This window comes from Lemur catta, chromosome 2, assembly GCF_020740605.2.
Source record: "Lemur catta isolate mLemCat1 chromosome 2, mLemCat1.pri, whole genome shotgun sequence".
NCBI lineage: Eukaryota > Metazoa > Chordata > Mammalia > Primates > Lemuridae > Lemur > Lemur catta.
Window position 1 is genome coordinate 98245566 of NC_059129.1, and position 144179 is coordinate 98389744.

Sequence of the window (144179 nt, forward strand, 5' to 3'; positions counted from 1 at the left end):
GAGCTGGAACCCATTCTACTAAATGAAGTATCCCAAGAATGGAAAAACAAGCACCACATGTACTCACCATCAAATTGGTATTAACTGATCAACACTTACATGCACATACAGTAGTAACTTTCATCAGTGTCAGGCAGGTGGGAGGGGGAAGGAGAGGATGCGTATGTACAAACCCAATGAGTGTGGTGCCCACCATCTGGGGGATGGACACGTTTGAAGCTCTGACTCAGGTGGGGCAAAGGCAATATACATGACCTAAACATTTGTACCCCCGTAATATGCTAAAATAAAAAAAATTTTTAAATTAGTGTATTATAATAAACCATATGAATAAAGAATAAAGACCTCATGATCATTTCAGTATACACAGAAAAAGCATTTAACGAAGTCCAATACCCCTTCATGATAAAACCACTTAGCAAACTAGGTTCAATTTCCTTTTTTTTTTTTTTTTTGAGACAGAGTCTCACTCTGTTGTCCTGAGTAGAATACAGTGACATCATCGTAACTCACTGCAACCTCAAAGTCCTGGGCTCAAATGATCCTCCTGCCTCAGCCTCCCAAGTAGCAGGGACTATAGGTGCGTGTCATGAGGCTCAAATAATTTTTCTATTTTTTAGTAGAGACGGGGTCTCATTCTTGCTCAGGCTGGTCTCGAACTCCTGAGCTCAAACAATCCTCCCACATCAGCTTCCCAGAGGGCTAGGATTGCAGCCGTGAGCCACTGCCCCCGGTCCACTTAACAAACTAGGGATAAAAGATGTCTCCATTCATTTGCGATGCTATAACAAAATACCACAGACTGGGTAATTTATAAACAATAGAAATCTATTTCCACAGTTCTGGAGGCTGGGAATGCCAACGAAGGCACAGCAAAAGGGATAAATGCCTTATCCTCACATGGCAGAAGGTTAGGGTAAAAAGGCCTAGGTTAGCTCCTCCCAGCCCTTTTATAAGGCACTAATCCATTCATGAAGGCAGAGCCCTCATGATTAGTCACCTTCCAAAAGGCTTCACCTCTTGATACCATTATAATGGGGATTAAGTTTCAACATGAATTTTAGAGGGGACACATTCAACCCATAGCAGAAAGTAACTTCCTCAACTTGAAAAAGAGCATCAGTGAAAAACCTACAGTTAATATCATACTTAATGATGAAAGACTGAATGCTTCCCCACTAAGGACAAGAACAAGATGAAGATGTCCACTCTCACCATTTCTATTCAATATTATAATGCAGATTCTAGCCAGGGCAATTAGGCAAGAAAAATAAATAACACATTCACATTGGAAAGAAAAAAGCAAAGCTCTCTCTCTTCACAGATAATGTGATTGTATATATCTAAAATCCTAAAGAATTCACAAGAAGCTATCAGAAATAACAAACAAATTCAACAAGTTTGCAGGATTCAGGATCAATATACAAAAACCAGTTGTATTTCTATATACTAGCAATGAACATTCCGAAAATAAAATTAAGGGAAATTTCCATTTAAAATAGCACCAAAAAGAATAAAATACTTATAAGAATAAATTTAACAATGTATAAGTATAAAACTTATACACTGAAAACTACAAAATATTGTTAAAATAAAGAAACTCTAAATAAAATGAAAAGACATCCCATGTTTGTGGATCCCTAGAAGATTGTTATTGTTAAGACAGCAATACTCCTCAAACTGACCTAAAAATTCAACGCAATCTCCATCAAAATCCCAACTGGATTTTTGGTAAAAATTGACAAGATGATTTTCAAATTCATATGGAAATGCAAGAGACCTAGAATAGCCAAAACAAAGTTCACAAAGAAAAGCAAGTTTGGTGGACTCACGCTTCCTGATTTCAAAATTTTTCACAAAACCACAGTAATAGAGCATAGGATAAGCATATAGATCAATGGAATAGAATTAAGAGTCCAGAAATAAACTCATATATCTATGGCCAACTGATTTTCAACAGGGTGGCAAGATGATTCTACGGGGAAAGAATAGTGTTTTCAATAAATGGTGTCAGGACAAGTGGATATCCACATGAGAAAGGAAAGAAGTTGTACTCTTTCCTTATACCATACCCAAAAATTAATTTAAAATGAATTATAGACCTAAATGTGAGAGCCAAAACTATAAAACTAAGAGGAACACATAGATATAAATCTCTGTGATTTTGAATTTGACAATGGTTTCTTAGATATAACACCAAAACTAATAAAAGAAAATATCACTGAATTGGACTACACCAAATTTTAAAACTTTTATCCTGAAACTGACATCATCATGATAGTGAAAAGACAACTACAGAATGATAGAAAATATTTTCAAATCATGTGTCTCATAAAAGGACTGGTATTTAAGATATAGAAAGAACTCTCTCAACTCAATAATAAAAAGACAAACAACCCAGTTTTTAAACAAGCAAAAGGTTTGAATAGAAATTTCTCCACAGAAAATATAAAATGGCCAGTAAATACATGAAAAGATGCTTAACCAAAGTCATCAGCCACTAGGGAAATGCAAATCAAAACCACAATGAGATAACATTTCACACCCACTAGGATGGCTATAATGAAAAAGAGAGATAATAAGTGTTAGCAAAAATGTGAAGAAATTGGAATCCTCATACATTTCTGTTAGGAATGTAAAATGGTCAGCCCTTTGGAAAAGTCTGGCAGTTGCTCAAGAAGTTAAACACAGAGTGACCATATGACCAGCAATTACATTGTTTGGTATATACCCAAGAGAAATAAAAACTTGTATATGAACATTCATTGCACCATTATTCATAATAGCCAAAGAGTGAAAACAACATACATCTCCATCAGGTGATGAATAGATAAAGAAAATGTGCTATATCCATACAGTGGATATATAATTATTCAGCAACAAAAAGGAATAAAGTACTGCTACATGCTACAACATGAATCAATCATGAACACATTATGTCAAGTAAAAAAAAGATATCAAAAGATCACGTATGATTCCACTCATATGAAATGCATGGAATAAGCAAATCTATAGAGGCAGAAAGTAGATTAGTGGTTGCCTGGGACCGGGGGAAAGGAGATGGAAGTGGCTGCTAATGGGTAGCTGGGTTTCTTTTGAGTGATGAAAATTTTCTAAACTTAGATCATCATGATGGCTGCATAACTCCATGGACATACCAAGAGATGGGCATGGTAACAATGCTCTTTGTCATGAGGGTAATGGACACCAAATTCATGACAACTGGAACTCTGTATAACCAATGCTTTCTGCAGCCTGGGTCCATGCAAGGATTATACTCTCAGGGGATCATACTCCCAAGAGAGGAGAGGAGCCTATCAAGTCAGGCTTCTCCACTTCTCCAGTTTGAACATCACAGTCAGCCTCCATATTCAAAGAGATCGAGGAACCTAAATATAAAAGAAAGCTGTGACAAAAGTAAGACTGTGTACAAAACCATCTTCTTGCTCACACCAGTCTCGAAACTCTCTTTATTTGCTGATCCACCACAGATAGATTGGATGTCAGCTTAATGTCATCTCAGCTTCCATTTCATCTACAGCTCATGCAGGCTAGCAATGTAATTTCAGACATTAGGCTTCAATTTCACTTAAATCAGATGTTCCACTCAGTTTTTTAAGACAGGATTTAGATTTTAGCATGCTGTTGTTTCATTCCTTTTGATGTTATCGTTTCTTCTATTAAATTCCTGGGTCCATTCAGAAAGGGGTAAGAAGGAGATGCCTATATCCCAAAACACCTTTCATTTTTCAACCCAGAAGACAAATCTTTTCTATGCCATTTCTACTGGTGGTCAATGTTTTATGAATGTAGAGCAGAGTGTTGCTTCAAACATTGTTATTGACTTGACAGTACACGGAGCACAGATAAAGTTGCTATTAAAAGCAATGTACTCCTGCCTCCCTCACATATGCCTGGGGTCACTTTTGTTTGGCATTTACGCTCCTTCACATTATTACAAAACCATACCCTGGAGCCTTGCTAACTCAGTTTTCTCTTTACTACATTTGATGTAATTTTCACATCAAGGTGTTTCTATAGACTAGACAGAGTTAAGAGTTCAGCTTCTTCTAGCCAAAGTGTTTAAATTTGACTAGACAGCAGCAATTGCTTTTTAATCTAAGCAAACTGATCTGTCAAAGACAATCAACTCAGGGAAGTTATTCCAGGAGGATCCTAATACTCCTGATGAATCACACTGCCCTACGTGAAACTTAGCCACTGAACTCTTGACACAGCGTGTCACAAGTACTTAGAGGAGTAGGTACATACAGCTGAACTCTGTGTTGACACACACACACTCTAGCCTCTCGTGCATAAGTTAATCATCACTGCATTTAGTCTGGTGGAGGAGCACACTGTTGTGTGTGGTGATGTCAATTCATGTTTGAGGATGTTACGGCAATGAGGATTCATGTTGCATAACTCACCGTCCTCAAAAGCACTGATCAACAGTATGTTTGATTCCTCTAGATGTAAATGAAGGTTTTGTTTTTTTAATCACCTCTTTTCAGTTAAACAAGAGTCTCCAACCTCTTAATGATACCTGTACCAATTTAGAGCTTAATAGAAACCAAGAACTTTTGAGAAATTTACCTTGCTTAATTATCACAACGACATTGAGAGGTCAGTAGATAGTAACATCATTTACATCATTAGTAAGTCACAGAACTGGGACTCAAACCTAGATCTGATGGTTTCAGGTTTTCAGGTCTTCCTGATGCTTTATATCATGTTACTGGAGCTTTTGTTCTGTTGGTAGGGTTACTGGGTGCTATGGTTTGAATGTCCCCTCCTAAGACACATGTTGGAAACTGAATCATCAATGCAACAGTGTTGAGAGGTGGGGCATAATGGGGTGTGTTTAAGTCATGAGAGCTTCGCCTTCATGAATGGATTAATGCCACAATAAAAAGGCTTTTAAGAGTGGGCTCACTCTTCTGCCACGTGAGGAACAGCTTCCTGGCTCACCCCAGCCCAGAGGATGCACATTCAAAACGCCATAGTGGAAGCCGAGACTAGGACCTTACCAGACACCAAAGCAGCTGGCACCTTCACCTAGGACTTCCCAGCCTCCAGGGCTGTGAGAAATAAATTTCTGTTCTTTTTAAATTACCCAGTCTCAGATATTCTGTTATAGCATCACAAAAGAGACTAAGACAATGAGGTAGGCGACACGGGTAGGGGGACATAGGGTGGGACTGCAGTGTTGAGAGCCCTGTCGCTGAGTGGAGTCATGCTGCTGGGGTCCCTCTGCTCCCACAGGGAACACTACAAACTTTAAATAAGGAAATTAAGAAAGTGGGTGAGGAGGCAGCTGTAAGGAGTGGGGTCTTACTGGGGCAGGTGTGAAAATTCTGCCTACATGATGGGCCAGGTGTTCTTTGGAAATGACATCCTCTCATTAACAGTTGGAGGATAGTTTTAAGAGAAATAATGACGCTCACTCAGTTCAATCAAAGGGCAATGAAAGAGCAGATTGGTTAGAAGGTAAGTTGGAAAGAAGAAGAATAGTAATTATAATAGCTAATGTATATTGAGCATTTAATATTTTCCACTAGTCTAAGTGCTTATATATATTAATTTATTAAATTCTCATCACAACCCTATGAAGTGAGTACTATTGTTCTGATGAAAAAACTGAGGCAATGGGGGCTTCATTAACTTACCTGTGACCCAGACAGCTAGTAAATGTTAGAATCAAGATTCTAACCTAGGCAAACTAATTCTCCAACTTGGGCTCTGATTATGATATGATGGTAATGAATTTGGGAGGGCTTCCTGAATTATGAGGAATTTCATTAGTTTTCTGATTTAAAAGGTATAATGAATATTTTCATTTCAGGCAGTATGACAACCTAGATTGTTTATATCAACCTAGGTTGTCTGCAACCCAGTTGTCAACGTCAAGATGGAATCACTTGTGTCAAACCCAAACAAAATAGTCAGGAAGTTAAGAGGAAGGGCCATCACACACAAAGCTTATGATAAGAACTATTACAAAGACTCTCAGAAGGGCTCTTATGTATATATGCCTGAACAATAACTTTTGCCAAGGACTTTCAAAATTGCAGCTTGCTATGTGAGTCACTAGGACAGCTAGCCGCATACACAAGAACACTTGCCTGACACATTGTCTCCACTAGTGAACTGACTTCACCTCCTGAGATAAGCCCCTATAACCAATGTTCTCTTTGTTTCAAAACAAATTATGTGTACTTCTCTTTTTTGCCTTTAAAAGCTTCCCCTTGCCTTAACTGCTTTGGATATGCCTGTGGTCCCCATATGCTGAATTTGCAAATCTCCTGTCACTCTGGAATAAACTCATTATCTTTGGAGAATCTATCTGTTATTTAGGTTGATAGATGCCTGGCAGAACATTCCCACAGATAAACTACCAAAGAATAAAAGCTCAGAGTAGAATATCACCAAACACACAAATAAACAAAGCACCACGAGTGTAGAGCCGATAGAAATTATAGTTATAAGAATCAGACCCCAAAAGACATCAGGTAATGCAATTATACAATAGAGCATGACAGACATAACCTGGTAGTGCTTTGTACTTATTTCTCACTCTGTCCCTGGGCTCCTCTGGTATGAGGAGGCCTTCAGAAATCAAGGAGGCACTCACACACACGTAATGTGGAAGACGGGAAGCTGTCATCCTTAGGGCAACCTTTAACCAATGAGGTATGAAAGCTAATGGGTAAGTGCTCCCATCTTTCACCCGTTTAGTGGACAATTCTGAGACTTCAGCTCTCCAAAGGGTCCTGATGGAATTAAGACCCTGGTCGCCCACAGTGGAGATCAATTTATAAGGCGCTCTTGGATTGCCTTTCTCTTCCTCCTTGTTTCACTTTCTCCCGTCCCCCACTTTTGTAACCTGAGGGTTACTTTCCACTGCTACCTGCGAGAGATCTTGTTCAGTTCTTGTATCTGGTGACAAAGAATTGAAACCAAACACTAAAGTAGCAAGGCATAGGAAAATTTTATTTAGCAAATCCACTCCCAAAAGCAAGCAGGGGACAGTACACTCCAAAGAGATTGGAGCAGTCACATGTTCAAGCAGACAGTGGCCTGGGGGTCCTGTTAGCTTTCCCCTTTTCTTCCCTCTTTCCTGCACTGTTGTCCCCCAGGCCAATGAGAATGTTATCTGCTCCCATGCATTAATCAGGGGGACGAGTTTTTCACTTTATTTGTTCAGACTTGGAAGTGTCATAGCTTCTAAAGCCCATTCAGGCAGGCAAGCTGCAATGCTAATCCATGGTAATGATGGTATAATAAAGTCAGGGTCACTTGAGGACACTCTAGCCCAGCATCTGTGCAGGCACCTTCTGCGGGGCTTCCCCCAAACCGGAGCAAGCAAGGTGTTTCTACAATGGTTACAATCCCAGCTTGACCACAGCTTTTGTTGTCATTGGTCCGTAACCCTAATTTCGTTCCTACCTTTGCGCCCCACCTGTGTTCCCCATTCTGATCTCCTGCCTCACCACAATAAACTACTTGCCTGAGAATTTAAAATATGAAAAGGAACAAAAGCCTACAAAACATGAACAGAAAGATTTGGTAAAAAAAAGAACCAAACAGAACTTCCAAAAATAAAAAATAATTTTAATTTAAAATTTAAATGATGGTTAAAGAAAAGAACAGATACAGTATAAGAATTAATAACCTAGAAGATGAATCAGAATATCGTACATAATCCAGACAGAGACACAAACATACAAAAAATATGAAAGAGACAGCAGAATGGAGTATCTGCAAAAGTCAAATTGGAATTTCTGAAGGAGAGAATAGGGAGACTGAGGAGATAATATTCAAAGAGGTAATGGCTGAATTTTCCAGATTGAATGACTCAAATATTCAGATTCATGAAGTCCTAAACTGCAAAAGAGAAAAACATAGAAAAGCTGGACAAATAAAAAAGATAAATTAAGATATGGAAATAAATCTATGAATAAGTGCATAAATATAAAAGGAAAAATAAACCTATCTAAAAGTTAAGATTATCAGATTGGGTAAAAATTTTAAAATCCACCTATTAGGTGTTTTAAAAAGCAGCCTGTGATGTAAGGATAACAAATGGTTGAAATTAGAAGGATGAAAATATATACATACAATACAAATAAGCAAAATAAAGCTGATGTTACTTTAATAATATTAGACAAAACAGACTTTAAGGCAAAAGGCATTGAAACAAACTACATAATGAAAAAAGGTTAAATTCATCAACCAGATATAAAAATTCTAAAGAAATAATATAGCTTGAAACTATATAAAATAAAATGTAAAAGAATTACAGGGAAAAATAGCATTTCTAATTTAAAAAAATGGTGCAAAACAATTGAATATCCTAGGCAAAAAAAATGAGCCTTTATGCTTCGTGCTCACCATGTATAAAACAAAAACTTCTAAAACAAAATGCAAGAAGAAAAATCTTTGTGACCTTGAGTTAGGCAAAGATTTCTTAGGAAACAAAAAGCATAAAACATTAAAAAAACTGATAAATTGACCTTCATGAAAAATTAAAAACATATTTCAAAAAACACATGAATAGACAATCCAAAGATTATGGGAAAATATATGTCGAACACATATTTGATAAAGAATTTTTCCATATATATATGTACAACTCTTATCACTCAATAAAACAAGCAACCCAATTTTTAAAAGGGCAAAATATTTGAACTGACACTTCAGAAAAGATATATAAATGGCCAATAAGCCCATGAAAAGATGCTAAACATCATTACTTATTAGAGAAATGAAAATGAAAACTATAATCAGATACCACCATACACCCACTCATCAGAAAAGCGAAAATTAAAAAGACAAATAATAACATTGGTGAGGATGTAGAGCAACTGGAACTCTCATGCATTTCCAGTGCAGATGTAAAATGGCAGAGTCCCTTTGGAAAACAGCATAGCAGTTTATCACAAAGTTGAAACAAACATTTACCATGTGCTCCAGCAAGTTCAATTCCAGGAATCTACTTAAGAGAAATTAAAATATATGTCCACACAAATACTTGTATTCAGGAGTTCATAGCAGCTTTATTCCTAAGCCAAAACAACTCAAAAGTCCATCACAGGTAAACGGATAAACAAATAGTGGTACATCCATACACAGTTGAATGCAAGTTTGAACTGCATGGATCCACTTATACGCAGATGTTTTTCAGCAAATACGGTTGGCCCTCCACATCAGTGGGTTCTGCAAACACAAACACATGCAGCTCAAAAATACAGTAGTCACGGACACCTGTGTTTAATAAGGAGGACCCACTTTCCGTACCCACATGTTCAACAGAGCCTGCTACAAGACTTGAGTGTTCATAGATTTTGGTATACTCGGGAATGCTGTAAGCAATCCCCCGCAGATACTGAGGGACAACTATTATAGAATACTATCCAGTGATACAAAGATACAGGCAACAACACAACAGAATCTTAAAAGCAAGGCACAAATGAGTACATACGACATTTTAGAAAAGGCAAAATTATTGGAAAAAAAATCAGATTAGGTTGTTGTCAGGGGCTCAGGGTGAGGGAGTACTTGAACTGCAAAAAAAAAAAAAAAACTACAGGGGACTTTTTAGAGTGATTAAAAATGTTCTTTATCTATATTGTAGTATTGGTCACATGGCTGTGTGCATTTGTAAAAAAACATCCAAGCTAAACATTAAAAAGGTAAACTTTATTTATATAAATTATACTTGGAACAAAAAAAGAAAAACAGAAAAATCTATCAGCTCAGTTCACAGAAAAAAATTCACAGAAAAATCCTGGACGTTCTGGAAGTATACATACCTAATTATTAAATAATGGCTGATTTAAGGAATGGAATAATTGCTGTCTTGCTTCTTCAACAACTTTCTTTCAAGAATACCAAAGTTTTGGCCGGGCATGGTGGCTCACGTCTGTAATCCTAGCACTCTGGGAGGCCGAGGTGGGTGGATTGCTTGAGGTCAGGAGTTCGAGACCAGCCTGAGCAAGAGCAAGACCCCATCTCTACTAAAAATAGAAACAAATTAGCTGGCCAACTAAAATATATATAGAAAAAATTAGCCGGGCATGGTGGCTCATGCCTGTAGTCCCAGCTACTCGGGAGGCTGAGGCAGTAGGATCCCTTAAGCCCAGGAGTTTGAGGTTGCTGTGAGCTAGGCTGACGCCATGGCACTCACTCTAGCCAGGGCAAGAAAGTGATACTCTGCCTCAAAAAAAAAAAAAAAAAAAAAAGAATACCAAAGTTTCCATGGCACCTTTATTTTTATTGTGTTTTTAAAAAATCATTGTCTAAAACACATTTAAGATCAAAGTATAACATTTTATTCAAAAGGGTGTGGCATGGGTCATTAATTACTAATGTAATGAAAGTGGCTGCTCATGAAGATGAATTATCCTAAGAAAATACTTCCTTTATTAATATGTATATGTCTTATGATATATAACATAATCAGATTATTGACACATTGAAAGGCAGCTTAGCATAGTGGTTTAGTGAGGACTCTGAGGCCAGATTGTCTAGGTTCCAATTTTAGGTCTGGTTGTTTCCCCCCCCCCAAGATGGCAGACTAGGGTATTCATTAGCTAGCCTCATCCACTTGGAAATAGCCAAATTGTGTAGAGGTTAACACTGGGAACTTTTATTTAAGATATACAGGAATTCACTGAAAAAGCAAAGGACATACCAAATCCCAAGGAAGAGAAGATGGTGGCAGTTGGCTGAGAAAAGTGAGTGCAACTCCGGTATGTGAGAGGTGCAGAGAGTCTCCCTCTGTGATTCATCTTTCCACGGGCGATCCTTGCAACCCAGGCCACAGAAGAGAACTGTGTTTCTCCCAAGCCCTGGGGCTAACTTGGGGAGAGGCTGGGAAACTGTGATTGAGCTACACACTGGGAAAAGCTGCAGCCATTTTCCTAGACCCGGGACCAAGAGGAGGATGCCATTCTCAACTGGGTCAGTGTTTGGCGACTGGGTAGCTGCAGCTGTTGAAAGTATTTGAGTCTTGGGCCAGAGTCAAACGCCCGATCTGGAGGAGGGGAAGGCCCCCCACAACTAGAATCAAGCGGCAAGTGTGGAGTGCGTTCCAACCATAGTGCTAGAACTGGGCTCTTTCCCCTGGATTGGGAGGACATTTGCAGAAGCCAGTTTCTCCTGGGCAGCGAGACCTGCAAACAGGGGTGGCTTTGTGACCTGGAGCTGGTTTGCCTGTGACATTGCTGGGCACTCCAGCTGGCTCCCTTACCAGTCAGGGGAGTGAGCCCCCAGGGAGTGGTGCTCCTAAGGGAAAGCAGAGTACAGCACACCAACTGGGCAGCTCTTGGGACAAGAGCCCAGCTAGCAAGGGGGGAGGATGGTCCTATCCCAGTGGCCAGGTGACCTAAGCGCTCCAGGATGGATGTGGAGAGTGGGACTTCTCCTTCAGCTCACCGTCGCGGACACAGCCAAGACTGCAGTGGGTTGTAATGGTGCCCTCCACACACATACACTTGTCCACATCCTAACCCCTGGAACCTGTGAATATGTGACATTACATGGCAAAGAGGAATTAAGGTTGGAGATAGAATTAAGGCTGCTAATCAACTGACCTTGAGATGAGAGGATTTTACTGAGTTACCTAAGGTGGACCCAACCTAATCACAAGGTTCCTTAAATGTGGAAGAGTCACAGGAGTCAGTGTCAAGAGTAACGTGATGTGACACTCAACTGGCCATTGTCAGCTTTGAAGATGTAAAAGGGCCATGAGCCAAAGAATGCAGAAAGTCACTGGAAGCTACTAAAGGAATAGATTCTCCCTCTAGAAAGAACAGAGTCTGCTAATACTTTGACTTTAGCCCACTGACACCCATTTGGTACTTCTAACCTCCAAAACTGTTAAATGTGTGTTGTTTCAAGTCACTAAGTTTGTGGCAATTTGTTGTATCAGCAATAGGAAACTAATACCATATATAGTTATTTTACATCTCCATTATAAATTGTGGCAGAGAGGTTAAGAAATTTACCCAAGGTCACAAAGCTGAAGAGTCTGACACTGAGTTTACATCAAACCCTTCTTCACCTGCAATACAGTTCTGTATCAGGTTTTTACTTAAACGTATGCCATACCACACAATTTTAGACCCTGTTTCAAATATGCCTTTCATCTGCCCCAACTGAGTTTTATTTCCTTTGAGAGTAGGTACTGGGTTACAGTCCCTAAACCAGGGTTGAGTACATAGGAGGCATTTGGTGGAATTTGTTGACTTGATTTGCAAAGTTTCTCCATTAACTATATATCCAATACCCACTTAGGACTGCTTTCCCTCCATTTCAGTCAACTAGACTCAACTGACTCACAAAGCACTGTATATAGTAATAGTCATTAGATTCTGTTTATAGCTTTAATGGTTTTGCAACATTGGAGGCACAACATATTTCGAAGCACCAAGTATGCTTGAAATTGAACATTTTTATAAAGATAATAAAAGTTAATGACTACCCATGATCTATGGTCTGACAGTACATCTGTTCTTTCTCATTTTGAGATGATAAAATATCCACCCTAGCTTGTTGTGGCACAGTGGGAGAGAGGAAATATAGTCCTATTAATCACTCTTAACTATCATCTTATTAAGTTATAGTTTCTCAACAGGCTTGTCATACATGACTATTAATAGGCTGCAGGTGTTTTTCTAAAAGACTTTTTATAAGGCAGTTATGTCATAAAGAGACAGCATGAAGTAATAGAAAATCTAGTGGACTAAGCATCAGAAAACGTAGGTTTTAAATTCTAGTTTCGTTAATAAGTAGCCCTGAAACCTTGAACAAGTCACAAACTCTCTGATCTGCAACTCTCTCACCAGTAAAACGAAGGGATTAATTATAAATTAAATAAATGTGTGCCAATTTGGACCATACTAGTAAGCAGGTAGCAACTCAGAACCTAAGAATTTCACAAAAGACATTCTAACAGAAATCTTCCCACATTAAAATAGCTTAAACCAAACCACAAAATTAGTATTTGTGTTGCTTGTCTTAACATTAAAAGTGAATTTTGTAGCCTAACAGCTGTGGAAATGTACAGGGACAAAGGATCATGTTTCACATGAAAAAACCTTGGCTAATGAAACAGACTGATATACCTTAAATTGTAGTGAAAATAACCAAAACGTTAATATTAGCTAAGTACCTACGGATAAAGACAGCTGTTATTTACTCTCTGACAAAAGGGTTGCACTCCAAAAGCCTGTAAGTCTGATTTTTGGAAACACTATAAATGGAGGCTAGGTTTCTAGTTTAGCTCACAAGAGCATGAGACCTTTGACACAACTGAACTATACAATTTAATAGCAAGTGCTCAAGTTCTGGGTCCTGAGAATTGGGCTTGTGTCATATAGCAGATGAGTTTCCTCCCCTGTTCTTGGCAAGAAGACTGAAGTTAGCAATTTTGTCACACACTTCTACCTTCCTTTCTAACTCTTTTACCCCACCTGTGCTGCTACAGCAATCCCACTTGGTCCTACCTACCAAAGGGCTCTATGTTCCAACAGCCCTTTCTTGAGCCTTCAAGCAGTAATTCTATGACCATAGAGACGGCCATTTCAGTAACCCAGATAACATTACCATTCCTAGACTATAAGCAGTTTTTAAAGAAACTACCTGTTATTTATATAATAAAAGCAAAAGTATTAGAAATCTAAATGTTAATTTTAGAGACATGGTCAAGACAATTATGATACATCCATACAACAGAATATTATATTTGTAAGCAAGTTTAAAATAAAATGCTAAGTAAATAAAGAAGACACTAAGTGCTACATTCTTTATGAACTCAACTATGTAAAAAATGAACTGCAAAAGATTAGAGGGAAGTACAATTGTTGGGTAGTGGGATTATAATTTATTGCTTTTTATCAGTTTGTATACTAATGTATGCTTTCCAGATTTGCCCACATTAAGTACCAATTTTGTTATTAAAAAAAGAAAAATTAGGGGAAAAAAGTGTTAATTCAAATAAATCTCTAATTGGTAGAATTTTAGAGCACTAAAAATTACAGCTGTAATTATCAGGCAATGTGGAAATAGAGCTTTGTGGGCAAGAGAGTATTCCTTTTTTTGTCTGTTTACAAAAGAGTTTAATTAGGAGACTTAAACACATTAATTAATTAAACTTGAAAAATTATAAGTTTTGTGATGAAAATATTATCATTACTGCTATGGCATGTTACAAATTCAGCAAAACCTGTTACTACTGACACCTCTTTTCTGGATTAAAGACAGCAGATGTTTTTATATATAATATAAGTGGCGGGGCTAGAGAGAGGAAATAACACAGGTATATGATTTAGACAAACAGGAAAAAAAAAAAACTATACAGTAAAAAAGTCCATCCCATCATACAACTCTTTACCAGATACAGCAATCTCTTACCCATCTCCCAGAAATTTTTCTTGCACATAACCCCACGTACATTGTATCTCACACTAACCACTCTTCTATGTACCTTATTTCACTTAATATACCTTAGAAACATTTACATATCAGTAGGTATTGGTCCATTTCATTTTTTATAAATACTAATTAATATTCTATGGTTGTAACACATTATTAGTCAGCCCCCTACTGATAATACATTGAAATTATTCCCAGTTTTTCTCTATCACAAACTTCAGTGAACATTCTTATACAAATATCTTTATGTACTTGAACAAGTGGATCTGTAAAACAAATTCTAAGAACTGTGGGGCCAAAGGCTATGTGTATATTTTGAAAATTTGGTGCCACCAAATTGCCTTCCAAAGAATTTGTACCAATTTATATATACTCCAGGGGAACATTTCTGATGAACAAAGATTCTTTAAAGCAGACTCCTATGCTTTCAAAGGCCAGGAAGGTAATGTAACTTACTGAAGTAGGCTGGGATAAGAAAATGGCAAAATGGAGAGCACATTCAGTCATTCAAAGCAGCAGCTTTTACTCAATTCCAACATACTAATAATGCTTTGTAGGAATATGTAGTCAATATTGTCAAGTTGTCTTATTTCTCAAAAAGAAGCCAGAACTCCAGAACTTCTGCATGAAATCTCTAGATTTTTTAAATGTTGATAACTCACTCAAAATCCCCTAATTAACATGACAAACAAAATACACATATGAGGCCGGGCATGGTGGCTCACGTCTGTAATCCTAGCACTCTGGAAGGCCGAGGCAGGAGGATTGCTTGAGATCAGCAGTTCGAGACCAGCCTCAGCAAGAGCAAGACCCTGTCTCTACTAAAAATAGAAAGAAATTAGTGAAACAACTAAAAATAGAAAAAAAAAATTAGCTGGGCATGGTGGCACATGCCTGTAGTCCCAGCTACTCGAGAGGCTGAGGCAAGAGGATCGCTTGAGCCCGAGTTTGAGGTTGCTGTGAGCTAGGCTGATGCCACGGCACTCTGGCCCAGGCAAGAAAGTGAGATTCTGTCTCAAAAAAAAAAAAAAAAAAAACCCACACATATAAGTAAGAATCATCTCTTGGGCCTCCAACTTGTGACCTGTGCTTTAAAGCTTGCGTTTCCCCCCAACCCCCAAACACCAAACAGACTGCCACAATAGTAGGAGTTGTGTTCAGCAGAATGTTTCAAAGCCGGGATTTCCTAACATTACATTTTGTTTTGGGATTAACTACAAAATGGATTTTATTAACTACGTGGTCACTATTCCCTCAAACTCTTTGGATAACTTAATCTACTCTAGCTCAGATCTTTTCATTAATCAGCTTCCTACAATGTTTCCTTGCCTTATATTTTTATTCCTTTAGAGCACTGTATTTTTGTTTTCTTCCTTATATGAAACTACCATGTTCTAAGAGCTGAATCATTTTCCTACTAATATAATCTTCTTTTACCCAAAGGGAAAGAAAATCTTTCTAATCACTTTTCTATACTACCTTGCATTCAACATATCCATCTACTTACAGAAGAAATTGTAGGAATGGAGTAAATTAAAAAGACTTGCTTGCCTCAACTTTAAATAGTATTTTTAATCCATGTAAAAATCTTCTTACATTAACTATATTCTTATAAAAATAAAGACTATGAAAGAATAAATTCTGAAATTGCCAGATCTATATTAAAAAACATTCAAATTCATGGCTAAAATACCATGAAATACGTAATATTATCAACTATTTTACATAAATACTTGCAGAAAAACCAAGCTGACAAAGCCAATGTTTTATATGATTATAAACAGAAATAGATCTCTGTAAACATTAAAATTATAAGCAATATAATATGAAATTAGTCAATTACCTATTTGAAAATTCAAAAGGCAATGACTTTTTCTACAATTAAGTTTCAAAAAATCAAAATTTAGAACATAATTAGCTTCAGTTATTATAAATAAAACATTTAAATCTTCATTTTAGAGCTACCAGTAATTTTTAAAGAATTCCTAAATTTCATGTAATCTGTTGATATATATATACTTTCTTAAGGAAAAAAACCAACAACCAAAAACAAAGCATTAAGGAAGCTTTATAACTTAACAAAGCTTTCAATGTATATGTCTCTCAATTAAATATCACTGACAAATATACTGGCTACTCATGAGAAAATCTGCATATGTCATTTTACCAACAGTAATGTCACTGCATATTCTATTTTTAGTTTCCAGAGGCAAGGCCCTAATCATTACAAATTCCGTTAGCATTTCTATGAGTGGTCCCAACTTCCCATTCAAATGTATGCTGAAACTACTCCGGTATATTTTTTCAAAAGAAAATTGATCGGACCACCCAAAACTTCAAAAACCCTGTATTAGGAATGTATCACTTGAACTTGACATTTTAATCACAAAAGAAAGTTTAAGAAGTAAAAGATTACATATTTAAATGATAATCTGCACATCAGATTACTTCTTCAGATGTATCCTCAGCACTCACAAGGTAATGAAAAAATATGGCAAAATATTATATTTTATTTTTACCTTCATTATAAATTAAAATAAGGCATAAGAAAAACTTTGAGACCACAATATATACATATGGAAAACTGACCACTGAAAAGATGAAAATAATTCACACAATATAGTGTAAGCTTTAATATATACATTAGATGTCATTTTATCAGCTATTAGTCACACTAGTCTAAGTTCTGTATTATATATTAAAATATTACAAAGCTAAAAAAAATCATTGCAATATAGAATACAATGTGGGAAAATACATATTTGTGGCTTTATACACAATCTAAATTAATCCATCCTATGCAATAGTTTTCCAAATATAAATGGCACTTTACATGCAATAAAACAACATACCAGCAGCTGGATGTCCTTATATAATTTACTATATAGAAAAATAAAGAGAAAATACCCTTTTAACAAGACAGTTACAGGCAGAGGTGGAACGTAGAACAAGATTTTCCTTAACACAATGTTAGATAAAATTAAATATGAAAAAAGGAAGCGTTTCTACTACTTTCAATTAGCATTTTAAAAAAGTCTACTGTGATTTTATATTTTCTAATTGTATCACAGAGAAAACATAAAAGAGAAAAGAGAGGAAAAAAACCAGAAAACCTGATCCTTTATGAATTTTAAACATTAGCCCTGCCTATGGGTTGCATTTAGACTGCTTTTCTGTTGACAGTTTCCTAAATTACTTCTGCCACTCTGAATTGTGCATCAGTAGTCAGATGAGTTTTCTAGACTTCATTATGCCATTGTGTAACCATAGCTGCCACAATGTAGTGCCACAAGAAGTCTGTCCTTGAGTATTTCTTTACTTGGGTATTCAGGTAACTTGAGCATGTTGATGCTTTAAAAGAAAAATACACCACCATTAAACAGGAAATCTATGTAATTTCTGATTGTTTTGTCTAGCAGTGAAAACACTACTCATAATTAACATAAAACCATACTCTCAAATTTGCATTCAAATTGAAAAACCCTGAAGTAGTATTTGAAAAGAAAAAAACTGCTGCACTGCAGTTTCTTTTAGCATGCAAATGTAGTAAAAGAAAATAAGTTCCTTTCAGCTTAAAATAAATGAGCATTAGGGCAATTTAGTTTAAAACAATGTTGTAACTCAGTGATACTCATGACAGTGTAACTTTAGTGATACTTGAATCATATTCAATTAAATTACAGGTATTTGGGTTTCCCCAAACATTTCCCCTACCAAAAAAGGGAAGCAAAGGACTAAATCCTGAGTAGAAATCACAGATAAGGTCTTCCTCTCAATGCAGCAATACAGTAATTAGATCTCTGATCATTCAAAATTAATCAAAACAATTTGTAATACAAGTAAAGAAAACCAATTTAACATACCATGTGCTTGAAGTCGGTAAAAGATTTGGAGTATATGGCACAGCAGCAATTGTAAAGTTTTGCAATCCACTTCCACCCATGATATTAGCAAACCCACCATGCGGGACCCTGGAACTAAGAGTTTCCATTTTAACATGATGTAATCATGAAAGAAAACTATTTGTGACAGATATAGTTCAAGTTCTAAGTTACCGTAAAGAATATATTCAACTCTAGGACAACGACAACATGACATTTTGAATCTAAAAAAACTCCAACTCATTACTATGAATTACTTTGTGATCATTTAGCAAGCTTCCATAGAGACACCCCTCCACACTTTGCTAAGATACACTATGCTTTCAACTGGCCATAGCACATACCTCTACTATTACATTTAGCATGCTACATTTACAATTATTTGCTTTTATGTGTCTCTCTACTAAACTGGGACTAAGATGAGGGCCCAAACATGTCATACTTACATCTATATCACCGGTGTTAGCAAAGTGCCTGGCATTTAACAGATATTCATTAAATATTTGCTAAATAAATAAATGTTTGATTAATTAATTCAAGCAATAAAGGCTCTAACATGTAATTCAAATGACTTCCCTATTTGTGAAAAATATCTACACCCAAAAGTGTTTTTGTTCTGTTTTGACTTTCATAGTGGGAAAACTAAAAAATTCTTTACATTACTCTTTCCAGACATTCAGTATATCAAACATTTTTTAAAATGTCACCTAACATAATGAGACCACAAGAAGGCTAACATTTAATGTCTAACACATCACTAAAAAATTTAGTCTTAGGTATATGACTGTAGAGAATGTAATGACAACTTCTCAAGTTCTATACATTTGAAAGAAAATTAATATTTCAAATTAGCCTGTATATGTATCATGATTAAACAAATTGATCCTGGAAAAACAGTGCTTTTTGGATAAATTAGAATGAAGGCAAAGAAACATTTAGTGTGTAAGTATTAAATGCATACTCAAAGACTAAAATTAAAAACGTTTTCTAACCTATGACTCACAGTACAAAGCATAATTCAGTTCACATAAAGAAATGTTGAACCTCACAGAGCCAAAACAATCTTGAAAGAGAAGAACAAAGGTGGACGCTCAAACATCCTGATTTCATAACGGTGATATAGAATCTCTTACATTCTCCTGGAAAGAGTTGGAACCCATTCTACTAAGTGAAGTATCCCAAGAACGGAAAAATAAGCACCACATGTACTCACCAGCAAATTGGTTTCCCTGATCATCACCTAAGTGCACATTTGGGAATAACACCAATTGGGTGTCGGGCAGATGTGGGGGATGGGAGGAGGGGATGGGTGTATACCTACATGATGAGTGCGATGCGCACTGTCTGGGGAATGGACACGCTTGAAGCTCTGACTGGAGGGGGGGGGCACGGGCAATATACATAACCTAAACTTTTGTACCCCCATAATAAGCTGAAATTTAAAAAAAAATTTGATGATTCAAATCCTAAAAACAAAAAATCCTGATTTCATAATGTATTACAAAGCTATGGTAATCAAAACACCGTGGTACTGGAATAAAGACAGACACATCTACCAATGGAATAGAATAGAGAAGCCAGAAATAACCCCTCACATATATGGCCAAATGATTTTTGACAAGAGTGCCAACATTAATCAATGGAGAAAGGACAGTCATTTCAACAAAGTAAAGCCGGATATCTACTACAACAAAAATGAAGTTGAACACTTACTTTACACCACATACAAAAATTAACTCAAAATGGATAAAAGACCTAAATGTAAGAGCTAAAACTATAAAACTCTTAAAATAAAATATAGGGGAAAAGTTTCATGACACTGAATTTGGCAATGATTTCTTAGATATGACACTAAAAGCATACACAACAAAAGAAAAAATAGATAAGTTGGACTTCATCAAAATTAAAAACTTTTGGACAGATGTAGTGGTTCACGCCTATAATCCCAGCACTTTAGGAGGCCAAGGCAGGAGGATCGCTTGAGGGCAGAAGTTCAAGACCAGCCTGAGCAACACAGGGAGACCTTGCCTCTATAAAAAATTAAAAAATTAGCCGGTCATGGTGGTGCACACCTGTAGTTCCAGCTACTCGGGAGGCTGAAACAGGAGGATTGCTTGAAGCCCAGGAGTTTGAGGCTGCAGTGAGTCTTTATAGACACCACTGCACTCCAGCCTGGGTGACAGAGCAGACTCTGTCTCAAAAAAGAGAATAATAGTAATTAACACTTTTATACACCAAGGGGCACTATCAACAGAATGAAAAGGCAACCTATGAAATGAGAGAATATATTTGCAAATCATAAATCTGATAAGCGATTGACATACAGAATATATATAGAATTCCTACATTGAAAAAACAAACAGCCTGACTAAAAAATAGATAAAGACTAGAAAAGACAGTTCTCCAAAAAAGATACACAGCCAGAAGGCCCATGAAAAGATGCTCAACATCACTGATCACTAGGGAAATGCAAATCAAAACCATGATACCACTTCAAACTCATTAAGATGACCCTTAGCAAAGAAAACCCAAACAGAAAATCGTAAGTACTGGCAAAGATCTGGAGAAACTGCTAATGGGAATGTAAAATGGTACCAGCTCTGTAGAAAACAGGGGTATGGCAGGTTCCTCAAAACATTAAAAATAGAATTACAATATAGAATTACCATGTGATCCAGCAATTCTACTTCTAGGTAGATATCCAGAGGAACTGCAGGGATTCAATGAATTATCTGTACATCCCTGTTCATAGCAGCATTTATTCACAATAGCCAAAAGGCAAAAGCAACCCAGGGATCCATCAACAGATAAATCGATAAGCAAAGTGTGTGCACATATACAAGGGATATTATTCAGCCTGAAAAAGGAAGAAAATTTTGACATACGCTACAACATGGATGCACCTTGAAGACATTATGCTAAGTGACATAAGGCAATCACAAAAGGACAAATATTGTATGATTCCACTTATATGAGGTTCCTAGAGTAGTCAAATTCATAGAGACATCAAGTAAAATGGTGGTTGCCAGGGGCTGGGGGGAAGGAAGATGGGAAGTTAGTTTTTAATAGGTACAGAGTGTCAGTTGGGGAAGATGAAAAAATCTGGGAGACAGATGGTGATGATAGTTGCACAACAATGAGAATGTACTTAATACCACAAAACTGTACACTTAAAAATTGTTAAGATGATAAACTTTATGATATCCATTTTTAGCCCCCTCACACACACAGTCAAAAAAATGCACCAGGATTTTCTATTTGAAATCACTGATATGTATACACTCACAGGGAAAAATCATTAACAAGCCAATATAAAAGAATTGCTAAAAACAGCAATTTTCTCTTCTAGCTGGGAAGTAGTTTGGTTGCTATTAAATGGTTTATTCATAAAATTCCTGAGCTTATCTTAGTAATCCAAGTGAGTGTTAAAAGTATGCCTGAATCATGCTAATGTGCACTTGCTAATATCCACTAATGCATGAACAATTCCTACTTAGGGCAAGAGACTATCTAAAGACCTGGATATGTCTGTCTGTAAACTGAAATAAAATTCAATATTAATTAATCCATGTATTTTTACTTTTGCCTAAATAATTAACAAGGTACAAAAGTCAGATTGTTTTGAGTTTCCTACAGAGGTAGAATTTAAAAATAAATATGACCACTTTATCAGGACAAGGTGAGAAAATAAAGCTTGACATTGACTCACACAAGTTATAGCACAGTATTTCAGTTCAGGATAATCAGTCTAATGTCCTTCACATAAATAAATTTTGAAAAATAAGTTTAAAAATTGGAAGATCCTCCAATTTTAACATCTAAATTGAAATTATCCTATAACCCAATATTCACAAACTATCCCTAAAAGCTTTCTCCTCTTCTACACTATAAACAAATATGGCTGGGCTTTCTCCTCTTCTACACTATAAACAAATATGGCTGGGCTCCACATTTATATAATCAGTTGTTCTTATGCTAAAATCATGATTCATCAGGTATAATCATGTATGAGAAAAATAAGTGAAATAGTCTTTGGTTGAGTATTATGACAGCTTTATCATACAGTATAAAATTACAGTAAATAAAAATGGAATAATTCTATTTTATTCACAAGAAATCATCAAGTCTGATTCTTAACGGGTAATGAAACATCAAGACATTTAAGATAGTTTTATAGACCAACAAAATATTAACAGTTGGTGGCTACCATTGGAACATATTTGGTTTTTCAGTTATGTTGCACTAAATTATGCTATAGAGATGAAGAAAGATATCTCAGTATCTAAATAAAAACAAGTAGATAATCTGAATTTTCCTAAAATTCCTAAAGAAAAAAAATATACACTTTCAGTTTAGAATGGGAAATACTATACTATACTAATGACTGGGGGTCTAATGTAAAAGGAAAATTAAAGTTTAAAAAAATAGCGGCCGGGAGTGGTGGCTCACGCCTGTAATCCTAGCACTCTGGGAGGCCGAGGCGGGTGGATTGCTTGAGGTCAGGAGTTCGAGACCAGCCTGAGCAAGAGCGAGACCCCGTCTCTACTAAAAATAGAAAGAAATTATCTGGCCAACTAAAAATATATATAGAAAAAACTAGCCGGGCATGGTGGCGCATGCCTGTAGTCTCAGCTACTCAGGAGGCTGAGGCAGTAGGATCGCTTAAGCCCAGGAGTTTGAGGTTGCTGTGAGCTAGGCTGACGCCATGGCACTCACTCTAGCCCGGGCAACACAGCGAGACTCTGTCTCAAAAAAAAAAAACAAAAAAAACCTTAAGACTTTCTGAGTTTGAACTCTTAATTAGACTAAATATTGAAAGGCGGATTCTTCAGCCTGAGGGTGAAACTTAGATTTCCGTAGTTTTCTCTCGGTTTCCTTGGCTATTCTTTACCCACATCCCTCACCTCCATTCTAGTGAATGTGGCACACTTCATTCACGACCAGTTCAATAATAAACAGAGCACTTCTTTTCAGCATTGATGACAAGGACTATACTATTTAAATAGGAGGGACATTGTATATTACTAATTCTAGTGTTTTTTTGCTCTATGAGAGCAGCAATTTAACAGACTTAATTAAGTACTAAAGAACCTGAGTAACTTCTCTGTATCTTAAAAGACTCATACCAACCAAATCATGGGGAAAATATAATAATTCATTAAATAATGTTGAGGAATAAACCATTTAGAAAAATAATAAAAGTTACATGGAAATCTGTAGATTTAACTTAATAAAGTTAAAAGGCAAATGATAAACTGGGAAAAATATTTGCAGAGTTAATATCCCTAATATACAAAGAACACTTAAAGCTGAATTTTTTAAAAAGACTATGGTATACCAGACAAAGAATAAAGACGGGCAATTCATACCACACAAAAAAATGACATACATGATAAAAAATTACATGAAAATAAAAATCATTGTACCCTGTGTGATACAAAAATAAAAGGATTAAGTCCTCTCATTTCTTGCTGATGTCAATATTGATACCTTTCCGGAAAGTAAATGAACAGTATGTATCAAGGTTGTAAAAATTCATATATTCTTCTATCCAAAAATTTCCATTCTAACAATTTATCCTATATAATCAGGTTGCCCCCACAAGGATATAAGCACAAGAATTCCTTATTTATTCAGCATTATTCACAAACGGGAAAACTTAGCAATAAAGGACCAATTAAAGGAGGTCTATAAATGGAACATAAAAAAGAATTTTAATTACACAGATCTATAAATGGAAAAACTTTTAATAACACAGTGCTAAATTCAAAAAGTTATAAAATAATAACAGTGGTTTTAAAAAGTGAAAACTTATGTATGTGAGAAAAGTTCTAGGAGAATAATCAAAATGTTATCAGCAATTATTTTTAGTAATTGAGAGCCAAGGTAACTTTTTTCCCCTTGTTTGAAATGTTTAACCTTCCTACATAGAAAATATAATTATTGTTTAATTCTTTTTATTAAATTGCTCAAATCTCTGAGTATTTCTTGGCACTCAGAGGCAAAATAACAAACAAGAAAAATCTAACAACAAGGTTTTCTTTCATATCTTTAACCTATAATCTGTTAACAGTCAAGTTTTATTCTTTAAAATTAGATTTATAGTGTGACTCCAACTATTTTCCTAATTATATAATTAAAAAATTAAAAAAAAAAAAGCAAAACGCTAATTGTGGTTATCTCCACATAGTAGGATTACTTAATGGGATCTTCATTTTCTTTTATTTTCTCCAGTTTCCAAATTGTTATATACTACAACAAACAATGGTTATGCATTACTTTTAAAATAAAAATCTGTAAAGATTATATATATGTGCATTTTACACAGATACACATTCACAATTCTGTTTTTAAATATGCAGAAAAAACAGTGAAATAAATACAACAGATTGTTTATAGTGGTAATTTCTGACAGGCTGTGGTTTTCCTTATTCTAATTTTCTGTGTTTTCCAACTTTCCTAGATGAAACACGTACATTCATATTGAAAAACTGAACTACATTTTCATAAATAGAAACAGATGAAATTCTAAGTTACCAAAAATGAAAATCAGACTTTTTTTTACATCTTTCAGAAATATAAGTTAAAATAGAGTTAAATCGTTGAGTTTTCTAATATCATTATGTTTAGTTGGCTCCAAAAGTAGACTTTTCAAAGAAGTGTGGTATCAAAAATTATTTCTTAGGCCATGAATCTTGACACTTTAAAGTATGACAAGAATTACAGAAAAAATGCTGTGTATGGGTAATAATATATAGTGTGTGTATGTGTTATCCAGGACAAACTGAATAGCCTCACTATTAAACCCAACAGCAAATATTAAAAATTTGGCTACTATCACCAACCTACCTGCAGAATGAAAAGACTACTACCAAATTATAAAGTACAATACAATGATAGCCCTGATTGGAACTGGTTTTTTTTTAATACATTAAATAAACATTTATGGAGCACTACTACAAATGTTTTTTTAATACCTAAAGGAATCTTTGTTTAATACCTAAAACAGTGGAAAGGGAAATAAGATACTAACCACTCAGAGTAATAATTCTTCATTTTGATTATCTCTAAGCCATTAAAAAAGGAATACATTAAATTCTTTCCATATTGTAAAAACACTTCTTACCTGCCAGTAACAAACTGCAGGAGAAGAACTCTCTCCTCTTGAGTAATATCTTCCACAACTTCCCAGAACCACTAACAACAAGAACAACAAAAAACTTAGCTCATGTTTTAGAGCAACTGCAGATTTAATATCAGAGAAATATGCAATATTCATAAAGCATACTTTATTCTATGAAATTCATTTATCAAAAATGATTTCATACAGAGCTTTCATATGCAATATTCCCAAAAGAATAATTTAGGGAAATACTTTGCTTTGTTAATTAATGTAAGTTTTCATCCAACGGTGCTGAAAAGCTTACAAAATTAAATGGCAAAACTTAACTTCATTCTAAGCTCTAGAGAAATTTTACCTGAATAACTGGATCTTCTCTTTCATAGCCACTTGTGTATTCTGTATTTTTTATCCAATCACTCACATCAATTTCTGGCATGCCAGAAAGCAGTAGCTCCTTTGGGGAAGAAGGAAAATGTTTCAATAATCTTCTTTGGGAAAAAAAGTTATTACATTTAAATGGTAAATTTGCCTTAATTGGAAACTAATCCCATGTAAAACTGATATATTTTTGTAACAGTTCCTGCATGTCATCAATAACAAGCACTACTTGAGAGAGAATCCTTGACACTGATAATCTCAAATATTGTGAGATGTGGAGACATTTCCACATTGATACAATTTAATTAAAACATAAGAAGAGATCATAGTTTACATGTTTAAATATAAACATATGCAATAATAGTTTACATGTACAACAATTTTATGAACATTATCTTTGGTTTACTTTATGTTTATTTTTATTTTATGATTTTTTGCAAATTTGTTAAATTCTAGAAGGAGACAGTATTCTCAATATGAAAGTGACAACAAAGACCTAAATAAATACTGGATTAAACAAGGGAAAGATAATCAAGAAATTCTTATCAATAAGAAAAAGGAGGTAATTTAAAATATTACTATTTTAAAAAAAGGATTTAGGCATTTTAGAAATTCTGTTCTGGAATAATTTGGATCCTTTAAAGTCAGCTTTCCCCAAAGTCAGAAAAAAATGCAAGTTTCCTAATGACCTTGATAGGTTTCTTTGTTCCAGGAAGATTATCAAATGCATAAAATCTCAATCATATAACTAAAAACAAAATTAAGAATGGCAAAGTATTTACCATTATGCTTTCCAAGGGAACAAGAGAACATAAAAAGAGCTTGTCCACAGCTCTGAATTAGTTCGTATTTCACAGTTGGATATGCTTACACAGTTGGATGAGACAATGATTGACCTACCCTTACTTACACTGACAAGCTAGAATACCATGGTTATTACAGGGATGTAGATACACATGATTGAAAATTGTGTCTCCTATAGCAACTACTCATCACATATACCTGACCCTGTGCCTTGAACAAGACTTGTAGTAAAGGCAATGTCTGAAAATTCTTGGGGATTTCTGAGATCTATTCAGTGGGTCTTTGAGGTTCTCCCTTTTCCAACTTATCCATGTGAGGTTGGATTTTCTTCGCATACTCCAATCAAATAACACATCACAACAGATTATATGCAGAGGCAGTTATGAGTACCCACTTGTCTTCTATTAAGCCAGATATTAAAATAATTTGCAAAAATGTAGAACAATGCCAATCATCCCACTATTTTTGTTTTGTTCTAGGAAATGCAGTTTTTGGTTTTTAAATGTTATTTTTATATGAATAAAATATTTTACATTTGTGTTTTAATTTCAAGTACAGTAAATATCCATTGATGTAACCCACATAAACTCATGAGCAGCACAGTATGAAAGAACAGTCTATAATCATCTCTTGACTTAGGACTGCCTTCTATCTATGATGAATGAATATACTTCCAGTTTAGAACACTGAAGTTACTAGATATCACCTCCTCACTGAAACTCTAGAATTTAACCTAAGTCCTTTAACACAGATGCACAACCAGCTATTTCTAATAATTTTTTTTTTAAGTTTCCTCTATCAGTATAGTGTTGCCCTTTCCTATGAAAGAGACAAAGTTACAGGAAAGGTTCTCAAACCATGTCTCACTTATTACTCGTGCTATCAAGAGGAAGTTTGGCAATATGGATGAAGATACTGAGCTCTGAGGTCAGAGAACATGGGTTCACAGACTGGCTCTAACACATATTCTATGACCATGAGCAAGTTCCATACCTTCTTTGGCATCTATAAACTGAGGATAATACTTACCTCAGAAGTTTGTTGTGAAGATTTTAAAAGTTAATACATATAAATTGCCTGACAAATACTAAATGCTTAATAATAATTATTATCACCATATAAATCAGGGCCATGTCTATAATATTGCTCTTCCCAAAATAATCCCACCATATGAATCAGAATCAGCTCAATCTAGTAAAGCCAGAGTATAAAACAAGCTAGGAATCCTGACCTAACTTCTAATATAAGAACCACAATTAAAAACTTACCAGTAGCAGAAGTGAATTTGAAAGATAAAGGAATAAAGCTTTTAGAAGAAAACATAGGAAAATACCTTCAAGATCTTGGAATAAGAAATAGTTCCTTAAGCAGGACACAAAAATCTCTACCCACTTAAAAAAGAAAAAACTGATAAACTGAACTGTGTTAAAACTGAAAACTTTTATTTACTGAAAGACACCAGAGTAGAAGGTATTCATAATACATGTATCTGACAAAAGACTCATACAAAGAATAAAGAATCCTACAAATCAGTAACAAAAACATAGAGAAGACAATAGAGAAGTGGAGAAATTGGTAAGACACTAATGGCCATAAACATAAAAGGTGTGCAACTTCATTAGTCATCAGGGAAACACAAATTAAAATCACAAGGAAAGACCACTACTTATCTACCAGAATGGTAAAAATGAAGAAGACAGGAAATATCAAATGCTGACGACAACATGGAACACTCAGAACTCTAATACATGCTGGTGGGAGTGTAAATTGACACATCATTTTGGAAAACTATTTGCTAGTATCCACTAAAATGGAATACACACACATCCTATGTCCCAACAATCCCATCACAAGGTATTTAACCTACAGAATGCATACGTATGTTCTCCTAAAGATAAACACTACAGTATTTGTAGCAGCAGTACTTGAAACAGCTCAAAACTGAAAAGTACCCACTAAATGTACATCAAGAGTAGAAAAGACAAAAGGAAACTGATACAATGAAATACTACACAGCAATTAAAATAAATAAATTACAACTGCATGCAGTAATGAGTCTCACAAACAAAAAGTTGAGCTATTAATAAAAAAGCCAGATATGTTCTATTTACATAGTTCTAAAATAGGCAAACCTAATGTGTAATTTTAGAAGTCAGGAGAGTGGTTATCCTTGAGGAGGGATAGGGATCAGAAGGGGACGTGAGTGAGACATATAAGGTGCTCTGTTTCTTAATCTGTGTGCAGCTTTCATAGGTGTGTTCAGTTTGTTAAAACTCATCAAGAGGTACATTTATGATGTGTGTACTTTTCTGTGTGCATATTATAATTCAATAAAAAGTTTTATAAACTTACTATCAGTAAATCATAAGGCAGAGTTTTCATCAATTATTTTTGTTGTTGTTATGTGTTTTTTACATACACATAGGTCCAGGAAATAATGTAATGCTCTGTTTTGAACTTCAAAAGGCTAATTTAATCTAAGTATAGTACAGAAAAAGTCAGCTTTCAGTCATGTCTAATTATAGCTAATAAGAGTCCTTCATTTTTAAATGCTAAAAATAACTTCTATTGTTACATAAAAACTAGATGAATTTATGCTAATTGAAGCCATTACTCTTACAGATAAAAACACAACAAAAAAAATCTCAAAATTTATGTTTAATGAAACTAAGTCACAATGAACTTCAAAATTAATTAGCAAATTTTGTTGCCTACTACACTAAGATATAATGAGTGAAACATTAAAAATACTGATACATGTGTAACATTGAAGGTATACATTGGTATTCCTTATTCATATATTAAAATAAAAGGCATAGGGTAAAATTAATTTTATGAGACAGATAAAAACCAAAGAATACTTTTCTACTAATCTGGAATTTACTATTCCAAATTATATTTTTTAAAAAAATGAGAAAACATTTATACTTTATTTAAAATACTGTGTTTTATTAAGGATATAAACAACTCAAAGAGTTTGAAAATAATTTATTATCAAAAACAAAAGAGGAAAAGAAAATGGAGAAAAATACAGACATAAATCATATAAAATTAGAAATCTTGTTCGATTACAAAAGAAGCAAAACAAAACATTCACTGGGGACTAGAAGATAGCAAAACAGTGGACTATAGATAGGTTTGAAATATATAATTATAAAATTACACATATGGCAAAGTAAGATGCTGGAGAAGATAACATACACAACAAGAAAAACTCTCAAACTTTCTGAAAGTACAAGGAGCTAGTATCAGCACTCTTTACTTCATGTGGTCAAACAAAAATTCAGATATAATGTGGAATACTGCTTATGGAAAGACTAGCCTTAAACATTGCCCATTTAGAAGATATAGAAATATATTCCATTTTTGTTTATTACCATCTCACCCTATTTCACATTAAGGAATTGCTAATCTGGTTATTGAGCTTAAGAGAACTACAACCACAAGCAAATCTCTAAAAATGAACATTAAACCATAATGTCTCATTATACATTATTCCATTCATTATAGTATTCTAAAATTATTTCTAAATTACATCAACTAAGAAACTGATGTTTTTCCTTACCAATTCATATTCATCAAAAAGCTGTATGAGGGAAGGTGGAATGAACATATGAAAGCCTTGTAAAAAAGCATTGATCTGAGGTTGAATGGCTCTTGTCATTCGAAGTTCAGTAACAAGCTGGACATACTCTGCCTATAAGAAAAACAAGTTGTTGTGATTTCTTTTTTAAATTTCACATACTTAAGATAATGTTGATATAATCATTTCTCATTTAAGAGGTAAAGATTTAGAATAAATTTGGTACCAAGATTCATAAATCTCAGCAAACCAGTAAACAAACCATCATTCACTAAGCCGTTTAGGCCAAAATCTTAGCACTCATGACTGCTCTCAAACCCTACATCAGCTGGTGCTATCAGATCTACCTTTAAAAAATATTCTCAATCTGACCTTGTTTTAGTACCTCCACTTCTAGCACCCTTGCCCAAGCCATCATCATCTCTCACCTACATTACCACAATGTCTGGTGTCCCTGTTTCCATTTTTGCACCTGTACTGCTTCTTTTCCATCCCACAGCTGTAGTGATTTTTTGTGATAAATAAATAAGTACATTGGTATGTATGTATAAAATTCAAATCAGGTAAAATGCAAATTTGGCGCTAAAGATCTGGCCTCTGCCTTGCTCTCTGATCTCATTTCCTTTCATTCTTCCCTTAGCTCACTCACTCAGTTCTAGTTTCGCTGGCCTTCTGGCTATTCCCCAAACACAAGCTTGTTCAGGCTTGTGCCTTTATACTTCCAAGTCTCTCTCACTGAACTGTTTCATTAGAATGTAATCTGCAGGCAGGGGCTTTGTTTTGTTCACCAGTATATATCCCCAGCTCCTAGAAAAATGGCTGCCACTTTCTAAGTGTTCAACAAATATGTGATGAATGAAAGCATACATTCATCAAATTCACTTAATACATACTTAGAACTTGATAAAATGGCTCATTTTAGCATAGCCAATTCAATTCTGACTTAAGGTGAGCTATTTCACAATTTTATTTTAAAATACATCATCATCATAGAAAATACTGTCACTTAAAATTTAACTGGTAATTTAAAAATGTATTTTGGCTTAGATCAGAATGAATTACTATACACACACACAGAGTGTGTATATACATACATCCACATATATATAGTGAGAGAGAAACTTTATCAGATGTTATCATTTTTTTATGTGTATATATATATATATATACATATATATATATATATTTTTTTTTTTTTTGAGACAGAGTCCCGCTCTGTTGCCCGGGCTAGAGTGAGTGCCGTGGTGTCAGCCTAGCTCACAGCAACCTCAAACTCCTGGGCTTAAGCTGATCCTACTGCCTCAGCCTCCCGAGTAGCTGGGACTACAGGCATGCACCACCATGCCCGGCTAATTTTTTCTATATATATTTTTAGTTGGCCAGATAATTTCTCTCTATTTTTAATAGAGACGGGGTCTCACTCTTGCTCAGGCTGGTCTCGAACTCCTGACCTCGAGCGATCCACCCACCTCGGCCTCCCAGAGTGCTAGGATTACAGGCGTGAGCCACCGCGCCCGGCATCATTTATATATTTTTAAATTACTTCTCATGAAACTTTATGAGTTAAGAGCAATATGCTGTATAGGTATATAGTTCCCACCCACTGGGAATGAATACTCTAAACACAGAGGGGAGAAAGCCTGTTTTAGCTCCCTTCCTTTAATCTTTTTTTTTGGCACTAATTTGATGCTCAGTTAAAAAAAAAAAGACAAAAACAAAAAACAGGCACTAAAGCAGAAAGTTCTATATAACTGCTGGCTATGAATTCTCCATACCGTTCAGAGCTACAAAAGTGTCATAGTGGATTCCTCACATTTCTCCCCAAACCCCACGCGGCTCCTTGCGCAATTTGGCACAAAGAAAGCTACCATATCTGCTATTCAATCTCCTTCCACCCCCAAATCCCATGTCCCACCAACCAATGGTGGAAAGGTTTTTCTCCACTATATAGGAATTAATCAGTTACTGAAAGTTACATACAGGTAGTTCCTACAGAGAGGGAGACAGAATTGTATACCAAGAAATCAAACAGAAACATATACTAAATTTCCAGAGTCCAAGCCAAGAAATAATATATTATAAAACACTTCCAAGTGATGACACCAGTGATTTCATTATTAGCATATGATTATCTTTTACTTTATGTCTATTCTCATTAAAACTATTTACTACACGTACTGAAATTTTTCTGTCCCATTCATTCATTAATTATACACCTGTATGTTTAAGGTGCTATATGAGACCCTATCTTCCCTAAACAAGAATGACTATTTCCCAAGGGGTTTTGGCTTTATAATCTTAAAGTGCTATTCAATAATCACTATTCAAGACCTTAACAAACTATGAAGCATGAAAATAAAAGATTTCTGAATTGCTCAAGTGAACTTTACCTATTTTAATTGGATTCCTCATCTATCAGAATAATATACAATCTTTTTATCAATTAATTTCTATTATTTACTCCTACATTCTATTTTTATAAATTAATTTTCAAATATAGTACTCTATCCTCACACTTTTTCTTCTATTTCTTTAATAGTAATTATGTTCCACATTTATGTCAATAACCCAGTCCAGCTACTGGATATCAATTTGTGAAAATCAGCTCTTTCAAATCCCAGTCTTCATAATAATTAATTTAAATGTGGATGGCTGTTGAAACAAATTATTTTTCTTTAAAATAATAAAATCCTAGTCATCACAAACCCCTCTCAGTTGTTCAATAATTTAAGAGTTTTCCAGAGAAAGGAAAGATAGCTATGTTCAAAAGAAAAATCTAAATCAAACTGCTTCTAAAATGTTTTCCTTCCTCCGTAAACAGTACACCTTCAAACACAGTAACACAAATTAACATTTTCTTGACAATACAATTATTTCTTATGGCTGGAAAGTATTCCATTTTGTCTGTGTGAATATACATGTATATGTGTGTGTGTGTGTGTGAATATATATATAGATATATCACATTTTCTTTATCTAATTATCCTCTGATGGACACTTAGGTTGATTCCAGATCTTTACTATCGTGAACAGCATGGCAATAAACATATGGGTGTAGTTATCTTTTTGACATCATGATTTCCTTTCCTTTGGGTAGATCCCTAGTAGTGGGATTGCTGGATAGAATGGTAGTTCTATTTTTAGTTCTTTGAGAAATCTCCATACTGTTTTCCATAGAGGCTGTATAATTTACACTCCCACCAACAGTGTAAGAGTTCCATTTTCTCCACATCTTCACCAACTGCTGTTATTTTTTGTCTTTTTAATAATAGCCTTCTAACTGGGATGATACTTTATTGTGGTTTTAATTTGCATTTCTCTGATTAGTGATGTTGAAAATTTTTTCATATGCCTATTGTCCATTTGTATGCCTTCATTTGAAAAATTCATGTCCTTTGCCTACTTTTTAATGGGATTTATGGGTTTTTTTGTTGTTGTTGAGTTGTTTGAGTTCCTCATAAATTATGGATATTAGTCTCCTGCTGGATGCAGTTTGCAAATACTTTCTCCCATTCTGCAGATTGTTCACTCTGTTGATTATTTATTTTGCTGTGCAGAAGGTTTTAGTTTAATTAAGTCCTACTTGTTTGTTTTTGTTGCCTGTGCTTTTGAAGTCTTAATCATGAATTCTTTGCCTAGAACAAAGCCCAGAAAAGTTTTCTCTAGGTTTCCTTCTAGTATTTTTATACTTTCAGGTCTTACATTTGACTTTTGTATATGGTGAGAGATAGGGGTCTAGTTTCATTCTTCTGCATCTGGAAATCCAATTTTCTCAGCACCATTTATTGAAAAGGTTGTACTTCCCTCAGTTTACATTCTTGTCAACTTTGTCAACGATCAGTTGGCTGTAAATATGTGGCTTTATTTCTGTGTTCTCTATTCTGTTCTATTGATTTATGTGTCTACTTTTGTATCAGTAAAATGCTGTTCTAGTTACCACAGCCTTGTAGTGTAATCTGAAGTCAGGTAATCTGATGTTTCCAGCTTTGCTCTTTTTGCTCAAGATTGCTTTGGATATTCAGGCTTTTTTGATTGCATATGAATTTTAGGACTTTTTTTTAATACTGTGAAAAATGAAGTTGGTATTTTTGATAGAAATTGCATTGAATCTACAGATTGCTTTGGGAAGTATGGTCATTTCAACAATATCAATTCTTCTGATCCATGAGCAGGGGAAGTTTTTCCATTTGTTTGTGTCATCTACAATTTCTTTCATCAGTGTTTGTAGTTTTCCTTGTGGAGATCTTTCACTTCCTTTGGTAAATATAATCATACATATTTTTTTGTAGTTATTGCACATGGGATTGCCTTCTTGATTTGATTTCAGGTGAATCTTTACTGATGTATAGAAATGCTACTGATTTTTATATGTTCATTTTGTATCCTGACACTTTACAGAATTTATTTATCAAATCTAAGATTTTTCTGGTGAAGTCTTCAGGGTTTTCTAGGTATAAGACCATATCATCAGCAAACAGGCATAAACTGACTTCCTCTTTTCCAGTTTGGATGACTTTTATTTCTTTCTTTTGCCTGATTGCTCTCGCTAGGACTTCCAGCACTATGTTGAATAAAAGTGGTGAAATGGGGCATCCTTGTCTTGTTCCAGTACTTAGAGGGAATGCTTTCAACTTTTTTCCATTCAGTATGATGTTGGCTGTGGGTATGCTGTATTAATATGTGACCTTTATTGTTTTATTTTTTTCCCCAAGGCAGGGGTCTTGCTCTGTCACCCAGGCTAGAGTGCAGTGGCTTCATCACAACTCACTGCAACCTCAAACTCCTGGGGGTCAAGCGATTCTTCTGCCTCAGCCTCCTGAGTAGTGGGACTATAGACACATGCCACCACACCTGGCTAATTTTTCTATTTTTTGTAGAGATAGGGTCTTGCTCTTGCTCTTGCTCAGGCTGGTCTCAAACTCCTGGCCTCAAGCAATCCTCCCACCTGACCTTTATATTTTGAGGTATGTTCTTTCTATACCTAGTTTGTTGAGGGTTTTTACCATGAAGGCATGCTGAATTTTACCAAATGATTTTTCTGCATCTATTGAGATGATATGGTTTTTGTCCTAAATTTGACTTATGTGATGTATCATATTTACTGATTTGTGTATGTTGAACCATCCTTGCATCCCTGGTAGAAAGCCCACTTGATCATGGTATATTATCTTTTTGATGTGCTGTTGGATTCAGTTTGCTAGTATTTTGTTGAGGATTTTTTTTTTTTTTTTTTTTTTTGCATCTATGTTCCTCAGGGATATTGGTCTGTAGTTTCCCTTTCTTCTTGGGTCATTGTCTCATTTCGATATTAGGGTGATACTGGCCTTGTAGAATGAGTTAGGGAAGATTCTTTCCTTCTTAAACTTTTGGAACAATTTCAGTAGGATTGGTACCAATTCTTCTCTGTATGTTTGGTAGAATTTGGCTGCAAATCTGTCTGATTCTGGGTTTTTCTTTTTTTGGAGATTGTTTATCACTGACTCAATTTGCTATTCATTACTAGTCTGTTCAGTTTTCTATTTCTTTCTAGTTCAATCTTGGGAGGTTATATATTTCCAGAAATTTACCCATTTCCTTTAGGTTTTCTAGTTTGTTAGCATAGAGATGTTCACAGTAGTCTCTAATGATCTTTTGTATTTCTGTGGTTATCAGTTGTAATGTCTCCTTTTTCATTTCTGATTTTATTTGGATCTTCTGCCTTCTTTTCTTGGTTAGTCTAGCTAGTGGCTTATCAATTTTGTTTACCTTTTCAAAGAACCAACTTTTTGTTTCATTGATCCTATTTTGGGGGGGGTCTCTATTTCATTTTAGTTCTGCTCTGATCTTTGCTATTTCTTTTCTTCCACTAACTCTGGGTTTGATTTGTGCTTGCTTTTCTAGCTCCTTGAGGTATGATGTTAGGTTGTTAGTATGTGAGTCATAACGTCACTTTGTACCCCATAAATACATAGTTATAATTTGTCAATTTACAATTAAAACAAAAATTTAAAAAATAAAAAGAACTGATGTAAGCTGGCAGTAGGAAATCTTTTATTCCTAACAAATGGCATATCCTAGGAAAGTTATATCTGTTCCCACCAGAGTTTTGTTGTCAATTCTTTGAGGGCATAAAAAATCAGATGCTATTGAATCAAATTAGGGAATTCACCATATTAAGGAATATATGAAATGTTAAGTTAATATATGTAAAGTTTTCAACCTAGAAAGCCTCAGTATAGCTAAGAATTAAAAAAAAAAAAAAACAGCCTGAACAACTTTTTTCCAGCTCAACCACTGAGCATGACAACTGACATAAAATAGATAAGTGAAAAGTATCTGCAAAGGGAAAAGATAAAAACACTAAGACTAAGGAGATTCAACTTTCAGACATTGTGTATCAGTTGAATTACATCTCTAGTTACAGAAATGTTTTAAGAATCTCCTAATCTTCTGAATATGTGGAATGAATAGCATCAATCCTTAATGATCTTCCTTAATATTTTAACTTCTTTCCAGGCTTTGAACCTAAATTATGTCGTCTTATGGAGGATGTTGGGGAGGCTAAAAATTGGCACATTTTTGGAAGCTATTTTCATTGTTGAAAATCTTTTTTCACTGTTGCTTGAAAAAGATCTTAATAAAACATATTTATTTGAACAATAAACAACTTTCAACAGTGAAAATAAGATACTCTTTTCTCTCCCTCTAGGTAGACTGATATAATTAGCCACATTTGTAAAACTGTTTGGATTTTTTTTAGCAATTAACAATTTAAATGTCATTATTATTGGCATAACTCGATTCACTGTTTGACTATAAACCTTTTGGTAATAAAAGCTTCCTTCATGGGTTAATGTACTTGATTAGTACTCTCTGGTATGTTAAGAGTTCTTATTGAAAATTCCTCCAATGAGAACTCAAAAGAGATCACATTTCTTTTATAGAAATAAGTAGATAGAAAAAGAGGAGCGATGTTTTTATAATGTACCATTTTCAATAATTTATTCTGTATCAGTAGACCTTTTTTTTTTTTTTTCTGAGACAGGGTCTTACTCTGCTGCCCAGGCTAAAGTGCAGTGTTCCAAGCATTGGCAACAGCATACATAGCATCTTTCATATAAAGGATGCTAAACTCCTTTTGAAAACCTTCCACCCCACAAATCTGTTCACTGCTGCTAGCATGCTGTGTAAGATAGTGTTTTTACATTTACTATTGATTGATCTGAGGATACCCTGGTCACATGGCTGAATTAAAGAAGTCACATTTAGGGGAAAGTACATGGCATAAACATAATTTCTGATGAGAATTTCAGCTGGACAATGAGCAGAACAGTTGTCAACGAATAACAAAATCTTGCAGTCGTCATCCAGCCCACCTTCCCTGAAGTGAGCATGAGCCACTGGTACAAATGTTTGTGAAACCAATCAGAAAAGATATACCTGGTGACACATGCCTTTTTGTTAGAATAATGGACTGGTAAGAAATTTACTCCTTGAAAAGAACCGAGGATACAAGCTTTTGCCTATCAGAGCAAGTTTACATTTATGTCTGCCTGCTGCATTAGCATATTCCAGCACAGTTATTCTGTCCTTGCATCCTTACTTCCTGTAGTGGCTATCTAATCAGCTGTAGTCAGTGTCTTTCTGGGGCAATAATGACAAAATAGTAATGTTTCATTAGCATTATAAATTTTTTCTGGCACCAGATTTTCATTAGCAATAACCTTGGCAAATTCATCAATGAATTTCTCCCCTGCTTTGTGAGCAGCAGATGTTTTATCACCACAAATCTTTAAAAACTTAATGCCAGGTCATTTATTAAATTTCTGCCACCAGCCTGTTGAGTATTTAGTTTCCTTCAATATTCAGTCCATTGTGATAGATCTTTACATGTTCCATGATCAGCCTACCATTAAGTGTGGTTCAATGCTATGCTGACAAATCCACTCGTTGAATACACGACTGAGCTTAATTTTTAGTTTTATAAAGTTTCATAAAGTGTTTTTCTGTATTTCATTAACTTCTGTTCATCACTTTCTGCAGAAAACTTGAACAATTTATCCTCCTATTTCTTTAGGTCATACAGGGTAGTCATTAAACACCATAAAATTCTATAAGACTGTCCAGTTTCTCTAACAGCTTGATTTCTGTGCTATAGATAAACATAAATGCTTCCTCTTTTTCTTATCACTGCTATCCTTGGGGTATCTGCAGGCCTTTTTGACATTCCCATCAATTATCTTTATACCCTAGTACAGAGAATAAGCTAACAGACACAGTAAGGTTGGGTGCAGTCTGACTTTGGGAGGTCAAGGTGGGAAGATCCCTTAAGGTAAGGAGTTCAAGACCACCCTTGGCAACATAGGAAGAATCAGTCTCTACAAAAATTTTAAAAGTTAGCCAGGTGCAGTCGTGCATGCTGTATTCCTAGCTACTCAGGAGGCTGAGGCAGGAGGATTGCTTGAGCCCAGGAGTCGAAGGCTGCAAGGCTATGATCATACCACTACACTCCAGCCTGAGCAATGGAGCAAGACCCTATCTCAAAAAATAAATAAATAAAATGAATAAACAAAAAAATATATAAAAAAATTTGAAAAAAAAAAAGACACTGAGTAATCCATGTAGGTCTTGGCCTCTTGTGTGGCACTTGTGGGAAACCTGCTGTTGACATATCAGACCTGCACATGTACCATCTTATTATCCTTCATGGGCATGCCTGTGGGGGGGAATCTGGGTTTGTGTGGGAAATGACATACTGCAGATGAAGGGGGCTGAGAGGGTATTGTTTCCCTTGGGGATGCTGAATAAACTGTGTGTTGTAAGCCTGTGTTTTGACTGCAACCCATCACATAAAGTCAGGTGTGGAATTTGCCAATTGTGGCATCATGTTAGTGCTTCAAAAGTTCCAGACTTTGGAGCATTTTGGATCTTTCAATTAGGGATGCTCAACCTGTAGACTTTTCTGAAAATGCAAATAAGGAATTTACTTTAAGTCAATAATCTATAGCTATAAACCTGTATTTTGTGCTTGTATGCTCATCAAAAATGTATTTTATTATGTGAAATAATCAACTGAAACTATCAATAAACATTTAACCATATCAAAATGAAGTGGGGAAAACATTCTTACATTGTAAGAACCTAATAAATGTCAGATGTTTTAATAATAAGTCTGTTTCCATACTAAATAAAGAGAAATAACTATCTCAAAATGCTGTTATAGTAAATGAGAAATATACAAAGAACACAGTTCAAATACATGAAGCATACACAGATAGGCGGTAGTTATTATTATCACTAGAAAACAGAACTAATGGTAATGAGGTCAACAAAGAGGAGGGTGACAACACTGCTAGTCATTAGGTGGCTCAATACACTCAGGCAGTCATCCTGAGTCCTTCCTCTTTCTCATCTCCCTTGACAATTATTTACCAAGTTCTATAAATTCTACATTCTCAAAAGCTTAAAAGCTACCCCACTTTTTTCATCCTCACTACACTGCCTTACATAATTCCTCATGTGTGCTCCCTGAGACCAATGCCATAGCCTATCAGTTGCCCTGACTCCAGTATTGCCCCATTTCAACCCATTCTTCATTCTCCAAGCTGAGTTTGTTTCTTTGGTTTTTTGAAAAACAGAAATTTGATCAAGTCACTCCCCTTTTTAACATATGCAATCACCCCTACAACCTTCAGATAATTTTCAAATTCCTAATTATAGATGCAAAGTTTTTCAGGATTTGGCTCCTGTCTACCTCCCCTATTTTATCTTTTTCCACTTGCTTATTACTTTGCAGTCTAAGCTAAGCTCCACAACTCTGTTCTACTTGTGATTTCCCATACATGCCATGCTGTGTCACCTCTGTGCCTTACTGTGAGCCCAGAATAATTCCTTCTTCCCTTCCTTATTCCTATATCTCACCACTTAATACATCTCTATAATTCAAATTTCATGCTACCTCCTCCATTCCCTGATATCCTGCCCCATCCCATTCCCATTTTTTTTTTTCTCCCAGGCTGGATGAACTTTATGATTAGTATTGTAAATGTAATGCTAACATTTAAAATCCATGTAGCTTACCATTCAATGCTAAAAGCTAGAACTAAGGATATGAGCAAAAAAGGCCACATCTAATACAAGAATTTATGATTCTATAATTTCAGCTTTTGGTCAAGAATAAATAGTGAAAGCAGAACTTTAAAAAGATGATTTTAAATTTAAATGTTAAATTTTCAGGTCTTGGTAATTCAGCCATTTTTAAAACTGAAATCATGGTGTTTTTCTCCTAGGTTTTAGAACAAATCACTGACAGATATAAAATTAAATTTAAAAGAGCATTATATTTCAAATGTGGAACTAATTTGTATTCTGCCTATATTACTTGTATTTATTTAACATACTGCTTTTTAAACAAAAGTTGTTTTAATCTGTTTGGCTTCACTATATATACTAAAGTCTTTTTTAATAAAACTTAGAAATAAATGACTCCCCCATGTGGAGACCAGCTTACATCGACCCTCTCTTAACAAGTCATTTAAGTTTCAATATGCTTAAAAATCATAAAGTTGAACTCTAAACATGACAATTACAACTCTATACCTATAAAGATAAATATGTAAAAGGCTGACTCTAAAGTAACAGAAGTTCACGACAAAATGTATAAGTTAAAAAAAAATTTCTAAGAAATATTTTAAATTAACATTCTACAAATTGAATACTTCAACAGTTTTAAGGCAAGTGATCAATTTAAAATGTGACACATTTCTAAAATTTTTAAAAGTTTTATATGAATCAGGTTGCTTATTAAATACTAAATATTTAAACATCAATAATTTGATATACAATTACTACACCTGACTCTTATTGGTAACATTAGAAGGTGAAGAGGGTCAATTTACTGTGAGAAATGTTTACATCAAAAAATGAAAGCTGAGAATTGTTAATATATTTATAAGATCCTGATATTATCAATCATAATCATTTAAAAAAAGTTAGCCTGTAATCAACCAAGCAATTAGCTAAATAAAAATGTATTAAGCTTAGAAACAAAAGTTTCAAGTTCTTTAATAGCACAATATTCTTCTAGTCTCAGATGAGACTCACAACGAAGGGCATATACTCAATGTGAGCATATTCTTATTTTTTATTATTCATTATTTTCTTTCTTTCTAGATTTCAATAAAAAACACAAATGCAAAAAAACTAGTAAGTATTTTAAAAATCTAAGCAAAAAATCATGTTATAGCGAGAGGGGGGCTGCTAGGAAATTAGAAGTATAAACATAGCTATATATTATACAAGTGTTAATGGATCCTTCCACACTGACATATAAAATATATCTGAGAGGAGTGACAAATCTATTCGCCAGATATAGCATTCACACATAAGAATCATGTTATAGTTTTCTCACCAAAAGCAATCATTTGCTTAATAAAGATTCTATGACTTCATTACCCTTAACTGAGGGTAGGTCTCCATTGTAAAATAAAATAATAAATGCATTACAAGGAGGACAATCTAACAACTAAAGGTTTAAAAATATTTCATCCACTGGCAAGTTCATATAGATTTAAAAATTAATTTATGCATTTTACTATTTTAACCTCGTCTACAACTTAACATGACTCATTAAAGATCAAGTAAGTTCTTCCTTGACATAATTAATTTTGCATGTAGTATAAAGAATATTAGACTTGAAATTAGGTAAATTGGGTTTTGGCCCTAGCTTGCCATTATGTTTTTGACTTCAGTGTCCTCGTGTAAAAAGAGAGGGTAGAATAAAAAATTTCTAAGTATATATGTGTAAAAGCTTAGTTCCTGATTTTATTTCTGATAAATCAAACTTCTTGTTTTGTATACATATAGTATCTATTAAGTTTCAAAAAGTAAAATTATGTAGCTTAATATAGGTTTCCAATTCTCTTTATGTATATGAAACAAAGGGCCTATTTTTATAGAATACTATCCAATAACAACTAACTTTTGTGCTGTATTTTTCATTTTACAAATGCTAATAACAATTAATTCTGTATAGGAGGTATTATTATCCCAATTCTACAGAATAGAAAACTGAGTTCAAAGAGTTGCTAAAACAACGACTCTTTTTAAAATAATTCATATTTTACTAAATCTGTAGTCTACAAAATGGTTCAATGGACAGTATTTCTTACATTAATAGTTAGTTGATTCTGAAGGTGCCTTGGAATTATAATCCAACTAAAGGAAGGGAAAAAGGTTTTAGTCTTGTTTAACCAGAAGTTGCTACTCAAAAGCAAAGCTAGAATTCATACCAGATTTTCTGAATCCAAATATCCTATATATCAAAACATAAAACTGTATTATATAGTAAAGTCGCACTATGACTTTCAACAGTAAAAGTTAAAACATATGCCAAGATCTAAAAATAATATGTACAAACACAGCAGATGTAATAGCAAATAAAAGTAATCAAGTCATAAAGATTAAAAAAAATAATGAAAAGGTCGGACAGATTTACTGGATCCTAAAAGCATGTACAAAGCTTAAACATTAGCATTTCTTCTTTTCTGTATTAGAACTCTTTAATGTCACGCTTTTAAAGCATGAAATAGCAATTTTCACTAACATTACCCTGATTTAAGCTTGTATTTCTAATCAAATTTTTCAAAATGCAGATGCCCAATTCACACAATCAACTGAACTAAGCTTCAGACTTTTTCAGGAACTGCCTCAGGATAGCTAGCACAATATTGAATGATCTTTTCTAATCAAAGTTGGATTTTTGATGGTCTTGTTAATTTAAATGTTTTATCTGTTATGAAACTACAATAGTAAAGGTTTTTCTAGCAAATGCCAGAAGAACTTAAGAGTGATGAGCAAACTATTAAAGCCAAGTTACAAACAATGGCTAAGGTAAAAATCTGAATACTCACTTTGTTATTTTGTGTCACAAGAATACTTCCACCTCCAGGTTTCAAAGGCACCTCTTCCATTGCTCCAAATACATCAGTCTCAACAGAAAAAGTTAGTTCTAGACCTAGATCACTAATATCATTATCTAAAATCCACTGCAAATTTTTTGCATATTCTGGATCAATGGATGCCACATCTTGGTAATTTACAGGAATACCTAAAAAATGCAGACACACAGCCAGTTATAGTTTAAATGTTTCTGCCTTTCCTTATCTGTTTAATGGTAAAATACTGCCCTCTACAGATACTCTGAAAAACTGCAAAATATAATCCAATTCACAGCATGGATTCCTGAATTTGGAAGTCTGTTAAATTAGCCTGTGTTTCTTCCACATTTTTACAATGTAATCTTTCTTTAAAAAAGCTATTCAGGAAGTTATTATAAACTTCAAAAGTACCAATTGTCTTAAGTATACTCACATTAAAATGCATTCTTAGCATAAACATATACACATTAAAATGAAAAAAACTTTGTTAGCAAAGACTTTTTAAAACAGTCATTCTCCCCCTCAAGTCCCCAAAATGTCTTACACAAACAAATGGTCTTCAATCAAAATAAAAATTATCTCACCCAAAATGCAAACGCTTATCTCCTTAGTTTTCCCTAAAAACTGTAAAATAAATAATGTAAATAAATATCTATAGAAATAATAATAGAGCCATACCAAGAATGTGCTTGTAGAATGATCGTGTGAAGTAAATATTGACCAGCTGCCTATGGTTCAAAGCTAATCCCAAAATCTGCCCAGCAAACCGGAAATAGTTCAAGTGATCGGGATTTACATAGGAGTTGCTATTAGGCTGAAAAGTTGTTCCTATTGAAATAAATTATAAATAAGTAATTTAGTTTTAAGAATCAATATACAGAAGAGAGATTATTTCAATGCAGATGAACTAAGTCACATACAACTTCAGCAAAGCTAAAGTTACATTATGTATAAACTTCCAGAAGAATGTTTTTGTGGAATATTTAACAGGCAGTAGAACTGCCAGGTACAGAAGATAATCATTAATTCACTTACACTTATCATGGCAAGTCTATGTGCAAAGAGAAAATTTTAGAATGCTGAAAGTAGTTGGGAGATCATCAGAGAGACCCTGGAAATAATATAGTAAAAGATCATACACATACACACACACATTTTCCTAAGCAGTGTGGCAGTAACTACTAGGCTGTGAGCTAGGGCAAACTGTCTCACTCTATGTGTGCTCAGTGTAGTAGGTATTCCCTAGTTTTTGTTTCTTTAGGAATAGAACACTAAGAGAATAACTAAAAATCTTAAATGTACAACTGTTCTTAAGTGATAGACCTAGTTAATGAACTTGATGCGTGTTAATAATGATCAGAAAATTACTTCTTAAGTCCATAAGTCAACCAATTCTTCCTAATCACAAATAATCAAATTTAAACAATTACCACTGAGGTGAAAGTAAAAATGGAAAGGATGATGGTTATTGATACTGTCAAAATTAGTGCAATGGAATATGAATGTACTTTTATGAAGTATCAAGAATAGGCAAATTTATGGGAAAGGGAGAATTGAGAGATACTGCTTCATGGGTACAGAGTTTCTGCCTGGGGTGATAAAAAAGTTCTGAAAATAGATAGTGGTCATGCAGCACAACACCATCAATGTACTTAATGAATTATACACTTCCAAATTATTTAAATGGTAAATTTTATGTTATGTATATTTTACCACAATAAACAGTGTCTCAAAAAAACCTAGTTCAATGGAAAAACCTAATGCCAAGACCTTGACTTTAACTCTCCTTCCCTATTTTTCTGTGATGACCACTAAACTCACTTATTCATTCTATAAATATATAATGAGCTCAGTCTATGTACTACTATTGTAGGCACCCAGGCTAAAAGAAAGAATAACTGATAAACCTAATGAGATAGCATCAAAGAAAAATAATGAAAAAGTGGAAAAGTATTAGAAAATAAAATGTTGGTCATTTAGTATACATATTTTGACAATAATTCACTTCATGTTTCATTAGTCTTTGATTTATCAGTTTTGACAGTGGATAAAATGGCTGTGACCAGTTTATTTAGATACAAGGTACAAATTTGGAAGCTTATGGCTGAATGATCTAAATGAGCTATATGATGCTAGTCATTCTCTGTTAAGTACCTTCTGAGAAAATTCCCTGACATGAGGCAAGACTGGATATTAAAAGCCAAAGCAAAGCTTGGAGAGATGAAGAAAGACTTCAAAGACAAACATAACCATAATTTGAAAAATATAATATTCTGATAACCACAAATATTTTTTACCTATTAAAAAGTGAATTCTTGGGGCTAATGATGAACCAACAAAGATTTTTGGATGACTACTTTCCCCGCCTAGCTCTGTGTATAATTCCTTTTCTATCTAAGTACTTTCTGAGAAATCTGGGTTCTTAAAAGGAACAGATAAGGAGAAAATAGAAGAAAAAAAGGAAATGAATGGAAAAAATCTTCAGGTAAAGAATAATAGTTTTTAACTTAACAACTAGTTAAAACAGAATATAACATTTATGTTAAATTTTAATCTCAAAATAAGCATAACTGTGACCCTCCTCGCTATTTTCGTGACCTCAGAAAAGTCATACTGCACAAAAAATTATCATTTTTGCAGAATAATAATAGCATCTAATATGCATTTCATGCTTTCTTTATGCCAGCCCCTGGGCTAAGCATTTTCACATATCAGCTAACTGTATTCTTACAACATTATAAAACACAGATAATTATTACCATTTTCAAATGAGGAAACTGAGGTTCAGAAAGTTAAGTTTACTGGCCCAAGATCATACGAAAAGAGTGGCAGAGCCAGGATTTATACCCAGTGTAACACCAAAGGCCAAACCTCTTAATCGCTATATTACCTTTCTTCTATATAGAAAACATCTTAATTTGATTAGGAAGCAAGTTTTTAAAAAATCATTATAGACATTAGTTCTACCCAAACATCTCCCACATTTAGAAATTCTTAATTTTTAAAATGTAATTCCCCTTCATGTCAACTAAACATAAGAACAAGAAAATATTTTACCTAGATTTTAACTTATTAATACTATGACTCCAAAGAGAAGACTTATATGGCTTACAAGAAGGACAAATAAAAATTTTCATAGTCTATGTGTTTTAACATTTGCTGTGCTATAAATCTGTAGTAGTAAAGAAGTACCTCTACTAATAATTCCACACCAAATCTTTTTTCAGATATCAAATTAAATACACTCAGAATAAGGGACTATAAAGAAAAGAAGTAAGTCTAAAACATAATGCTAAAACTAGCTTTAAAGATTAGGCCAAAATAATTAAACTTGGTGCTTCATCGAACTGATTCACAAACACACCAAATTAATGTCAGAGTAAACAACCAAAGTGAACAACCAGAGTGAAAGTAGGCAGTCCCATATTCCTAATTTCAAATACTCAAGGTGTGTCCAAGAAGCCCATTAACACCGATGAAGGCCTGTAGCTCCCTGCTTCACTGCAGCCCACCCCTGCCTGCTTCCCCTACAGTCATCCCTCTTATTAAATGGGGACTTCCTGCTAGTTTGGTTGGAAGCAATCACAAGCTGCAGTTAATGAGAGATTCTCTCCTTCTAAAAGAATGTAAACACTGGGGAAAGAAAAGATTTTCAGGAAAAACAAGCAACTGTACAAAGCATTTGAAAACTGAAACCCCATCTTCACTTCAAATATGCCTTTATTAAGTGAGAGAGCTCTCAAATATACCTCACACAAATGAGTGTAATCATTTCCATTTAGTCTACAATATCAAATTACAACTCAATAGGTCACAAGCACCATTTCAACAAAGAGAGTTCATTATCTATATTTTATGGTTAAATAAGAGCTTTTTAGTCACCAGTCTCTTAAAATGACTGAAAATAAAGTTTACATAAAGTATACATAAATAGATTATGAGTTAAGATTTTACATAATGGTTTCTATCTAGACTTTGGTTTTCATGACCAATAAATTTTAAAACTTAGAAACTCAAGTAGGGTTAGCAAATTTTTATTTTTTCCAAATAAGAACTTTTTACTTTTTTAAGTCCATCTACAAGCACCATTATTTTATGAAAGGGAATTTTAACTAAAAAAAAAAGTAGACTAAAGGACAATCCTTAAATTGAATAAACTTAGTTTTATTTTACAAAAGACTAATGAGAACTTCCCCAGGGCCAGCATTAGTGGTTGAGACAAGCATTTGGAAACCAACTGTTTAGAAGAAAAATTTCTAGAATGAGTTAGGTTCCACTTAAGATTTTACCACTCAATAACTGTGTGAATGCAGATATGAACTCTGAATTTCAGTTTTCTCTTCTATAAGAATGGGAATATCCCACCTAGTTTACAGGGCTACTATGGAAATCAAAGATAAAATGTACTCAAGTAGTTTGAAAAATGTGACAAGTCACAGAAAAAGTCATCTAAACCATACAACTTACCATCAGCTGACTGGGTAAACAATGCATAATCAGGATTGACTATCTCATTAGACAGAATATCAAACCACTCACGCACAACACCTTGACCCTGAGTTCAAGAAAATAAAATTAAGCATCAACAGAAATATAGTGGGAAATTTTTTTTGAATAACAAAATTAAAATCACATTAAATATCCTCCCTTATTAACTAAGTATTAAATTTTATTCAAGTACATTTCAATTTATTATATACAGTGATTTCTACATCACTTATTTTTATACCCACCATGCCTTCTTCTCCATGGAACCGTACAGCAATCCCTTGCTTTAGCTTTGCACAATTTGCTTTTGACACAACTTCACAGCTACTCCTAAAAATAGAATCTAAATATGTAGCATTGGTTAATTTTACATATTAAAATTTACAATAACAAGTACTTTGTGCCTCACACACATATATGTTTGTTTGTTAAACATACCTCTATGAACAAGCAGGATATCATTTTCATTCACTGGCCTATGTACCATGTCTGAATCTGGTTGTCCTGAATGCAAATGTTCATAGAACCATTCACAGCGATCTTTAAATGGCTAGCCCAAAAATAACAGTAAAATATGTTAGTAGTATTTCAGTTACCTAATTACCAGCTTTATTAGCATGCTAAATGCCCTTTCTACAAATAATCATTCTTAGACCTTTATTTATAAGTAGTTATTAGATGTTTTAACATTTTAATAACTAGTCACAAAAAGGCAGATCTTAGTTGAAATACTTTGACTATCTCGAGAATGTATTTTTTTAAAACTCCTACATTTTTAACAGAAAAGCCTTGATCAGTTAGGGTATATCTTAGAACTTAATATTAGATATGTAGTTGAATATATTTACTCTCAATGTCTTTTAAATCCAAGGCTTATAAAAATGAACTGTCAAACACCCCAAAAAATTATGTTGCATGTTCCATTTAATTTTTCATGAAAATAATCTTTTACACCTAATTCTTACTGCTATCCTTTGGAATATATGCAGCAAATATAACGGAATTTGTTACCCTTTTCCCTTCTTGAAGAGAAAGATCTCTTCAACAGTAAAGGAAGTCTCTACCTTTTGTTCATCTGCCAGGTAAGCAAACCGCAAGTGATTTCAATTTTTATGATTACTCAGAAAGTATTATTGATTAATAATCAGAAAGTACCTAGTATGTACCAACACTTCAAGTAACATAAAAGCAGTAAAAATGTCTCAATTTCCTTGCTAAAACCTATTTATTACAGTTAAAGAGATGAGACTAACATAGAATACAATATATATAAAATGCCAAATTCTAAACAGTAAAGTATGAACTATAGATTTACTAAGAAATTAGAACTATGCAGATGAGTGTAGTACAAAGACTTCATGGGGAAACGATTTGAGCTAGGACTTTAAAGCTCAGTAGGACTTGCTCAAGCAGGGAGGAAAGAGGGCATACTAGGTTAAAGGAGACAAGGAAAAGGGCACAGAAGGAGGAACTGTGTCTCCCTGGAAGATCTAGTGAAGGCATACTGGCATAAACAGAGCTGTACCCTTCATGTGTTAAAAAAAAATGTTTGTATAAGTGATCTGAGCACACAATCTGAGCACACAATTATGGATCCTGAGAATCCTGAGAATCAAGTAATAGATAAAGAGGCCATTGTGGTTATTTGGTCAGAGGAGTAACATGATAAATATAGGAATTAAAATGAGTTTGGTTCCAGTATAAAGGGAGACCATCCAGGCAGCCATTGCAATAATAGGTATTAGATGATAAGGTCTTGGTCTTGGTAGGAAAGAGGAACAATGAAGTAAATCTAAGAGACGTTACTCCTTTGAATAAACATTAAAAGAGAAGCTCTCTAGAAATGGAATTTATTAATAAATAACTCAGAGGAAAAAAACCTCCCCACAACTTAATCCCCACTCTCTTAGAAGGTATTAGTAGAAAGATAATGAATAAGGTTTTATATATCCTGAATTTAAAGTTATTGTGGGGTGTAACTCTTAGAGACTTGGAAATAAATACTGGACTATGTTGCAGCTGAAACACTGGAAATAGAGCCATGAACAAAGTTGACGTTAGAGACAGGGTAAGGTCCCTTATTGATGAAATTAAAGATATAGAGAACAAACACCAAGAATTAAGAAATTCATGATCACAGGTCACAAGTAAGAAATTGCTTGGCAAATGATACATACAGCCAGAAAGTAAAAGGAGAACCAGGGTAGTGCAATACCACAAAAGTAAGTTTCAAGAGATAAATATGAGGAATACTATCCAACATCACAAAAAAGTTATCTTTCAGGTGGTTTTTAGGACATCAATAAATTTCTTCACCTGAGCTAACCTAAATATTAATTTTGCTTTAAAAGACTTAAATATCACTTTTTATTAATTCTTAATAAAAATATTAATTAAGATAACTGGTAAGAGATGAACAGATTCTACCTTTTAATATCTGCTCTTTCAGTAAGAATAAATGTGCCCCTTTTAAAAGTTAAGTGTAATTTTTTCCATACTTCTAAAAGTCTTCCACACTTTGAATAAAGCACTACTATTATATGTTATTATATATCCACTACAATGCATATAAATTAAATACTTCATTTTTAGTAAACAGGCTGGAATATAAAATATTTGAAATTTTAACACTGATTATTTCTAAAACTTTGGTAAAAGAGGAAAGAAAAAAACATTACACAGAAGCAATATATTTAAGTGAAGTCAGATAAACATGGTTTGAAATCCTGGCTCTATCACTTACTAGGGTTTATCTTAGGGAAATTACTAACCGTCATAGAACTTTAGTTTTCCCACTTGTTAAAAAGAGAAAATAATACCTGCTTCAAGGGCTAATTGTGAGGATTAAATGATATAATGCAAATATAGAACATAATAATCATAATTATAATCATAAGGTAACACTTATTAAGCACCTATAAGACAGGTACTATTTTAAGCACTATACATGCATTACCACATGCAACTCTCACATTATAAGAAAAAGGAACTCTTATCCCCATTTACAGAAGAGAAAAATGCAGCACTATGAGGTTATGCAAATACTCAACCCCCAGAATGCTCAATAAATAGGTGTTCTTATTACCCTTCACAATAATGTTAAAATTATTATAACTATTTTAAAACTATTTTAACAGAAAACTTACTTCCCATTATAAGATATTAAATAACGCCCTTCATGAAATGTGAGCCAAGAAATAAAAACAAATGATAATATTTTTTAAGTAATTCAAATGGAACATGAAAAGGTACGAACTGGTACCTCAAAAAGCTAGTAAGATCAAAACAAACATGCATATACAAACACCTACACAGCCAAAGGGCACATTTTTGTATGTAAACTTTCTGAGTACTTGTGTTTCCATAAATAATTCACGAAACAGGAGTGATTCCAGAGGCTCCTTTTAATAGCATTTGTACAGCAATACAAAACATCTCTCCCTTTAACTACTAGCCACCTGAAAACCACCAACAGAAGTCAATCCCTTAGCAGAGGTAATTCTTTTTTAACTTTTGGGAGAGGAACAGTCTGCAAGTTACAGAAAATTTCCAAGAACATTAGAGTAAAAAGTACTATTTTCCCCTCTGATATGACAGTAAGTTGCCAACATGATGCCCAGTCACCCATAAATATTTTAGTGTATACTTCCTACAAGCAAGGGAATTCTCCATAACCAGATAACAACCACTGAAATCAGGAAATTTCACAGATAGCATTACTACCCCTAATCCTTAAACCCCATTTCAAGTTTTGCCAATTTCCAAAAAATGTCCTTTATAGCTGCGGTCCCCAAACCCTGGGCTGTGGACCAGTATCAGTCCATGGCCTGATAGGAACTGGGCCGCACAGCAGGTGAGCGGCAGGCAAGCAAAGGAGGCTTCATCTGTATTTGCAGGGGCTCCCTGTCACTCTCATCACCACGTAAGCTCTGCATCCTGTCAGATCAGTGGCGGCATTAGGAGCAAAAACTCTACTGTAACCTAATCCTACTTTAAACTGTGCATGCGAGGGATCTAGGTTGCACACTGCTTATGAGAATCTAATGCCTGATGATCTGAGGTGGAGCTGAGGCAGTGATGTTAGCGCTGGGGAGCAGCTGCAAACACAGATTATCATTAGCAGAGGTTTGACTGCACAGTTAATGTAATGCACTTGAATCATCCCACTCTACCCCTGTCCGTGGAAAAATTGTCTTCCATGAAACTGGTCCCTGGTGCCAAAAAGGTTGGGGACCGCTGTTTTATAGCAAAATGATTCATGAACTGCCTTTAATTGTCCTGTCTCTCTCAGTCTCCTTCACTCTAGTACAATTCTTCAATGTTTCTTAATTTTCATGACCTCAATACTTTTAAAGATTGCAGGTCAGGTAATTTTGTAGAATGTCCCTCAACTGAAGTTAGTCTGATGATTCTTTGTGATTAGTTCAAGATGTACACATTTGGCAGGAATATCACAGAAGATGTCTTGTTCATCTCAGTGTATCCTATCAGCTGGCACACCAGTATGTCTGCTTTGATCACTGCCAAGCTTCTCCACTTTTTTCCCTTTGTATACTAAGTATTATGTGGAGGGATACTTTGAGATTATGTAAATATCCCATCATTAAATTTAGTCATGAATTTTTCAGTACAAACCATGGATTCCTATTTTAACACGTTGCCATCATTATTTATTTTGATGTCCAAATTATTCCAAATTTGGCAGCAGGAGTCCATTCAACCTGGCTTCTGAGTCATTTTGACATAACCCCATCATTCTTTGAATACTTCCTTACTTTCTTGCACAACAAAATATTCCAAGCTCACCTTGTACTTTCTCTGACCCAGCCCTAGAATTAGCCAACTCTCCAACAAGCCCTGGTTCATTAAGCATGGTAGGGACCAAGAACTCGGTGCCAGGTTTGCTACATCTATCAATGTAGGCTGAAAACTAAGTTCCCACTGATAACTCCAATTCAAATTCAACAGTACACAGTTTGTTCTATTTTCCTCCATTCTGTAACTTCTTTTCTCCAACAGTGAGAAATCAGGCTCTCACACTTACTTATTTGATCAATCTTCACTCCTCCCACACCCCACCCCGTCAGTAAGTAACCGATCTCCTATCACTGACATGACCCTTTTACTGCATGGATACTCTCTACCAACCCACTGGGGCTCCATCAGACAACTCTGATCACCATCCCCCATATGGACCTACCCCTTATGCCCATCCAACTCACTTAAGGCAAGCTGGGCCCCTCTGCTACACAGATACCCTCTTTACCACACACAAACTCCAAAACCCCACACAAGGCTACCATTACACATGTGCACACCCTCCTCACCTTGGTCAGGCAAAAAAAAAACCCTCTCTGGGTCAAAAAGGTAGATATCTTAAATGCAGGTGCTATTTGACTGAATTGTTCAGGAAGGAAAAAAGAATAGGAAGTAAAAAGCAGAGATAGTATTAAAAATAGCTAACTAATTCTCTTTCAAAACTATTTAATAAAATCTTCTTTCACCTATTATCTTATTTGCCCCAGAACAAAGTCATATAGTGTAGATTAAGCAAATGAACTTGAGAACCAGACAGACTTCTAAATTCTGTTTTTCCCACTTAGTAGCTAAATGACTTAAATAAGTTACTTAACCCGTTCAGCTTAGATAAAAGACTACCCATCTTATATTACTGTTAAGAAAATAATTCAAGTAAAGCAAATACATAGTAAACTTAGCATTCAATAAATATAAGTTATTATTACTGCCTTCTCTTTTATACTATCATTATTAAACAAGTGTCAAAAGATCCACATATATATGTACATAATATTTTAAAAATTAGTTCTTAGCTCTTTAACTTCTGGAAGGGTCAGTGTCCCTAAAGGCATTAAAAACCACCTATGGGGGAAGGGGAGGAGGGGAGGGATAAAAACCTACCTAACAGATAAAATGAACATTATCTGGGTGATGGGCACATTAATAGCCCTGACTTAGGCAATATAAAAGCTACTCATGTAACAAAAACATTTGTACCTCCTTAACACTTTGAAAATAAAAAACAAAAACCCTATAGTATATTTATTATATTATGACTACTAAACAAACCATAGCCTCCAGTCTGTCCTACATGTACGATAAATTATTTCCTAAAACTTTGCTAGGATTATGTCACTCTCCTAAAGCAAATTTATCAGTGGCACTTAACAGCCTAACAAACAAAGATGATTCTTCAATATAGCTCAACAATCAAGGCTCAACACAAATCTACCTTTCTAGAACTGTAACTCACTCTTCACCTACACAAAATTTCTGTTGCAACCACTATAGTTTTAAATACTTTCTCATCTATGTGCCTTGGCCCATATCTCAGCTAGAATGTTTACCTTCCCCATTTATTCCCATCAAAATTCTGCATGTTTTCAAGCATTTTCAAAGTAGTTTAAAATCTACCCCCTTTGAAAATTCCCTTTATTACAGCAGCCAGAAGCAAGCTCTTCCTCCCTTAACCCCTTGAAGAACTAGGTAATACTATAATTTCTACATTATAAGTATGTTTATTATCTCCCCTGCTAGATTGAATTAAGACCTTCTTAGAGAAAGGAAATATGCTATCACTAAAACAACTATCACTTATTGAGCATATATGCCAGTCATTTTTTAAAGTTTATTTTTCACAATAGGTCTGGGAGGTTGGTGTCGTTATCACTATTTTATAAATGAAGAAATCAAGGCTCATGAATATTAAGAAATGTACCTGAAGTCACATAGCTGATAAGCAGCAAAACAAGCTTACTTTCCCCAGCATGTTACACGAAACATAAGATGTGGAATGAACAGTTACGACTCTGGTAGGGGAAAGGTTGTCAACTAAGTTTGGAGGATCAACAAAGTTAAATCACTGTTTTTACTAAAGGGCTTCTCAAAGCTGATGTGTTTTATAAATTTCCAAAGGGTATATATTTCCCAAACATATTTGGAGACAAAATCCTTTTATCAAGGACCATCAGCCTCATAGGATTAGTGCTCCATGAAACTCACTTCAGGAAATGTGGCAATTTGTTCTGTTATTTTTGCACAGGCCTTTGTACATAGTATGCACTCAAAACACATTTCTTGAAAAAAATGTACTCCTCATGTTAAAGTAATGTATAATTTCATTCCTCTTACAGTAGGAGGTCTTAAATGTAATAATTAATCCACAAAACAATACTAAAATTTTTAATTAATTTTATTAGATAGACTAAAAAGATGAAGAAAAATTTCTACCTGTGCTTTTATGATATGCATGAATCTTGACATCAATTCAGGACATTCAAGGAGAAAGTGAAAGTGGTCAAATATAATTTTGGGATTTCTAAAAGAAAAATATATTTTGTTTAAATGGACAGGAAGGATGACTAGCATTAACTGAAATGCAAATTCAGATATATAGATACTGAAACAGAAGAAAAACACAATAATCTATACCTGCTTTCACTTGTTATTGGCATATTTTGAATAGTAACAGAAATAACATTTTTTCTGTTGAGATGAAACTTTAAGTAAAGAGAGGAAAGGCTACCAGGGCAATCGAATCTTAGAAAGCCTTACCTGTTAACAAAGCATTTTAAAACTTCATCATGTTTGCAGACAAATTCAATGAAACGGGGTGAAGTCATTCTGTAGGGGGTAAAAAAAAAGAAAAAAACAGTTATATAGACAAGTTTGTGATATAGCAAATTTGATATGTATTGAATGGATTGGCTTCTAAACCAAAAAGAATTTAAGTTTGGAAATTCTTAATAAATTTAAGAAACCTGAGGCATGCCTAGTAAACTTGTAAAATGAGATAATACATATATTGTAACTTCTCATCAACAGATGGTATCAAGTAACTTTTTAAAAACTCTTGAAATTTTGCAAATCTCTGCTATATACATTTCAAATACATAATTAAGAGATCTTTTACAAGGTGACATTCACCACTCTACCTAGTAATAACGTATATATATATCATTTGCTTAAAATTTAAATATTTTGTACTAGATCTAGATTAGCACAAGGAGTATCCTACAATAAAGATGAACAGAATCTAAAATCAACAAATTATTATTTGTTGTTACTGAAATTACAAAAATATCATTGCTTTTCTTCACCTATCAGAGAAAAAAATAAGCCAAAACTTTCTTACCCTGGAGGCATCTGACAAGAACAGCACATGTAAAAAGCTTGAATGACAGCACTTAGCCGGTTAGCTGTCATAGAAATAACATCCTGACAATCTGCACTGGCTTCCTGTTTCCCTGCAAGAGCATCTGGTTTAGATTCCCCTGTGCCAGTGGACAGATTTTCATAGCTCCCAGGTCCTGGAGGTTCAAATGGAGGAATGGAAGTAGCATCTTGATCTTGGCCTTTTTGTTTCAGTAAAATAGAAGAGATATCTGTTGAGTTCTTTTTGTTTTTCATCAATTCTGTAGCTATTAAAACTAGCCATTCATCTAATGAGTGCCAAAGCAATTCCAGAGGCTATGGGAAAAAAGAAAAGTATTTTCTAACATCATTCTTAGAAAATTACAACAGGATAAAAAAAGTTCACACAACCAAATATTATTAATATAAAAGCGAAAATTTCTATCTTCCCAAGTTAATGTGACAGTAATGTCTAAAGGTAAGTACCAAAAATACATAAATGTCATATAAATGATAATTTCTTCACTTACAGCAAAAATTTAATTTGTATCTATGTATTCCTTGGAATAAAAACGTAAAACTAAAATCTAACAAAAAACTCATAAGCAATCTTTCTTCTTTTAATTTTCAAATATTTAGTTTTAAAAGCACACATTACTTCTGTATTTATAATCACTCTAACATTTACTGTATTAATATGATAAATGTCAACAATTTTCAATTAAATAAAAGTCTTTTTCAATTAAAAAATGAGAATTCCTAAAAACCTAATAAACAGTTTAGTTTACTGTGTTCCTTTCTTTACACGTAATTCTTAGAATTTTGATAATTTATGACAAGAAATTATAAAATGTGGCACATTTATGCATATTCCTACATACATATATATGAGTACACATACATAAGCCATCTCTAATAGTAATTTTTAAAACAAGGAATATAATTATCAAACCTCTATCAAAATACTGACTAGCAAATTCTTAATTCCAAGTAATGATTAACAGGGCTTTTTTTTTTAAAAAAAAAAAAAACAAAGGTAGAGGTGGGAGAGTAAACTGTTGCTTACCCCTACACAATTTAAAATATTCCTATTTTATTTATTTGAGAATAATGAAATGTCTTCTGTAAATTAATAGCAAATGATATTTTGTTTTTTAAATATGTTATCACAAAGGCTACAACAGGACCAAATACTAAAGAAGATGAAATATAAACATGATCTCAAATAATTAATCATTTTTAAAACAAGCAGAAATTCAAATGCACAACTACTACTAAAAGACCTGGAAGAATATTCAAGTGAAGATTAACAGTTCAAAAGGAGGGTAAAGGTTAAACGGTGCTTCATCCTATACTTTTAACATTTTAAATACTTCTATTGAGAATTAATGTAAAAGTTAATTTTACTTTTTGAATCTTACATGATCACAGAATGCTACAAACTAGACCATGTACATCAGAAAGACCCACCTTTAAAATATTTCAATGAAAGAAATAATCTTACTTTTAAAGACCATTATGGGAAGAGGACATATACCATATCTGGCACCTTAGAAAATGCTTAAACAACTTGTTATGCCAGGAAATTCTTTCCAATTATCTAACAAATGCCTCCACTTCATCTTCAGCCTTTCTTCAGATTTCTACAACCTTCTCTTTTTGAGAATATTTTACTTATGTAATTTGCAAATAATTAAATCACCCCAGGTCTTCATTTACACATTAAACCAAAAAGCAAAAAACAAAACAAAACCACCACCACTAGGATCAACAAAAACCTAGTTCACTCACTCAACAAAGAATTAGTGGGTATGCTCTAGGTAGGCAGGTTAAGCACAGTGTTTCTCTTTTTAAGAGAAACTAATTATACTCTCTTTGAGAGTGAAATGAGCACTCCTCTCACCACAAAGAGGGCTTTTCCATAGTTAGGCACAACAGTTAGAAGATTAGAGGTCCCTGATCTGCTTAAAAAAGGGCAAGAAGCACCAGCTGCCATAAACCCTGAGAGGAAACCTTCACAGAAAATGTCTTAAAATTACAATCATGATACAACTTTGAAGCTAGTTTCTCTTCATGAGCAAAACATTGAACCTGCTATAGAAGAGGAAAAAGAACTTTCTATGTCAGAAAAACTATTTAGCTTTATATCAGAAAATGAACTTCCCACACAGAAAGAACAGGTGGTGATGTAAAGTACTTGAAATAAACAAAAAAGGAATCGGACTCTAAATGAGAAAGGATAAAAGCTAGAAAATCCAACACACTGGATGGAGATGAAGCCTAGGGCAAGACAGGACACATGCTGAACATGCAGATGAGCACTGAGTTTAAATCTGCAGCAATCCTATTTTCAAATACTGACAGTGTATAAAAATTAAAGGCGAATTTTGAATAATGCAGAAATAATATCAAAGAAAAGAATGAATCTGTGTAAAAATGACAGTGATAAAGACTGAAAAGCTAAAGTTTTCAATAAAGGAACACAGCAAAACATTAAAAGAGAATGCGGGGAAAAAAGCAGCAGCAAACTATGTTGGGCCTTTCTTTACTTTTCTCTTTTTTCTCACCTTTTCTGTTTTCAATCACACACATACTAAAACTAAATCCTAGTTTCAGTGACTTTACCTAGGGAGTTGTCTCTGAGGATCTATTCAGAAAATTCATTCTTCAATCACAAAAAACGAATACTGTGAAAATAACTTTAATTTCTAACAGTAGCAGCAGCCACAGACAAAAAAATTAAATTTTAAAAATTAAAAATAAACCATTGCATACCATATCTAGGATGCTTTCTACATTCATAAATAAAGATACATTAAATAAGATATAAAACTATATATATCAATGGTTACTGAACAATGAGTCAACTACTTTGGAAAATATTAGCAGGTTTTTGGCACTGTGAAAATACTGCTTTATTTCATATTATCAATAATATGAACCTTACCACAGAATTATATTCCACATATAGTAACAATGATATGCCAATCATGTATGATTTATAAATATTTTAAGTTACATTTCAAAACTACAACATACAATACCAAACTTGGACAATTTTTATAAATTTCAAGATGTGTCAAACTAAGGAAGAAATCTGGCAGGAAAGCATTACTAACTTAACTTCATTAATAGTACCTTGAAATCCTGTTTGTCTGACTATTCTCAATTTGATAATGTCAAATATAACAACCCAAAAGATAAGATCCTAAAGTTAAAAGTTTCATAATCTTTCTTTACTTCCAAGTTTTCCAAATTACAAGTCTATGAAACCATTAATAGTCACAGCTGACAATTCACACAAAAAAAGAGCACATCAAGATTCAGAAAGCCTAAATTGTCTTCCCATGTTCACCCTGCTTCAATAATAAAAATGACCTCCTTCAAATACTCCAAAGTTCCCAAGGCCCTAGATAAAAATCTCTTAACACTGAAAGAATGGCTAAGTGTTAAGACTAACTTAAAGAACTTCTAAAATAAATCAGAAAACTAATAACAGGATGTTAAACAATTTCACCTACTAAAAACACATGGCCTATAAACCCACTCATTCTTAATGGAAAACCCATTAGTTAATTCTAACAATAAAGTGACATGTTAGAGTACCTAGTTAATGAAATGGAAAGTAGGGATCAATCAACATTTTGCTACTTTAGACAAAATGTGGTAAGAATTAAAATGGTATTTCCAGTCTAACATTGCAGCAACTCAGCAAATAGTAAAGATTTTTACAACTTGAATCACCCAACAATGAACAGGAGACCTTATACTGATGAATAACAATGTACAGTTTCTATTTTTATCCTTATGAGTAGGAGAGCAGATCACTTTGCCATTTCCCAACGATTCTAAATTTAATTCATGAAACTGGACGGAAAGAGACTAATAAACCCCTTAAGAGTTAACACTTGTTAATGTTCTTAAAAATTAGCCGAGTTTTGGAATAAGAATGTTTTACCAAAATGAAAGTTCAAAATTTAAGAGAAAGTAAGTGCCCTGAGGCAAAAGTAGTTGTCACTGATGCAGAAAATGATACCTAAAAAAATGCAATAAAGATACTAACAAATTAAAACAAACAAGAAAAAAGGAACTTTATATATCATTTATATATGACAAAACATAAAGTCTGGATTCTATTTTTTTAAAAAAGCTAAAGAGAAAAAACAGTGATGTCCTTTTCTAACCTGTTAAGTCTGTACTGACTGCCTAGACAGAAAAGTAACATTTAAATCAAGCATTAAATGACTAGAGAGAGTCTACTTAGCACATACTTATTTTCTGATATCATTAGCAAGTAGGCAGCAGATTAAAATTTTAACAAAAATATCAGACAATAGTAAATATAATCTAACTCAATTTGCATAAAAGTGACCATATCTATGCCTAATTTGATTTGCTATTCATCATTATAGAGGAGTAGTAAGGACGAGTAGAAAGTCAAATCAGGGATAGATTCAGTCACTAACAGAGTGAGCCACGCCAGAACACATTAAGAACAACATGTGCTGTGAACGTTTGAGCAGTAAAACTCACTTAAAACAACATTGACAAAAAAGTAGGTCAATAATGTACATTTTATAAAGACAGCTAAATTGTCACTCCTAACTAGTGTTCAAGGAAGTGGTATGTGAAAAGACAAAATTTGAATCACAAAAAGATGCATAACTTTGTTCTTCCAGGAGATGGCACAATAAGGAAAAAAAATGAACAGGGAAAAAATACACACATATATAGCTGAAAATTTTCCTACACTGATTTTAAAAAAGAGTAAAACAAACAGATGGCCAAAAAGACTATCATACCAATTCTAGGTATTAAAGAATCTACTAGTGTCAAAATTCTTGCCAATCATTTATTTTTAAGTATCTGCCCAAAATCTTTTACGTAAGAAAAGAATCATTTAGCATAGATCATTAACTTAGCTTTGAATTTTACAGACAGTAAAGCTGTCAACCCCTAACTAGTTTTCAAGAAAGTGGCCTATAACTTTTATACTTTTTGGATAGATAACCTACACTTATACTCAAGAGACTTTAAAGAAATATAAGTCTTCATGAACCCTAAAGCAAATTTTATACTATGAAAATCTTTTTTAAAAATTACCTTAAAAGGTAATGATAAAGTTATTAAATTACACATTTTCCCAAAATATGAGTTATTTAAAAACATGTCACCAAGAAAACATTAACAATAGCAATTATAGCCTTATTCTTTTTGTTTACTTCATAAAATTATAATTTAACATGAATAGCAACACTGCCATGGGTTTTATGTGGAATCATTCCTCCAAGTATTCCATCCATATGTGCAGCTAAAGCAATATTTTAAGAAAATAATCTCAGTGATTCTTCCTTCAAGTGATCCCAGGAATTGTTAGTAAACCTAATAAATGAAAGTAACCTTACTTTAAAAACATATACACAGACACACACCTAACATACACACACGATAATAAAATCTAAATAAAAACTGGATGTTTTCTTTCCTTCCTAATAAGAAATATTTTTTTTAAAGTATGATGGCTGCATATTACATTTAAAAACTATAATTCAATAAAATTAAATTTAAACACTAAATATGTCTACCCTTAGAATAAAACATTAATGGAATAAAAATCTTATCTGTAAGAAAAAATATAGAAAGCTCACCAATTAAGACTTGCTGTTGATTAGACAGAGTTGAAAGGAGAAAAGTGTGCCTAGCTTAAAAAGTGATATGGGTATAAACCAAACTTACGTCCTGTTCATGAGGTTTCTGATTAATGAATGCATGCTTTGTCAAATTCATCTCTTTTACGTCTATCTTCCTAACAACGTCATATACTTTTCTGACCTTGAACACCTGGCTTCTTGGAGTTTTATTCCCATTGTAGCCCATGTCGATTCCATTACTAGGAGAGGATGGACCAATTCGAAAGACGTGACAAAATATTCTCACAATCCTTAAAAGGCTCTTCATTTGAGCATCATAATTGCTAGATAGGCTGAAAAAAAAAGTTAAAGTATGAACAGATTAGATGGAGTAAAACAAATTACATCTTAAAACACTTATTTTAAAACATTTTCATCCCACTGGCCATCTGTTTTATAACATAACTAGAATAAAATTCCTATCATGATATGAGATAGAATGGTTTAACAGAAAGTTACCAAATATACATTATTTGAATTAATATGAATGAATTAGTAATTTTTAAGCAACCAGAGTATAACATGATCAAAGTATAAAATATAAAGAAAATCACCCCTACAGAATAGCTGCTTTCTTGAGACACCAACGTCAAGGCAATCCCCAACTGCCACTTCCAAAAGTATAATTGTTAATTAAACTGAGTCTTTAAAACTCAATATATTTCACAGAGAAGCAATGGTATAAATGATATGTTCTTAAGCCAATCCACAACTCAACTGTTTTAACTAAGAGGCTGAACTAAACACTCTGCTATTATAACCATAACCCCACATCCCCTTCCTACCCTAGAATAGTAATCAATTGTCCACCTAGAGAATATTCACAAATTGAATGATTTTAAAGTTACTATCTGCAACAGGGTTATTCACTATATAATGGCTTGACTTATGACTCTACATAAATATAGAAAATATAACCCACCATGAAAAAAAAGACTAAAATTCAATTAACACTAAGTTATACTAAATACAACATAAACTAACTTTAACAAATCAGAAAGCCTTTCAGAATCCTACAGTACCTTGGCATTGGTCATCGTCATGAATATAACCATTACTCTTCCACAGAGAAACTATACAAGCTAGGCTAAATTTGTACTGAATCTAATAACACATCTTTAAACAAATTTTTTGTAGTTGTTCAGGGGGTGGTTTTATTTTGAAATATCTCTAACATCTATTATCTTATATTAAAATGTTACACAAAAGCAGAGTAAAGAGTTGTATAAACTTTTAGGTAGAATGGCATGATTGTCTTTGTATGAACTTAATTATCAAAAGTTTACTCTCTTTTCCCCTATGTATATTTTACCCAGTTCACTGAAATTTTCCTCTATAACACTTTTAGATATCCTTTAAAATTAAAAAAATAAGGATTACTTTATACAGCTATTCTGTACCCTTAATTAAAAATAAAAATTTTTTAAATAAAAAAATTAAAAACAAATAAGGATTAGTAAGGTGGAAATAGCAAGTACCTATTTTCCATGTATTTCAGTTTGATAAGTGCCAAATTAAAGGACATTTTCAATTCTGGGGACAAGTGAACCAAAATTTCTTGATATTTTCACTTCAATATTCATTGTTTTCTCATTCTAAGAATTATTAAATTGTTTTAAAAAATAGTCCTTAAAAATTAGCTCTCAGCTACCAGTGTTACTAAAATATAACGGCTAGTGCCATTCATACTATATTTGACTGGGACGGCTATAGAAAAACCTTTTTTTGCTTCAGGAACTTTGAATCAAATGTGCATAGAATCATTAATTTAGCTTGCACTGATTTTTACATATTTGTCTTTAGGAAATGTTCCTAATTTTGTATCATAAGATTGTTGACATTGACAAAATAGAAATGTGGTTTAGTTGTAACTATTTCCTTCTTTTACTATGTTGCAGCTCAAAAGTTAACTACAATGACTCTCAAATTTCATGAGAAAAGAGTGAGTTTGATTTCCCTGTGCAAAATTACCACATATAAAAATATTTGTTTTAAATATCTGATCTAGGGACTATTTCATGAGTTATCTTGCTTTAAGGTACAAAGTATTTTCTTAAACAATGGAATCTAAATGTCATCATCGATTAATAAGTGTCTAATAATTATATTACTTTATCCAGTTGAATCTTCTTCCAAGCTGAATCAACTGGTCTAAAAAATGTCATTTTCTCACTTTCCAATCAGTGAAATGTCTCTTTTGTATTATACAAAAGATCATAAAACTTAAACTTCATCATACCCTTCTCTGGGTGATCGTGAAATGATCATTTCCTCCAAAGCTCCCATGTCTCAATATAAAAGTTTAAAAATTGAGTTTCCTAACTCAAAGCCCTATCAATGTACTTATCTTTGGTTTATATAAAAGTATACTCTTATTCAGTGTCTTATTTAGCAGATAGCTGTAATTTCTCTGTTCATTTGCACATTGATAACTATCTTTACCTTCAATCACAAATACATAGAAAGGAAAATAACTCTCATTTCAATACAAATACAACATGATATGCAAAAGGACCCTCAGTAAATGTTTATTGTCTTTAGAATCAGTTAGAAAATAGGTTGCCCATTTTTCCAAAAGTATGCTGGATAACATCTCAGTCATCACTAGTTAATATATATTTGAATCAATTATTTTCTTAGTGAAAACTTCCATTAAAATAGGTGGCCAAAATTACCCCACACTGGGGGTCAAGAAATATAAAATGATTCACCAGTAAACAAAAGGGAGATAATCTGCAAAAATACCATTATTTTTATGTTTATAAATCGACCGGGGGAAATAATTTGTATTTGAGATCCTCTTAAGAACTTACCTTGGTAACAGTAAAATAAATTCTAACACAATACTAATAACCAATACTCACCACCCAAAAAAGATATAGTTACAGGCCAAAAACGGCAATAACAACAGATTCTATAAAACATTTAAAAGGTGGCATCATAAGTGGTGCAATAGTACAGTTTAGCAGAGTAGTTTTAAAACTTATTTTGGCCATGGATCCCTTTCTCCTACCCTGTTTCTCTTGTTCCACTAATTTCCTTGTCATATTTGGAAGCTAGATTGGAACTCAGAATCTGCTCTTTATTAGTGAGGGTATGAATCCTGATTTATTTACCAACTTGGCAAATCATTTAACTTCAAATTTTTTTAATGTAAAATAGGGATAATATCTAAATCACAGTTATTGTGAGTTTTAAATGAAATAATGTATTTGAATGTTCCATAGCTTAGTACCTGCTTAATAAGTGATAAAAGTAAACTTAAAAAAAATAGATATATAAAGACATAAAAGTTTTCTGATTACTATGGAAGTGAAGACAATAGGACAAAGATTTAAGAAGAAATAACAAGTTTTCTAATATAGGAAAACAGGTTAATTGGTATTATAAGGTTATTTAAAATAATCATCTCCACCATTTTCCACTTAATAATCATCGTCTCCTACCAAGTGCCAGACACTTTGCTTGGCATTTTAAGGCATCTTATTTCATTCTCCCAACTCATTAAGATATTTAATACCATTTTCAAACAAAATGGAATAAAAATCCAATAAAATCCTGACTAGACTGTAAATTCAACATAGGGAGAGACCTTGTCTGTTTTATTCATGGCTTAGTGGACAGCAGGCACAGATGGCTTAGGGAACAGCAGGCACTCAAAAATACATATTAGATGAATGGGTGGATGATGAAGGGAAACTCCAAAAAGTTAGTTTCTATGATCACACAGTAAATGGTGATGTGTGGATTTAAGCCTAAGTCTGGCTGACTCCAGAGCCCATGCTTTTAATTAGCATGTCTGAATCTTAGAAAGGCTTCATCAAATAAAAGGATTACTGGGAGTGACTAAATAAAAGCAAAGCATTATAGAAAGCTGGAATTGAATGAATCTTAGAAGACAGAGTCTAAAAGTAGTCTCAGAGGCAGAAATAGAATTTTTAAAATGAGCAAATGGGATACTGAATATAATTGCTGAAGAAAGACTAAATGTTTAAAAGAACACAAGAAGGTGATCTTGGTACCATGAAGAATAAGGAACCTAACAAAGGGTCTTTTAAGTAAATAGTACAGAATGTGATTCTGAAGTATACAAAAAGTCCCAAAGAAGACTTAAACATAGGCTAACATAATGAATTTGATAATGCAACTGATTTACAGACGTGGCATGGTGTTGGAAGGAAAAACTTCAGTCACAACCACAGAGGTTGGGGAAGATCATGACCTGTCAATGTATTAAGAGCAGAAGTGATTAGTAAAAAGAATAATACAAAGGGGAAATCATCCAAATTAGAGGTGGTCATATTTGTAAGCTAAAAAATAACAATACATTAACCGTTTCTCAAAGGCTGCTTGCTTCTACTTGGAGTGGCTAACCACATAGAAAGAAGTATACCGCAGGAAAATGCTATATATATATAAATTCAAGTATTAATAATATAAAAGCATGAACTCCATGGACTTAGTGATGAGCCATTAAAACCAGAGAATCTTTTGGAAAGAAAAAAGAACTGAACTGAGGGGGACAGTTCAGGGAGAAAATTTAATGAGTCATGAGGGTATACTGAAAGGCTAAACAGTAGCTTGTACTTAGTTTTATAAATAAGGACTGAGATTCCTGAACTTTCTTGATTCTTCTTCATGTACATCTCCTTAACATGATTGTCTAAGTAATTACATTAGCTTTTCATAAAATTTCACAAAATTCTAGGCACACAGGCTGAAATTCATTTGAAGTATGCTCTATCTTTAGTCTCTTTAATAAGAGTTTATTACCCTGGTCATTTTAAACAAAACAAACCATGATAAGTCAGCAAATTTTTATAACATCTTACCACTGACAAAAGGCATCCCACAGAATAAACTATTCAGGAGATGAAGCTGATAGATACTGCTATCTATTGATTTGCTTTCATTTTGAAACACTTACCTAAGCAGTTTATGACCATTTGTTGTAGCAACTTCAGCCAGGCTTGTTAGAATCTTCAGGTACTGGCTTTCACTTTGCTGAGACAAATGTTCCAGAACTTGCCGTAACTAAATTTTTTACAAATAAAAAAAATGCAATTACATAGTAATCCATTAAATTTTATCCAAAAATTAAGTACCTATTAGTTTCATAAGTATCTTGAAACCAATTAGCTGAAATGAAGTCCTTTACAGTTATTTTGCCTTGCATAAATTTAAAAGCTAATATAGAGAAAAGATGAATTAAAATCTTTGCTCAAAATCACCCAGGGGAAAAAAAAAAATACAGATAGGATAAAAAAAATCACCCAGTATACTTATGGAAATTCAATTATAAACTTCTAAAATTGAAGAGAATTTTAAACTCTGCAATTTTTCTAACAGTAGAGCTATTATAAATACAAAGCTCAGTAAACTAGTGATTACCAATCATAACATGATATTGATCTTCAGATTCTTTTCTTCTTCCCATGGGGAATACTCTAATTATATTAAGGAGAGATCAGGGCCGGGTGCAGTGGCTCATGCCTATAATCCTAGCACTCTGGGAGGCCGAGGCAGGAGGATCATTTGAACTCAGGAGTTTGAGACCAGCCTGAGCAAGAGCAAGACCCCATCTCTACTAAAAATAGAAAGAAATTAGCTGGACAACTAAAAGTAAATAGAAAAAATTACCCAGGCATGGAGGCGCATGCCTGTAGTCCCAGCTACTAGGGGGGGGGGAGGGGGGGAGGAGCTGAGGCAGGAGGATTGCCCAGGAGTTTGAGGTTGCCGTGAGCTAGGCTGATGCCACAGCACTCTAGCTCAGGCAACAGAGTGAGACTCTGTCTCAGAAAAAAAAAAAAAAAAAGGAGTGATCAAAGACCCCGAGCACAGAAGATTCACAGGGCCAAATATTAGCACAAAGTTTGTTATTATATAACTCTTATCCTATAATGCAGATAAGCAAATTTAAATTATTAAAATATGTGTAATAATAAATGGACTTAGTAAGCACATTTGTAAAATGTCATATATGCTAACCATGAATAAAGCTTGTTCATTTATAAGCCACTTGCAAAATTACATTACCATGTTTTCTCGGAGGTCTTCATTCTGTGTCATTTGAATAATAGTCTGGAAAAGCCTGGGGTGATACTGAATTAATACTTCACAAGTCTCTCCATACCCACCCTAAAAACAAGACTTAAAATTATCCAGGTTTAAAAATAAAGTCCCTTTAAAGGTCATATTATTCACAGAATAAAAATCTTTGCACCCACCCTTTCATTGAAAAAAACTGATTTTACTATTCTCAGTTTCTATTATAAAGGGCTCAGAATATGTATTTAAAAAATACCTGTACACATAAATCCAGAGGGGTTACTCCATTTTTATCTGGCAAGTATTTGGCTCCTCGTAATAGAAGAATCTGTGCTGTATCTCTCTGACCATGACTGTATAGAAACAGAAACAAATTAAAAATATAATCTCTCTAATTTAAAGTCTTTCTCTATGAATTATGGATGGTTAATATGAATCAGCAGAAGATGAACAATTTAAAAAATTAAGAAAGGAAGATCTGAACTACATCCTCAGCAATCAGGAACACTTTTCTAATGTTCAGTCATACTTTCAGTATGTGGATAAGAAAGTGACCTATTAAATCTTGGAACTGAACTTGGGTCATATTACCTACAATAAGTCACAATATTTTGGGATAAGTAACAACTACTCAGGCTTCTGCTTTATTTTTTCCTTTCGCTCACTTTCTAATCCCTTTCTCAACTCTAGCCTGACCTTCCTACCATACATATCCAAGTCTCTAGACTTTGTAATGCAAAAGAACCTCAATACTCAAAACAAGAGTACATTTTATGGCACTGTAATACTTTCCAAAAAAAAAAAAAAAAAGGAAGGAAGGAGAAAAGAAAACTGTCAAAGTAAGAGAATTGTTGGGAGGAACACGAGACAAGGTTACTGACAAAAAATACTATCTGGATTTCAACCTTCATTTTATCAACCCACTCAGTTTGGCTTCTGCTAACAGCTATTCAATCTGACCTAGAATGAACAACTCTCCTGTCCATGTGCCTCATTCTCTACAGAAGTGACATTAGTAACTACTCTTTCATATAGGACCAAGCTACTTTGGGGGTAGTAACCACTACAATCTAGGTCTCATTAAATTTACAATCCAGGCAGGGTCATTAAAGTTTAAGGCTCATTTCAAGAAATGCCCAAGGAGGTATACAATCTGGAAGAACATCTAACCAAAAACGTTACTTTGTAGATGAGAAAAGCAAGTAATCAAAGCACTGGTGAAAACAGAACTCACACCTCTGGGCTTCTAGACCAATACTCTTCCCACAATAACAATAACAAGAAGGAACGTCATTTCATGAAGAGAAAGACTACACAGATTTCTGAAGAACTTATAAAAACAAACAACATACTATTCACTCTCTTTCACAAAATGGCACTGTATGAAGAATATTTTTATAGCCAATTGGAATTAAACAGTTAAAAAATAAAATGGAGTCTTAATATGAATCTAGTGTCAGACTATCCTACATCAGTTATTACAGGCATATCGCTCTCCTAATACTTTATACTTGATCTTAGCTAAAAGGCTGAGAAGCAATCCTGATACTTTATTATAATGATTACCTTCCTTAAGGTAATCATTAGCTATAGGCTAAATGCAAAAGAGAAATAGGCCAGAACTAACTTAAGAACAATATCTAATTTACTCCAGGAAAAAAAAAGTAGGAAATCAAAACATCAAGTAAATCAGCAATCCCTCTGAAAGCAACAGTTATTAGCTTTATTAGTGTGGAGTGAGACGTCTTCATTAAGTATTATTTGTGACTAAGCTGGGAGTGTTGGTCAAGATATTGTACATTATACTACTGGTGATTACTTTATAATTTACACTGTTCTATTCTTTATCATGACAAAAAGTAAAGGCCAAGTGAAAAGTACCTAACTTGAGCTTAATTTATTTAGGGAGAGAGTGATAGCTCTGCTAGTAGCCAAGGTTCTAAGAAATCCATTTAATAAAGCTATTCTGTTCAATTTTAATGATATCTCTTTTACAGTTATTTAATATCCATGTGCCCAATCTTTCCAATTATAAACTTCTTGACAAATTTGTTCCATAGCACCAAGCATGGTAGTTGGCTCATAACATGTATTTAACACAATCAATAAACTACATTATAGGCTTTAACTTCAGATAACATTCATTTGACAAATAAAAACACTGCATTATAGAAAACAAAAGGAGACCTGAAGCACAATTTGTGTAGGATCTACCACATGACAAGCATTATGCTCAGTCCTTTGTCCAACATCTGACTTAATCCTGAAAGTTATAAAATGAGTATTCTTAAATTAAGTAAGCAGGGTCATTAACCTGAGGATATCTCTGTACTTTTGAGTTCCTCTGTAACAACCTGCAACCTAACTTAACAAGTAAACAAATGGAAACCTAATTAGGAGTATATTTTTTTGCAACAAATACCCAGTTTCAGCCAATCAGAGGCAGCCAACTCATCATATCATGACCAAATAAGGCAAATGCCCCATCACATCATTTCCAAATAAAGCAAAAACATACATAGCTGTATAGCCAATCAGGTGATTTCTCTATTTTGCTTCCATATTTGGCCTATAAAAGCTCGCTGCTCACACACTGCTGGGCAGAGCTCTCTGAACCTCTTCTGGTAATGAGTGCTGTATAATTCATGAATCATTCTTTGTATAAATAAACTGTTAAATTTAATTTGTCTAAAGTTTTTTCTTTTAACAGTATTCACCCAATTTTTCAGTTGAGAAAACCACAGCTCAAGAGTGTAATGGAGCAGCTCAAGACTAACAGTTACATGGCAGAGCAGAATTTGTATCCAGATAAGTCTGACTCCAGAAATCCTTCATCTTTATCATGCTGCCCCACCAGGATACATAAACACAGAGTTTGCCCTCTGTGCTTTATGCCCTCTAAGAGTAAATAATTTAGGCCAGGTGTGGTGCCTCACGCCTGTAATCCTAGCACTCTGGGAGGCCGAGGCGGGTGGATCGCTCGAGGTCAGGAGTTCGAGACCAGCCTGAGCAAGAGCGAGACCCTGTCTCTACTAAAAATAGAAAGAAATGATCTGGCCAACTAAAAATATATATACAAAAAATTAGCCAGGCATGGTGGCGCATGCCTGTAGTCCCAGCTACTCGGGAGGCTGAGGCAGGAGGATTGCTTAAGCCCAGGAGTTTGAGGTTGCTGTGAGCTAGGCTGATGCCACGGCACTCACTCTAGCCCAGGCAACAGAGCGAGACTCTGTCTCAAAAAAAAAAAAAAAAAAGAGTAAATAATTTAGTATTCAAAAGAGTACACAGTGGCATATGTGCTATGAGAACAATACAATGGGGATCACACAGATGAGCAGACAAGATCACCATGTAGAAGTGGGACATTGTTCCATATAAGGGATTTAAAAAAGCCTCAAAATAATTTTGTACCATATATAGCACAAAAAGGATAATTAGCATGAATAAATAATATCAATACAACATTTTTAGAAAGCTAGAGTAATTTCTAAAACTACATGGAAATCTCACTTATGATCAGATGACATTTCATTTCAAAAATAGATTAAAAGCAAGAAATGATAGCTAGTTAACATACAAAATATGCATAATGCATTTAAGTACCTCATCTATAACACTGCAAGGTATTAAAACTATCCTATTTCAGACTTCAAGTGTTGCATAAAAGATTTTTCAGTTCAAATAACTGTAAAAATTTACTCAATAATCGTTCTTTATAATTGAAGCTATTTTTATATTGATTTTGATAATACTCTCTTCAAGAAAATGCCAGTGTATTATTTTATGGAAACTAAGACATTGGCAAAGATTTAACTAATAAGAAACTTGTAGTGGCTTCTAAAGCACTTAGAAATTATTTCTCAAACACTTTCAGCCTCTTAACTTTGGGCTCTTTCTTATGAATTTGAGAACTTGGGCAAAGTATTATATATATAGTACATATAGTTGTAATATTTTTTGGAATTGCTTATGAAACAGACCATATTTTCTAAAAGTCTTTTCCTACTCTAAAAGTTGACAATTTTGAGTTTTAAGGGCTGTTTTACACAGTACTTTGATGTGGAGTTCTCTAACTGAAAGGAATTGCTTGGCAGTAGCTACAAATTCCTGTTCTGAATCTTAGCCCTTTCTGACTCTATTAGAAATCTCTAAAAACTCCATAAACATCTCACTAGTTTACTATATCTGCACAACCCCAACTAAACTCTTAGTTTTCCTAACAGAATAAAAGTTATCTACAGAAACTACAGAAAATACCTGAAAATTATCATACATCCAAACCTTTATTTTAAGAATCCAATTTAGAAAACGGGGAGCATTATGACTGAATATAAAACCAATCTAATAATTTAAGGATTTGAAGTATTTGTAGCAGCCATATAAAAGACCTGAAAACAAAGGTGCGTAAAGATGGCAGGGGAAAAAAAATCAATGTGTGCCTTTTTTTACATGACAAAAAGCATGAGTTCATGAGTTACATGAATTATAATGTCATGTCCAAAGTATCAACAGAAGAAAAGTGGCTGGAAAATACTTTCTGTCATAATTTTAGGTCAAAATCAGTCTGAAAATGACTTGCTCACAAAAGCACTACATTATTAAACAGTGCTCAGAATTAGAAAAGAAGCAATATAAAGAAAAAAATCTGCAGAATATGAGAATCATATTTTTTAAAAAGAAAACCCTATAGAATAAAGAAATTAAATGAGGACAATACAACTAATTTATGCTGACTCGGGAGAAGACAAGTGTGCTAGAGCTTAGTGAGCACTTACCAACTACTAAGTGCCATATACTCTGCAGGCTGCTTTAAATAAGCCATCTCATTTAATTCTCACTATAGTCCCACAAGGGAGATATCAGCATTTCCATTTCACAAAGAAAGAAAGAAAGCTTCAGAGGTCAAGACACTTGACTAAATTAACACAGCTTTGGTGTTGGGACTTGAACCCTGCCTCTAAAACCTAGGCTCTTTCCCCTATATCTCAATACCATCTAAATTTAATTGCAAAATTCAAATAAAGTATGACGATATATCTAATAATATTTCTCAATCAATAAAAACATATTCAGTTTAACCTTTTATCTTAGAACCCTAAAATTTATCTATAGGGGTTAACTTGTTCTATTTCCCATATTCCTTTCTCTTTTGTTTAACAGAGACAATATATTTCGAATAACTTATATTTTTAATTTATACCTATATCTAGATATCACAAGTACAATTAAAAATCTGCCTGCAGATGAACCACATTCCATATCTATCATCTTTCTGCAATGATGAACTTACTTTCTGGCTTCACATCTCATCAGACTTGCTTAACCATCTTTGTTCAGAGATGTAATGTTTGCCAGATTAAAACTAAATGATAGTAATACAGTACTAGCATAAGTACTTCTAAAATATCCTTTTACCATATCCCTATGCTCAGACTAACTATAGGAATATTCCAGTTCTGTACAATACTAGCATACCGACATTTTTTGAATTAATATAAATGGCATTGTTTTGTATAAGATATTTTTCATAGTAACTCATTCATTCAAGAACATTTACTAGGCATCTAAGTGCAAAACACTGTACTACACATTGGACAATAAGAAAATAAACAACTTTTGCTTTCACTGAGCTTTTAGTCATTACTGGGGAAACAGACTATAACCAAGTAAATAAACAATTACAAAATATAAAGGGCTATGAAGGAAATGACTGTGATGCTCTGAGAGAAAGCATCACAGGGGACAAGTCTACTTTGACTAGTCAGGCATTGCCTTCCTAAAAAGCAGTAACACGAAGAATAAAAAGGAGTCTGCTATATAAAAAACCTAAGGAAGAGTATTTCAGGCAAAACAAACATCATGTAGAAAAGCCTGCTGGGAAGAGTTGGTTAAATTTAGGGAACTCAAAGAGAATCAATGCGGCTAAAGCACAGTAACCATGCAGGTCTCACAGGCCAGGGCAGAATTTGGACTGAATCTGAAATGCAACAAAGAAGCACTGAAAAGTTTTAAATACAGGGCTTAAACATGAAATGACAAAAGCGGATTCATTTTTTTTTTTTTAAAGATCACTTTGACTGCTAAGAAAAGAACAGACTGTAGGGAAGCAACAGGCTAGGAATCAAGGAGACCAGTTGAGGGATCACTGCAGTACTCTAGGCAAAAGGTAACAACTTCAAGGTAGTTTCAGGGAGTTGGAGAGAAATAAAGATTCGGAACATATTCTGAAGGTGGAATTTATATAACTTACTAATAAATTTCAAGTTGAGAGAGAGAGAGAGAGAGAGAAATAAAAAATAATGATCTGGTTTCTATTTTAAACAACTCAAAGGATAAGGGTTCCACTGACTTAAATGAGAAAGACTAGAGGAAAAGTTTGATGAAGAAAATCTGAAGTTGTATTTTAGACATGTTAATATCTGAGGACTCTATGATACTTCCAAGTGATGACATAAGTCAAGCAGATAGATATACAATTCTGGAGCTTCAAAGAAAGGTCTGATTTAAAGGTAACCCCTCAAGATAGGATATGATTTCAGGGAATCAAACAATGATAGTATTCATAAATTCAGGACACTATGGAAGGAATTGGTTTTCTAGTCAAGCAACCAAATCCTAAGGATAATGTCAGAAAATGGCTGGATTCAGATAAGATCTAGAAGTCTAAAGATCCAAAACTACTTGTATTCTAATACAAGGTTGGTTCAATAGATTATATGAATTGGTGTGATCAAAGTAACATCAGAGACCCCAACAAGAAGCTAAAAAAGAAGAAAAGCAGGTATAAAACAAACTTCCAAGAAAATGATATACACCAGGAAAAAAGAAGGAAAAAAGGAGCTTTCTAGAGAGTTCTATATCTGTATATAAGAGCCTAAATAAATATAATTCATATAATTTAGATCAAAACGGAAGAATCACTATAGTGTTTTATGAACTGCAAACTACATTTACATAACATATAATACGTGTATGTATATATATGTATGGGTGTGAGTGTGACTGCATGTGTATAATTATTACATTGTGAGCTCCTTAGGGACTGGGGTTTCTTTATTACTATATCACTAATGCCTGTAACAATGCATGGCACACAGTGAGTGCTAACTTAATGTTTGTAAATTATATAAGTGAACAAAATGTACACTTCAAGAAAATGAACCAAGATAGAAGTACAAAAATAACTTCATGCATAGTTTAATATCTAAAAAGACTGATTCAAGAATTTGTTTTAAGTTACAGATACAGAGCAAAGACATGGCTCTGGACCAAGACATACTTCAATGGCTTATCCCACTGGAACTACCCTAGTTACTTAGTAAAGTGAACTATGGGAACTAGTGGATTCCTGATTTGTCTTTTGTTAATAAGTAATTATTCTAAAATTGATAACCAAGTAAATCAAAAGTTCTCACTTACAGCATAAACACATTGACAATTAAATGTAATAGAAGATACTTTTCTTCATGCCGTTAAGTAACAGAACCATAATGCTAATATTTCATCTTAAAAGAAAGCACAGTATTTGTGGGAAAACAAGAGAGCTTTAGAAAATATACAGAAATGTTTATGTCTGGAAATACAGTGTATATACAACATTCTTTAATAGGAGCATCTGGAAATATATAATATCATACCTGCAAGCAAAGTACAATGGAGTGGCTCCTGATACATTTGGCCTGTTAATATCAGCACCACTGTCTAGCAAGCATTGCACTGTCTGGGGGGAAAGAAACAATTAAAAGTCAAGTCAGAGAAGTCAAACAAAAGACATAGTTATCACAATTTTAATCCATATGAGGAAAGTTCTTCCCACAACTTGAAGCTTTAAATAGGAACTGAGTTGGCACGTTACAACTGTGATGGCCGAACATAGTCAACTTTTTGGTAAGCTTGCTAAGCCTCTCAGGTACCACACAATATATACAAAATTATCAATGTAATATAAATTATGTTAACCTGGGAAGGCTTCAGAGCAGCACTATATTGGTAGTCAGTGTTCACATGTGGCTACTGAGCACTTGAAATGTGGTTAGTACAACTGAGGCACTGAATTTTTAATTTTATTTAATTATAATTAATTTTAATCTAAATAGACATATATGTGGCTTGTGAATTGGATAGTTGAATTTAAAAACTAGAATATTTTTACCTCTAAAACAAAAAATAAGTACCAGAGCTACAACTTTCTCAAAGAGCATAGTAAGTATAAAATGTTAAAAAACTAAGAAGCCCTTTTGCTATTAACAGTAGCAAGTATTGGCTCAGCTACTCTGATAGTCATTCACATATATTTTGTCCCCTCTAGTGCTGCAATTTGACTCATACTAAGATAAAGTAAGCTAACAGAAAATCTTAAAAATATACATCTGATGATTAAGGATAGGACAGGGCCCAACTGAAAACCTTAAACAGTATTTTCTGTTTTTATTCCTATGATCCTCATTTGAGTTTCTCCTGCAAAAAGGAAGAAAACATAAAAATATAAATTAGTTTTTGGAATTAGACTGTTTAATATTACTTCTGGGTTGCACACACCTGTTTATCTTCACTGCTGCTCTAAAACATAGTGCAATATCAGTAAAATATAAGATTACATACCCACAGGAAGAACAATAAGAAAGAAAATAACACCTTACTAGGTAAAGTCAGAAAGTTTTGGAAAGATGGCAAACAAATGGAAGAATAGTAATTAACTTAGCAGATCAAAGAAAACTGAAGCCTAAGTACCTAAAAATGGGGATTCCAACAAGCAGCAACCAAATTTTAGCTATAAAATACACCCACACACCCACCCCCACAGGAACTCAAAGTACCGGGTACCTTGGAATATAGGCATGGTTATGCGGAACTAAAAACAGGAGGAATAGTTGAAAGCCTATAAAAGAAACAGACTCTCTTCTAGGATCCTTTCTTTCATCCCATACAGTTAGTCACTATCCCTCTCTACACTGTCTCAGAATATAGGAGGTTTAATCTCCAGACAAAGTGAATACAAACAAAGGCAAGAGCAAGCATGAGGAGCCATCAACCAATTAAGTGAAAACCACCAGCCACCATATTCTGCTAGGCTCCCAGAAACCCAGCAGCCAGGCTTAATATCTCAAGTAGGAGGAATTAAAAGTCTCCACTCTAGAGGCTGCCACCAGCGAAGACTCCTATAGATATTGGCATTACAGAGCCCCCAGTGAAGTAGTTCAGTTCAAGACAATGGGTCTACAGCAGTAGTTCTCAACCAAGAGTAAGCTTCCCCTCAGGAGACATTTGGCAACGCCAAGAGATTTGATTTTCATGACTGGGGAAGGGAAATTGGTAATGATAGCTAGTGGGTAGAGACCAGGGATGCAGCTAAATATCCTGTGATGCACAAAACAACCCCACAACAAAGAATTATCAGGTCCAAAATATCAGCAGTGCCAAGATTGGGAAACCTTGGTGTACAGTGAAGTCAAGCAGTCAAGTACCTCAGTCCACGTACACAATGCTTCCAGTCAATGTTTTAGTGAGTTAGTGCCTCGCCATTATACATGAATGGACAATATTTAATATACAACTGAAGCAGGCCTCTAACATGAAAAACAAACCACTAAAGAGAAACTCAGAAAAATAGATAATAAAGGGACCAAAGAAAACAACAAAAATTAGAAAACTAACTAACACCCTCAGAGAGAAAAGAAATATCATGGAACAAGAATAGGATGCTGGGGGTAAATATTCAGAGAATAAGAAATTAAAAATTACAAAAGAAATAAAAATTCAACATAAGTTTAGAAAGAAAATATTGAGGAACTCTACAAAAAAGAGTGAAAAGACAAAAAAGTACTACTTGACTGAGCAGGAAACAATGTTTGACCTACCCACATACAGAACTAATATTGTCTAACCAAAGCTTATAAATCCTCACTTACCATAACAAGAAATAATTAAGTTATATCTAAAAGTCATAAATTGAGAAAGAGCCATAGAAGCTTATTATTTGGAAAATACATACCAGAGTAAAAGCTAAAAAAGTTGAAAATTGTTGCCTCTGGTGATTATGAATTGACAAAGAACAAGTGTGGTTTAAGGCACTACCATTTTTTATTAAAAAGAGTTTGATAAAAATAAAGTATTTGTAGTACAGTATTCATATATTGCTACTTCAATTTACTTCTATCCCAATGTGAATTCTAAAATCCATGCAATAGAAACTTTGTTATAGAAAACTATATTATCAGCTATGTAATTCTTTTAAAGACAAGTAGTCAAGCACAGCTTTCAAATATGAGAACAATGAGCATTTAGGTCACCATTTTATAAGAAAAGGCCTACTTGAGCGTTTTGACTATGGCTTTCCTCTTTCTGATTTTTGAGCTAGAAGCTGTGTCCCAAAGCAGGAGTCACATGGATAGTAGCAATACTATTCATTACTGCTACAGAAATTATAGAAAGTAAGTGTTCCTCCCTCAAAAGGATCAAGAAAGATCAATGCAAATACATTGAAAATATATATTAACATGTAATTAAAACTGAGTAATCCAGAGAGAAACTGTAATAAAGTAATTTTTAGCAAAACATATCATGCATTCACATAAACTATATAGTTAGGACTATATGATATAATATGAATAACATTAATATGTACTCAGACACTGTGCATTTATCATTTCATTTAATGTATCCTGTGAGGAAGGTGATATTCTTTCCACTTCTATAAGCAGGAAACTGAGTCTCAAAGAGGTCAAGTAATTTGCTCCCCAGCACACAAATAAACAGTGAAACAGGGATTAAAACCTAAGCCCATATTCATAATCACTATTCTATTTATCAAAAAGTAGGCATTCTAATTTTCCTGAATTCAGATTACTAAATAGTATTATAGCTAATCTGACATACCTTCATAAACTACATTAATCATAGATAATCTGTTAATTCCCTACTAAATAACTATTAAAGAGTTAAGCTCAAATGCCTAGATAGCTATTTGGGTTGAGTTTTAAAATAATGCCATTTTTAAAACATATACTTTTTACAATACCAATATTTTTATTTATACTATAGAGCTTACAGTATAAAAACAATTGAGCCATTAGACTAACATATTCCTGTACTGTTCTCAATGAAGTGATGAGATGAACGTTGAGCAAATCACAGCAAAAAAGCATGATTTACAATACAAATTGTCATATCCTTGCATATCCTACAAACACATTAAAAATCATTCCTTAAGAGAGAAAAACACTTAAGGAATTGGAAATCGCTTGTTCCAGCATTTTATTTTCCATTCAGAAATCTTTCTGTTTTCTGTTTTAATAAAATTATCCCCAATTAAGAGCCACAAAATATAGAACTATTAAAAGAGCATAGTTTTAAAAAGCTTCCAATTGCTTCACTTACAGATAAAATGCTGCCTGAAGAAAACAGAAAAACCTACTTCCCTCAGAATAAGATGTATAAAGCAATTTGAATGTGAAGAATAAAAAACTGTCTTGCAGCAAGCCTAAAATAAGTACAAAATCATCAATATTTGTGGTTTTAAAAAATGTGCTTGCTAGTTTCTTTTTGTAAAAGCTCTGAAACAGGAAGGGAAACAATGTAGGATTCAGTCAATTATTGATTAAATGGCATAATAGGAGAAGCAGCTAGAAAGTCACAAATACCTTTAATCACAGTGTAAAGAAAAACCTCCAGTCATTTCTGGGGGCGGGGGGGGGGGGGGGGGAAGTAAAGATAATGCAAGTACAGAAGGGACCTTAGATATACTCACCTCAACAATTAGCAGACTGCATGGTGGTGAGTTGTAAGGGAAATAAACCAGGTCTATTTGGTGTTGGACCAGGGGCACAATGGCTGTAACACTTATCCAACTCACCCTATGACTATTCTGGCAGTTCCTACTGAGCCCTGTGGCGGAGGTGAGCCCTCCTGGGTTCCTTGCTACACTCTCAATTGGACATAGGCCTGTGTGCAAAATGGATTCTCATTCCCAGATAATCCAGAGTAATAATATATCAATGGTAAAGCAAAAGTCTAACTTCAATGACAAATTATTTTCTTGCAGACAATATACACGTTATCAACATGAAATATCATGAAGGATTAACCGCTATACAGAATTGTAATGAGGTATTTATTGCCTGGCCTTAACAACTGGAATTTTATTAATAACAACAGAGTTTCAAGACTTGGGTATACACTCTTCAAAAGTACTACAGAATAACGAGTGTTTTCAACTACGTAAAAACTGTGTATGGTATACAAAGGGTAAACTCAGGTGGAGAAAAAACATTCTCTGAGCATTTATTAAGTTAAATACATAAAAGCTCTTGAAGAAACAATACTACTTAAGGATTTTTAATTATATCAAAACATAAAGTACAACATAATTGAAGAGAAAAAAATTCTGGATTCAACTTTTAGAACCCCTAAAAATTCTCAAAAGTAGAGATTTTCAGCCATTGATACAAATAGACACAGCTTTTTGTAAGAATCAGCACTATCAATATACACTGCAATTAAAGAAACAAAGGAAAAAAGTGGCAAACATTCAGAAATGCAAAGAAAACTGCAGAAAATATTGGTCAAAATGATACTGAATTTGAGTGGTACATTACAACTTTTAACAAAAATTTCACATCTATGTGCTATGCACTACTTTAGATGCTAGAGTTATAATGAGCAAAATGGACAAAACCCCTACCTTCACAGTTTGCATTAAAATGGAAACAGAAGACCGCAAGGCAAAATATAAATAAGCAAAATATGTAATGTACTTAGATGGTGATCAGTGCTATCCAGAAAAATAAACAAGGATTATCTTATGATTTGGATTCGATTTATTTTAGCAAATTTCTTGCCCCTAAAACCCTACACACAAATATTTCTGTGAACCCTGTGCACTGGACAATAAACCACAAAGTCCAAATAACATTATAAATATGATTTACATTGATGATCATTTCTTCTGTTTTCAAAATTTTATGGCTTCTCATTTACTTGCAAAACTTAAGCTCAGTTGCTTATAATTTATTAAATGTAAACATGTAAAAGTATACAAACATAAATATCTATAACTGGTAGCTGATTACCTATATATTTTTCAAATTAATACAACACACATAATTTTAAGAACTACAATGAACTGAAATCATTTTGTGCCTAAAATCAGATCAGCAAAATAACATGTTTTAAAAATTCAGAAGTTTGAATTCCCTGTCCAACTCCCCACCCTCACCATTGCCATTAAAACTGTTCTCCTAGTCCTTGATTATCTAGAATGGGGTTCCCTCCTCCTTAAAGAGTAAGAAATTGCTGAGGAGGGATCTAGAAAGAAAAGCCTAGGGGATTTTCATACGTCCTTTAGGAGACTCTTAAGAAGAAACAACACATTCAAGACTTCATAACCTTTCAAGTAATCAAACAATATCCTGAGTGGAAAACTAATGTACAAAGCTAATGTGTGGGTCAATCTCAAAAGTCATTTAATTGAAGGCAGTGACTAACCAAGACCACCTGTGCCCAATACACTGATAAATTACAAAGCAAGAAATAAATCCAAGGCTCTACTTTATCAATGTCAACTCTTAAAACAACACTGATCAAAGTAAAAAAGAATAGATATTCAATAATAAAACTATAAGTAAAAATCAAAGTTGTGGTATTATCATTTGCTAAAAAGAGTCCAAACAAAAAAAGCACCCTTATTTCATTTTTTGTTAAAACTAATTCTGATGACATGATTTATGGCAATGCACAAATAATTTATACACTAATGAAAATTGCCAACTCAGTAATCCAGTGACGGGTTTATACAGGTCTTTTCTAGAATCCTGTCCACCTTAACTTATTGAGACTTTGAACCCTTATGTATTTAATAATATCTAGCACAAAATCATTATTATCCAGTGTGTTAGAAAAGTAACAGTGGTAAGAGAACTTTCTATTATTTGCTCCAATTTCCAAGAAGTAATTAAAGCAGAATTCTAGCATTAAAATAAATAAAATTACTCTGAACCTAAAAATACATTCTGAAATGTCAGTCTACCTACCTTGGTGCCTCAAGCTGAATCCGATTAATGTTTTGCAAACACTTTCAATTAAGTTTGCATGGCTGTCCGGTAACTCTCTGGATGAAAAGCTTGGAAGCTGGCTAAAGGTATCAAGAGAGCTGACTGAATGTAGGTGATCAGTGTTCCTTAACAAGTCTACAATTTCAGTAAAAAATGCAGTCAGTTCTATCAAAGATATCCTATTATACCAATGTCATACAACTGCTTTTAAGTTTCAGGAGCTTAAATCTATTCTAACAACGATTCAACTATCATTTTATATTGCTTGTAAAGCTTCATATTTAGTTATATAAATTTAGGAAAATAAAGTTTATTTTGATAAAAATAAAACTTCATTTTAAATGAATTACCGATTAGTCCCTAAACTAATCCTGCTACATAATCTAACTTCTATAAATTTAGATTGAACCATTTGACATTTCTCTAGGGTTTCTAAATCCAAGTTTATACAAAGAAGATAGTAATCAATCATTTGTGGCAATTCAACACATTTACATCTTAAAGATCTAATAACAAAGAAAAAAGTAAGTTCAATTTATGGTCAAAAAAATTTGAGTCAATTATACCAACACAGAATAATGTTATGTTTTACTACATTTTCTAAAATTGAAATTAAAAATCAAACACCACACTGGACCTAGCTTCTTACACAAGAGTAAATGAATAAAGGGTCCAGATATTGATTTCTGTACTTTTACAGAACCACATCATGCATATTGATAACAATAGTAATAGTAGCAATAGATGTTATTGTTTTTAAAGGTCTTCCAAAGTAGTCACAACACTTTCCTTAATTATATCATCACTAAACAGAACATAGTTTATGAGACAGATAAGGGCAGGGGAAGAAAAAGTTGCCAAAGACTATATAGTAAGCTAGCTGAATAATCAAACTCTGAAATGATTTTTTTTAAATCAATATCCAAAGACAAATCATAATTGTGGTATTGTACAGCTAATAATGCAGTATAATAGCTGATCTAAGGAAACATATAAAAATAAAATTAATAAGGAGTTATGATCATTTCCTTCACCTGATAATTATTAAACAGGAATAGAAGTAGTTTAAAATCATAATGCTATGATGCTGCAAGGACGAAAAAAAGCAGTTAGAATGTACACTTCAACTGCCCAAACCACTTCCTTCCAACTAGAGGATAAAGATGCCTTTACCATGGTTTATGTCTAATGAAACAGCTGTGTCTACATGAAATTAGGATAAAGACTGCTCAATTTTGCAGTTATAACTTCCAAATCTTTTGTCTTTAAAAAAAGTAATGTAAATTTGAAAAAGCATTTCTTGTCATCAAAGCAAGAATACAGTATTCAATTAGAAATTCTATAAAGCTTTAGGACTCTCAGCCACTTGCTCAAAATCTTTTCATGCAATCTGAGATTTACTCTAAAATGGCAAATTTCAGGATTTCTTTATCATCCCCACTTTTCTGAAAAGAGCTATGTTTTTAAAAATATTTTTTAACAGAATTTCTTTCCCCCTCTAAAGTTTTATACTGTATGCTATAAAATATATAGTCAATCTGCAAGCTTTTAAGCTTAAAAATAAAATCTTGAAACCTACATGCTCTGGTATATGTCTACACAGACACAAGTTCTGAAGACTTTTTAATGAATTTATGCAAGAACTGGCTACTGTGAGACAACAAAAAGGCTCTTTTGATTTGCCACGAAAATAAGTCACTAGGATATCTGACAAAGCACTTAGACTCAGTGTTCCACTTATGAAAAGATATACAAAAGGTTAAAAAAATCAGTAATCCCTACCCTATATCATATTTCACAGCCCAGTAAATCATATCCAACTCAAGATAAAAAGGATATCCTCATCCACTGAGATTTGAATTTGTCCCAGAAATACAAAGGTAATTCTAAAACACAGGCAATATTAATACAAGTATCCACATAGATTTTTACAAGTATAATTCACCCTTGGAAGCAAAGAGATAGACTAAATTGTTCAGGATTCCTTCTTGCCCTGATTGAAAAAGGCTCAAAGATACATACAATGATTGAGAAAAGAGTACTAAGCATTCCCTTCATCTGCATATTATCACTGTAGATAACTATAATTGACCAACTATGACAGAATCTCGCTGGCCAAAACAATCAACCACAAGTCAAAATAACTTTTTGTACCCTTCCTCCTCTACCCTTTCTGCAAAATCTCACCCTGTAAAACTCATCACTGCAGTGAAGTCAGGCTCCCTATAAATCTTCTAAGAATACAATTGTTCAAAGGCATCTTACTATGAGGAATTCTCCATTACTTTAACACACCTGCTTTAGGTTGTAAACCATATGGAGTATATTATAGCTATACCACCTAATCTTCAATAACTTCAGAAGGAAGTTCTAAATTTTTAATGCAGCTTGTACTGCACATGTTTTAAACCAAGGTTTTCTTAGTAATTCTTGCTTCTACTCTGGTTCAAGGCAGCTAAAATTACCTTTTATAGAACATTTCTAATCTGAATCCCAGTATTTTTCCTATACAAGTTCCTGGCAAACAGGTATAATTTGCAAGTTCTAGTAAATGACACTCTGCTCATCTGTTATAGCAGAGAATGTTAATACTAAAGTAGGCTCCTTTCTGTCCTCTGAGAGCTATCAGCAGGACTCTTGTTCTAATATGTAACAGTGCCTGAAAAACCTGGCTCATTCAAGATTAGGACATTTCAGATCATTTGTTTCACACAGAATACTTTTCAAATTTAATAATGCTGACTATAAGAAAGTAAGAACTATTGAGGAGGAATACTTAGAAAACACTGGGTTAGTTTTCAGATGATAAAAAACAAAAAACAAATGAACATTGGTGTTCAGAAAAAAATTCTAGGGCAAACTAAAAGGATCCTATATCCCTTCTTTTTTCCAATCCCTATTAAACATAAGATAAAGTCAACCTTTGCTTCACTATCCTGACGAAGTCCAACAGTCTGGGAATTGTGATCATACATAAAGCATGTAAACATCCAAGATCATACATCCTAAACCCAAGTTAGGGGAAAAGTGTTCCAAGAGATAAAAATCCAAATTCCACTAGGAATTCTCCCAACAAAAGAGATAAACACTCACAGAGTTTGCACCAAAAAATACAATTAAATAAACAAAGTATGTATCTTTGTAGTTGTTGGTAGTAATTTTTTGTTTTCAGTTGGTTTTATTGTTGTTATTGTTAGGGTTAGCAAGAAAATAAAGTACATTCTTTTTTTTTTTTAAAGAGACAGAGTCTTGCTATGTTGCCCAGGCTGGAGTACAGTGGCTATTTATAGGCCCAATCCCACTATCAATCAGAACAGGATTTTTTACCTGCTCCATTTCCAACCTGCCAAGTCACCCCTCTTTAGGCAACTTGGTGGTCTCTCCTCCCAGGAGGTTATCATATTGATGCCAAAATTAGCTCGGACACCAATCGGCATAGCACACTACAGCACAGAACTCCTGCACTCAAGCACTCCTCCCACTGCAACCTTTCAAGAGCTGGGACTACAGGTGCTTACCACAGTGCCTGGCTAAATTACATTCTATTATCAATGATGTTCACTGTGAAAAAAATCTAAATGTAAACAGGATAGGAAATTTTAGCAAAACAGAAATTCAATCTAGAATCTTAAGTTCTTAATCTTTATATTAGACAGCAAAGTCTCCTAATGAGGGAAAACTATTAGCAATTTCAAAAGCCAAGTGTTTAGACAAAGGAATAACATGAAGCATTGCCATAAAATGTGTGATTTTACAAATCTAAAGAAAGAAAGAAAGAAAGAAATTGTCACTCTAGTACATGAATCACATATCAAGAAAGTAGAAAAATATGATAATCTGACTTGAACTATTTAAGCAGTGTCAGTGCATGTTTTCCTCACTATCTAATCTGAACAATTTAGGCCTAATGGTAATAAATAAATAAATTATGGAAAAGTTATTTGCCAAAACTGAGAATAAACATTATAACTGTTAAAATTATATGTAAATATACTACCCTTAAAAATTTACTATATTCAGCTATTAAAATCTACGAATTGAAAATAAAATCAGAATCAAAATTATAAATATTTTGAATAAATTTAGAAGCACCATTTTCTATTCCCTCTACCCACAAAGAATATATTAATCAGTCCACATGATGCAGAAAATAAGGTTTTGCTATAATGTATCATGTTCCCAAATATGCACAATGAAAACCTTTTCAAGAATTCACAGTTTTCAAGCACAAACACATACAACTTAAAGTCCTCATGGCTGAATTTACCGTCTTGTGACCATTCTGGCAGGCCACATGCAGCGCTGTCTGCCCCATAGCATCCTCAACATCCACATCACTGACATGCTGCACAAGGTCATGGAGTAGTTCTGTCCGCCCATTCACAGCCAGCCAGTGGATCTGTAAAGCCATTTAGTTACTTAACATTTGCACAAGAGTGCTTCATATAAAAACAACAGATAAATAATGTTATTATTTCTCAACTGAGCACAATTTGTGAACTAAAGATATTTTAAGTTCATAAAATTTTTCCTACTTTAAAAAATTTTTTTTAATTTAATTTTTTTTAGACACAAGATCTCACTATGTTGTCTAGGGTGGACTCAAACTTATGGGCTCAAGCGATCCTACCACTTACGCCTAGCCTCCTGAGGAGCTGGGACTACAGGGGCATGCCACTGCACCTCACTAAATTACATTCTATTATCAATAATGTTAAATGTGGGAAAAAAAAAAAACAATGTGAACAGAATAGGAAATTATAGTAAAGCACAAATTCCACCTGATATCAATCTTAAATCAAATGCCCAAGTAGATCACCCTACACTGAAGCCCCTGGTAAGAAACTTCACTCATGCTAACAGCTTTCAAATAGCTTTTTCATGTTCCACCACACATTTGACAAATGCATCTAATCTGAAGGACAACATACACAACAAACAAAAAAGAAAAAAGTAGGGAAGAAAAAGAACTATGAATATCCCAAGGAAAAAACTGTATTTAATCTCTCAGAGAGAGAACATACTGATTGCATCTTCGAAACAAGAATAGGGCACTATTTTTTTGAAAAGGATAATGCAAAAGAAAAAAAAGAACTCTTGGCAATTAATACTGTGATAAAGACATGCAAACTCAAAAGATTTAGAATATAATGTTAAGGAAGTCTCCAGGAAGTACAGAAAAATGAAGAAACGAGAAAAACTGAGAAAATTAGAGGGCTAGTCTAAGAGGTCTATGTTCACATAACAGGAGTTAGCAAAAAAGAGAACAGAAAAAACAGAGGAGTGGAAATCAACAAAGTAATAACTTATAAAAACTTCTCATGAGTTTTCAGGTTTACAGCGACTCAGTATCACCCAGCCAAATGGTTAAAATAAATCCAAACCAAAATACATAATTATGCAATTTTAGAACAGTAAAGACAAAGTAGATTCTATAAGTTTCCAGAGAGAAAAAAAAAAAGTTTTCATATTCAGAATCAAGAATCAAAATAGCACCAAACTTCAGAACTGAAAGATAAAAGACAACATAGCAATGCTTTCAAAACTCTAAGGAAAAATTATGTCCAGTCTAGAATTCTATTATTATCTAAACTGTCAACTATATAATCAGACAGACTCAAAGATTCAAGTCATATTCAGACATGCAAGTTGGCAACAAACTTACCTTCCATGCACCCATTCTCAGGAAACTGCCAGAAGATGTGCCCCAAAGTAACAGAATAGTTATCAGGAAAGACAGACATGGGGCCCATATATCACAGAACCCAAAGCAAGAGAAAGGCAAAAGGAATCTCTAGGATAATGATGAAGAGACAATCCAAACAACTATGCAGTAGACCTAGGTATCAGCCAATCCATCCTAGACAGAAGTCTGCACTAAGAGACTCCTTCAAGACTTAATCAAGAACATGAAAGGTAATGAATACATATTAAGAGGGTATTTACAAATCTGAGGGAGAGTTTTGTAATGAATTAGTAATAAGTACTTAGAAAACTTAAAAAATAATTTTAAATAGCTGCAATAGGCAAGATACAGATATAAAAAAAATACAGACTGGAAAAGAAGAAATAAAATTATCTCTATTTGCAGATGACATGATTGTCTATGTAAAAAGTCCCAAGGAATTTACAAAAAAACTCCTAGAACTAAAAAGTGAGTTCAGCAAGACCACAGGATCCAAGATCAACACACAAAAAACAACTGCATTTCAATCTACTAATACCAAATACAAAGAAACTCAAATTTAAAACATACCATTTACAATTGCTCCAAAGAAAATCAAATAGGTATATGCTAACTAACATATGCACAAAATCCCTATACTGAACAGTTCAAAATGCTGATAAAAGAAATCAAAGATGTAAATAAGTGGAGAGACATACTGTTTGTGGATTGGAAGACTTAACACAGTAAAGATGTCAATTCTCTCCAAATCGATCTATCCTAATGTAATTCCAATCAAAATCCCAGAAAGGGTTTTTTGCAAACATACAAGTTTACTCTAAAATGACAAAGGAACCAGAATAGCTAACACAATCTTGACAAAGAAAAATAAAGTGGGAGGAATTACTCTCCCTGATATTAAGACTTATAGCTATAATAATCAGGACAGTGTGGTATTGGCAGAGGGACAGACACATAGGTAAGTGAAACAAACAGAAAGCCTAGAAGTAAGCCCGCACAAGTATGTCCAAGTGATTTTTGAGAAAGATATAAAACCAAATTCATGCAGGAAGGATAGCCTTTTCAACAAACAGTGCTAGAATACCTGGACATTCATAGGCAATGAAATACACTTTGACCTAAATCTCATATCTTATATAAATATTAACTCAAAAGAGATCATAGACTTTTTAATAGATGTAAAACATAAAACTTTCTGAAAATCTTCAGGATCTAGGCAAAGAATTCTTAAATTTGATACCAAAAGCATGACCCATAGAAGGAAAAACTGATATATTTAACTTCATTAAAATTTTAAAATTTTGCTCTTCAAAAGACCCTGTTACGAGTTCAAAAAAGGGCCGGGAGCAGTGGCTCACGCCTGTAATCCTAGCACTCTGGAAGGCCGAGGCGGGAGGATTGCTTGAGGTCAGGAGTCCAAGACCAGCCTGAGCAAGAGGGAGACCCTGTCTCTACTAAAAATAGAAAGAAATAGTTTGGACAGCAAAAATATATATAGAGATAAAAAAATTAGCCGGGCATAGTGGTGCATGCCTGTAGTCCCAGCTACTCGGTAGGCTGAGGCAGGAGGATTGCTTGAGCCCAGGAGTTTGACGTTGCTGTGAGCTAGGCTGACGCCACGGCACTCACTCTAGCCCGGGCAACAGAGTAGCCCGGGCAACAGAAAAAAAAAAAAAAAAAAAAGTTCAAAAAGGCACACTAAACACTGGGAGAAAATATTTGCAAATCACATACCTCACAAAGTACTATTATCTTAAATATGTAAAAATTCTCACAACAACTTAAAAAATCCAATTAGAAAATGGACAAAGACACGAATTGACATTTCACTTCACACAGGAGGACACAGAAATAGCACATAAGCCCATGAAAAGATGTTCAGCATCACTGGAAATTAGGCAAATGCTAACTAAAGCCATAATGAGACATCACTACATACTCATCGTGATAGCTAAAATAAAAAACAGTGATAACACCAAATGCTGACAAGGAAACTGAAAAACTGGATCATTCGTATATGACTGGTGGAAATTTAAATGATAAAACTACTCTAGACAACAGGTAGTGTATTTTAAAACTAAACATGGAACTATCATATAACCCTGCAACTCCATTCCTGGACATGTATCCCAGATAAATGAAAATTTATGTTCACACAAAAACTTGTACACTAATGCTTATGTTTATAGCACCTTTACTCGCAATAGCCCCCAAACAGAAATGATCTAGATGTCCCTCAGCAGGTGAAGGGTTAAACAAATGGTGGTACATCCACTCCCTGGAATACTACTCACTCAACCATTATAAAGGAACAAACTATTGACAAATGCAACAATCTAGATAAACCTCCAGGGAATATGATGAGCAAAAACAGCTAATCCCCAAAGGTTCCATATAGTACAATTCCATCTATATAACATTCTTGAAACAACAAAATTTTAGAAATGGAAAACAGATTAGTGGTTGCCAAGGGTTAGGCATAGGGTATGAAGGAGAAAGGGAAAGGTGTGGTTATAAAAAGGCAACATCAATAGATCTTTGTGGTATTGGAAATGTTCACAATATTGACTACGGTGGTGCATACATGAGCCTACACAGCTAATAAAACTATATAGAACTTAATATATATACACATATACACACAAATAAGTAAAATTGGCAAATCTCAGTAAGATGAATTGTACCAATATCAACATCCTGATTATGATATTATATGATAGGCAAATGTTACCACTGGGGGACACTGAGTAAAACGTTCAGGAGATCTCTCTGTATTATTTCTTATAACTGCATGTGAATCTACAATTACCTCAATTTTTTTTTTTTAAAAAAGGCAAACATTAACTACAGGAAAAACAAAATGTTATGTAAGAAAGAAAAGTAACTATAGCAAACTATTTGGCTTAATTATGAATAATCTTTATATACTCAAAAAATAAAAACACTGAAAAATTATCTAACTAAAATTATAATGACTACATTAGAAGGATATGAAGGCAATATGCATATACATGATAGGGCAGGGAGGGGGTGAAAAAAAGAACAATAACTTCATCTTCCAGAAAGTCAATAGGTGATGCTTAAAACCAAAACATCAAAAAGTAGCATTTAGCATGTTATTTAGATATATAAAGAGATAAAATTTTAAAATCCATTAAAATAGCTGAAAGAAGTTGCCTAGGAAGTGGGAAATTTAGAGGTTGGGGAGGAAGGCCAAGACACTGTTTTCTACAACAAGCCTTGCAGAATCATTTGATTCTTTAAATACATACATGACTAATTTTATTAAATAATTTTATTACTAAAAATTTTCTACTCTACCTCCCTTAAAGTTCGGGGGTGCAGGGGAGAAATTAACAGACAAAAACTTATGTGATAAAACAGATTACATCAACACTGAACATCTTATATTGCCCAAACTGGTAAGTGTCCTAAGGAAATACCTATGTCATTTCTAGGGCTATATAAATAACCTTGTGGCATCTACCACATAACTAAGAATCCTATAGACATTTTGAATAAGTCTTTTCTTACAGAGTATACAGTATGATATTACTAATGTACAACAAAATCTGAATTTTTATAGAAATTACAGATTCCATATAATAATCATGATTGAGCTTATTCTGTAACAAGCCATTCAAAATCTTGGGGAAGTTGTTTTTCTATGCCCTCATCCCAAAACTTTTAATCATAAAGGCCTTAAAAACTGGCACGGTAAGTAAATATTCAATATGTGTCTTTATTCACAAATTAAAAGCTTCAAACTCTACAAGTACTATCAAAGAAAAGTACAATTTAATATGTAAAACTTAACATCTTCTGCCATGACTTCAGAACAATTGTTCAAGAGTCACATAATTCTATTTTATCTGTACTTCTAAAATGAATAATGCTCCATTAACTAATAACAATTTGGTTAAAATTTGGGGATTTCAACAATTTCTTCAGCAATATCCCATACCACTTCCCTAAAATATCTAAGTGAATCAAAAATGTTAACTTATTTTTGCAACAAAAGTAATAAGGCAAAATGGATAAAAACATTAGTGTATATAAAATATAGTAAGTCTAAAAGAATACAGGCCAAAATGTTAACAGTAATAATCTGAGTGCAGGGAATACAGGGAGTGTTCATTCCCTGTCACCTTTTTTCTTCCTTTCTGCCTAGCCATCCAATTTTCCTACACTGAATATATTAAAAGTACATAATGAAAAACAGCTCTCCTAATAGTGAACTGATAAACACCTCAGCAGAGATGCTCCTAAGAAGTCCTTTGAAAGTCAATGACAAAAGTGAGGGGAGTAAGACTTCAAAATAAATGAAAGTCATAAATTTAAAAGGCAGCAGCGAGAAACAGTAAACCGTAACTTCTCTTAATAAATATAGCTGAAAACTCTATTTCAAATCATTCTCCACCTTTTTAATTCCAGTAATACCTGTACTACACTTTGCATTACCATAACATTCAATATTATTTTCTAAAATGTATTTTTAAAATCTCAGATAAAATTGATAGCACTTACTGCTGTAAGGCCTTCATTATTACAAATATTGACATCAGCACTGTATTCCAATAATTTACTCATGCATTTCTTCTGCCTGAAAAGAAAAAGAGACCATCACAGATAACTGATACTAGAAAAATATACAAATGACAATTTACTGAAATATAACTACAATCAACATTAGCTGATGATGTCATAATACAATATCTACATCTGTAATATCAATCTATATCTGCAATATTTAAATAAACACTATCAAATAAAATACAAAATTGTTTCTACACCTCAAAGATAAGAGGATAAAGAAATGGTACAATTAATCAGGTTTTCATGTCAGTGGGACAAACTCATCATTCTAACTGCAGAGAAATTTCTGACTAAATATATGGAATAGTAATCTTCACTAGAAATATGAGAAAATATAAGTCTAATGCTATATCCGTAACAAAATGATGTCTCAATGTTATATCTTAAGTTCTTGATTATACAATATTTAAAAGGTAATACTGAGTTATAAAAACATAATTGGAAAATCAGTAAAATATATATCCATGCATCCCTCTATCCACTTCATTTTTTTCAGTTATTTTTATTGTGCTAAAACACACATAAAATTCGACATCTTAACCATTTTTAAGTGTATACTTCAGTGGTATTTTACTTAGCATAAATGTCTTCAAGGATCATCCATGTAGTATATGTCAGAATCTCTTTCCTTTTTAAGGCTCAATAATATTATATATACCACATTTTGCTTATCCACTCATTTACTGATGGACATTTGGGTTGCTTCCATATTTTAGTTACTGTGAATATAACTAAACTCATGTTCACTCTCTGAACATGAGTGTACAAACATTTCTTTGAGACCTTGCTTTCAATTCTTTTGGATACATACCCAGTAGTGGAACTGTTGGATAGTTTGGCAATTCTATTTTTAATTGTTTCAGGAACCATCATATTGTTTTCCACAGCGGCTTTACCATATTACATTCCCATCAACAGTACAGAAGGGCTCCAAATTTCTCCATATCCTCAACAATACTTGTTATTTTCTGGGGTTTTTTTTGCTAGTAGATATTCTAATGAATGCGAGTTAGTATTTCATTATAGTTTTGATTTTCACTGATTTTCCCAATTAGTAATGTTGAGCATCTCTTCATGTGCATATTAGCTATGTATATATCATCTTGGGAGAAATGTCTATTCAAGTATCCTTTGCCCATTTTTGAATTGTTTACCTACTTCCTTTTGCTGACAGTTTCCTCTTAGCCTGATCCACTCCTAGTTAATATTCAATATTCATCTTAAATTCCCCTTCATTAATGAAGATGTATAGATTCCCGTGAACTTCATGGAAACCACATATTCCTCTCCAGATTCATCTTCTATTGGTATCACCCCTTTGCCAATCAGGTGTGATAAAAACATATGCTTGACTACGCTCAGAACTAAACTAATAAAGGAAATGTAATATAATCCATAACATGAAGGTGTTTATGCTGTAGTGGAGCATACAGTATATATTATATATATATAATATTGTGCATATATATTATGTACAGTGAACATATTACATAATATATACAGTATATATGTATATACTGTCTTGTCTACTAGATCATAAACATCTTCATGCCATGGATTATATCATGTGTCTTTTATCAACTCAACAGTAAGCATAGCCAGGCACACAGTAACTCCCAATAAAACTTTATTAATTATTAACTAAAGGTTCAATCTTAAAAGTCAATAGCTAAAATTTTTATTGATTGAATAAACCTTTTAAAAGAAAAAAGAACTGACAAATTACTTTTTTGATTTTTGTAACTGAAATTAAGTTAAATGTCATTTAAAAATAAGTCTTATAATCAAAGAAATGAAAGAGAATAAAGCTCTGAGTAAACTTTTAAGATCAAACATTTAGAAAGTTCCTTCATCTAACACATTGTTATGAAAACCTTAAGAAATACTCAATAATCATGGAACAAGAGACCAGATAATCCTATAAAATAAATACATTGTTTAAAATATGTCTGTGCTTGTGTGTCTATACCCACATGGCTGGATTTCAAAAAACTTAGAAACCTGATATGGACCATTAGCCTAGTGCCAATGGTTAAGTGGGAATGGGCCATAGAAACAAACCCAAAAAAGTGTTTGGGGTAGGGGCTGCTGAAGAAAAGCAGTAATCCATAATGCTTCATCTCCAAAAATGAATTGCAAAAGGTACAGGACAATATAGAAAAAAAATATCCTATTTTCCTTATTTAAAAACCATTATTACTACTTTCCAGAAGCCGAATACATCAAAACAACCCAATAAGTGAGCAACTCTTTTGCTAAAAATTGGAGCTAAAATATTAACTAATGTATGTTTCAAATCTGACTAATACGCAACCTAAGGAGACACAATAATTTCAAAGTCTTCCCGTTTACCATTCTCATATAACTGTAAGCAATGCTGGATCCCCCTGTACAAGGAAGCAAGTATTTTCCTGTTCAGATATTACAACAATTTTGGTAACCCAAATGACACAGGGACCAGTCACCCAAGTACTCTGTGGAAGCTTAATGGGGCTTCTACTGGAAAAGAGGGCAATCCAATACAGCACTAATGGTGAAGAGAGAAATGTTAAAGCCCATCAAGAGAAATATACTACCCATCTGACGATGGCTGAGAGAGCAAAACAAAAAGCCAACCTCAAAACACAGATGGACCAGCAAAATGGGCAGAATTCTCCTATGACTTCTACTTCAGTCTGAACAGATTTGAACTCATAAAGAAATTACAGTAAAAAATTATTTGTGAAAACATCAGCAGCTACAGGAAGTAACAAGTATTCAAGTCATTTAGCAAACACTGAATGAGCACCTCTAAGTTGTATAAGGTCCCCACTCAGTAAATAATAAAAACCAAAATATTTAGGTATTGAATGTCAAAAGTAATTTTTACAGCAACAGAAAGGCATCCAAATTAGAGAAAGGGCTACGAACTCTTCTTATTCCTTTTCTTCTTGCTGACTTGCTATGTGAATCATGTAATATCTGCCACATTTCTTCATCTTTAAAATGTCTTCTTCAACTATTGTTGACAGAAACAGTGATCAAAACTACTACTTTTCTATGTGCTACTTAAAAGGCCTTTATTTGTGAAAAACAGTACATGAAAACCTTTTCAGCAGACCAAGAACATCCCATCTTTCAAGCCTAGGACCTATTTCTTGGTCCTCACGCTGAAGTCTTATGACTAAGTCTCCTATACAATGGCAGTAGACTTTTTACCCCTGCCCTGCACCAATCTCTGCTTTCATTTACAGTTGTTGAGACAGAGTACTAAGATATTTTTCTACGTGTAACCTTTCCAAAGACCTTTGTCACAACCTACCAACACTTGGGATAATGTATCTGGACCTAATATCAATTGAGCAAGGGAATGAATTATTTACTCTATATCCTTGAGTGTGACGTACTATTAAATACAACATATCTAATGTGGCTAATTATTATAAAAACAACTGTTTAATCAGTACAGTGTTACCTATCACAATAGTGGACAAACAAATCAGTTCACATGCTAATTCAGGAAATGGGGCAGACCACACAGTGTCAAAGGACTATGTCTTTCCCCTGCCGAACCTAGACAACACTATGGTTCTTGTTTTTTTGGTTCTACTTTAATCCTTATATGCAGAAATCTGGCCTCAGATTTGCAATGGACAATTTTAGCTTTACATTCATCTCACTTAGGCAGCCATCTAAAATAGCTAGAATCCCAGTTCAGAATAAGAAACAAAAATATCTTCAAGAGTAACCAAAGAAATACAGTTAAGAATATACTTCCATAGAGAAGTTTAAACAAGGTTTATGAAACATAAGTTCCTCAAGCCCTGAATCAAAAACTACTTATTTTCATTTTAAACATAATTCTAATCATTTTGGTCTGATTTCTCAGACCAACAGAATTTTAAGAAGTGAAAAACAATGGAGGAGGCAGGCTCTGAGATGTGTCACCTGAAATTGCTGGTAGAAAAGGAAAGGAAAAAAACATAGAAAGTATACTAGGGCTTAAAATAGCATACAATAACATAATGATATTCATAATGATGACCAGAGTTAGGAGAACATAAAAATATATTTAATATGCCATTTTTAAGTTTTTTGCTTTTTAGAAATATGACTTTTTAAAAAAAATTTTAAGCACATTATTTATTTACAAAACTTTTGTCATAGTTAAAATGAAAAATAGTGTTAACCTGAAAAGAGTAAGCTACCCCTACCATCTAGAAAGCTTATTTTAGTATAGTTCATTCTCAAATAATTATAAATAAACTGGGTACTTTATATTCACTGTCTTTAATTCCATTAATAAAATTAACTAAACAAGCAATTTGAAAAATAAGCCATGGAGTTAGGAGTGGCAAAGATTAGCAGGAAAAAGCACACCAAAAAACAAGTAAAAATTATGCTTTTCAGAAAATGTCATTAAAAACAAGTAAAAATGAGCTTCCACAAATATATCTTCAAGAAGAAAAATATTAGTGAACAATTTAATAAATTATTAAATAAGATAGTTATTTAAAAAGTGAATATAGCCGGGCGTGGTGGCTCACGCCTGTAATCCTAGCACTCTGGAGGTCGAGGCGGGTGGATTGCTCGAGGTCAGGAGTTCCAGACCAGCCTGAGTAAGAGCGAGACCTCATCTCTACTAAAAATAGAAATAAATTATCTGGCCAACTAAAAATATGTATAGAAAAAATTAGCCAGGCATGGTGGCGCATGCCTGTAGTCCCAGCTACTCGGGAGGCTGAGGCAGTAGGATCGCTTAAGCCCAGGAGTTTAAGGTTGCTGTGAGCTAGGCTGATGCCACGGCACTCACTCTAGCCCGGGCAACACAGCGAGACTCTGTCTCAAAAAAAAAAAAAAAAAAAAGTGAATATAATGACCCAAGACCCACTTTAAAGAGGAAGGAATAGACTTACCAATAATATCCTTGAGAGACAAAAAATTATAGGAAACAAAACATAGACATCATTTTTGTAGTTTTTCCCAAGGCAAATACTGGGGGGGGGAATCATCAAATCAAGGTAGAATACTCTGAATACTGTTAGTCATAAATGATAATAAAACTTAAGTTACTCAAGGAAACTAAATATTTACCCATTTCTAGCTGCCAAATGAAGGGGTGTACAGCCTGAAATATCTTGATAGTTAGGATTTGCTCCTTTCTTTAACAGCAGAACCAAACACTCCACTGATCCACAACTAAAACAATATTAAAATACAGTTCAGATACATTCAACGAACAGCCACATTTAACACAGCTTAATTAAAAAGCAAAAAATTCTATTAAACACATTTTTTTTTTTTTGAGGCAGAGTCTCACTTTGTTGCCCAGGCTAGAGTGAGTGCCGTGGCGTCAGCCTAGCTCACAGCATCCTCAAACTCCTGGGCTTAAGCGATCCTACTGCCTCAGCCTCCTGAGTAGCTGGGACTACAGGTATGCGCCACCATGCCCGGCTAATTTTTTCTATATATATTTTTAGTTGTCCAGATAATTTATTTCTATTTTTAGTAGAGACGGAGTCTCGCTCAGGCTGGTCTCGAACTCCTGACCTCGAGCGATCCACCCGCCTATTTTTAAGGTTCATATTGCACCTACAATTTAACTTCAGTCACAAATAGTAAATATTCTCTACTTTCAAGATGGTACACTGTACTACGAAAACTATAAAGTATTTGAGAAATTCAAATAAAGTAAAATAAAGTGTTAGTTTATGAGAGAAACTATACAGTACTCTCAACTTTTTCACCTTCTAGAAGCCAAATTAATCATGAACAATTAATTTCAACACACCTACTTAAATTCCAAAAAGAAGATAAATATCAATTAGTTAACTGGTTGATTACATACTAGAAGACACACTAGAAGACTAAGGATAAAAATCATCCTCCCACCTAGGTAAAAAATATAAAACCAATCACTTCACATGCAGTTAGCATGTGAAAATCCATATTGGTGGGATAAAAGGAAAATGTTGGTGAACATACCCTTTGAGTACATCCAGGAAAGACAATCCCCATGCCTAACCTACTCTGATCCAATCTAGAACAATGGGGACATGAATGAGACTTGAGTCCAATCTCCAAGTTAATTTTTCAAGAGACAGAATGCATAACACACTATGCCCTACACAGGACAAAGAATTACTAATCCATCTGTTCTCATGTCTCCCCGTAAATACTGTGAGAAAATGCTGACTCAAAGCTTATTGATCCTTGCTCTAGACTAGAGTTGAACCCACAATATCTTTAGAGTCTTACTTTGCTGCAATGTGAAGTAAGCTTCTTTTCACACGTCCAAATGCATAATTGACATCAAATTTTGAATTTGACAGCAGTTCAGAAACAGACCTATGCCCAAAAAATATGAAAAGAGGAATCAATATGTTAAAAAAAGTTTTTAAAAACACAATAAATCAATTTAACAGCTCTTTAATTCTTCAAACAGTTCTATCCCATACCAATCAAAAAACAAGGCTATTTTCTAGCCTATTTACTATTCTCTTAGTATGGCAGCCAGCACAGTATCATTCAAAAACCAAATTCCTTGACCAATAAACTGGCACTGAAGGTTTCTTCATCTCCCACTCAGCCAGTGCTACATAACCTGCTCTGAAGACACTAACAGAGAAAGTTGGTTTCAGCTCTCCCTAGATGCTTGAGAAACAAAGGGCATAAGGCCTGGCTGCTCCCATTGCCAAAAGTTGAGCTACCTATATTAATGCTTGGCCAGATAAAGAAAATCAGACAAAAACATTTTTTAATTATACCAGACAGGAAAATTTACAGCAAAAAATAATGTATATTTTAAACTTGTTTCAAAATAGTTTCTCTTCACATTCTTCTCATTATACCAAAATACCCAATGGCTAACTACAGCACAGCCAACTGCTTCAAGTATAAACACCCCCTCCCACAAAGCCAAACAGCTGTATCTCATTCATGCCCCTGTAAAAAGAGGGTTAACACTACATCAATAAAAAGAACATCAACGTAGGGTCACATAAGGGAAATAAGGTATCCCTCAGCCCTAACCTTTTGTTATAAAGATCAGTAGTGTGACCTCTAAAAGAAATCATCCCAATATTTTTTTCTGTCAGTGACCAAAAAAAAAAAGAAAAATTAAGTCATTAAATATGAAATGTCTGATTTCAAAAGTGTTGTTTATTGTATCTCAAATAAGAAGCAGTACAATTAATTAAAGTATGTGCCTAAACTATCAACACAGCTGTGCCCTCTTAATAGTAGCTTGTTTATGCAAGCAGCGAAGAAGGCTGGAGAGTGGCAATAAAATTGCAAAAGGTGTTTTCCACAGCTTGTTGAGAATTGAATATTTTTCCTTGCAAGAAGTAGTCCAAAGCCTGGAAGAAGTGGTAGTCAGTTGGTGCAAGGTCTGGTGAATATGGTGGATGATAGAGAGTTTCCAAGTCCAGCCTCTGCAGTTGGAGCAGTGTTGTTTGTGCGACATGTGATCAAGCGTTGCCTTGCAAGAGGATTGTCCTGTCTCTATTGACCAATTTTAGCTGCTTAATCACAAGCATCATCATCATTTCATCCAACTGGTTGCAGGAGACATCTGCTGTAACCAACTGATCAGATTTCATGAAGTTATAGTGGAGAATACTAGCACTGGACCACCAAACAGACACTATTAGCTTTTGTTGATAAACATTGGGTTTTGAACTGTCAGCACTTCATCTTTATCCAATCATTGTGCCAAATGCTTGCGATTGTCAAAAAGAATCCATTTTTCATCACATGTAACAATACAGTATAGAAATGGTTCACCTTTATGTTGTGACTACAAAGAAAGGCAAGCTTTGAGATGATTTCTCTTCTGACACTTGTTTAATTCATGTGGTACCCATCAATTCAGCTTCTTTACCTTGCTTATTTGTTTCAATTGGTCCAATATTGTTGGAATAGCAACGTCAAACCTTGCTGCTAATTCACATATAGGTTGCGATGGATTCGCTTCCACTACAGCTTTCAGCTCATCATTATACACCTCGGTCTCAGGTCACCCACCTGGCTCACTTTCAAGATTAAAATCACCAAAACAGAACTTCTCAAACCATCAACATACTGTGCATTCATTAGCCACATCCTTCCCAAACACTTCATTAATATGTCAAGCTGTCTGGACTACACTGGTTCCACAACGGAACTCGTATTCGAAAATAAAACCAATTTTTGACTTATCCATGGCTTCACAAAAATTGCTCTAAAAAAAAAGTGAAAGAGGCCGGGCGCGGTGGCTCACGCCTGTAATCCTAGCACTCTGGGAGGCCAAGGCGGGTGGATCGCTCGAGGTCAGGAGTTCGAGACCAGCCTGAGCGAGACCCCGTCTCTACTAAAAATAGAAATAAAAATTATCTGGACAACTAAAAATATATATACAAAAAATTAGCCGGGCATGGTGGCGCATGCCTGTAGTCCCAGCTACTCGGGAGGCTGAGGCAGAAGGATTGCTTAAGCCCAGGAGTTTGAGGTTGCTGTGAGCTAGGCTGATGCCACGGTACTCACTCTAGCCCGGGCAACAGAGCAAGACTCTGTCTCAGAAAAAAAAAAAAAAGTGAAAGATAATCAAAACCCAAACTGTGCATTTGAAAGAATGAGGATGTACCTTCACAGCAAAGTAAAACAAGAAGTGTCAAAGTGAAATCTCAGAGATATCAACTATAAAACTTAGTATTTAAGGAAATTGGATATTTCATACTTAATAACCATATACCTGACTTAATACCTGATTATTCATTCAGAAAATCTCTTACTATAAAATTTTACAGCTAACATGGATCTTAGAAAAACACATTCTTTATTTCACAGCAAAAAATTGTAACTGACAGATCAAACAACTTGCCTCAGGCAACATCTATGTCCAAACTGTGTCTGTCTGTATTTGCCTGCACGTGTACACATTTAGAACTTACACTTCTTAAAAAGCATAATTTATGAAACAAGCACCCACCTGTGTTGATCAGCCATAACCATTGGCATTAATGTATAAACAGCAGTTTCATTATCTGAGGGGAAAAAAAACAGAAAAATAATTATCTCCTACTTTTTCTAAGGGGTGATTCTTAACAATTACTTTAGAGTTTTCTTTTTACATAAAACATGAGGAGGAGAGGTAGAAGAGGAAATAGTGCAGAAAACCAGACGTACTGCAAAATTTGAAATAGTGAAGGATCTCTCATCCGTTCTACTGCTCACCCCTTCCATATCATCACAAAAGAGCTTAGCTTCTGGATGTAAAAGGAAAATAAAAGACCTAATATTTTCTGTAGATTTAACGACTGAAATTTCTTTTACTTTCAAAGGGTGTTTATAGACATCATGTTTTATCTTACTCATATGTAGTGTGGGGGAATTTTAAGTATATATGGATATTAAAGATATATACGCTAAAATAATTTGAAAACCTTAAATATGCATAGTACTTGCTTCTTGCCAATATTATTATAAAAGAAATTATTTTAGAAGCTTTCATGAAACAGCATCGAAGTTTTAATTTTACTTATCACTTTATATTCCTTATAACATTTTTATTCATATTTGCTATCGTTTGAATGTGTCCCCCAAAAGTTCATATGTTGGAAACTTGATTGCCATTGTGGTGATGTTAAAAGGCAAGGCCTCTGGGAGGCAAATGGGCCATGAGGGCTCTACCCTCATGAATGAATTAATGTCAGTTAGTCATCCTGAGTTTGGCACCCTTTTCCTCTCATCCTTCCTTTCTTGTCCTCTCTTGCCCCTCCACTTTCCACTATGGGATAGATGATCCTCACCAGATACTAGCACCATGCTCTTGGACTTCCCATCCTCCAGAACTGTAAGAAATAAATTTCTTTTCTTTATAAATTATCCAGTCCATGGTATTCTGTCATAGCAGCAGAAAATGGACTAAGACAGTATCTTTAATAGAATAAATTCGCAAAAACATAATCTAAAAGAAAACATTAAAAATCAACATCTATGATGCCATATTATACGTACATTCTAGCTAGTGTTTTGATTTTTACATATTACAAATGGTCATTTCTCAATTCAACGCATATTGGAGAGTTATGTTTTTAATTTTTAATTTTTTGTTTCTAGAGATGAGGTCTTACTCTTGTCACCCAGGTTGGATTGCAGTGGCTATAGCTCACTGTAACCTTGAAGTCCTGGGCTCAAGCAATCCTCCTGCTTCAGCCTCCTGACTACCTGGGACTACAGTTGTGCGCCAACACACCCACCTGATTTTTGTATTTTTTACAGAGGCAAGGTCTTGCTGTGTTGCCCAGGCTGGTTTCAAACTCCTGGCCTCAAGCAATCCTCCTACCTCAACCTCCCAAAGTGCTAGGATTACAGGCATGGGCCACTGCATCCAGCCCAGTTTATGTTTTTTAATAAATTATTTACAGAGAAGTAACCCTGACAACCCCCACTAAGCTCTTTTAAAAGTTAATACTGAGACCGTCTCAAAATAAACAAATAAATGAAAAGTTAATACTTATGCTAAGTTAATAGGTTAAAGTTTGAGAAACAATATTTGCATGGTATCAAAGTATCTACAAAAAATACTAACTAATTGTGAAGGAAAAATGGTAAATTTAAAGTGAAGAACCCAACAGCTACCATTTTAATCAACTTACAAAGGGTAACATCACTAGAAATACATATAAATATTATGCAGTTACTGATATGACCCAGTGAGAATAGCACATCACTTTTGTAGTGCAGTGTTCCCTCTTAGTACAGCAGTACAGTAGTTCTTACCGAAAATGCATAACTTCAATCTAATCATGAGAAAACATTAGACAAATCCAAGCTAAAGGGAATTAAACAAAAATGTGCAGGGGATACATTCCAAGACCCCTAGTGGATACCTGAAACTGTAGATAGTACAAAACCCTATATATACTATTTTTTTTCCTATACATACATACATACCTATGATAAAGTTTAATTTATAAATTAGGCACAGTAAAAGATCAATAATAACTAGTAATAGAACAATTATAGTAATATACAGTAATATACTGCAACAAAACTTATGCAAATATGGTATCTCTCTCTCTCTCAAACTATCTTATTGTACCATTCCATGAGTAATTGAAACCATGGAATGAGAAGCCCAGATGAGGGCAGACTACTGTTTTTGCCAAAAATGCATACCTTCAATCTAATCATGAGAAAACATCAGATAAATCCAAACTAAGAGGAATTAAACAAAATACCTGACCATTCCTCTTTAAAAGTCTCAAGGCCATTGAATACAAGGAAAGACTGAAGAACTACCACAGCTTGGGGGAGACTAAAGAAATATAACTAAATACAACGTGGCATCCTGGATTGGAACCTAAAATAGAAAAAAGACATTAGTGGGAAAACTTGTGAAGTTCTAAGAAAGTCTGCAGTATAGTTAACAGTATTACACAAATGTTAATTTCTTAGTTTTGATAACTGCAATATGTTAACCTTAGGGAAAGCTGGGTGAAGGGTATATGGGAACTCTACTATTTACACAACTTTTCTACAAGTCTAAAGTTACTTAAAAAAATTTTTTTTAATAAAAGCAGGAGGAGGCTGGGCACGGTGGCTCACGCCTATAATCCTAGCACTCTGGGAGACTGAGGCGGGAGGATCACTCAAGGACAGAAGTTCGAGACCAGCCTGAGCAAGAGTGAGACCCTGTCTCTACTAAAAATAGAAAGAAATTATCTGGACAACTAAAAATATATATAGAAAATACTAGCTGGGCATGGTGGCGCATGCCCATAGGCCCAGCTACTTGGGAGGCTGAGGCAGGAGGATCACTTGAGCCCAGGAGTTTGAGGTTGCTGTGAGCTAAGCTGACGCCACAGCACTCACTCTAGCCTGGGCAACAAAGCGAGACTCTGCCTCAAAAAAAATAAAAAATAAAAAATAAAAGCAGGAGGAACTGTTATAGATTAAGAGAGTCTTAAGAGACAAATCAACCAAATATAATGTGTGGCCCATGTATGGATACTAATTCAAAAAAATCAACTGTGAAAGGACATTTTTTTAAAATATACTAGTTTTTATTGCATTATAGGGAATGTGGATTATTGGAAATTATTCAGGACACAGAAAATATTTAAAACACAAAACCTTGCTTAACAAAAGTGTCACAGTCTATTTTGGTATGACTATTTTTTATAGACCCCAAATATTTCTTTCTCTTTCGAAGGTTACAGTTATAAATCTACACTCTTGGTTCAATGTATCATTATCCAAATAAGGTGGAGAAGCTGTTCTAACTGACCCACAGAATGCAGTATGACTGGAAGAGGCAAAAACAAGTATTTTCAAGACATAACAGGCCACTGTATCTTAATATGCTGCCCTAAAATTCAAATATATCGTAGACAATAACAAATACAGATGAAAACATTTTGTGTAAAGCTCAAACCCTTAGCATCTAACAAATGCACTCTAGTTCCAGCATCTATGAAAAGATTACATCCTCCATTAACAAATACAAAATGAGTAAGTGCTCCGCCCCTCCCTCCTCCATAAAGCTCTCTGGACTTGTGATTACACATTGCAGATCACAGGAAAAGTGGCTTCCTCAGTCTAAGTCCAACCAGCTCCAGCTTACCCTCACTGGAAATTGTCATGATGCACATTACCAACACAGTGTTCAGGAAAAATGAGTAAACACACCTTTTATTTACACTTTACCAAAAGTTATGTACTGGTTCTACATCAATACCAGCTTTCCAATGTACTGATTATAAAACTGAATGTGTTTGGTATCAGCACAACTTAAACAAAAAGCAAAATATAAAAACACACATCACAACAAAATCTTAAAAAAAAAAAAGAAAGAAAAGAAAAGAAACCTCAAAGGAAAAACCAGGTCCAAGACAAAGATTCAAGAATAAAAGCTTTTAAACAAAATGGGAGGTACTGATTTGCCAGACTTCAAACTATACTACAAAGCTGTGGTGCTTAAAACTGCTTGGTATTGGCACAAGGGCAGGGACACAGACCAGTGGAACAGAACAGAAAACCCAAATATAAAACCATCCTCATATAACCATCTAATCTTTGACAAAATAGACAAAAACATACTCTGGGGACAAGAGTCCCTGTTCAATAAATGGTGCTGGGAAAACTGGATAGCCACATGTAGAAGACTGAAACAGGACCCACAGATTTCACCTCTCACAAAAATCAAATTACAGTGGATAACAGATTTAAACCTTAAATGGGAAACGATTAGAATTCTAGAAGAAAATGTAGGAAAGACTCTTACAGACATTGGTCTAGGCAAAGAATTTATGAAGAAAACCCCTAAGGCAATCGCAGCAACAACAAAAATAAACGAATGGGACCTGATTAAATTAAAAGGCTTCTGCACAGCCAAAGAAACAGTCATGAAAATAAACAGACAGCCTACAGAATGGGAAAAAATTTTCGCATACTACACATCAGATAAAAGACTGATAACAAGAATCTATTTAGAACTCAGGAAAATCAGCAAGAAAAAATCAAACAATCCTATCAAAAAATGGGCAAAGGACATGAATAGAAATTTTTCAACAGAAGACATAAGAATGGCCAAAAAACGTATCAAAAAATGCTCAACATCCCTAATCATCAGGGAAATCCAAATCAAAACCACAATGAGATACCACTTAACTCCGGTGAGAATGGCCTTTATCAAAAAATCCCAAAACAACACATGTTGGCGTGGATGCGGAGAGACAGGAACACTCATACACTGCTGGTGGGAATGCAAACTAGTGCAACCCCTATGGAAAGCAATATGGAGATACCTTCAACAGATTCAAGTAGACCTACCATTTGATCCAGCAATCCCATTATTGGGCATATACCCAGAAGAACAAAAATCATTCTTTAACAAAGACACCTGTACCCGAATGTTTATAGCAGCACAATTCACAATTGCAAAGATGTGGAAACAACCCAAGTGCCCATCAATCCATGAAGGGATTAGTAAACTGTGGTATATGTATACCATGGAGTACTACTCAGCTATAAGAAATAACGATGATACGACATCTCTTTGGTTCTCCTGGAGAGAGCTGGAACCCATTATACTAAGTGAAGTATCCAAAGAATGGAAAAACAAGCATCACATGTACTCACCAGAAAATTGGTTTCCCTGATCATCACCTAAATGTACATCAGGGAAGGATACCAATTGGATATCAGACTGGGATGGGGGGTGGGGGGAGGGGATGGGTGTATGCCTACATGATGAGTGCGTTTCGCACCCTCTGGGGAATGGTCATGCTTGAAGGTGCAGACCCGGGGAGGTGGGGGGGGGAGGGGATGGAGGTATGACTACATGATGAGTGCCAGGCGCATTGTCTGGAGAATGAGAACGGACGCGCTTGGGACTCTGACTCGGGGGGGATGGGCGGGACATGGACAATGTATATGACCTAAACTTACGTACCCCGATGATGAGCTGAAATAAAAAAAAAAAAAAAAGAATAAAAGCTTTTGGAGAATTTTCTGAACGGGAGGGGAAAAAAAAAGAATCACTTATTTAAACAGTATGTAACTTTATTTTTTCTTAAAAACAGAATAAGCACATTTAACTGCTGAACATTTTTTCATAAAATTTTAAGTCATTATCCAAAATGACTCATTCTCTGTATAAAAATTGCTAATAACTATTTTTTTTCTTAATGCTCACATACTGTGAAAGGACATTTTTGAGACAATTTTTGAGTAGGGAAAAACTAAACATGGACTGGGTATTTGAGAATAATAAAAAATTATGTTAAGTATGTTGGCTTTAATAATGGTACTGATTGTATTTGAAAAATATAATTTATATATTTAGAAATACAGACTGAGTTATTTACAGGGGAAATGGAAAAAAGTTACCATTTTTCATATTTTTGTTCATTATTTTGCTATCTGTGATTATATACATGAAAAGCAATTTAGTACCAGTCAATATTCACAAGTTCAGAATGGAGATACAACTTTCTCACTATAAAAATAAAATACTAATAAATCCTAATAATACTAATAATTAATAACCAACATTTAGAAACCATTATCTTAAATATATACCATATTGTTTATCCTCACAACCACCTTATGGAGTAGGTACTATAATATTATCCCCTCATTTTACAAATGAGAAAACTGAAGCACTAAGTAACAAGCTGTGTAATGGTGTCATTAAGTGGCTGAGTCCAGAGCCCCTGCATTACTACTCCTTACAGTGGACTCAGTATACATTATATATAATAGACCTTTTGGTTATTATACAATACTATTCTTAATATGTGCAATACATTCTAATTTATTTTATCCACTTCCATTTTTTTAAATGCTGATTGCAACCCCCTAAATTGTTCTCAATAACTATCAATGAGTCACCACCAGGAACTGAAAACACTGCACTAAGCCACCCTTGGCATGACAACATTCTTTATGTATCCTATAATACACACTCCAATAAACATCTAAACTTCTAAACCATGACAATTTCAATTAAGTCACTCCATAATAAACAAAGTCATAAAAAGAAATACTCTTAATTGTGAATTTAAACGTATAAATCAAGATACTACATAATTTTAAATGAGCATTAGTGAGCATCATAAGGTTTGTACTGGTTTTATTTATAAGATTTTTATTTAGATAAAATTTAGATGTAGATCTTATTTTTAAAGACACACATAGCCTTATAAAAATACGGGTCACATAAATTAAAAGATAAGTATAAAAATATATATAACCACAACTATGATATTAGTAGACTATCCAAGAAATACTATACTAAGAAAGGTCAGAATAAAATTTGTTGTGAGATGCTTCCTTCTCCACCCTCATGAAGACACCCTGAGGATTAAGTATATAATTAAAGTTTCCAGAGCGATAAAAAAAGTTTAATCTTTCACATTATCAGCTATGTTGGCCATTTTTATTAATACAGTTTTGGAACTCAACTGGTAAAAGGAAAATCTTAAAGAACGAGTTCAAATTCAACATACTGTATACAAATTCTCCTCAAACTATCAGGAGTAATTTTTTAAAAACTGGCAATTATCCTAATCATCATGTTAAAATGGGCTCAAATTCTATTACTTTATTAAACAAACTACATGCACTATAAATGCAGTAGTTTAAATTTTTCTCCATGTATGCAAACAATATACACTAACCTTTTAAAGTCCACTAGACTCCATAACCCTGAAGTAATTTCTTTCCCTTCACCTCTTTTTCTCTCACAAGAATATTCCTGTTAGTCCTACTTAAGATGACTCAACAACCTGTACTACATTACTTAGTGGTAATACTCTGGTTTCCACCATCCCAAGGAAACATAAATGTGTCCCCCTAGTATCCAATTCATTAAACCAAACATCTGCAGTTTCATCCTATTGAGGGTAACAAATTAATTTTAGAGTAAAAGCTGACTAAAAACTTTACAACTTTAATAATTTGTGATTAGATGCTTATTGATTGCTTAATTCTATCATGGCCAAAAAATTCTAATTATTTTCTAAATTTAGAGAGACCTCAGAGCTTCTGTAAAACATAAGCTCAACAATGTGGATTTTTATAATTAGAATATATTATATATGACAAAATTGAAATAGTCAACCTCAGAGAACTCAAAACAGTCATTAGAATTTAGGGATAAAGATAAACTCAAGGAACAAAATGAACAAATTCATTATGATCAAAGAAAAACAAATGTAAACAAATTGCCTAGGAACAAGGAAAAAAGTTTTGATTTCCAGGCACCATCTGACTGCTGGTGAAACTTTCCAAGGAGTAAATTGAGAAACTGATACCTAGAGCCTTAAAAATGTTGACATAATTAGATCCTATTCTTCTTCTAAGAATTTACCCTAAGGAAACATTCAGAGAGGCAACCTAAATTTTAAGTACAAAGCTGTTCCTCATAAAATCAGTTATAAAAAAAATTAGATTCAACAGTTGTTACATGCATTCTATAAAATTCTGCCCAAGTCATTTAGCATATTTAAGGATATTAAAAAAATGGGTATGTTTTCTAAACACAAAATAAAAGTCTATATGCAGCATGATCTTAATTTGTTAGAAAAAGAAAAAGAAGTAATAATGAAAGAAAAATAGAATGTTAACACTGTTTGTTACTGCACGATGGAATGACAGATTTCTTTTCCTATTTTTCTGTATTTTCCAAAGTTTCCGCAATGAAAACATATTACTTTTAAAACGAGGAAACATCATCAAAGTCTTCTAAATCACATTTATGTTGAAAAAGTATCCAGATTCAAACAAAGCAATATAAATTGCAATGTCAATAAAACTATTAATATATTTGCAGTCTTCTTCATCAACCTAAACCAAAAATTTGACTATAGAAAGTAAGTAAGCGCAGAACTTAAGAAACGGATTCAAAGGTGGAAGTTGGAAACAAAATAAAGAAAAAACTGAAGATGGAATCTAGTTACTAAAATCAGGGCTATTCTAAGTCAATCACTTTGCTAATGCAAAGTAACAAATACAAATTATTTTCTATAAACAGTCACCACAAATCTTCCCTATTCTGAATCCTAGAGACTAGAGAAAATTTTTTCAAGAAAATTATCCCCAAAGTACCCAATCCCACATTTCTTTCATGATTCTCCCCCTGGGCATCCTTCCCTGACCTACAAACCTCCCCAGCAGCAATTCAAAGTAAGTTCTGAAAAAATGAAATAAGATAAACTACTTTAAGAAATTAAGAAAAAGTAGTTCACAAGCCATGACCCCCTCCTAACCCTTCTCTCACTCGGACATAAGCCTCCTAAAGACAGCACTGCCGTCTCCCACCACCACTAAAACGTCTGTCTGAACTCATGAGGCTGCAAACAAAACGGCTCATTTTCTTGCCTCTTTTATTACTAGAGTTTTACCTGTCCTGAAGGAATCCTAGCACACAGAACGAAGAGCCCTGAACTGCAGGGACCATGCCTTACTCGTCTTTGTAGGTGCGCCCTAGTTCCCATCTAGCCCACTCCAAGCCTGATGAATAAATGAAGAAGGAAGGCAGTCATGCACATTAAAGAAAAATGTATGTATGTATGTTGACACCCACAGTACTTCAAGAGTACCTGTTTGATGTCTGACAACCTTTTGTTTGTCTATTTTCAAAGCAGCGCCCTACATCTAAAAAACAAAAAGGAAAAGAAAAGCAAGCTTAACCCTCCCTCTGCAGCGTAAAGTAAATAATGTCTTCGGAGCATCTGTCTCCATCAAGCAACGACTGTAAAATGGCCCGCAAGTGTAATGTTTTCTGAATCCGGGTCTCCGCCATCGGGCTGATACTCCTGCCCCTTCCCCAAACCCCCCAACCGACCGTCGAAGAGAGACCTGGGACGGCGGGACTCGCACTGACCCAGCCCGTCTGGCAAACTCCCACCTGCCAGGGTGGGCGGGAGCGGCGGGCCAGCGAGGGCCGGGGTCCGGGTCCGCCCTCCCAGCTGAGGAAAGTAAAAGTGGGCGTATTCTCAGCTTCGGGTTAGTTTTTCCGCCGGACCTTGACGTGGCCGAGCCCCAGCCGCCCGGCCGCCCCCGGCCCCGCTCACCCTCGGGCAACTCCACGGTGCGCGCGCGGCGCAGAGAGCGCGTCAGGCGGTTGAGCTGCTCCATCGCTCTCTCCATCCTCGGCGCGCCCTCCGCGCTCCCCTCGCCGCGGCGGCGGCCTCGGCACCCAGAGCCCTACATCTCGCCCCGGGCCCGTCCAGCGGGCGGAGGCGCGTGCTGACCCCGGCCAGAGCCCAGGGCTGCGGGGGCTGCGAGGGCTGCGAGGGCTGCTCCGGGCCGCGATCTCCGTTCGGGGGCCGGGCGGCTCCCTGATAGACCACCGAGGGGACACCCGCCGCCGCCGCCGCTCGCGCCTTTCCTGCCGCCGCCGCTTCCCTCCCGAGCTCGCACGGTCTTCTGGGAACTGTAGTTTGCAGCCGGCGGAGCCGCGCGCCCGGGGCGGAGCCACGCTGGGTGCGCCGGAGCCCGGCGCCCTGGACGCCAGCGCGGGCCGGGCCGAGGGCTGAGTGTGCGGGAAGGCGCGCCACTGTCGTGTGTGCCGGGCAGTCTCCGGAGAGACTTGTTGGGTGCTCTCAAGCTACACTCCTCCTAGCCTCCGCAGTCGTACAGGAGCAGCTTCCTCAAACTCTGTCACTCTCCTCCCATAAAGCAGATTGGGATTTGCACAATTGTTCTTAAATCCTTGACCACCTTCCTAGTACTGTGTTGGTACCTTTGTTTCCAGATACATAAACTGTTTAAATGTCGTATTTTCCTTTGTCAAATTTGAAGAGTAATAAAATCAAACAAATGGAAAAGCAAAATATGATTTTGCCTTCATTGTAAGTAACTTCATAATAGCTTAATTACTTGTCTCTCCTGGGCGACTTCATGAGGGCAGGAACACCACTCATCTTGCGCCTTGTTTCTCTGTACTTTCCAGGGCACGTGGCACAAAGTTGAAACTCTGAGGAAGATATGAATGATGACAGCCTGAAAGAAAATTTTCATTTACTTGCTACAATGCTGAAGTGTCAATGTAATGACAGATCACCGTGGGAACTCCAAAGAATTTGACTTTTGTGAGTTACAAAAAATCTTAGATACCTACAAAGTGTAGAAGAAATTAATGGAAATAAAATCAGTGGGGAAAAATCATATTTGCAAGCTCTGCACAGAAGTTCAGCACAGGCCAGGTTAAAAAAGAAACTTGAGAGGCTGAAACTTGAAAGAAGTAATCCAATCTGGGTAGCCTGACTAACACCACTATGAAAAGTTAAGGAAGAAATTTTTCTTCTTGGATATATTACGACTGCTAAAATGCTGCTGAAGTAAGAGAGAAGCAAAGGCTTGTCTTTTTTAGCTTTTCCTCCCTCAGAGGCAAAGCTGTCTGTTCAATGAATAGGCACATGTATGTTGATAATGTATGTTGGTGAACCAAGAAGAATGGGAGTCTCACTGCCCATCCAGAATATGAAGGGGCAGATGATGGCTGGCATGGGTGTTTCCTGCCAGTGCCATCCTAAATCAATTCCATCCTATGTCTCGGGACCACTTGTGGCAGTGGTGCCACAGGCTCAGGGCAGACCTCCATAATCTTCACCTACCCAGTTGGTTCAGATGAGACCTAAACCAGTCTGGCAACAACGTGGGAGAGGTCAGAGCTTCAAAAGAATGTCAAGTATTATAGGCCAATCTAATCCATGCCCAATCCTTTGCAACCTGGCTTCAACTGGAAATGCTCCACCCTTGCTTGGCCTCCCTATATCATTCAAAAAGTCAGAATTCCCACTGCTGTACAGAAGTTAGTCCCTCAGACCCTGTTATCACCATTGCTCCCTAGGCTTTTGCTCCATATAAATAAATCAGTGTCCTGTGGGCACCAAGCCTGAAGTATGTGTGTAAGGACAGGAGCTCCTAATAGCCTCCATGGTGGGCTTTGTTCCTCATGCTGGTCACTGTTAACCACTGGAGCAGAAGATACTGGAAGAACGTTACAGAATGCTGCTGTAGATTGTCAGTTCTAAATTCTGCAGCATGATCCAATCTCCCAAATAGCTCTGCTCCAACGTATATGAAACTGCAGTACTACTATAAGCTTATCACCTCCTGTCCAATAGGACTTTCTACAATGATAAACATGTTCTATAATCTGCACAGTCCAAAATAATAGCCACTAAGCAAATGGAGATACTGAGTGCTTGAGATATGGCTGGTGCAACTGAATTTTATATTTGTATTTAAGTGTAATGAATTTAGCTAATTAATTTAAATTAAATAGCCACATGTGCCTGGAACCTACCATACTAGACAGGGAAGTTTGCCTCACCAAGAAGGAAGCTGCCCAGGAGGACACTGAAAAAGTCAAATAGCTTCTTATAGATTATGAGCTAAAGAGTCAAAGACATTCTCACTTGTCTTGTGTACACCAACACCAAGAATATCAAATGGAAGCTTTAAAAGTTCACTTTGTATCATAAGTTCCATTTCAAAAGCACAGAGTTTTTCACTCATAATAACCTAGGTTCTTCTGTGGTCCAGAGAGTTTTAACTTTCTTTTTTCTATATCTGGTTTTTTTATTTCTGGAAATTGGTTTTATTGGAGGTACCCAAGCTTAAGTTTCTCCATTTGAAAGAAGAAGAAGAAAACAATCAATTCAATAAAAGGCAGGAAGAGAGAATGAAAAAAACCCAAGAAAAATCATAAAAACAAAACACAAAATAAGTTGGTAGAAATAAGTCTAAATCCATCTATAGTCACAGAAAATATAAACATAATAAACTCATCAGTTAAAACACAGAGGTCTTAGATTGTATATGTTAAAGGAAAATAAAAATGGAGGCCACAGTTTAGGTATGCCCAAATCCAACTGTTCATAACCATGAACCAAAACTTAAGCCATCTTCATTTCCCCAAAACATTATCTCTAATCATAAACACAAAATGTAAGCTTTACGTCCTTGTTAGCATGATTCAGTTAAACCAATCGCTATAGACAAATACAGACAAATCAGCCTAAATAATTGGTTGCCCTAAAAAAAGTTAATGTATAACAGCCAATCATGAAAAAGTTCAAAGTACTTTCTCTTTTATGCTTTATAAACTGTGCTGTAACTGCAATAAGGTGAGCTGCTTACTGCTGGTTCAAAGTCTCTTAGATTGTGCAATTAAATTTTTCCTGACAATAAACTTTTAAATTTTTCTTAACTTGATCTGATTTTTAAATTTAATTTAATTTTTAGAAGTGAGGTCTCACAATATTGCCCAAGGTGGATTTGAACTCCTGGGCTCAAGCAATCCTCCTGCCTCAGCCTCCCAATAGCTGGGACTACCAGGAGGTGCCACTGCACCAGACTTTTGATTTTATTTTTGACATATGAAAAAGCAAAACAAAACAGCTATTTACTGTTTCTAAGAGACCACTAGTTCCAAGAGGAATTGGAAAAAAGATACACCTTAGTAAATATTAACCAAAAAATATGGTTTAATAATGTATTCGTCAGAGTTCTCTAAAGAAACAGAACTAATAGAATGTGTATATATAGTAAGAGATTTATTATAAGGAATTGGCTCACATGATTGTGGAAGCTGGCAATTCCAGAATCTGCAGTGTGGGCCAGCAGGCTCGAGACCCAGGGGACTCAGTGGTATAGTTCCAGTTGAAGGCTGAAGACTAAGGATAGCCAATGGCAGAGATCAAGTCCAGAATCAGTCTGCTAAAAAATTCCCTCTTCCTCTAGGAGGCCAGTCTTTTTGTCCTATTCAGGCCTTCAAGTAATTGAACAAGTACCTCTCACAATCTGCTTTACCCAAAGTTCACCCATTTAAATATTAATTTCATCCAAAAATACTTCAGAGTTGACATGTAAAATTAGTCATCAAAAATAATATTAATATCAGCAAAACAAATTTTAAAGCAAAAAACATTATGAGAGTCACCAGAAAGTTTATAATAGTCCTGAACCTATACCTCACAATATAAACCAACAATAAAGCTACATTTGACAGAATTCCAAGAGTAATCACACCACAGTGCTAGATTTTTAACACCCTTCTCTCTGAAACTGATAGAGCTAGCAGAAAATGATAGGTAAGGTCATATAAGATTCAAAAACTTCAATTACAAGCCTCATCCAAGAGCATGTGTGAACATTCACTTCACTTGACAAAGAAGGAATACACATTCTTTTAAAGCACATATGTTACAGTTAGAAAAACACTAAGAGTCATAGTACTCTGCTTCAGAACAGTGTCAGTAAGCAGGCAACTAGGAAAATCATGACCAAAGCCAAGCTAGGTAGGATGAGAACCCCAAAGAATGCAGTAGACAGAGGCAGCTATGAAATAAAAACAGAGGGCTGTGGGTCTGGAAGTAGCTGCAAGGAAGACAGCAGACACATAAGCCAGTACAAAGAACCTGGAGTTGAGTGACGAGACGCAGCCACGGGTCTCATTAAACCACACTCTCATTCAGTACCCATGCTACAGAATTTCTAAATCAAAGTGCAGGATTCTACATCTGTCCTGCTGGATTTCATCTTAATTATTGAGTTTAATATTACAACCCAAAAAGATCTTTTTGGATCCTGCATCTCTTAATCAGGTATTTGATATCTTTCTGTGCTGTATATCCTGTGCAGATTTGAACAAGTTCCCTCTCTATATAGAGATTTAAGTCACAGATAAAAGTGCTGAAACAGAGAGAGCCAAAAAAAAAAAAATCAATGAAATTACCACCTAAAACTTACCCCAGATTATCTTCAATTCTTTAATGGGTTCTTTGTGGAGACTCTTTCATCATATATTAATATATTTGTCTATGTATTGAAAGCCATTAGAATGGTTGTGCACCTTTTGATCTATTCACCTCTGGCATATAGCCCAAAGAAATAATCTGAAATAAAGACAAAGATTTATAAATAAATATATTCATTTATTCATACAAAAGTATATATTAAATTCCTTCCATGGTCTAGGCACTATGTTAGTAAACAAAAACACAAGCATACTAACTATTGTGTCAGGGGGGATAGAGATATTTCTTAAATAAAATTTTTCAAATAATTATGTTCACGGATATATAATTACAATAGAAATAAGTGCTCTGAAAGAATGGAAAATCAGTCTGTGATAAACTGAGGACATCTAGAAAGGATTTCCAAAAAAACAGACACTTAACGTAAGAATCAAAAGATAATAGGAGGTATCTAGGCAGAGGAGATAGGGTGACAAAGAATGTTCTCCATGGAGAGAATGGAATTTGCAAAGACCGTATGGTGCGTAAAATGTTCAAGAAACTAAAGATTGTTGTCTTTTGGTTGTGTCACTTAAAGTCAAGGAGTAAAAGGTAGTATTCTGTGAAATGACGAGAGAGGAAACAGTCCATGCAGGGCTTTGATGGCCATGATAGGACGTTTAGCGTAAGAGCAATGGAAGGTATTAAAGGGTCTTATGTAAATGGTAGTAATTGATCGGATTTGTGTTTGGAGGAGAAATTCACTTCAAGTACAAAGAATGGGTTGGACTGGCAGTTGAATAGATAAGGACAGACTTGTTTGTGGACTGTTAGTTAGTCCAGGTAAGAGATGACTGCCTTATGGAGAGCATAGTGGCTCTGTAAGTAGAGAGAACTGGAGGGATTGAGAAATGTATTTGTGAAAAAAATCAGTAACACCTGATGGTGGATTAGATATGGAAAATTAAAAAGAGAAAATGGCTTATGAAATTGCATGTATGATGGTATCATTCCCTGAAACAGAAAACATTGAGTAGAACCAGGTTTGGAAGAGGAGATCATGTCATGGAAAGTTTGAGGTGCTTTTGAGATATTGAAGTGGAAATGTCAAGTAGATGATTGAACAAACAAGGATATTCTAGACTTGAGATATATATTTGGAGATATAACCGTATAGATATAGATGGTGTTTGAAGCCTAAGGAGAGAGTATAAAGAGGAAAAGAAAAAGGGTCCCTTAGCTGGGTGTGGTGGCTCACACCTGTAATCCTAGCACTCTGGGAGGCCAAGGCAGGATTGCTTGAGCTCAGGAGTTCAAGACCAGCCTGAGCAAGAGTGAGACCCCATCTCTACTAAAAATAGAAAAATTAGCCAGGCCTCATGGCAAGCACCTATAGTCCCAGCTGCTCAGGAGGCTGAGGTAAGAGGATTGCTTGAGCCCAGGAGTTTGAGGTTGCTGTGAGCTACTAGAATGTCACTGCACTCTACCTAGGATGACAGAGCAAGACTCTGTCTATGGAAAAAAAAAAAAAAAAAGAAGAAGAAGAAAGGTCACCTCATTGGAGACCAGTCCCTGCAGATTGACCTCCCAAAGGGAGTTAGCTTCCTGAAAGGTGCAATAGTCAGACAGTCTATCCTAGTAAGGAACAGGCTGTGCAAGAAAGAAGAGTAATAGGGAGGTAGCTGGAGTGGGATTGGGGTTGAGGGAAGATTTCTGGGTTTTTGTTTTGTTTTTTCAAGTTATTGGGATAATTAAGGATGTTTTAACTGCTCTGGTTGAAGCTAATTGAATATTTCAGAGAGAGAGAAATAATTGATGATATAAGACCTAAAGCCCAAGAGCTTTGTAAGTAAATAAGTTAGAACTGCATAAAAGCCCAACAGTAAGAAAATTGCTCAAAAAGCTGTGGTATGTTTATATAATGCAATATTCTACAGTCATTGCAAATGGTGTATATGAGAAAAGGGCAGGTATGGGGTTGGAAAACTAACAAGGACAAGGCATGAGAGGGAGACTTATCATTGTATATCCTTTTAGATCTTCCTAATTTTTACCTCTATGAATTCATTGCTTAGTCACACTTATAAAAATAAATAAAATAATTTTAAACAATTGGAAACAATGATAAATATGAAAAGTATTAATAGAGTGGGCATTGTGGTTGCCTCCAAAACATTCATTCTTCCTATTTTTGGTGACAATCCCTATTTTAATTTTTTTTAGGTGGATGACATTTTAAGTATTATTAAGAAAATTTCTACATGAAAGTAAAGAAAATAGCAGCATGAAACCCAACTGATCATCACCCAACTGATTTTGTTTTGGCAATAGCCCCAGTTACTCCCCACCCTCACACTGGGCTGCTTAATGTAAATTCCAAACACCATAGCATTTGATCTGTAAACATTTCTTATGTATCTCTAAAAGATACCTCAAAAACTAATTATAGTGCCATTATCATTGTAATTTATTACAATATCCAGAGAATGTTCAAATTTTCTCAATTGTTATATTTTTAACAACTGGTTTATATGAATTAATCTGAATAACGCTCACATTTTGTTGATATGTCTGTAAAGCCTTTTATTCTATAAGATAGCTCTCCTCCCCACTGCTCTTAATATTTATTTGTAAGCCCTAATTTCATTCAGGTGTCCACACTTCTTCACAGTCTATATGCTGACTCTATCCCTGACTCTAGGGGCATGTGGGTCAGGTGTAATCTCATCCCAGGCCTCTGTGGATAGTTGACAGTTCAGAATTCAGAACAATTAGAAATGAGGAGAAATCACTGAGAACTTTCTGGGAAAAAAGCTTCCTCATCTTTCTGAGGAAGCTTCCAGCTCAATATTCTCTCTGCCCCCATCCCCTCTCTCTCTTCTTCCCTCCTCTCTCTCTCTCTCTTTTTCTCTCTCTCATTTTAAAATATTGATTGCTTTCCTTCGAAGATCAGGAATAAGGCAAGAATGTCTGTTCTCATCATTTCTATTCAACATTGTACTGGAGGTTCTAGTCAGTGAAAATCGTACTGGAACAATTGGATATTCATTTGAGAGGAAAGAAAATTCCTACATTACATCACACACAAATTAATTCAAAAAGGGTCATAAATCTGAACATAAGAGCTAAAATTGTAAAGCTTCTAGAGAAAAATATAGGATACTTTTTTCATGACCTGGGAGAAGGCAAAGACTTCTTATAAGGCACAGAAAGCAAAAAAGCATAAAAGCAAAAACTTGATGTTGCCCTTTTAAAACTACTTAGCCTGGGCTAAGAGACTCTTTGTAGAGACTCTGTCTCTACAAAAAATTTAAAAATTAGCTGGGCATGATGGCATGTACCTGCAGTCCCAGCTGCTCAGGAGCCTGAGGCAGAATTACTAAAAAAGCCCAGGAGTTTGAGGGTGCAGTGAGCTATGATGAGGCCACGGCACTCTAGCCTGGGCAACAGGGTGAGACTCTGTCTCAAAAACAACAACAACAACAACAACAAACTTCTTCTTGGCAAAAGATACCATTTTGAAAATGAATAGGCAGATTCTCCAATCAGAGAATATATTCACAAAGCACATATCTCATAAAGAATTTGTATATGAAGAACTAGCACTCAAAAAATGAACAACCTAGTATATTGAAGATGTTTATGCTATAGTATTCAAGAAATATGATATAGACCTTGGAAGAGAAAGACAACCTAATATCTCTTATTACACACAAAGTTAATAAGTGCATATTTCATCAATGCAAAAAGCTTCTCTAAAACCATGATGAAATAATACATGGATAGGTAGAAGACATTCTCCTCTGCAGAACTCACATATAACTTAATACTAGGTCATTAAATTTGAAATGTCCGATTCCGAATCAAAAGTTTAGTTTAGGCCAGGCACGGTGGCTCACGCCTGTAATCCTAGCACTCTGGGAGGCCGAGGTGGGTGGATCGCTCAAGGTCAGGAGTTCAAGACCAGCCTGATCAAGAGTGAGACCCCGTCTCTACTAAAAATAGAAAGAAATGATTTGGACAGCTAAAAATCTATATAGAAAAAATTAACCGGGCATGGTGGCGCATGCCTGTAGTCCCAGCTACTGGGGAGACTGAGGCAGTAGGATCGCTTAAGCCCAGGAGTTTGAGGTTGCTGTGAGCTAGGCTGACGCCACGGCACTCACTCTAGCCTGGGCAACGAAGCGAGACTCTGTCTCCAAAAAAAAAAAAAAAAGTTTAGTTTATTATATCTCAAACAAGAAGCAGTACAATTAATCAAAGTATGTGCCTAAACTATTGACACAGTTTTGCCAACTTAAGGGTAGTTTGCTTATGCCAGCAGCAAAGAAGCCTGGACAGTGAGTTGCCATGAAATCACGAAAAGGCATTTTCCACAGCTTGTTGAGAATTGAATATTTTTCCTTGCAAGAAGTGGTCCAAAGCCTGGAAGAAGTGGTAGTCAGTTGGTGTAAGGTCTGATGAATACGGCAGATGACAGAGAGTTTCCAAGTCCAGCCTCTGTAGTTGGAGCAGTGCTGTTTGTGCAACACATGGTAGAGTGTTGTCTTGCAAGAGGATTGTCCTGTCTTTATTGACCAATCTCAGCTGCTTAATCCCAAGCATCCTCATCATTTCATTGAATTGGTTGCAGTAGACATCCACTGTAAATGATTGACCAGGTTTCATGAAGCTGTAGTGGATAATACCAGTGCTGGACCACCCAAAAGACACTACTAGCTTTGGTTGATGCATATTCAGTTTTGGACTGTGTTTCAGCACATCATCTTTATCCAACCATTGTGCTGAATGCTTGTGATTGTCAAAAAGAATCCATTTTTCATCACATGTAACAATACAGTGTAGAAATGGTTTGCCTTCATGTCGTGACAGTAAAGAAAGGCAAGCTTCGAGATGATTTCTCTTCTGACACTTGTTTAATTCACACGGAACCCCATCTATCCAGCTTCATTGCCAATTTGTTTCAAATGGTCCAATACTGTTAGAATAGTAACGTCAAACCTTGCTACTAATTCATGCATAGCTTGAGATTGATTTGCTTCCACTACAGCTTTCAGCTCATCATTATCCACCTTGGTCTCAGGTCACCCACGTGGCTCATTTTCAAGGTTAAAATCACCAGAACAGTACTTTTCAAACCATCGACGTACTGTGCATTCATTAGCCACATCCTTCCCAAACACTGCATCGATATTTCAAACTATCTTTGCAGCATTGGTTCTACAATGGAACTCATATTCGAAAATAACATAAATTTTTGACTTGTCCATGGTTTCAGAAAAATTGTTCTAAAAAAAATTTGAAAGATAATCACAAGCCAAATCATCACAAACCAAACTGTGCATTTGAAGGACTGAGGATGTACCTTCACAATAAAAATATAACAAGAAATGTCAAAGTGAAATGTCAGAGATATCACCTGTCAAACTTAGTGGTTAAGGAAATCGTATATTTCATACTTAATTACCTAATATAAAGGAGATATTTAGTCCTAGAAAAATCTAACTGCACCAAAATAATTTTTGTGTGTGTGTTTTCTTGAGTCCTGAGAAAACACACTACAAATATTGAGGACATATAAATTAAAAATCCCTATATAACTATGAATTCAAAGCACTATAGATATCATTTCTCTTCCCTGTATATCAATAGTGGGAAGAAGTACATGCTAATAGCAGCTGCTCCTCATAGATATGAATTGCAAGCCACCAGAACTTTCTCAGTAGATTATTGCAAGCCTATATTCATGTTAGATTAGGATTAAAAGTTTATTAGCTCTCAGAAGAAATGTAAATTATGGGATTTCCATAAATCACAGTCCATAAGTTGTCATTGTGTAAAGTAAGAGTTTTGACTATGCCTAAAATTAGTTTGATGTTTCAAACTTTCATATACCTAGTCCAAAAATTTCATGTTTTATGCTACTATTAAAAACAGTACTCTGAGGCCGGGCGCAGTGGCTCACGCCTGTAATCCTAGCACTCTGGGAGGCCAAGGCGGGTGGATTGTTCGAGGTCAGGAGTTCGAGACCAGCCTGAGCAAGAGCGAGACCCCATCTCTACTAAAAATAGAAAGAAATTATATGGCCAACTAAAAATCTATATAGAAAAAATTAGCCAGGCATAGTGGCGCATGCCTGTAGTCCCAGCTACTCGGGAGGCTGAGGCAGTAGGATTGCTTAAGCCCAGGAGTTTGAGGTTGCTGTGAGCTAGGCTGATGCCACGGCATTCATTCTAGCCTGGGCAACAAAGCGAGACTCTGTCTCAAAAAAAAAAACAAAAAAACAAAAAACAGTACTCTGTCTTTCAAAGTGAAGCATTAGGATATCAATAAACAGACAACATCCAAAATGCAACTTATGCTGAGAATTTAAACATCTTAAACCATGAAAACATTTGTGGAAGTCTGTGATTCGCATGATAAATGAAATGTAATCAAAAATTAGGCCTATGAAAGAGTTTTCTGAATTTTGTAGTAAGTTTAATGACTTTAGTGATCACTTGAGAGAGCAGCATGAAAGATTATGTTTCCTGCTCCCCCCCCCAAAAAAAATACTGTCAAGAAAACTATTATCATTGAACTTGTTGTGTATTTGAAACCATTTTATTGATGTTGAGTTTATTTCCCATTTCAGTAAATTGCTGCCTTCTTTAAACATTCAATTTGGGTTAGATAAAAGGTGTTGGTGAGTTCCTTCCATCATCAGTAACTTAGTCTCAAATTAAACGCATTTTATTTTTTTGAGACAGAGTCTCACTCTTTTGCCCGGGCTAGAGTGCAATGGTGTCATCATAGCTCACTGCAGCCTCACACTCCTGGATTCAAGAAATTCTCCTGCCTCAGCCTCCCGAGTAGCCAGGACTACAGGCACATGCCACCATGCTTGGCTAATTTATTTGTAGTTTTTGTAGAGACGGGTCTTGCTCTTGTTCAGGCTGGTCTTGAACTCCTGAGCTCAAGTAATCCTCCCACATTGGCCTCCCAAAGTTCTAGGATTACAGGTGTGAGCCACCGCACCTGGCCTCAACACATATATTAAGGTACAAGGTGGAAACATAATAAAGAATAAGACATTTTTCTTATGCTAAAGGAGTTCAACTTCTGGGAAGAAAGTTAAGACACGCACAAATACAATAGGAATATACTGCAAACTCTAGAGAGTCCTTCAAATCATACCAAAATCCCTGAGGATGTGAGTGGAAGAATCATCACTTCAGTGTAGAGAGGGAGCAGAATTAGGGAGATTTTATGCCTGAAGAAGGTTGCATTTACACAGGCGGAATAGAAATAAGCAGGACAATCTGATTAACAACAAATAATAACAGCTGTACTTATTGAGCATTAATAGCTGATTAAGCTGAAGCTTGTGGTAATTGGGGAATTTAATTGGAGAATTAAGGCTAAATATTAGTCAGATTTGAGTTAACCTTGAATGACATGCTTAGGCGCTTGAAGCCAGTTTTATAAACAATGAGGAGCAACATAATTAGGTGGCAGTCGGATACAGTGGCAACAGCTGAATGAGTTAAGAGGACACTACAATTAAACAGGTGAGTGGAAACCAGACACTGTATTAAGGTGGGAGAGAAAAAGAAAGATGGATATGAATATACTGTGGGTTCACAGGATGCAGAATCCAGAGTCTAGATGGTCAATGGAGTAGCTGGGTTAGAGTTAAAGGTGACTCCAAAGTCAGCGGTAGTTAGAATAGTTCTTCTGAGGGAGAAAAGCTAGTTCAAAAGGAGTTCAAACCCTTTGTGTCAAATTTCCACGGGCAAAGACAATTATTTTAAATTCAAGTCATCCATTTCTCACAAAACTAGGTCTTAGGCATTCAAATTTAATATTGCTTATGTTTGATTCTGTCTTTCCTCCACTTTGGTGCAGCAGACTTATCAATGAACATGTTATTATGTGTGTTTCACTATTTATGCACATGCTGTGTCTTTCTAACTCTAAATCCATAGGCTGCAGAGTTCTGAGGAGCCTTGTCAAGCCTGGTCTGGAATATGGGATGGTCCTATGCTAGATCCATTTAATAAATTCATCTGTTATCTGAGTACTGGTTTTCCATATCCGTATTGGTATGGATTTATTTTACATAAAATTACTTTCAATTGCCCATGAAGAATGGATTTGTTCACTTTTTCTTCAAGACAAATAGTACAGTGAAAAAGTAAAAGGCTTCATCTCCCAGGGCCCAGTGGTTTAGGATTAGGGAGTGGTGACAAGGGCATTCTAGTGCTGACCTTGACGCCAGAAAACAGATTCATTCAAACTCTATGGTTTTAAGTTTCCTTTGCTGCAAACTGAGATTTATTAATCAGGACTTTTTCAGCTACAAGTGACAGAGATGCAACTTAGCTAGCTTATGTTATGTAAAGAATTTATCAATACAGTAAGATGGTTTATGGATGCCAAGGGCAGGGGGTATCATCAGAGCTCTCTGGTGTCTATCAGAGTTGTTCTGGACAACTTGAAACATTGCACTTTGCGCCTCAGAATCTCTTCAGCTGTCCCCTTTCTCCATAATTTAAAACCTAAACTCGTAAGGATGCTATTCACCGTCTGGGGGATGGGCACGCTTGTAGCTCTCGCTTGGACCATGCAAAGGCAATATATGTGACCAAAATGTTTACGCCCTCATAGTATTCTGAAATTTAAAAAATTTTTAAAAATTAAAAAAATAAAAAAAGAATGCTATTCAAAAGCTGATATAATCTGTCCTCAAATAATCTTTTCAGTCTCATTTTAATAATTACCTACAATTATTGAGCCCTTACTGCCTACCAGTATTGGTTTTAATCCAGGCAAACAGCCTGGATTAGAATTCCTGGTTCTACCCCTGCTAACTTTGTACTTTGTAAAAACCCCTTTAACCCCTGGAAGCTTCCATTTTCATCACTTCCAAAATGGGAATAACAGCATCTGTCTTATTTTACTTATTTCATTCTGTATTTCATGGTGACAGACACAGTCTTACATCTGATAGCTTTATTTCATGACCCATTCTTGGACCAGGGTGCAAAATCAAGCTATTTAAATACATGATTCCTCTCTTAGGGACCATGTACATGGGAGATGCAGTTCCCTAAAAGATGGGAGCCTAGACATGCAAAATACTTTGGCCAATGCAGAGGATATTATTTATTCAACTCTAAAAGTCTGTATCTAGTAAATAATATCCATATTTGGCACATTCTTGACATCTGTTCTTTTGAAGTGGTCTACAGATATTTTTTGCTTCTTTTACTTGTCCTTCCAGCCTTGAATTTATTTCCTGAATCCTTCATTTTTAGCACTACCAAATTCCCAGGAAGTCTCCATTAATTGAATATCTTAGCACCTGTTGCTTTTAGTAAAAAATAAACTGATGTAACAGAAGTTTCTGTCTCCTCTGGCCTCCACAATAGCCACAGTAGAAGGCTGTGCCTCCCCTAAACTATCTTGGCCCAAATTGACCATTTCAGACAGGGTCAAGACTACCTGGTCAGCCTGCCCACTCTAAGCCTTGGAGGTGGTGGATTTCATGTTATCCAAAAAGGAGCAATTTCCTTACAACTTTATTTTACCTGGACACATATCACAGCTCCAAAGTCCTTACTTAATTTCAGCTCTTCTTAATTAACCATTGATTTCTATGCCCCCACCTGCTCCCTACCTAATCTACACTTCCTGTTTAACCCCTACATTTCAACATCGGGACACTCCTTCCTCAAAATTTCATCTATGATATAATATCTCTATACCATTCATAAAGGCAGAGCTCAACTTCCTCCGCAAATCCAGGCAGAAAGGCAATAGAGATGGATGGTTGGATCTCTTTTCTCTACAATTGCCTATACATGTATACCTGGGAATGCAAATATACAGCAGAATTTGGCAAAAATCTTTGACGCTTAATAGTACTTGGCTCAGCACTAACTCAATTGAAGACTAGTGATTTTCTTTTGTCTTCCTAAATAATCTATACAGAATCTTTAGTTTCTCTCCCCCTGAATTTCAACACAATAGATCCAGTTATATTTCCTGAGTCACTGTGGGGAGATTTTTGATGTCGGGGACAGAAGGGCAGATGAATGGGGAAGCATGTGCTCTAGACTGAATGCCACTGAAATATCCTGCACTCAGACCCAGTGCTGCTTGGAAGGACTTCCCAGCGAAGAATTCTATGACCCTGACCACCCTGTTTCTGGAAGGAAATGTACTCAGGAGCATTGAGGGTGGGAAGGGATCTGATTCTCACTGAGGGGCCCACATGGCCATGCACTGCTTACAGTGATGCTCAGAGAAGTGCTACTAGGCTGAAAGTTGAGCTTAGGGCAATTGCATGGCTATTCTATTTCTGAACAGCTTTTTATAATCAGGCTGATTATAACTTTAAACATTTTTGGAAGATATCATCAGACTGTGAGACTAAAAGAAATTGGCTTTCATCCTTCCAACACCTTTTTATTACTCCAAATCCCTATTTCATCATGTATTAGACAGATGGAACAGGTGCAGAGCCTTGCGTCTCCTGCTGAAAGAGATACTGATAAATATAAGGTGTGGTCCTTTTCCTACGAAAATAACAAGTGAGAGCTGGTGGTGGAGATGGGAGAGAGGTGAAAGACATGGCAAAAACAAATTAAGACATGCACATTTTAATTCAATTTATTATGTATCTATTTCATTCCAGGCACTGTTGTAGGTGGTGGGAATATGGTATTAAACAAGACAGACAATATCCCTGTTTTTGTGGGTTTACATCCTAATAGAGAAAACTTAAAACACAAAAATAAAAATAAATAAGTTTAGCTAATTAGGAATACTGCAACTAGTTAAATAAGTTGTGATACATAATATGTTGCCATGAATCTTAAAAAGAATGAGGAAGCTCTTTATATGGTATAGAACTCTTTACTGATATGAAATAATCTCCAAGATGTTAAGTGGGAAAAAAATCAAGGTGCAGAAGAGAACTTACAGTATTAACATTATGAGAAAATAAAGAAAAGACTACATACTTGCTTGTATATGCTTGCACATATACAATTAACTGTTAAAATTAGTTGCCTTTGGGTTGAAAAATTAGTCAGGAGACAGAAATACTGTGTACCTGTACCCACTTATAGCTTCTGAATTTCAAACTTACATAAATGTATTACCTGATAACTTTTTTTTAAAAAAAGGCAGGATGAAAGGTAAAGAAGTAGTGACAGAATAAATAATTCTTTCTTAATAAGGTTTATTTTAAAGTGGAGTAGAGAAATTAAGGTCACAGCTGGAGGATGATGTAAGGGCCAAATAGATTTTTTTTTTAAGTTCAGCAATTGTATGCTGATAGAATAATAAAGTGTAGAGGGGGGAAATAGATAACATGGGAGAGAGAGGACAATTGCTCTGTGTGAATAGGCATGTGAGGATGGGACCCAGTGCTTAAGGCACACCTCAGTTGGGAACATGGACAGATACCATATGTAACAGCAGGCATGGCAAAATCCATCAGTATAGAAGCAGACAGTTGGTAGATGTGATGGTGGGAACATGTGGAATTCTCTTCTTATTCCTTCCATTATATCATTAAATAAATAACAAGCCAAGAGTGAAGAGCAGTAAATAGATATTGGAGTTCATGGAGAGAGAAGACAGTGTGAGGTAGTTAGTTACTTAGGAGAATAAGAGAAGGAATCAACTGAGGAAAGTATACAAGTTCTGTTAGGCCACACATCGAAAGTGAGACCACTCAGCATGGATTTGTATTTTTATCCAGCCAAATTCAGCGGCTTAGATATAGCTTCAGACCAGGTGGAAAGTTGTATTTAATAAAACCTGGAGCAGTGCCACTGAGAACAATAAGGGGAGAGAGGGGCAATGAAGTTTAGGGTAGGTGCAAGGGAGCAACTGTCATGATAAACTGAATCGAAGCTGGATGAGGAGCATGTCTGAGAAACTCTGGCCAAACCAACCTACAGAAAACTCTGGGGAAAATATAAAAGGTAATATAAATATAAAATAAATATAAATATAAAAGTACCTAAAGGCACTGGAAAGGGAATAAACCAGGCAGAAACAGGAAGGGAGTCAACATTTGGAAGAAGGGACCAATGGAGAGTTTCCTATTTTTGAAGGAACTGAGGCAGATCTCAGTTGGCAAAAGACAGTTAAAACTAAAGTAGAAAACCACTGTCTTACTAGCTCAAAGAACCAGAAAATAGGGTTACAGACAGCATCAGCTGCTGGAAAGTTAGTAGGAAAATTCTGGAAAGGATGAGCCAAAGCAGGAGAGCCCCAATTTTGTGGGATTTTTTGTTTGGTTTGGTTTTGTTTTTGGAGACAGGGTCTTACTCTGTTGTCTGGGCTGGAGTGCAGTGGTGTCATCATAGCTCACTGCAACCTTGAACTCCCGGGCTTAAGTGATCCTCCTGCCTCAGCCTCCCAAGTAACTGTAGCTAGGACTATAAGCATGCACCACCACACCTGGCTAATTTTTCTATTTTTAGTAGACACGGGGTCTTGCTCTTGCTCAGGCTGGTCTCGAGCTCCTGAGTTGAACCAATTCTTCCACCTCAGCCTCTAACGTGAGCCACTGTGCCCAGCCCCCAATTTTGTGTTTAAATGCTGCCCATATCTCTGGCTGATCTGTGAACTACATACAAAGGTCAGAACCCAAGCAAGACTAAGGCTAAAAAAGCTCAATAGAACATGGTTACTTGTGTTGCTCCACATCCTTTCAAAGCATGAGGTTTCCCCTGAAGTTCTTTGTTTTCTGTGTGTTTGGACTATCATTAATGAAAGGCATAGTCAGGTGAGAAACAGGGCTTGGTACCGTGTTCAATAGTCATATTGACCTAAATGGAATCACAAAATTCACATGTCTGATAGTTAACTTGGATGTTCCTTTCCACTGAATATGCTTTTGTAAGTGGTATAATCCTCTTCCTCTTTTTTTCTCCACCATGCCCCTGACATTCATATTAATACATACAACATTCAAGGCAAGTATTGTGGCTCCTGGGTCACAAAAAAGCAGCAAACACATGTTAAATGTGGTTATTGTCCCCATCATAAAGAGCCCTGAGGGTCCTCCTGAGTAGGAAACAGAAAAAGATTCAGGGCAAAGACAAATTATTTTGCATGGGTGTCCTTTCAGCTCTCGTACAGCAGCACTCACAGCCTGCCTCCCCGGCCTGGGCCACAAGAGCACACGTGTGTGCCAAGTGGGAGAGGGAAGCTCCATTAGCAGCCAGCCTGAGTGTTGAACACAGATCCCAGCAAACAGACTCATTCTCTCCTTATCAGACATTAGTTGGCAGGTAAGTTGCTTTTCTCTCTTGCACACAGAGAGCACATCTCCCAGCACAAACAGGAGAAAGATATTTGAGGAACTCTTGAACAGAGGTATCAAAAAAGTTTGTGATAAGAGTTTTTTTTTTTCCTCCATTTCCCTAAAGCTTTGAGTTGGGGTTAACTCTATGCTCCCAAATGGTGCTGAGGGCTACCATTGTCCTGTCAACCTCTTATTGCTCTTCCCCAAATGTTCACATGGCTTACTTGCTCACTTCCTTTGGGCTTCTGCTCAAATGTCTCCTCATCAGAGAGATCTCTTCTTTCTTTCTTTTTTTAACATGGTGGTAAAATTTACATGACATAAAATGTACCACCTTAATCATTTTAAGTGTGCAGTTCAGTGGTAGTAGGCACATTCACACTGTTGTGCAACCATCACTACCATTCATTGCCAGAACCTTTTTTATCTTGCAAAATTGAAACTCTATACCTGTTACACACTAACTCCCCATTTCTCCTTACCTCTAGTTCCTGGCAACTGCCGTTTTACTTTCTGTCTCTGTGGTAGACAGTTTCTGGATCACTATATTCTATATAAACTAACATCTATTTGACGACTCCTGTCATTTTTTAGACCCTTAATCCTATTTTATTTTTTTCCTAATTATATTTATCTCTACCTGACACATGCAGCTATTTATTTGTCTCCCTCCACTGGAAGGTATGCTCTTTGAGGGCAGAATCTTTATTTTTGTTCACTGCCACATCCTCATAACCTAACATAGTACCTGGCAAGTGTATGAGCACAAATATTTGTTGGCATGAATACGTTTCAAGGGAGAAAGTGTTCATATTCTATTAGACCCTGTTATTGAGGATGTGTACTGTCCAGCTGTTGAGCCCTTAGTTCTTTGCTCTTGTTTCTTTCCAACTGTTAGTCTTCTACCAGTATAACTTTTTTCTTAGTGCAACTTTGATCCCATTTCTTATCTTTTATCACCACTCCAAATTCTTAGTCTCTGTTTTAGTCTGTTTTGTGTTGCTATAACAGAATACTACAGACTGAGTAATTTACAAAGAAAAGAAATTTCTCAGAGTTCTGGAGGCTAGAAAGTCCAATATCAAGGTGCTGGCATCTGGCAAGGGCTTTCTCACTGAGTTATTCCATAGCAGAAGGTGGAAGGGCAAGAGAGCAATAAAAAGCAAGAGATAGAATTCCCAGACTCAAGCCCTTTTATAATTAGCATTAATCCATTCATGAGGATAAAACCCTCATGACTTACACTCTTCCCATTAGGCCCCACCTCCCAACGCTGTTGCACTGGGGATTACATTTCCAATGCATGGTTTTTGTAGGACACCTTCAAACCATAGCAGTCTCCTTGTCCTTCCTCTGTAACCTTCTGAAACTGCTACCTCTGGTCCATTGATGCCTCCAAGATACATAAACATATGTACTATATCTTCCTTTCTAGCCATGTTTATTAGTATTATCTTGAATGAACACATAAGGTTTCTGGAGTAGAGACAGATTGTTATTATTATTCATTTAAAAGGAAATAACAACTCTATGGTTCCCCATGCCCTGATTCTTTCCCCTGGCAAGGATGCAATGAATTTGATATTACTTTACAAATACAGGGATTATGTTGTCAGGGAGCAATGCCAGAAAAAATAAAATTAATCTAGGCATTTCTATAGAAGAGAGAAAGGCAGCTGTCCCCTTCCCTACTGAAAATCTCCTTGGAAATGGAATGGAAAGAACCTGAATTTTCATGTAAATAAATCTCTCAGGGGAAAGATAAGACCACTGTCTCTAGTTTTACAACCCAGTGATACCTCCTTGGTCCTGGCTGTCATCCATGCTTGAACTGTAAAAACATGCCTCCTTAGGTAAAATCTCTCTGGAATTATCTCCTTAATTAGTTATAAATTACCTTTCAGGACTAGTTAGAATGAAGTTTCAGTAATATTTGTTCAGAGAGCGCTAGTTGTGCAGAAACATAAACATATTTTCTCTTCAGCCCATTTTACCCTCCAACTTTGCTACTATCCATCAAAGACCTAATTGCAAGCAATAGAAACTTACTCTGACTGATTTAAGCTGAAGAGGAGTCACTAGGAAGCCTAGACAGCTAGACATGGGAACCAGGCGAATGCAAGGGAATCTGGACAGCACTAGGATCCCTCCACATCAGTGTCTGCTGGGACTGATGATGAACACCAGACACCACAGCCACCCAGCTGCTGTTAGCTGTTACCTGCCAATAGCTACCTTGGATCCCACAGCAGAACTTCTACTACTGCTAGTGCCACCACAAGAATAGGTCAGAGAATCCATCCTTTATATTATTGGTTTTCAGTTTAAACTCTGGGGCTAGAGCATCTGATTGGTTTAGGCTAGGACATGTTCTTCTGCCCTAGCCGCATAGAAGGCCAGGAAACTGAGTTTGTCTTTTTAATTTCTATAGTGGGAAATGGGCTCTGATTATAACTAAGACTTATACTATGGAGAATAGCTCAAAAAATGATACTGGGAAGCCACAAAAAAATAACAAATGTTCATAATTCTGCTACTCCACCTGCATTCCTTATCTCAATCTTCATCTACATCCATCCAAATGCATAAGCCAGAAATCACGGCATCGTCTTTGAATTGTTCACTCCTACATCCAATAGGTCTTATAGTTCTATTGCTTCCTGCAACACCCTCAAGCATTTCTTATATCTATTCTTTTATCTCTGTCCCCATTACCATGGCCACAATTAGGCCTTCATCATTTCCTCCTTGGTTCCCCTGAGCTGGGCTTCATCCCCTGCAATCAATCTTCCACACTGCTACCACACATATATCTTTCTAATATTTGATCACATTGTTCCTCTACTTAGTCTGTCAATAATGGTCTTCATCGCATTCAGAATAGAATTTAGATTATTGGAATGGCATACAATACTACTTTGATCCACCGCCTTTTCAGCTTCGACTTCGTTCAACATTCCACTATATGAACCCTTCACTACAACAGTGAAAAAATATTTGTTCTCCAAATGTATAATGCTCTCTTACATGTCACATCTATGCATGTGCTGTTGTTGCCTCTCCCTGGAAGAGAGGTCAGAATTCTTTTACGGTTTACTTCAGGGGAGAAAGGTGGGAAATGATCAGAGAGTAACCTTCTTGCTTCTGCAGTTTTCTCAATTTCCTTCATCTTAAAATACTCAGTATGCCATGGTGTGACCTCTGAGAAGGGACGTTATATTTAGTGAAGAAAAATTAAGGTCACATGTAGCTCTTTATACTTTACTCATCTCTGTATTTGTGTATATATCACTCATCTTTGTATTTCTGGTATTTTTTGTAAATCCCAAGTTGTATTAAGTATTAATCTTGCCAATTAAAAAAACAAACAGCCAATCTTGTGAAGTGGTAGAGCAGAATTTGATCCAGGCTAGATAGGATTTTCTATGCTCTTAATAACTATGTTACTATGACATGATTATGTAATAATCATGCGTACATGAAAGATTCTATAAGTAACTTTAATATGTATATGGTACTTTATTATATAGATATAGTATAATTTTATTCATAAGTTATTTATTTTTAAAAGACCTTTTGACACAACTTTTGAAACTTTTTATTATGGAGCTTTCTAAATGTATACAAAGTAGAGGAAATGTATATAAGGAACCCTCAAGTATCTATAACCCAGCAACTTATTCCTCTTTGTAATCATCTTTTTCTGAAGACACAGAAAAGACTTTACGGATATCTGGATTATGATCCATTCACCATTCTCAGCAACTTTAATTACCCTTTAAAATCCTCTTCAATAACAGAGTTATTTATCAGAGTTTCACAACTATCTGTGGCAAACTTATTTAAAATATAAATCCCCTAAGATTTTCTCTGTTCCTGTAACAATTCAAAAATATAAAAATCCTTGGCAAAGAACTACAATGACAGTTGTGTGTGTGTGTGTGTGTGTGTGTGTGTGTATATATGTGTGTATATATATAAAGCTATCAGTGTACATAGTTAAAGAGTTGAGTAAAATAGAGAAGATTAGAAAAGAAAATTTGGAAAAAAGATCAAAAGTTGTATCCACACTTAACATTTTCTTTCAAGTCATATCTTTTGTTTTAAGCATCTTTTGGTCAAGTGAGAATAACTCAGGCGGCAGATGCTGGCCCCGTTCCCTATTTCAATGCCTCCACATAGCATCCTCCTGGAGGTGCTTTGCAACTTAAAATAGTGCTCTTGTCCAATATGTGGCAGAGTATGACTTAGAGTCCAGGACTGTGAATCAGGCTAGAGAACAAGATGAATGGAGTATAAGCAAATCAGAGAAGACAACAACACACAGTGGTTCAGCACAATGGTGATTCAGAACCATGGACAGTAACACATGTACCCTCACCTCTTTCATCACCCCACTGTGCATAATTTGCTCATATAGAGTCTGTTACTGTGTATCAGGAGTGGGGGGTGGAGTGAAAGTATAGGCAAGGTTCAGAGACCAACTATGGAGGCCAATCTTGCACCTACAGAACTCAGGCAGAGGCATGATAAAGGTTGTAAAATCCAAAACCAGATATCCAGGAGTCACACTTGAGGAAAGGAAAAGTCAAATCTGAGGACCAAAGGAAGGATTAGGATACAAACTAAAATTGAATAAAATAGTAAAAGGAACAGATTTAGACTTGAGGACTAGAAACAGGACTTTCAGGTGCAGAAGCAGTCAAGCAGGTCTACACATCAGGGCAACCAGAGAAGGTCTTCCTGCCCTTTGATCTGAATTCAATTCAGTCTAAATTGATTCAAATCCATGGCACTAAATGCATGCTAATAATAGTGAGATCATGGTTTTAAGCAGTAATCCTGATGTGGACAGGTAAGAGCTAACAGATTTGCACTGTTCACAGGTGTAAACAGGATCGAACAGATGCTATTGATTACACTTGTGGCCTAGGTCCTCAGGAGCCCTCATGGTCTTGACATTGGGAAGCACATATCTTAACTCACTACCAATTCTTTTGCACTAAGAATTGGCACAAAAGAAGATAAAGAAAACATAATGAGAAGAAGAGAGAAGTAGTCAGGGGAGGGAAATTGATGAGTACTGACATGATTATTTCCACCCTTGCCCTTGGTATTTCACTTTAACATTTTTTTAAAAATCTCTCAAGACAAAAAATGGCTTTAAAGGGATCTGCTTTAGGGAGAAAACTACAAACGCATATGTGTATGTGTGTACGTATGCATTTAAGTTGAGAAAAACTTTCGATTTTATCCAAAATGAATAAATGGGTACCAAAACAGTTGGGAGAAATAGACAAGTAAGCACAGTATATAGGAAAAAGTTTTTTCCATTCAAGAAGAAAATCTTCATACAAGAAGAGAATCTTCATATTTTCCTTTTAAATATTTTAAATAAAGGACAGTCTCTTTAGAAGGAACAAACCAAGAGTACAATGGGTAAGATTCTTAACTTAAAGCTCCTTTCTCCAGGATTGATAATGCTGCCAAACTAGAGGGAAGAAACAGTAAACAGAAGTTGAAGAGTTTGGCAAATAAACAAGTAGAAGTATTAATAGCAGAAGACCATATACCTACTTTGTTTTGCTGTATCACTGGCATATAATTATCATGGATACAAATGTCATCTGGCACTGGCATAAGTCTTTTCATCAACCTCTATGATGGATTTGGTATGACATAACTGACTACATGGATGTCCTTAAACTTCTTTGATGTTCCATGTGTATTTTTCCAAATTTGTGTTTTGTTGGTTATAGAATACCTTCCTAGATAAAAGACTCATTCTCTAGTCAAGGATATACAGAAAACTATACTTCTGTTAAAACCACATTCAGGTCTTGCCTAATAACTTGGAATAATAAGGGCCAAGCCTGGACCATAGTGATTTTTCTTCTACAGATGCTATGATTAGGGACTTTGAGTCGACTCCTAGATTAGGGTTAGCAAACGTTTTCTGTAAAGGGCCAGATAGAAAATATTTTAGGCTTTGTTGGCTACGTATTCTTCTCTGACACGTATTCTTTTTATTGTTTTGTTTGTTTGTTTGTTTTGTTTGTTTGTTTTTTTGAGACAGAGTCTCACTCTGTTGCCTGGGCTAGAGTGCCGTGGCGTCAGCCTAGCTCACAGCAACCTCAAACTCCTGGGCTTAAGCGATCCTACTGCCTCAGCCTCTCGAGTAGCTGGGACTACAGGCATGTGCCACCATGCCCGGCTAATTTTTTCTATATATATTTTAGTTGGGCCGCTAATTTCTTTCTATTTTTAGTAGAGACGGGGTCTTGCTCTTGGTCAGGCTGGTATCAAACTCCTGACCTCGGGTGATCCACCCGCCTTGGCCTCCCAGAGTGCTAAGATTACAGCTGTGAGCCACCGCGCCCGGCCCTTTTTATTGTTTTTAACCACAATTTTTAAATGCAAAAACATTCTTAGTTTATGGTCTATCTAAAAACAGACCATGAGCCAGATTTGGCCCACAGGGCACCGTTTGACAACTTCTGCAAGGAAAAAGGTTAGAGGAAGATTAGAGTAGCTTGGACCAAAGAAAGTATTGGAATGAGGGCACATCACTGAATCCGGGGAAATATAAATAACTTTCCAAAGAAGATACAATACTCCTTTTCTCAAAAAATGGTATGGCCATACAATCTATAGTTTGGTTCCTTTGACAACTAAAATTATTTTGTTCCTTGGAAAAGCATATGAATTGTCCATTCCATATGAGCAATGATGTTTACAGAAGTAAACTGAGAAGAAAGACTGCTGACAAACTCAAGTGAAGTATTCACTACCCTCCTTGATTTTCATCCTCACATCAAAGCTATTTAAGCAATAATCCAAGAGAAGAAAACTTTCCTTTGATATTATGTTGGAAAATAAGTACATGTATATGTGTGTGTGTTTATTTATATAAAATATATGTGTGCTTACATAAGTAAGAATGATACATAAAATATGTGAACATATAGTAAATATATAAACACACAGTTCCCACTTTGTACAACACAGTTTTCATATACAATTTCAAAAGACATATAAGGGTGCTAATGTAGTATAACAGATGAGCAGGAATGGTTTGCACAGCCATCTAGGTACCTCCCATAAGATACTGGACATACCCAATAATGTAGCCAAGAGGTCTTCAGTGTCACTCTATAGAGCAGTATTCATTGTCTGGAGTGAAAAGGGCTCTCCATTTGCCTGACTACCATCACCAATGTACACCTTACCAGTTTCCACTAAATCAATCAATCACTTCTCTTAGGGAAGAAAATTTTTCATTAACTATATGTATTTAGATTAATTAACCTCATTGTCAAGGAAGTAACGATGCCTGCTACAAATGGATCCCATATGTGCTAATTACCTTCAGAACACAGAAGCTATAGAGAGATTAGGGTGATGACTTGGATGGATGAACAAATAGGTCAGCTAGAGATGAGTGAACTGATTTGTCTAATATTAGAAGTGAGCTCTATAAAACCTCTGCCTGAATGAAATCATTCAATTGCTTTTGTAGCTTTAGAAATTCAAGTATGTTTTAAATCTTCAGTTTTAAACTTTCATATATTTGAAAGTCTTCTGCCTCTAGAGAACTACAAAGATGTAATAACACACTCTTTCACAAAACTGCATTCCTAGAGGTTTATAATTTGTCAAAAGATTCTCTATCATCCTGTATGGCTTTCATGATTTCCCTAATACCCATTGTAAAAAGGCTCTAAACATGAAAATCTTCATCAACTGCATGGACTGCAGTCATGAACAAGTGTCAAAATGTTTTAAAGATGTTTTCCCATAACATTTACCAAGAATATCAAGAGATTGGACTTTCTGATTTGAGTAGATATATAAGGCCATAAGTTATGCAGCCAAGACAGAGGATTTGCGGATCTAGGAATCAAGGGACATAGACTCTTAGTTCATTTCTGCCTTAAGGGGCTGTGTGAAGTTTGAGACATTTAACACCTCAGTGCCTCATTTTTCTCCTTTTATGTAAAATTGACTTCACATGCTAGTATCTATATCTCAGTTAACACCAAAATTATCTGAAAGAAGGAAAGAGGATTTTTATGTTACGTTCTCCCTGCCTTTCAAATGCACCTGTCTCAATCTTCATCTGAGACCTGCAAAAATAAAAATACTAAATTTAGTGATAGAAAGAAAGAACATAAAGGAAACACACTGGTATACTATTTAAGTAAATAGTTTAATGGAAATAAAGATTTCTATATAATTAATTTTATGTTTTATTAATATTATTGGTCAAGTAAAAAAAGAAAGCTAAGATATTGGGCATTCTGATTTAACGCCCCCCCTCCCTTTTTTTTTTAGGCAATTGAATATCATCTCTATATGTGCTGCCCAGACATCTCACCTCTGTGATGAGAATTAGGTCAAAGAGAGTTTAAACAAGAAAATTATCCAATTGAGTCAAAATTGGGTAATCCAGCATTTATACCTGCCTGGACGTAGCTTTTAACTTGCTTTTCTACTTTTTTTCCCTTTTACTTTTCAGAGGGAGGCTGAAGGTCCTGTGATACCAAGTGGAGGAAGAAATGTTGAAATTTGGTGAATCACTTATTTGCGCCCACAGACTGGTAAAGACTGAGGAATTCAGCTTATGTGGATTTTCTGGTAAAATCAGATTTCAAATATTCTGCCCATAGTGTTCATAAACCATGGAAATGCATAAACTTCATCTTCTAACTATGTGCCCAATTTGGGTGCAGAAATACAGTTACCGTATTCATATGTTCTCATGAGAGAGGTGTTGGGAAGAATCCTCCTTAAAATAATCATTTCTATTGATTGCTTAAGTTCTACCACAAATATATTCCTCTTTGTTAAGCACTGCTCTTTGAGGGCAGATCTGTTCCTTCATCAGGTGAAAAGGAGATGGAAATGTTGCTGAGTGGGTTGCGAAGAAGTGCAAATGAGAGCAATAGACACAGAAGTCTTATGCCTCCTAATGTTGACCTGTGCTATTCCTCTGGTTGGGAGGCAGGAGGAAAGTGCCCCTTCGGTCTCTGCTCCAGCCTCTCCCTCCCCAGTGTATCTCTAAGCAGTTCCTGGTTATGCCGGTGAGATGAGGGGTATGGTTTGGTAAAAAGATCACTGGACTTAGGCACAGGACACCACCTGTCTAACAACTAGCTCTTGGAATGGAGGTGGTGGGTGAGGGAGAAGTGGTCATGATTTATAGTATTTGCTGATTTCTGTGATGTAAATATTCCCGCCATGACCTGTTTTAAGCTACCAGCATGACATCAGTGATTCTGGAGCTGTGAAGAGATGTGAAGTGGCTCACTATCATATTGCCACCATACAGATATGTGTAACTAACCTTAAGAACATAGATAATAATAAAATGTAGTAAAATAATTAGGAAATGAGTTCTGAGTACTGCCTATTTTTGTGTGTGTCGAGGTGGTAGGTATGTTCATAATAGCTAAATTTCACTGAATTAGCATGGGTCACAGTTTCTTTTTTTTAATTGAGTTATAATTGATATATAATAAACAGCACATATTTAAAGTGTATAATATGATACATTTTGACTTATGTATCCACCAAAAAAAAAAAATCAACAAAATCAAGACAGTGAACATATCCATTACCCTCCAAATTTCCCTTGTGTCCCTTTATAATTCTTCCTTCCTGCCTCTCCCACCCCCACTCTCTTCTCAGGCAAACACCTATCTGCTTTCTGTCATTTTTTTTGTTAGAGATGGGGTCTCCCTCCATCACCCAGGCTGGAGTGCAGTGGCATGATCATAGCTCACTGCAGCCTTTAACTCCTGGGCCTAAGTCATGCTCCTCCCTCAGCCTCATGAGTAGTTAGGACTACAGGCATGCACCATCATGCCTGACTATTTTTTAAATTTTTTGTAGAGACGGGTTCTTGCTATATTGCCCAGGCTGGTCTCAAACTTCTGGCCTCAAGAGATCCTCCTGCTTTGGCCTCCTAAAGTGCTGGGATTACAGCACTGCAATGGGCCCCTCTGTCACTTTAGATTAATTTGAATCTTCTAGAATTTTACATAAGTAGAGTTATACAGTATGTACCTTTTTTTAAATCTTGTTTCTTTCACAGCCTAATTATTTTGAGATTCATCCATGTTATTGTGTGTATCAATAGTTTCTTTCTTTCTTCCTTCCTTCCTCCCTCCCTTCCTCTCTTTCTTCTTTCTTTTTCTCTTCTCTTTTCTTTCTTTCTTTCTTTCTCTCTTTCTTCTTTCTTCTGAGACAGAGTCTCACTCTGTCACCCAGGCTGGAGTACAAGTGGCGTCATCATAGCTCACTGCAATGGCAAACTCCTGGGCTCAAGCAATCCTCCTGCCTCAGCCTACTGAGTAGCTGGAACTACAGGCCTATGACACTGCACCTGGCTAAATTTTTCTGTTTTTAGTAGAGATGGGGTCTCCTTCCTGCTCAGGCTGGTCTCAAACTCCTGAGCTCAAGTGATCCTCCTGCCTCAGCCTCCCAGAGTACTAGGATTACAGGCATGCCTATTTCTTTTTATCGCTGAGTGGTGGCATTCCATTGTATTGATATACATCCATCTACATCCATGATTATAATTTGTTTATCCACCCATCTATTGATAGATATTTGGGTTGTTTCCATCCTAAAGTTTGCTGATGCTCTTTTTATTGGGAAAAAAAATCCTTTTTACTCTTTGGTATACAGTTTCTATTGCTATGTATTCAAGTTTACCAGTCTTCTTCTGCAATGTCTAATCAGCTGTTAATCCAATTTAGTGTATTTTTTCAACTCAGACATTGTAGTTCTCATCTTTAGAAATTCTATTTGGGTCTTTTTGTATCTTCCATGTTTGTAATTAAATATTGAACACATGGAATATAGGTAAAATAACTGCTTTCCTATCTTTCTTGCTAACCTCTGTGTCTGTTCTGAGTTAGTTTTAATTGATTGATTTTTCTTCTTATAACTTCTACTTTTCTGCTTCTTTGTATTCCTCATAATTTTGGACTAGATGTGGTGAGTTTTACTTTGTTGAGTGCTGCATATTTTTGTATTCATATAAACTTTCTTGAGCTTTTTCTAGGCTTGAGAAAGTTTATAGGAAAATTACTTGAAAACAGTTTGTTCTTTTTGGATCTTTAAGATTTTTTTTTTTAAGGTGGGGCCAGAACACCATTTATTCTAGGGTTAATTATTCTCCTCCACTGAGGCAAGACCCTTCTGAGTATTCTACCCACATTATTAGTTTCTTTCCAGTCTGGCTGGTGGGAACAGGCACTATTTCAGTCCATGTGTGAGCACAGAGTACTATCCTTCTAATCCTTTCAGGTAGTGATTTTGCTGGCCTCAAGCAATTTCTTTACATGCATGTGCTGACTGGTGCTCTGCTGAATAGTCCAGAAAAACCCTTTGCAGAGCTCTGAGGTTCTTTCTCAGTGCAGGTTTCTGCCCTCTGGTACTTTGTCCTGAGAACTTTAGCTGTCTAGGTCTTCCTAGAGTCTCAGCTCTATCTCCTCAACTCAGGGAGTCCTGGACTCTGTCTGGGTTCTCCCCCTCTGCTCCATGGCCTGGAACCTTTCTCAAGGCATTAGGCTTGGGCAAATGTAGGGATCACCTCATTTGTTTCTCATCTCTTGGGGACCACTATCTTTTGTTATCAGATATCTAGTGTCTAGAAAACTGTTGTTTCATATATTTTGTCTGTTTTTTCTGATTTTTTTCAGAGGGGCAAGTAAATCTAGTTCCTGTTACTTCATCTTGGCTGGAAGCAAAAGTGATTGCCTTTATTTTTAGCATAATTTATTTCATTGCAAGTTTATATAATTGAATCTTCAGTAGTGGCTGTGTAAACCAATTGACTCAAAAAATTCCTCAAAATGTAATGATTGGCTCTCATAAGCCAGTACAAGCCTCCTCGGGCACACTTCCACTTGAGCTTCACTTTCTACATCTGTAGGACAAAGAGGTTGGTTTGTGTGATTTAGAATTACTTGTAGTTTATCAAGTCTAGATTCTATGGCCTTAGGAAGAACTGCTCTGATCAGATTTATTTAATAATTTTAAAAAATAAATCAAATAAAATGAGACTAATAATAAATCCTTCAGGATTCAGACTCCGGATTTAAGCTTATTGTATTGCACTCTCCTCTTTTTTTAACAGTCTCCTGCATGTATGCACAGCAAGGAACACTGCCAGTTCAGGCCTTTGCCATGTGTATATTAAGAAATTACTGTAACTGGTATTTTTGCTTTTAGTCTCTTTCTCTTTCAATTGCACCCTTTGTGGCATCAGAAGAACCAGCTTTCTAAAATCACAGATTTGATCAGTTCTTTCTCTATTGTCTACAGAATGAAGTCTAAGCTTCTTAGGGTGATACATAAGGCTGTTGCAATAAATGATATATAACAAAATAAATTACTCCAAAATCTTATTCCCCTTGATAGTATTATGCATCCACACTCATGTCATGGCTGTCGGGAGCCACAGAGTGCTTTCCTGCCCCTTGACTTTGAACTTTACCATGTGGTTGCTTTGACCGATGGAATGTTAGGGATGTAACATGAGCAGAGGCTTGAAAGGAACTTGTGTAGTTAGCCTTGTGCTTCTGCTATCACCGTGAAAAGAACATACCCTGGTAGCCTCTGTCCCTATAGTCTGAGCCCAGAATGAGCTATGTGGGCTAGACCCACAACCTGAAGCAGAGTGCCCTAGCCAACCTGAGCCTAGATCAGCTGATCTGCAGTTGGCCTGAAGACCAATCAGCATGAAAATAAATGCTATAAAGATTTTTGTGAGTGAGCCAGGTGTGGTGACTTGTCCCTGTAGTCCCAGCTACCTGGGAGGCTGAGGTAGGAGGATTTCGAGGCCAGTAGTTTCAGATCAACCTGGGCAACAACATAGCAAGACCCCATGTCTGGGAAAAAACATTTTTGTGGTTGTTTATTATATAGCAAAGGCTACAATAACTAACATTTTAGTCCTTAATCCACAAGAGGAACTTTCATATCTATTAACCCGTCTAACTTTCACAATGACCTGTGTAAGTCCTTCTTGCATTGTATAGATGGGAAAAATAATATTTAGTAAGCATATGTTACCTGCTTAAACTACATAGCAAGTAAGTGTGGTAAATGTGGGACTTGAACTAAGATTTGTCTTTCCCCACTGCACATCTTTATTTCCTACTGCTCCCCCTATTTCTTCTATTTGCTACTTTAGCAATAACATACTCTAAAATACTATATATATCTCTAGCCTGTGCATATTCTGTACCCTGATAGGCATATGGTAGGCATTCAATATTTATTGAATGACTAATGAATAAGTGGCTGTCTAGAATGCCTCTCTTTTGTCACCTGGATAATTCATAAATAATCTTCAAATCTGGTTTAGAGATCACTGCTATGTGAAGTTTTTCCTTCATTTCTCTAATAATCTCCTCCATAGTTTTCAGTCCTTCACCATACATAGTTCAACTATTCTACCTATCATATTAAATTGCAATATTTCATGACATATTTATTTTTCTTACCTTAAAATTTCTCAACAATAAAGTCCACAAGAATTCATTTTGTGTTCCTAGGGCTAAGCTGGGAATAACAACACATGCCTAATAATTGTAAGTTTTCAGTCTAAGTGTTCTTTGTGATTATCAAATGGTACTAGATCTAAGCTTTCAGGAAATTCCAATGAATTTAAGAATCATGACTATCCAGTGATGCTATCTGCCTTCATAAGCAGACATGAAATAAAAACTTAAAAATAGAAAGTTTCAAGGGGTTTAGGAAACTTCTTACCTGTCTCCTAGGACTTCCCACCTCTTTTCCATGTGCCTGGTGAAAATCATTGCATGTGGCAGGATGTTATGATGGGAAACTATTGCACTTGTGAATGGCATACTTGCAGGGGGAAAAAAGTTTGAAAACTCTGCGTTTAATGGCAAAGTTTCAGAATGATGTTTCTTAAAATAAGTATTTCAGATGCATGGAGTTTTATAAAGAGATACAATATGACCTAAATTTTGAAGTAAATACTTTTAAACCAATATTATGATGTAGCCAGAGGAACAGACTACCTGGATATTACCTTATCAAAGAATAAGCCACAACCACTAGATGTCAGCACTTATGAACTGTAATCTAGCCAATGCTCTGATGATTTAATTTTTTTAAGTTTCAAGATTATGATTTATAATAAAAGATCATTGGAAAACAAATACAAAATGTTTGCTTGAAATATGCAAAATAATACATTTAGAAAATAAAAGAGTAAACAGTTATAGTGACAATTCTTATAACAAGAATAAAATCTCATTTAAGTGATCATTTTGCAAGCCCTGGAGGTCCACAAACTGGTACTTTCCCAAAAATAGGGCCAGGGCAAAATTCTGTGTACAAGGATTCTCCATAGGAAACACCCTATCATCTCAAGAGCCGAATAAGTGGACTTTGAATTTATGTATTTGGGATTTTCTTCAGGTCATGAGAGCAAGATATTCCTCTTTACAAAAGTACCACAAGTTATGGTCTTGCACGTGTGCTCTCTATGCAGCTGCTTGCCACCTACCCAACAACTGTCTTGAGTTTCTCCTTTTGGATTTAAGCTGTGGAATCACTAAATTCCCTAGTGTTCCTCTTTTGAATCACAGTCAACAAAACAAATGAAAATCAGTGCACTGACAGGCTGCTTAAAATATAATTTTTTTCCCCTAGAACACAGAAATCCCTCTTGAGCTGCTTCTGAATATCAAAATGAAGTGACATGTACCAAGAGCAGGGATCACGCTAAAGGTGTGTCCTCTGGGTGGGATCTGTGAGCCTGTGGCTGAGAGTACTACCAGTCTAATACCTGCTTAATGAACCATTATGAAGCTGTCTGGGGTTGAGTGAGGAATGTACACACTTGGCTCAGCTGACCGGCATTATTTTGATCAGAGTCTGAAATGAAACAATAGAATGTGTGTTAAGCCATTATATACTTTCATAGGTAGCCTCAGAGATTTCTTTCATATCTGAAGTTCAATAACACACTGAGGCTAAGTAGCCTTAGTTCCTTGCACCACCTGAAATTATTAATAGTTCTAGAAAATGAAAATAGTTTTTATTCTTACTTAAAAATAAAAACACAGTAAAATTACATCACAGAATTAACATTTGTATTGTGTGTGCCTTATGACAGAGAATAAGGCACTAATACTCCTTTCCCTTTTCCTCAACTTTCCAACTTCCAATTGTTGTTTGCGTGCTCTGAGAATTTCGCCCTAGACTATTATAGTTAATGATTATCATCATAAACTAATTCTCCTTCAATAATTATAAATTTATATTCTGCTCTCTAATCGTAATTACAAGAGTTACACAAGTTTAATTCTGTGTTTAAACAGGTCCAATGTGTATCACTATTCCTTTCCTACCTAACTTGTCCATTTATTTTCATTTGTCTCTTAAAGATGAAGAAAAAACTTCTTGAAGTACTTTTTTGTTGTTGTTCATTTGCGTTAATAAAGATTATGTGGATACTAGAGATGGAGTTAGGGTTGACATTGTTATTTCTTGTTTTGTAGAACTCATGTTTTCTTTAATCTCCACGAAAATCAAAGCAATTATGTAAAATTTTGTTCTTCCAAAGTGTGTTCTTCAGCTATAATTTACATTCTTTATTCCATTCTGGTTTTGTTCCAGCATTTCTGTATAGGTCCCATGTGGGTGTTTCTTGCTATTTGTCAAAAAATAGTGTCGATGAAATCATCTTGATGCTTTTCCTTATTTATTTGTGGACCATCTGAATCCTTTCCTTAGAATATAAGGTAGAACTTTCATTTTTATGCTTTT

The 144179-nt window shown here is 35.1% G+C and overlaps 1 protein-coding gene across 6 annotated transcripts; it reads right to left on the reverse strand.

Annotated features, from left to right (window-relative positions):
• Nucleotides 1–9052: 9052 nt before the first annotated feature.
• Nucleotides 9053–110731, reverse strand: HACE1 (HECT domain and ankyrin repeat containing E3 ubiquitin protein ligase 1). 6 transcript variants are annotated; one of them, XM_045544088.1, is made up of 24 exons: nucleotides 110375–110731; nucleotides 100780–100834; nucleotides 98070–98159; nucleotides 96906–97010; nucleotides 91764–91839; nucleotides 85818–85949; nucleotides 75140–75222; nucleotides 67759–67855; nucleotides 67491–67592; nucleotides 66382–66488; nucleotides 61597–61747; nucleotides 55766–56100; nucleotides 55186–55254; nucleotides 54862–54949; nucleotides 48052–48163; nucleotides 47859–47956; nucleotides 47593–47680; nucleotides 43804–43953; nucleotides 43099–43295; nucleotides 30191–30322; nucleotides 25799–25897; nucleotides 25447–25517; nucleotides 18303–18416; nucleotides 16147–17790 (listed from the first exon to the last, which is right to left on the reverse strand). In XM_045544088.1, the coding sequence occupies exons 1-24, from the start codon at nucleotides 110448–110450 to the stop codon at nucleotides 17688–17690; spliced, it is 2730 nt and encodes a 909-aa protein (XP_045400044.1). In that variant the 5' UTR covers nucleotides 110451–110731; the 3' UTR covers nucleotides 16147–17687. The 6 variants fall into 6 exon arrangements, with proteins under 6 accessions (XP_045400046.1, XP_045400044.1, XP_045400043.1 ...); XM_045544087.1 differs by having other exon boundaries at nucleotides 61501–61747; nucleotides 110375–110730; XM_045544090.1 differs by lacking the exons at nucleotides 16147–17790; nucleotides 18303–18416 and adding an exon at nucleotides 9053–9219 and having other exon boundaries at nucleotides 61501–61747; nucleotides 110375–110649.
• Nucleotides 110732–144179: the final 33448 nt, after the last annotated feature.

Bases quoted from the DNA above. Each gene is read 5' to 3' on its own strand.
- HACE1 (XM_045544087.1), bottom strand. From the start codon at position 110,450: ATGGAGAGAGCGATGGAGCAGCTCAACCGCCTGACGCGCTCTCTGCGC. The intron at 43,954-47,592 runs GTAAGTTGTATG...TTATTTCAATAG, and splicing joins GTTTACCCAGTCAGCTGATG to GAACAACTTTTCAGCCTAAT. The intron at 25,518-25,798 runs GTAAAATTTCTC...TCTTGTTGTTAG, and splicing joins GAGAAGATCCAGTTATTCAG to TGGTTCTGGGAAGTTGTGGA.